This window comes from Geotrypetes seraphini, chromosome 18 (genome assembly GCF_902459505.1).
Source record: "Geotrypetes seraphini chromosome 18, aGeoSer1.1, whole genome shotgun sequence".
Taxonomy (NCBI): domain Eukaryota; kingdom Metazoa; phylum Chordata; class Amphibia; order Gymnophiona; family Dermophiidae; genus Geotrypetes; species Geotrypetes seraphini.
The window spans coordinates 40,418,694-40,541,516 of record NC_047101.1 but is presented as its reverse complement, the minus strand read 5'-3'; the positions used below and the strand labels follow the sequence as shown (position 1 = coordinate 40,541,516).

Genomic DNA, 122,823 nt, shown 5'->3' with positions numbered 1-122,823 from the left:
TACAGGGATGTGAACACCAACTGCCATGACTGTTCTGTTGTTCACAGTTGTTTTATAAAACCTTTGTTTTAAAAGTGTTTACAGATTTAAGCCAAAAATGTAATGTACTATAGATATACTAGCAAGGCTGTTTTCTGTACCAAATGCTTACATGGTCAAGCTGAGCTAAGTCAAATAAAGAAATATCATGGGATGTTTTTTTCAGAATTGCAGTGTTAATGGTTAATAGTTTTATTTATGGTAAAATAAAATAAAGCTCTGCACTAAGTTGCTGGAATTGTTATTTTAAGCAATGTAGGTATATTTGTTATTAGTAATTTTGATTCAGCTAAGCAAGAGAATTTGAGGAATGATGAAAGATGGTGGCAAAAAGAATTACCAGGGTGACCCTGGGGGAAATGTATGCTGATTTTCGCCTAACCCCCAGTAAACCCCAACTTGTGTGGCCAGAGCATTGCCAAGGGTGAACCTACCTTGTGTGGCCTGAGCATGGCCAAGGGAGAGCATTCGATGGTGACCAGAGTAACTGGTGGTAACCGGAAGGAGCCAAATGACTGGAAGGAGTTGAGTGACCAAAGGAACCGGAAGTAGTCAGAAGTGACTGGAGAAGACCTGAATTGACCTAGGAGACTCAAAAACTGACAGTTGTCAGAATATCTCTTTACTGGATGCCATATATAGAGTGTATAAAGTGAACTTAGTGGAGTCAATTAAAACTTAGGACCATAAACCCAGAAATTCAAGTTCAACTGTCTTTTTATCCTATATGATTTGAGCTAGTGACTTAGCTGCCTAATGCTCATATTTTTCATGTAAATTCTTTATGTATTTATTGTTGTGTATGGTGAATCAATTTAATGAAAGAATTTTGGACATTTGATTCTCTAATCTACTTTCTTTTTGTCAGAACACAATAGAAAAGGAGAAGTACAGGGCTACTAGCATAGTCAAAGATTATTAACTTAACGCAACAGGTGACATATAGGATGAACTGGCAGCAGATCTACGTTATACTACATAGCCTGTACCCCACTAGTGAGAGGGAACTGCACTGGGTGCACAAAATCTTCCCCACCCTAGAACAGCCAGCTATTACCTGCACCATGACAAGCCCTGTCACAGCCAGCCCGTCAATCAGTGGCAGCATCTCTGAACCAGGACATGACCCCCAGCCTGCCCAACACCATCATTACTGACAGTGTGGAAGACACCAGAAGTGATTGTGGGCAACAGGAACAAGGCTTTCCTTCTACCAAGCCACCACAACAGGAGAAATGCTAGAACACTAAAACAGGTTGAGCTCCTTGCGAAGGAACCTCCTGGTGAAGACTACGCGGCAATAGAATGTCTATACCTTAATGCACGCTCCATATGCAACAAGACTGATTATAAACAATCTGATAGCTGACAGCCAAGCCAGTATAATATGCATTACAAAACTCCCTATCCTTGATAGATATCTGCACCAAGAACACATAAAAGAGGTGGAAGCCTCCTGCTGCTGTATAAGTCATTCCTCACCTTAAACCTACTCAACAAACGAGCAGACCCAGACTTGGAATTCATGATCTGCACCCTGAAGAACCAAGAGAAAGGTAAGGACATGGGCCTGCTGCTGCTATACAGACCACCTGGCAACTGGAACACAGTGGAACTCAATCTGATCTCTCAATGTGCCATGCTCTTCTCTAACCTGGTAATGTTGGAAAAAATAAGAACATAAGAATTGCCATATGGGACAGACTGAAGGTCTATCAAGCCCAATATCCTGTTTTCAACAGTGACCAACACAGGTCCCAAGTACCTCCACTTAGAGATATATGACAACCCCAAAGTCTGCTCCTTCAGTGAGCTGCTAGAACAATTAAACATCTACAGTCCACCTCCAGTTCAAACACACAGGGATGGCCACAGCCTAGATTTTATTTCCCACTCATCAAAAGGATTAAATGTCCCCCTAGTAGACCATATCAACTGGGAACCATTAATATGGTCAGACCATTACCTCTCAAACTTCTATCTGCCAAAGGCATAAAAACAAAGAGGCAACACATGATGAAGTGTGGCAAGATCCCGACAGATATTTTGGAAGGAGACCACAGCCCAACTTGATCCCATAAGTAATAATGTGGATATGGCTCTTAACTCCTGGCACAACACTACCACGGCAGCCTTAGATGATTGCACTCCTTAAAACCATAATGCCTAAGCAGAAAAACAAGTCATGGTTCTCAGACAGGCTAATTATCAGAAGAAAAGAAGCAAGGCGAATGGAAAGAACCTAAAACAGGGGTGTCAAAGTCCCTCCTCGAGGGCCACAATCCAATCGGGTTTTCAGGATTTCCCCAATGAATATGCATGAGTTCTATTAGCATTCAATGAAAGCAGTGCATGCAAATAGATCTCATGCATATTCATTGAGGAAATCCTGAAAACCTGACTGGATTGCGGCCCTCAAGGAGGGACTTTGACACCCCTGGCCTAGAAGAAGGACCAAACACAGGAGCGCTTCATCCAATGAAGAAGAAAAATCAAACAATACCATGAATGAGGCCAAAAAGTCATACTACAAAGAGCTTATAAGTTAATCCGAAAATTCTGCTAAATGTTTCTTCAAGATTTTTGACTCCGTGACATCTACACAAGCCATCGGGGAAACAGCACATTGAGGTCTTGCCATCAGCTGATTGCGGCAGAGGAATCCCCATCAGCTGAGCCATTTTTGGGGATTCCTGTCAGCTCAGTTGATGGGGATTCCTCCCTGCCAAGCTCAGCTGAGCTGTGGAGCCCTACACTCCTCCCCCCAACATCCCTGCATCCCCCAACATTCTTGGACCCCCCCCCCCACACACACACTCCCCATACCTTCCCATGACAAATTGGCAAAAGGGAAGCCCACTCCCTCCTGCCTACAGGGCCGCATGCTGAGAATGATGGGCCTCCCCCTCCCCATGCATCGTGGGATGCAGTAGAAGGGGCCTAAGGCCCTGATTGGCTCAAAATCGCCCTAGTGGTTAGAGCTGCTGCCTCAGCACACTAAGACTGGGTTCAATCCCAGCACTGCTTCTTGTGACCCTGGGCAAGTCTCTTAACCGTCCATTGCTGCAGATAACCATAGTTAGTTTGTGAGCCTGCCAGGACAGACAGAGAAAATGATTTGAGTTTGTGATTACTATTGAATGTATTGTAAGCTGTTTTGATATCATAAGAACATAAGAAGTTGCCTCCACTGGGTCAGACCAGAGGTCCATCGCGCCCAGCGGTCCGCTCCTGCGGCGGCCCATCATGCCTATGGCCTGTGAAGTGGTCCCTGACTATTCCTATAACCTACCTCTACTTCTATCTGTACCCCTCAATCCCCCTATCCTTTAGGAACCTATCTAAACCTTCCTTGAACCCCTGTAGTGTGCTCTGGCTTATCACAACCTCCGGAAGCGCGTTCCATGTGTCCACCACCCTGTGGGTAAAAAAGAACTTCCTAGCGTTTGTTCTAGACCTGTCCCCTTTCAATTTCTCCGAGTGCCCCCTTGTACTTGTAGTTCCCCAGTCTGAAGAATCTGTCCCTGTCTACCTTGTCTATGCCCTTCAGGATTTTGAAGGTTTCTATCATGTCTCCTCTAAGTCTCCGCTTTTCCAGGGAGAAGAGCCTCAGCATTTCCAACCTGTCAGCGTATGAAAAGTTTTCCATACCTTTTATCAGTTTAGTCGCTCTTCTCTGGACTCCTTCAAGTACTGCCATGTCCTTCTTGAGGGATGGTGACCAGTACTGGACACAGTACTCCAGATGTGGGCGCACCATTGCACGATACAGCGGCAGCATATCAATATCAAATAAAAATGACCATAACCCTACAACTGGACATTTAGGGCTCCTTTTAATAAGGTGCGCTAGCATTTTTATCGCACGCAGGAAATTACCGCGTGCTACACTTCCAGAACTAACGCCAGCTCAATGCTGGCGTTAAGGTCTAGCGCGCGTGGCAATGTAGCGCATGCTATTCGGCGTGTTAAAGCCCTAACGCGGCTTAGTAAAAGGAGCCCTTAATGCAGGTGCCTAGACATGATCTGAGTGGTGGACATAAAAATGCTGATTGCCGCTTGCTGGAAAGGGTTCGTAGGCTCTACCTGGGGAAGATGATTGTAAAGAGTGGCGTTTGGCCTACCAGATAACATTTACATTTTGGGGGTTCTTTCTGCTCTTAAAAGAGTCTCTGCAAAATCCACCCTAGACTATTGCTCAGATTGAGATTCTCATTTCTAAAAGACCTTGAGCTATGAGCAGGGCAGGATTAACCAATAGGCCCAGTAGGCACGTGCCTAGGGCCCGAAATGGTCAGGGGGGCCCGATGAAGGAGGGCATCAACATTGTTTTTTCCAAACGACGATGGGCTCCTCCAGCATCGATTGGCAATGCGGGCCCCCCTGATCGGCAACGCGGGCCCCACCCCAATCAGCAACACAGCCCCCCTCCCCCCCATCGACAGAAAGTAAGACAAGCAAGCAACGTGGGTAAGAAAGGCAACGGGAACTGTAATTGTGCAAGCGGTGCTGCTTGCCCACAGCTTCCTGTTTCCGCCTGGGCGCATGGTGGGGTGGGGCGGGGCAGGGAGGCTTGTGTGCCTAGGGGCCCTCGACGAATTAATCCTGCCCTGGCTATGAGCATTCCCCAAAAGCTGCCATTACAGGGCAAAGGTAGGGGAGGGACATTAAGGTGGGCAGACTAGATGGGCCGTGGGCCCTTATCTGCCGTCTATTTCTATGTTTCTATCACATTGTTAAAGAGATTTTATATTTATTTATTTATTCATTCCATTTTCTATACTATTCTCCCAGGGGAGCTCAGAATGGTTTCCATGAGTTTATTCAGGTACTCAAGTATTTTTCCCTGTCCGTCCCATTGGGCTCACAATTTATCCAATCTACCTGAGGCAATGGGGAGATTAAGTGACTTGCCACAAGGAGCAGTGGGGCTTTGAACCCACAACCCCAAAGTGCTGAGATGGTAGCTTTTAACTACTGCGCCAAAGCACTTCCTTACAGTTAGAAACTTTATCATAATTTCTTTTGCATGCCAACATCTGGTTAATAATGATGTTTCCGTGTCTCTGTTAGGTTTCAAAAAACCAAAAAATGTTACCAATAAAATAGAAAAGTAAACCAAAATAATTGTTAAAAAAAAAAAAACCCTTAACTCCTGACAAGAATAACAACTGCAGTTTAAATTTAGCAAGATTTAAATTATGCTAATAATAGTAAAGGGATTTCATTACGGGCTCAATCAACCCTTCAAATTATAATTAGCCCCGGGCAAGTGTTCATAGGTGACCAGCACCAGACCGATGGTCTAAATAAACACTGCCCCGTACATCATCAGTTCCCCTGTTTCAAAACAAATTTCTTATGCAAATAAAGTGCAGGGGGTGCATTCAAAGAAGAGGGAAAAGGGGCTATAAAGTGCTTTAAATCCTTGAAAATCAATCACAAATAATAGCAGCTTATGAAAAGACCAAAAAGGAAAAAAATCAAAAAAGTCACAATTAAATATCAAGCAGCTAAAGTGCAATTCAACTTAGCTGAATCCTCTCACTTTATACCCCTCTTCTTTGAATGCACCCCTGCACTTTATTTGCATAAGAAATTTGTTTTGAAACAGGGGAACTGATGATGTACGGGGCAGTGTTTATTTAGACCATCGGTCTGGTGCTGGTCACCTATGAACACTTGCCCGGGGCTAATTATAATTCGAAGGGTTGATTGAGCCTGTAATGAAATCCCTTTACTATCTAATATAATAAAGCCCTAAGTGCGCATGCGCACTCCCACCTGCATGCTCCCATTTTCCGTGCGCTGTAGGGACCCGCAGGTAGGAGTGCGCATGCGCGCGGTGGCGCAGAACCTGTCGGCCACAGAAGATCTTGCCATCTGAAGGATGTGAACTGGCCAGGGTGACGTCAGCGGGGGCCAGAATGGACTTTAATTCCTGCCTCCTGCTCTGGCTGGGCCCACGTAAAAAAACCAAAAACCCCCAGAGCTCACTTCGGGTCCGGCAAGGGCTGCGGGTCCTGAAACCTTCCGATTCAAGCAGCGTCTGCAGCACTCTACACGCTGCTTCGGGGCCTTCTACTGCCCTGATGTGCTAGGCAGTAGAAGACCCTGAAGCAGCAGTGTGTAGAGTGCTGCAGACACTGCTGGAATCGGAAGGTTTGTTGGGACCGCGGGAAGGGAAGGGGGGGGCGGTAAGGAACTAAGGGAGCCGGCCAGACCACGGGAAGGGAAAGGGGGGTAGGGGAAACGCTGCTGCTGCACAGGGAAGTGGTGTGGGGGGAGGGAAATGGAGGGGGAGGGAATGCTGCTGTGGCTGCTGCACAGGGAAGTGGTGGGAGAGAAATGGTGCTGCATAGGAGGCAGGGAGAGAGACAGATAGAAAGAAAAGAAGAAAGACACAAGGGCAGGGAGAGACAGCGGGAGGGAGAGAGAGACAAAGACATATATTCTAGCACCCGTTAATGTAACGTGCTAAAATACTAGCTATTAGCATAATTTAATTCTTGCTAAATTTAAACTGCGGGTGTTATTCTTGGGAGTTAAGGTGGGGGGTTACCAATTATTTTGGTTTAGTTTCCATGTCTCTGTGTCAGGACTTCTCTTTAGAAATTGCTTTAAAATCCATGTGCTAGAATACAGTGGTGCCTCACACAACGAACTTAATTCGTTCCAGGAGCAAGTTTGTTATGCGAAAAGTTCGTTATGTGAAACGCGTTTTCCCATAACAATACATGTTAAAAAAAATAATTCGTTCTGCAGCATAAAATATGCTAAGATGACATAAAAAAAGATAAATTTGTCAAAATGGTGAAAATGGTGGTCTTGCTGAGGCCAAACTCTTTGACGAGGTCACACTGTTTTACCCCACATTCACTCCTTCTAATTAGTTCCCGTTTCATTTCAACAGAAATCACCTTCCTGCTTTTTTTAGAAGCCATGATATATAAAAAATATTGAGTTTATCTTAAAAGGACGACTGTATACAGTGAGAGAGGGCAGTTAAGCGCAGTGACTAACGACTGCCTGCAGTGCCTGCGCGGAAGGATGCAATACATCGGCAGCTCGGGCGACTTCGTTGTGTGAAACGAAGTTCGTTGTGTGAATCAAGACATGAAGTTCGTTGTGTGCAGCGTTCGTTGTGCGAGGCACCACTGTACTTGTGTCAGTGTCAACAGTTCAAAAAGTGCCTGGTATCCTTGCTAAGCCGTCCCGGTGGGTTTCTATGGGGCATTTGTAAAGTGTATTAGAAAAGCAAACTCTCTCCTGAAAACCTTAACGCTCTGTTTAATTACCTGCTGAAAATACATTTCACATTTACTCACTAATGCCCAACTGCCACGTTCATCAGTGGCCTCGCATGTTCATCCCATGCCAGGAGCAGGAAGATACAATGAACGGCTTCTAATGGAAAAGCTTAAACTCCTAAAGCACAGATAAATATGGAGTTCCTGTAGACCCTTCAAAACAGATTGGAAAAAGAGGACAGCAGTAATCTTCTGAGACACATTAATTCTAAGGTAAACTGTCACAGTGGCCCATTACTAAGATGCATCTTTCTCTTCTTTGTTGTGATATGTTAGCAAATGATGTATCTGTGCACTTTACCTCCTGGAGGGAGTCTTAACTTTGCACAATTTGACATTGTTATTTTTTTTAATTAACTTATTATTTCATTGTAGTTAATAAAAAGCTGCTGTGTGCCAGGATGCAGGGGAAGCCCCAGAGCTTCAGAGGCTGATGTTTAAAAAAGCTGGCAGAAAAGCACATATCGTCATTTCATAAAAAATGCACATTTTTTTTTTTTTTTAATTTACATGTTTTATTTATTTTTTCAAGTATTTCTTTACAATCCTTCAATATAGTCTCCATGCCAACGTCCAGTAAGTTTCATTATTCCATCCAAGACACCGTTTTAGTTCAGTTGCCGAATGGCTCGGGTACCGGCGGAAGAAAGCTCTTCCAGAGATGCAAAACGATGTCCGCGCATAGGTTATTTCAAATTTGGAAAAAGGTTGTTGAAGTCTGATGGACCCATGTCTGGACTGTAGGGAGCATGAGGTAACACCTCCCAGCCATATTCACGTACTTTTTCAGTGACGAGTGGAGAGCTCCATCTTCCCCACAACCAAAAAAATTTCAATGAGTTCAATCAAAAGTCAAACAAATGATGATTTTTGCTTATGATCATGAAGGCATCATCATCACAGACAAAGTGCCATGTGGAAGAAGTGTCACAGCAGTGTATTATCGTGATTTTGTTTGCGAAAAATGCACAAAACCCGACCTCAGTTGCTCTTGGCTGGGCCACTCATTCTTCACGGCAACGCTCGCCCCCACATAGGGAATGCCATTGGAAAAACTACACAAATACGGCTGGGAGGTGTTACCTCATGCTCCCTACAGTTCAGACATGAGTCCACCAGACTTTGACCTTTTTCCAAAGTTGAAACAACCTATGCGTGGACATCGTTTTGCATCTCTGGAAGAGCTTTCTTCTGCCGGTACACGAGCCATTCAGCAACTGAACTAAAACGGTGTCTTGGATGGAATAATGAAGCTTCCCGGGCGTTGGGACCTAGTCATTGCAAAGCAGGGGGACTATATTGAAGGATTGTAAAGAAATACTTGAAAAACAACAACAACAAAAAAACATGTAAATTTAAAAAAATAAATAGTGTGCATTATTTATGAAATGACCCTTGTATTTACCTTCAACAGAGGACTGTATGCTAATCAGATAACTCTTGGTTGTCTCTAATACATACAGGGGGCAATATTTAAACTCTGTGGTGTAGTGTTTCTTTTAAACACCGGCCATATAATTGAAAGTTTTATTCTCAGAATTCAGCACCTATCAAGATCTGAAAATCGGCACTGCATGTCTGAGTAAGGTGCCAGTCCACTGGCATAGTAAAGGGGGTGCAGTCCACCCCAGGCACAGTCTTTGTAAAGAGCACAAGTATCCATCTTCCTCTCCACCCCTTCCAACCCAACCCCTCTTGCCGCACATGTGTGCCCCTTCCCTCGTACCTCTTTCTTTTCCTCCCTATGTGAGCAGCATTATGAACTTGCAGCCCTCGTTGATGTCGCCTCTCTCTGACGTCATTTCCGGGCACCACACCTAAGAAGTAGCTTCAAGAGGGATAGCCGCCGACGTGGGCGGCAAGTTTGCACCGGTGCTCGCACCTGAAAAATTAAAAAGGTACGGGGGAAGGGGCGTACGCGTGGCAAGGGGTTTAGGCAGGGGAGGGGCGCCACTCACCCTCGTTACTTCACTGTGCCAGTCACCGCCAGCATTTGGATAATGGCCGTGTCTGCACCATTATCTGCATAGGATTCTAGATCATCTTAATGTATCTGGATACTGATGCAGCCAGTCTCTGAATAAATCCCAGTGCTGCCCCCTAGAAAGGCCCAGCACTATTTGCATAGCGCTGGGGCAGTCAGTAGTGATTTTCAGCAGCCCTATCCAAATAATGCTGTCAGAAATCCATGTACGGTCCTGGTCAGTGTTGCTCGCCTGGTTTGCAAATGCTGGTACATAGATAAGCTTTAACTACTAGCCACTGAATATTCCTCGCTATTTGGCCAGTCAGGAACAGCTCCTGGTCGGCCAAATAGCATACAGCCAGCTAGTCGCCAATATTCAGCAGGAGAGCGCCAGCTCTCTCTCGTTAACTATCCTGGTCGGCTGCTATTCCAGTGGTCAACTATGTCGCATGACATAGCGGGTCACCACAAATATTCACCGACTGGCCAGTTAAGTTCAGTGGCTAGATAGGCCTGCCTAAAAAAACAGGTCTATTTGTGGCTGCTATGACTTGGTCGGCCAAAAATAATCCGGATATGTGATGCCAGTCGCTGGATATGGTCTGATTTTGCTGCTGACCATAGGAGTTAGCCAGCTGTCTCCCACAGTCTGAATATCAGCCCCCAGGACTACAATTTCAACATTTTTTTTTTGGGGGGGGGGCGACACTGTCATAAGAACATAAGAACATAAGCAATGCCTCTGCCGGGTCAGACCCGAGGTCCATCGCGCCCAGCAGTCCGCTCACGCGGCGGCCCAACAGGTCCAGGACCTGTGCAGCAATCCTCTATCTATACCCCTCTATCCCCTTTTTCAACAGAAAATTGTCCAATCCTTTCTTAAACCCCATTACCGTACTCTGCCCTATTACGTTCTCTGGAATCGCATTCCAGGTATCCACCACCCGCTGAGTAAAGAAAAACTTCCTAGCATTTGTTTTGAATCTATTCCCTTCCAATTTTTCCGAATGCCCTCTTGTTCTTTTATGTTTTGAAAATTTGAAGAATCTATCTCTCTCTACTTTCTCTATGCCCTTCATGATCTTGTAGGTTTCTATCATGTCTCCTCTGAGTCTCCGCTTTTCCAAGGAGAAGAGCTCTAGCCTCTCCAGTCTTTCAGTGTATGAAAGGTTTTCCATGCCCTTAATCATTCGTGTCGCTCTTCTCTGGACCCTCTCAAGTATTGCCATATCCTTCTTGAGGTACGGTGACCAATACTGAACACAGTACTCCAGGTGCGGGCGCACCATTGCCTGATACAACGGCAGGATGACTTCTTTTGTTCTGGTCATAATACCATTTTTAATAATACCCAACATTCTGTTTGCCTTCTTCGCGGCTGCTGCGCATTGCGCCGTTGACTTCATTGTTGTATCCACCAATACACCCAAATCTCTTTCAAGGTTACTTCCCTCTAATACTAATCCCCCCATTTGGTAGCTGAACATCAGGTTTTTTCTCCCTATATGCATGACCTTGCATTTCCCTACATTGAATTTCATCTGCCATTTATTCGCCCACTCCTCCAGTTTGTTTAGGTCCCTTTGTAGATCCTCACACTCTTCCGTAGTTCTAACCCTTCTACAGAGTTTAGTGTCGTCCGCAAATTTTATAACTTCACATTTCGTCCCCGTTTCCAGGTCATTTATAAATATATTGAACAGCAGCGGTCCAAGTACAGACCCCTGCGGAACTCCGCTCGTGACTTTCCTCCAGCCCGAGTAGTGACCCTTCACTCCAACCCTCTGTCTCCTGCCTGCCAACCAGTGTTTAATCCATCTGTATACGTCCCCTTCCACCCCGTGGTTCCATAGCTTCCTAAGCAGCCGCTCATGGGGTACTTTGTCAAAGGCCTTTTGGAAGTCAAGGTAAATGATGTCTACAGGTTCCACTTTGTCCAACTGGCTGTTTACCCCCTCAAAGAAGTGCAGTAAGTTTGTTTGGCACGATCTTCCCTTGCAGAAGCCATGTTGGCTCGCTTTCATCAGCCCATTTTTTTCGATGTGCTCACAGATGCCTAGCAGCAAAATAACCTAAAGAGACTGGTTTAATAGCATGGATATATTTTAATTATTTTTATATGCATAAAAGGAGGGGGAACTGTAATGGCATAGCAGAGAGCAGAAATAGAACATTTATTACATGGAAGAGCCTCATCTGCAAATTCAGATAGGTCCTCCCCCTCCAAACGTCACTAACTAATAGCGATAGCCATTTGTACTGCTGCAGTCCAGAGAGTGAAACTAGCGTTTAGTTCTTTCTTCCTGGTAGTTTGGAAGAGAGTGCATCAGCAGTGGTCTCCAACGCATTCCCTCCCCCCCCCCCCCCGCCACCAACGCATGCCCTCCCCTCCCCCCCCGCCAGAGTCCTCTGTTGACTGAACTGCTGTTCAAATCCTGTAAATGCATTCGTTTCAATTTTCCCGCCTGAAATAATAACTGCAAACAATCTCTTAACTGTGTTACTCAGGTGTCCCATTTTCTACTGTTGACAATTCCCCCAAAAAGTGAGTTTCTAGAATCAGTGTTCGTATTAATTTTAATCTTTAATACCCAGTCTGCCCAAGCAGGTCAAGGCATTCTACAAAATCAGTAGTAAGTGTAAGCCTGAAATCTTTTTGTGCCCCTCAGAGCTTTCTCGTAACTACACTACGGCCCTTTACATGAAAAAGGTTGGAGACCACCGGCATAAGGCATCTGTAAAACAGGATTTTCAGTATTATTCAAGGCAAGTGCTAGTCTATATGAGCGAACGTTGTATTGCTGTGACCAAGGAATAACAGGTTAAAGGGTGATCCTCTGTGAATGAAGGGTTGTGGGATCCTTGGAGCTTCTCATAAAAGGAGTTTAGGGATGACTCAGCTGGTAAGTCCATTCTATCTGTGCCCTTCTCTTCAACTGCCAACTCCAGCCTCTGTCCCTTCTGCCTTGCTGCGCCATCTGCTTGGAACAAGCTGCCTGAATCTCTGCGGCGGGCTCCGGCTTAGGTAGTGTTGAAGGCCCAGTTAAAAGCCCGCCTCTTTGAGAGCGCGTTCGACTCCTTACGCCTCTCACCTTCGGTTCTGCATCCCCAACCTTATATGTCGTGTCTGTCTGTCCAAGTTAGATTGTAAGCTCTTCCGAGCAGGGACCATTATAAATGTCAAAATGTATAGCGCTACGTATGCCTTTCAGTGCTATATAAGTAGTAGTAGTAGACTGCAGGAAATGAAGTTTCTGTCACCATTGTTAGATAATCACTGTTGGGATCTTGCTGTGTGTCCCTGTAGGGGGAAATAAAACAAAATGTAGACCTTAAACAAGTGGAAGGATTTTCTGCCAGAAAAATGACTAGGCCCTATAAGAAAGGGCAGATGGACAAAGGCCTAATCTATTCAGAAAACCTTGATCTTTGCTGGCAGCTTGTTTATCTGGAATTCTGGCACTTTGTGTCTTCCAGAGGCAGAATCCAAAAAATGTGTTCTCCTCCTTTACCCTGAAGAGGCCAAGGAAATTAATCAGTTAATTTTGAATTGCCATTGGTGAAAATATTGTGGCGCCAGAGAAAGTTCAAGTTTTTATTGATTGAACTTGTAATATCTTACCCCCACCCTCTTCTCTCAGGAGAACTGATTATATGCTATTATCACCTGCAGACACTCTAAATGCTTCCAAGGTCTGAGAGAGTTTCCAGGAAAGGAGGTTGCTCACACCACCAGGGTAATCAGAGCTTGGCACCACTGCCATCTGAAGGAATAGGGAATGAGAAATAATAGGCATCTGGAGACCTGTGGCTATGCTTAATGTAGCTGTCATAACCTTGCTTGATAGAAGCAAGGTCCCACTATCATCTTGTCTCCTGTGCTCAGTTAGAACATTCTGTAAAGTGGTTTACCTGAGGTCTATGAGGTACGCATATAGGTAGCTTAATGGAAACATCTGCAGAAAGAACTATTATTATTTCAAATGTATAGGTTGTTTTTTGGGGTTTTTTTTTAGATGTTCTGTGAACTAGTATATGTAAGTTTCAAGTTTAGCTTTGGAACTTGCCAGAGGAAGTAGTACAAAAAGTTATATACCTGACTTTAAAAAAGGTTTGGACATGTTCCTGGAGGAAAAGTTCAAAATGTGCTATTAAGGTAGACATGTGAAAAGACACTACTTATCCCTACGGGATTGGTAGCATCGAATCTTGCTACTCTTTGGGATTCTGCCAAGTACTTGTGATCTGGATTGGCCACTGCTGGAAGCAGGATACTGGGCAAAATGAATCTTTCAGTCTGCCCCAGTATGGCAATTCTTAAGTTCTTAAGTTTATTATTTCCTGGATGTATCATTGCGTAGCATATGATTTTTAATTCTCCTCTATGTTTTTGAGGTTAAAAAAAGGTTTGGACAAGTTTCTGGAAGAAAAGTCCATAACCCATTATTAAGGCACTGCTTATCCCTGGGGCTAAGTGGTATGGAATCTTGCTACTTTTGGGGAACCTGTCAGGTACTTGTGATCTGGATTGGCTGCTGTTGGAAGAAGGATACTTGTGGGCCTTTGGTCTGAATCAGTTTAGCAGTTCTTATATTCTTATGCTTCTCCTAGACTCACCACCAACACTCCTCTGAACCATTTAGTAAGGTGCAGCATTAAGGCTTGATGGCTGGGTGAGGAAACTGTTATTGTCTGAGGGTGACGTAGCAATGAAAAACTATTTTTGGCTGCATTATCTGTTCTACAGGTATGCTATCTTAGGCTTCGGTTCATGTTAGTATAATTGAGAAACAGAGAACATACAAGCAGAAAAGGACTATTTTGAAACACCCAGTTTAATTCTACTCAGAACTCTGGTCCAAGTCAATCCTCATTAAAATCAATGGCCCATGCAAGCAAGGTGTGTAAATCATTGCATTTTGAATACAGATGGTGAGCCCCAGAATAGAGAATGACACGGTGACAAAATTAATCATCGTTCCCGTCCCTGCGGATAACCGCGGGAAATAATCCCATGTCATTTTTTAGTGTCTATTTCAACCTCAGTCCTTCTACACCAGCATTCTTCAAAGCAAAGCTGGGCCCATTCATACTCTGATTCTTATGGGAGCCAAGGATAATGAGGCCATTGTGACATCACTGATGTGATTGGCTCTTAGGCACTAGTGGATTGAGGCATTATGACATCACAATATCTGCTCTGGATACCAGAGACTGTCATTCTGTAGTGTCTGTTTCAACCTCAGTCCTTCTACACCAGCATTCTTCAAAGCAAAGTTTGCGGGTCAGTGGTTGTGGCCATTCATACTCTGATTCTTCCCTCTCTCCTTAAAGAATGACATGAAGATGGTTTCCCGCGGTTATCCGCGGGGACGGGGACGGTGATGAATTTTGTCACCGTGTCATTCTCTACCCCAGAACTGAAAAGATGTTTTACAAGGGGATGGGTTGAAAGATGAGGAAGGGAGAAAGAGATGCTAGGCCCGGGAAAGGGGAAGGAGAGGCAGAGAGAAAATATTGTTCCCTCCCCCTTTGGGCTCAGGTCCATTCAAAACTGGTCATCTGGCTAGCGCCATTTAGTTTTAAACGGTATAGACACTTTTAAAACAAATAAATAAAAATAAAATAAGATAAGATAGTTGGACTCCAGTTTTAGAAACACCACATAAGCTTTTACATTACATTACATTAGGGATTACCTTGCAGTTCAAGGCGGATTACAAAAGAATTATCCAAGATGTATTACAACAAGAACTTACAAAAAAATATAATAAAATTAAATTTAAAAAATTGGTCATTTTCAAAAAGAGTAAGAAATGGGTAAGGTTATTTGTTTGGGGCAGTTGGCTTTAGTGAGAGGTGGAGTTTGAGACTTGCGGTAAAGCTTTTGTGGCTTTAATTTACGTTACAACTAGGGCAAAAATGAGGGCACTTTCCCAGCCGCATTGGCTATTCTTGTTTCAAATGTACCTCTAAAGGCCTTGTTTGCAGCAAAACAGCATAATCAATTAGAGAGCTTGGGGGCAAGGCTGGAGATTAGTTTGTTTGGCCCTTCCAACCAAAAAGGTATTCCACTGCCCATGATTTTCAGGGCCTTCACGCAGGGGAACCATGGAAAGTAATAAGTACCTACCTACCTGATAATCTAGATATTTTTTTCGACATCCTGTTTTCTGTCTAAAGTCACTTTGGAATCACTGTGCTCTTCTGTCTCAGTCACTGCTACAGTTCCTCCTTCCCCTAGTGCCTGATGCGGGCAACTGTTTCTCCTCTGTTTGTTCATACACAATTTTATAGATTCTTCTTGACTTTCATTCTCTTTGGTAACTGACGCTTGAAACTCCTCAGCTTTAACATTAGCCACATCCGTATTCTGTGCATCATCATACAGGACGTGTTCCTTGCTGAATTTCCTTCCTATTAGTCCTTTTTTCTGGCTGCCGTTTGGCGCTGTTCCATGCTGAACTGGTCCATTTTTGCTGCATCCCTTTGAAGTTGCTTCAGTTTTTTTCCCCTCATGTACCTGGTCTGAAATATTGTGCTTACTGCTGGCGTCAGAAGGTGGATCATCATGTGACTCCTGAAAGCTTGGCTTCTTCCCAATGTGAGTGACTCGAAACCTGGTGGCAGAAAGTATTTGTCTTAGAACTTGAACAGATCAAAAGGAAAATGAAGCTAACCCATTAAACTCATTCTCCTACAGAAACCAAAAGAAAATCATCGCCAGCGCGAGCAGCTTCTCTGCCCTATTGCTCACGCTGTTGTTGGGTTTCCCTCTGATGTCACTTCCTGGCCCCATGACCAGGAAGTGATTTCAGAGAGGAGTCAAGCTGTTGCAAACAGCAGACTGGAGAAGTTGCTCATGCTGGTGATGATTTAAAGAGGTATGGAGAAGGGGGGATTGGAGGGTGTCAGCATGGCATGGAGGGGGCAGAGAGGTGCCAGTGTCCCCCCAAGATGGGCCGCCCCCCTGCCCCCCTTTACTATGCCACTGCATTGTGATAAACTACTACTAATCATGTCTGTAGTGCTACCAGACACACACAGTGCTGTACATATTGCATGGGTGTCCAAGTTCTGATTTTATTAAGCCAGGATTATAGATATTTAAAACTGCAGTCTATCCTTATGGCAAGGGGATGTGGTCTGGGCATGTTTTGGGTGGGATTAGGGAGGGGCAAAATATGGACATCCAACTCGATTTCAGAGTGTTGTCTGTATCCTAAAAAAGATGTTAATTGTTAATTAGACTTGGTACTCAGCATGTCCAGGTTACAGAAAGGTGCTCTGAAGGAGATTTGGAAGTAAGTCATCTCCTTAACCCCCTAGTGGTTTTATTTAAGCTTGGTTGTGTTTGTTTTAAGGCACTAACAGGCTCAGTTCCTGAGTATCTTCTGGAATCTTTTATTATCACAAACTCTAAACATTCTAGAAAAACTCACTCATTATTTTCATTCCCTTCTGTAACTTTTAGGAACAATTACTATCTTTTCAGGCAGCCTCATGGTCCAGGGATTTAACTCATATATTTATATTCTCAAACTCGTATCAACAATTTCGACGCGCCTTAAAAACGTATCTTTTCAGGGAATCTTTTGAAAGCTAGATATTGGTTGTTTATTCATTTGTATTACTAGTCTTTGTGAACTGTATAGAACTTAACGATCATTTTATGGTTTTATGGTATGTTGTTATGCCCCCTCCCCCCCAAATACTGAAAAGCGAAACTGGGTTCTGTGACCGCTTCAGGAAACATGGATGTTCATGTTACTAAAACCTTTTTTAAATGAATTTCATAATAGACCTCTATAGTGGTGGAGTAAAGAGGCTCGGGGGTGCTATCTTTGTGGGGGTCGCCAGCACCTCTCCACCTCCTGTGTACCTCTTTAAATGTTCACCAACACAAGCAGCATCTTCCACTTGCTGTTCACGTTATTTTAATTTTGGTCTATGCACTGACAAATGGAGAGGCCATTTTGATTGTGTTTACAGGAAAAAAAAAACCCAGATAGTAGTTGAGAACTTGGAACTGGTATCCAGCTACAACCAGCGAGCAGCTAGAGAATGACACAGTGACAAAATTCATCACCGTTCCCGTCCCCGCGGGAAATAAACCCATGTCATTTTCTAGTGTCTATTTCAACCTCAGTCTTTCTTCAAAGCAAAGCTTGCGGGTCAGTGGTTGTGGCCATTCATACTCTGATTCTTATGTGAGCCAAGGATAATGAAGCCATTGTGACATCACTGATGTGATTGGCTCTTAGGCACTGGTGGAATGAGGCATTATGACATCACAATATCTGCTCTGGATACCAGAGACTGTCATTCTGTAGTGTCTGTTTCAACCTCAGTCCTTCTACACCAGCATTCTTCAGAGCAAAGCTTGTGGGTCAGTGGTTGTGGCCATTCATACTCTGATTCTTATGTGAGCCAAGGATAATGAAGCCATTGTGACATCACTGATGTGATTGGCTCTTAGGCACTAGTGGATTGAGGCATTATGACATCACAATATCTGCTCTGGATACCAGAGATTGTCATTCTGTAGTGTCTGTTTCAACCTCAGTCCTTCTACACCAGCATTCTTCAGAGCAAAGCTTGCGGGTCAGTGGTTGTGGCCATTCATACTCTGATTCTTATGTGAGCCAAGGATAATGAAGCCATTGTGACATCACTGATGTGATTGGCTCTTAGGCACTGGTGGAATGAGGCATTATGACATCACAATATCTGCTCTGGATACCAGAGACTGTCATTCTGTAGTGTCTGTTTCAACCTCGGTCCTTCTACACCAGCATTCTTCAAAGCAAAGCTTGCAGTTCAGTGGTTGTGGCCATTCATACTCTGATTCTTCCCTCTCTCCTTAAAGAATGACATGAAGATGGTTTTCCACGGTTATCCGCGGGGACGGGAACGGTGATGAATTTTGTCACCGTGTCATTCTCTACAGCTAACCACTTCATGTAACCTATAATTTCCCATTGTCTCCAACAGTTTGGATAGGAACTTAATGCATCTGAATTGCTAATTACGCTATAAGTCACCATGAGCATTATTGGAACAATGAGGTAAATTTTTAAAAAGAAGATGCAACTGAAAATCATAAAGCAAAATCTACAGAAGGCACAAATTAAAGAAGTCTCTTTCTGGGGTTCAGGGCAGCTTGTTCCTGTTACGTCTGAGCTTCCAGTTGGTGTCACAGCAGGGTCCAGTGCTATGAGGGTTCTTTTTCTCCTCCCTTCCAATTTTCACAACCCAGTTACCTCAGTGCCAGTCCTTAGCCAGTGACCCCTCAGCAGGGCTTCTAAAGCACTGCAGTTGTGGACACTAAGGGCCCCTTTTACAAAGCCACGGTGGCAAGTATCAGCGCAGCAAATGTGACACAGCCATAAGACTTGAATGGGCTGTGTCACATTTCCTGCACAGGACTCGCTACTGTACTTTGATGGGCAGACGGGATGTGAGCCATTTGGCATTTATCTGCCTTCATGTTTATATGTTTCTATAAGAGACAGAACCATTCCTTGACATAATCCCCCATCCGAACAAAGTTAATTTTATTAAAGTCTAGAACCTTTACTTTTGAATGAGCCCTCTCTATAACCATCTCAGAGAGTTCCTGCCTTAAATTGGCAAGTGAGATGTCTAAATCAACCAACAGTTCCAACTAGGATCCCAGTTTCGGCAGTGTGAACTGCCTTCTTCAGGGGATATATAGTCAACAGTGGTATAGCATAAGGAAAATACTTGATGACCGATTCTATATAGGATGCCTGTGTGCAATTCTCTAAAGCCGCATAGGTGGCTTCTGAGACTGGGCATCCTATACAGAATCCGGGCCGTAATGCACATTGACAGGCAAATTTCTGTAAGCCTTTTAAGCACACATTAGCACTTAACGCAGTTTAGTAAAAGGGCCCTTAAATCTACATATAGTGAGGTTCTCACAAGAGCTGGAACACATATCCAGCCCTTTCTGGAGCAGGAAGTCAAAAATCTGACCTAGGAACTAAATATTACCACTGAGTTACTGAACAGTCCATTAATAGTTTGACAGAATCCAGAATTACTATTTACATACCCTCTCCATCACAGCTCAAGCGAGTTTCCTTTACTTCCTATAGGGAAACTCGCTTTGATATACAATTTGGTTTACATTACATTACATTTGTGATTTCTATTCCGCCTGTGCCTTGCGGTTCTAAGCGTATTAAAGTTAAAAGAGATCAGGACATTACCGAGAGAATTACATTACAACGGTTTAAGTAAATTACATGTTGTGGTATAGAAATACAAGTACAGTGGTGCCTCACACAACGAACTTAATCCGTTCCAGGAGCAAGTTTGTTATGTGAAACGTTCGTTGTGTGAAACGCGTTTTCCCATAAGAATACATGTAAAACAAAATAATTCGTTCTGCAGCCCTGTTGTCCCATAAGAATACCTGTAAAACAAAATAATTCGTTCTGCAGCCCTACATTTCCCTCCCTCCACCTCACCTCACATGCAGAGCCTGCCAGCCTTCTCCCTCACCCAGCCGCACGATCTGCAGGAGGCTAAGAACTTCGGGAACTGGGTCAGTTCCCACTGCAGCTCCATGTGACTCTAGGCAAATCACCTGACCCTCCAGTTGTCCTAGGTCAGTGGTCGGCAAACCGCGGCTCGCGAGCCGCATGTGGCTCTTTAGCCACTTGAGTGCAGCTCTGCACTTGCCTAGGGCCCGAAACTGTCAGAAGGGTCCCAGGGCTGGCGTAAGAGGGGGGAGCATAGATCTAAGGGGCCCTGCGATCCAAACTTCTTTATTAAACACCTAAATTTTCCTTTTCAGAGGGACCCCGACATGGCAGCTGTTCTCATAAACTGCCGGTAGCTGCCCCGAAGCTTTCCCTTTGCGGCGATCTGCCCTATCAGAAACGGGAAGTTGCAGCAGAGGGAAAACTTCGGGGCAGCCGCAGGCAGTTTGTGAGAATGGCTGCCATGTCGGGGTCCCTCTGAAAAGGAAAATTTTGGCTGGAGAGGGCAGTGATCTCTTGCCTTCCCTACTGCTCCTCCCCCGTACTGTCCAGCTTTCCCTCCCCTGCTGGCCAGAACTCCTCATCTTTCCCCCAAGAAATTCAACAGTTTTCCTTCCTCCCTCTTCGGCTGTACCAGCAGGTTAGTTTGTCTGCACAATATTCACTGCTGCTGTGCATCAGCGGGTCTGGCTCCCGGCACGATCTCAAAAAGCTGTGCACGCGCAGCTGCTGGAGTTGATCAATGTTCTCCTCTCTGCAACTTCCGGTTTCCGGTTGCGTCAGAGGAGAAGATTGAACAACAGAGCATGCGCGCATGTGCTGCTCCCTGAAAGCGTGTGGCTGGCCGAAAAAGAAAGCCGGAAAACTCGGCATCCGAGGTAAGGTGAGGGTGCTGCTGTTCCCGGCTCACATTAGGAAGCGGCGAGAGTAGTTCCGCCCCCCCCCCCCGGGCCCCTCGGGCGACTTCGTTGTGTGAAACGAAGTTCGTTATAGGGAGCAAGACAAAAAGTTCGTTATGCGCAGCGTTCGCTGTGCGAGGCGTCCGTTATGCGAGGCACCACTGTATAAGATATCTGGATTTATCGATAGAATAATTTGACAGGGTTCAAGTAGTTACAAGGTTCAGTGGGGAAAACAATATAGGCAACTGAAGAAAGATACCTAACTTTGAAGGAATCAGTTAAGTGGATACCTAAGGGAGATGCTTATTTAGGAGTTTGGATATTTTTGGTAAATGAGGTTCAAGGGGATGACTAGTGTGTTATTTACTGGGGAGAGTGCATGTGCGATTGGGGGGGAATATTAAGTAAGGTCGTGTTTTTTGAAAAGAAATGTTTTGATTTCTTTCCGAAACACTTTGATGTCTGTTGTTTTGATCATCAGTTTGGTGATGGTGGGGTCAATTTTCGCTGCCTGAGTTGCTAGAAGGCTGTCGTAAAGTTTCTTACGTCGGGTACCATTATGAGGGGGGAAGGTGAAAAGATTCTGAGTTCTTCTTGATCTGGGTAGTCGGTAGCGGCAAAGACGGTTGTTCAGGTAATTGGGGGCCATACCATGGGTTACTTTGAAAAGTAAGCAGTAGAGTTTGAATTGAGTTCTTGCTTTTATCGGAAGCCAGTGAGAGTCTACATAGGCGGGTGTGACGTGGTCGAATTTGCTGAGCGAGTAGATGAGTCTGATAGCTGTGTTCTGAACGGTCTGTAGTTGTTTTATCATAGTATTTGGGCAAGGTAGGTAGAGGCTGTTGCAGTAATCTAAGGAGCTGAGTATGAGGGATTGTACAATGATCTTGAAGTGTTCTTTGGAATTATGTTCTTTGGAATTATGCTCGTAAACCAAGGTTCCACTGTATTTGCTTCAGATCAATCTTCGGTATGTCCCCAGGTTACCTTGTTTCCCATTTCTCCTTAAATCACTCAAATAAGTCCACACGTAGAGTCCAATTATTCACATATCCAACTGTCAAATCGTGTCGTTTTAAGAGACTTCTCGATAGAACTCTCTCTTTCCAGACAGCTAAAATGAACGCCTGGTTTGGCAAAATTATGCCAGGAGTCTCATCATATTACTTTTTTAGAAAATAATTAAAGACACAATTATTTGACAAATTTGTAACCTAAACTCCCTAATGCTTTTTAAAATATAATATGTATCTTAGAAATTGATGTTTTTTTAAATGAACTGTATATTTGCTGGATGTTCAGCCTTAACTGCTGTGAACCGCCTAGAACCATTCGTGGTCTGGCGTTATATAAGAATAAAATTATTATTAAATTATTATTGAAGTTTAGTGTTTACTTATCATAGGCGTCCTTGAAAAGGAAGGTCTTTAAGTTGGTTCCTCCCGGAGATGTGAGGTGCAGTTACAGAAGTGTATCGTAGAATAGATGTCGCAGGGAAGGAATCACCAGAAGATTCTGGTTACCTGATTGAAGTGTTCTAGTTGCACATTCAGGAAGAAGAAGTCTGTTTATAAATGGTGGTGGGGGGGGGGGTTAGTTTGGTTTTAAAGATAAGTAGTAAAATTTTACATGTAATTTGATGAGTGATTGGGAGCCAGTGTGAGGTCAGAAAACAGTATGAAATTATGTTTGGAAGGTAATTTGGTGCAACTATGGGCTCCTTTTACGAAGCCGCGTTAGCAGTTCAACGCACATAATAGCGTGCTCTAAATTGCCGGCCGAGCCCTATGTTTTCTGTAGCGGATGTAAAGTTGTGGAATAGTTGAAGTGGACTTAGACCAGATATACTATCAGATCGACAAACTTAAAAGTGACAAATCCCCTGGACCGGATGGAATTCACCCGAGAGTCTTAAAGGAATTGAAGGTTGAAATCGGAGAGTTATTGCAAAAACTTGCAAACCTGACAATCAGAACTGGACAGATACCGGATGACTGGAGGATAGCGAACGTCACCCCAATTTTCAAAAAAGGATCGAGAGGGGAACCGGGCAACTATAGACCTGTGAGTCTTACGTCTGTCCCCGGCAAGATGGTTGAAGCACTGATCAAGGATAGCATGGTCCGGCACTTGGACGCACACGACTTGATGAAACCCAGTCAACATGGATTCAGGAAAGGGAAATCATGTTTGACGAATTTACTCCAATTTTTTGAGACCGTGAACGAGCAAATTGATAGTGGGAAGCCGGTGGACATAATATACTTGGACTTCCAGAAAGCGTTCGACAAAGTTCCACACGAAAGACTTCTCAGGAAACTACAAAGCCATGGCATAGAGGGGGATATACAAAGATGGATAGGCAAATGGCTGGAAAACCGAAAGCAGAGAGTGGGCATAAATGGGAAGTTCTCCGACTGGGAGAAAGTGACTAGTGGTGTACCCCAGGGCTCGGTACTTGGGCCGATCCTTTTTAATATTTATATCAATGACCTGGAGGAAGGAACATCCAGTGAGATCATCAAGTTTGCAGACGATACAAAACTATGCCGGGCGATCAGATCGCAGGAGGATAGAGAGAAACTCCAGAGCGACTTGTGTCGGTTAGAAACATGGGCGGAGAAATGGCAGATGAAGTTCAATGTGGAGAAATGCAAGGTAATGCATTTAGGCAATAAGAATAAGGAATACGAGTATACAATGTCAGGTGCAACTCTGGGGAAGAGTGAACAAGAAAAGGACCTGGGTGTAATGATAGATAGGACCCTGAAGCCGTCGGCACAATGCGCGGCAGCGGCAAAGAAGGCAAATAGAATGTTGGGCATGATAAAGAAAGGAATCTCGAGTAGATCGGAGAAAGTTATAATGCCGCTTTATAGGGCAATGGTCAGACCACACTTGGAATACTGCGTCCAACATTGGTCTCCCTACCTAAAGAAGGATATAAAACTGCTGGAGAGGGTGCAGAGACGAGCAACAAAACTGGTGAAGGGTATGGAGAAACTGGAATACGAGGACAGACTTATAACACTAGGATTGTTCTCCCTTGAGAAAAGGAGACTGCGTGGGGATATGATCGAGACCTTCAAAATACTGAAAGGAATCGACAAAATAGAGCAGAGAAGATTATTTACATTGTCCAATTTGACACGGACTAGAGGACATGAAATGAAGCTAAGGGGGGACAGGTTCAGGACTAATGTCAGGAAGTTCTGCTTCACTCAGAGAGTGGTTGACACCTGGAATGCCCTCCCAGATGAGATTATTGCGGAATCGACCGTCCTAGGCTTCAAGAGCAAACTAGATGCATATCTCCTTAAGAGAGGCATGTAAGGATATGGTGGACTATAAATTACGACAGGTGTACACCTGCCAGGGCCTCCGCGTGTGCGGATCGCCGGACTTGATGGACCGAAGGTCTGATCCGGAGATGGCATTTCTTATGTTCTTATGTTCTTATGAATACCCTACCAGGAATTCTGCGTTTGTGTGCTGCTAGACTGAATTTTAAGAAAATGTTAAAATTCAACTGTTTGTGAAGGCTTTTTTGAGTTGAAATTTTATATTCAAATTGGATTTGAAGATTTCTGTTGTTTACCGCCCATTTTTAGGAGTGTTGTTTTTTGAACAACTGAATTATGTATGCTTGTTTAACATTTTATGCTTATTACTATGGAAACCGTATAGGTAATATACAGTATATAAATTTTTTAAATAAATAAAAATTTTATAAGGAGTGAACACGTAACTCACTTATCCAGATATTTTCATTCTGCTCCCTGTGACAAGCAAAATTAAAATTAAAAAAATGAATAAATGATAAAATATAATAGTGGTGCCAGCATTTCACTACATACAATTTGGGGACATTCGATGAAGTTACAGCGAAATACTTTTAAAACCAATAGGAGAAAAAAAAAAAATTTTCACTCAGAGAATAGTTAGGCTCTGGAACGCATTGCCAAAGGTTGTGGTAAGAGCGGATAGCATAGTTGGTTTTAAGAAAGGTTTGGACAATTTCCTGCAGGAAAAGTCTATGGTCTGTTATTGAGAAAGAAATGGGGGAAGCCACTGCTTGCCCTGGATCGGTAGCATACAATGTTGCTACTCTTTGGGATTCTAGAATCTTGTTTTTCTCTGGGATTCCAGAATCTTGCTTTTCTTTGAGATTCTGTATGGAATATTGCTACTCTTTGGGTTTGGGCCAGGTACTAGTGACCTGGATTGGCCACCGTGAGAACGGGCCACTGGCCTTGATGGACCATTGGTCTGACCCAGTAAAGCTATTCTTATGTTCTTATGTCTGTATCTGGATCTAAATAAGAGTTTTCTACATTACATTTTGGGGAAATTGATGTGTTGACAGGCTTAGCAGAAAGGCCTAAGATTTGCATAGACATGGAAGCTGAAATACTCTTTCACTGGCCCAGATGATCCCTTCAAAATCTGAAGTTTAAGAACATGGGAAGGTAAGAGGGGAAATTTGCCCTACCACTGTCAATGCTGTACCAGCTAGGTGGATACATTGAGGGTTTAGTGCTATAAATCTAAATCTTTTCACTACCACTAAATGCATCATTATAGCAAAAACAAATAATTCATTTTGCTGTTCATTCTTGATTTTTCACCGGAGGTCTGTCTATCATACCAATGTAAATATATTTACCATTCCCTCTTTCCAAATTGATCCACAGTGCCTCTTCCTTGCCCTGCAGATCCTGCAATTGTGTGACTTTAATATGATCTTTAACATATAGTGCTACTCCCCCCTCCTTTTCTTCCTACCCTGTCTTTCCTGAACAGATTATAACCCGGTATAACTACATCCCAGTCATGGTTCTCCATGAACCTCATCTTCATGATCACCACTATACCTAATTCATTTTCTTCCATCACAGCTTGTTTCCCATACTTCAAGCATTAGTATATACTGCTTTCCAGACATTGCCTCCTTTTCCCATCCATTTAGTGATTTATTTACCGGAGAGCTTATACTCACCCGGTGACTTTGATCACCCTGTCCCATCACTTCTTGTTTAAAGCCTTCTTCAGTAGATTAGCCAGCCTACCACTGAAAACATTCAGGGGAGAGAGCTCCAAAGTTTATTTGTAAGCTATGCCTCCTGAAGCCCATAGCAATTTTCCTGTTTGCCACCCCCTTATAGCAATCCTGGAATGACCCTGACAATAACTGTTTCATAGTAGTTATGTCCGCACTTTTGGACTGGCCACTTTATCCACTGTTCTGCTCCTTCTGAGAACTATAAGGTTGGTAATGGCCTGTGCAACTTCATATTACCATTCTCCCATGTGTGCTACTACCAAAATGAGTCATGCTGGGGTGAATACCTCCCGACTGAAAAGACGGTGACTTCTCCTGGCTGTGGCTTGCTTTTACCCTCTTTGGATCTGCCCATACGATGCAATCGACTTTTCTTCTTGCAGTGAATACAGGGAGTAAGGGTTGATCCCAAGTGGACTGTATGGTGGTGGGGAGGACCAGCATCCTGGCTGTTACGATGGGGACAAAGGCTGTAAGGAGAGAAGAAAAGTTAGGTCCTTGAGTTTTTTCTAATATGGTCATTTATGATCCTTCTTTCTAAAATGAAATGAATATAGTGGTGTAGTAAGGGGGGGAGGGGGCGGTCTGCCCTGAGCGCTGTCATGGTGAGGATGCAGACTCCCATCCTCCTTTCCGCCCACCCTGCTGCCACGCTTGCACGCTTCTTCCCTCCCTCTGTAACTGTCCTGGCACTCGCGCCAAACCCCAACCTACTGTTGCGCCAGCGTTGGCTCGTCCTCTGACGTCAGTTCCTGGACCCGTGCCTAGATAGTGACAGAGGAGAGCCGACGCTGGTATGACAGCAGCTTAGGGGTTGCTGATTGCACCAGGAACATTACAGAGGTAAGGGGGAAGGGAAGAGGCACGCACGCGCTGCAGGAGGAGACGGGGAAGGAGCATGAGGAGGTGGGGGTGAAGAATAGGTTGGGGTGGGGCGCCTCTCACCCTCGCTACGTCACTGAATAAATATCAAACAATTTTGTGCCGTTTATTTTGCTCTTTGTGCTAACAGAGAAATGAATGCATCTCTCTTTGAGCCAAATTTAAAGAGTGCTTAAAAAAGCAACAGTCTTAAAATAGCAAGGGCACCCAGGTGGAATATCAAAAAGATTTTTATTTTATGCCTAAAGTTTTATTAATAAGTTTAAGTTTGGTTGTTTTTGCTTTAAAGTTTTATTTGATTTAGCTCCTAAATATATAACTGAGCTTTTCTCTTTTGCAACCAACAGACATAAGAGAAGCTCACACCTGAATTTAGTTTTTCTGCCGGTTAGAGGATGTAAACTTTAAAAACATCATCAAAATCTTTTTTCATATCAGGCAGCATTATGGGTCAAAGATCTAGAACAATTGCTTCTGCTTACTGATACTTATGGACAGTGGTTACCAAGGGCAGGGGGGGGGGCAGACCGCCCCGGGTGCACGTCCTAAGGGGGTGCAAAGCCGGCCAGGTCCGGAACTTCCTGGGACCTGCACTTCAGCGCGGCTGCCAGTCCACCCCTGTGGCCAAGAAAAGGGCTAAGAGGCCGGCGGGAGAGGCAAATTCATCCTTTAAGGAACACCCTCCCGATCTGGCTCTATCCCGCCCCTTTCATGATGCCACTGGACAAGGTTGCAGCGCCCAGACAAGGTTGACCAATGGCTGAGAACACTGTCTGGTGGCATCACGAAGGGGGCGGAATAGAGCCAGATTGGGAGGGTGTTCCTTAAAGGACGCTTTCGTCGCTCCCGCTGGCTTCTTAGCCTTTTTCAAACTGTAGCAGTGGCATACCAAGGGTGGGGGTGCGTACCAAAAAAATGATGGGCTGGGGGGTGTCAAAAAAATGATGGGCCGGCGGAGAGTGTAAAAAATGATAGGCCCTGGGTGTCACATACCCTAGGTATGCCTGCTTATGGGGAATTTAGGATGCATTTTAAAAACATATCTGTTCTTGAAGTACTTAGGTAGCTGTTCTGTAAAAATTTTATTATGCAATAATCAGATCTTTTTAGGGTTTTTAGTTATTGGCTTTTAACTATTTTAGTTTTATTCAATTTGTTATAATTTTAACTATTATAAACTGCATACGGCCTTGCGGTATATAAACTGTTGTTGTTATTATTATTATTATTATTGGGAAGGCAAGGTGGGAAAACCTGTCTTATTACTCTCAATAGATTGAACTCAGTTAGCCCATATTTATTTATTTAAAAACTTAATATACTGCCTGGAGTCACAGTGGTTTTCAAATAAGCATACATAAAGAAAAAAAATACAAATTATTCTTCAAAATATTAACAACACATATGAAAACAGATTTGCAAATTCTTCAATAACATATATAAAAGATGGTACAAAGGTGATCAAACAACTTTAGGAAAGACAGATCAAAACTACGGGGTTCATAATAAAATTTAAAAAAAGTCTAAAAAGTGGCCTAAATGGCTACTTGGATGATCAAAAAGCCTGATCGTCCAAGTACCCATAATCAAAGCTGGTTTTAGACGTATCTAAAAACAGCTTAGGCCTTTCCCCTGCCACTAAATGCAAAGAGAGAAAAGAGGCGTGTTTAGAGGAGGGGAAAGGGCGGGCGTTGGGCGGGAGGTGAGCCGACCTACACCTAGGCGTGCAGCAGGTATAACCAAAACCTTAGGCAGGTCTAAGTGCCGAAAAAGGGGCCGCTGAGCTGATCATGGCTGCTGTGATCAGCTCAGCGGCCCCAGCAACCTGCCTACCCCCTACAGCAAATATCGCGGCAGGAGAGATGCCTCATCTTCCCTACCGCGATGCCATCACTCCTCTACCCGAACTGCTGCGACCCGCGGCAGGAGAGATGCCCTATCTCTCCTGCCGCGGGTCGCAGCAGTTCAGGAAGAGGAGTGATGGCATTGCGGTAGGGGAGATGAGGCATCTCTCCTGCCGTGATACATCACCCCTCCACACACAACATCGGGGCAAGAGGGAGCCCAAGCCCTCTTGCCCCGCGGCACCCGCGGCACCTCCCGATTACGATCAGGCTAGGAGGGAGGCCAAGCCCTCCTGGCCTCTCGCCCCCCACTCCCCTACACGATGGGGCAGGAGGGAGCCCAACCCCTCCTGCCCCAATGTCTTTCTCAATAACAAACTATGGTTTAAGTATAGGAGTAGTGGGTAGAAATTTTCCCTAGTAGTGCTGTTTTATCAGGTGAGGACCTGGCCCAGGGAACTAGTGATAAAGGGTCTCAAAATCCCAGTCTAGTCTACCTTCATACTTCTAAAGGAATAGATGCCAGACTGGCATTTTGGCACCCTTTATCATCAGTGCCTTGAGCCAGTGCCTCACCTGGTCCAGCAAGAGGGGAGATACCAGATCACAGGTAGGGGTGGGGGAAGGAGAAAGATACCAGATTGTGGCAGTGGGGTGGCAGCAATGCAAAAGTTGGCTCAGGGTGCCTGTGACAGGATGGAGTACCTGTCACTGGCCAGCAGGAGAAGCCTGAACAGTTGAAAGAGCTAATCTACATACCATCTTGCAAAGGATACTGGGAGCTGTCAACTCACCCTGAAGGAACAGTGGTGTTGAAAATGACAGTTCCCAAGTTGAGAGCTGAGAAAAGCAGAAGCTCGGTGATCCTCAAGGGGAGGAATGTTGGCCTGTGATCTAGCCTTTAGTAAGCCTGTTAGACCTTGGAGTGACCAGAAAGACAACCAGCAGAGGGCTTGATGGTGGTAAGAAAGACCAGGGGAGTAAGTGACAGGGCTGTTCTCATGGAGTGCAGCTGAAGTACAGAAAGTCCTCAGGAAGAGCCCTTGGAGAGTGACTGGTTGGTAAAGAGTTTTCAGGGTGTGTGTCTTGGAGAAGATAGCTGATGGACTGGGAGCCCAGAAAGGGGCTCTGGTTTGATGATTGGTGGTGAGATCAGCAGTTTCCACATAGTAGGGGACCTTAGAGGCCAGGGAGCATAGGGACTAGCAGTGGCCCCACAGGAAGAGCCAGACAGGTGAAGGTCCAAGGCTGACGGGGTCTGGCAAGCAACCAGCAGAGAGACCTGTGGGAGTGGTGGCAACTGGCAGAGAGACCAATAATGGCACCGGGAGCTCCTGATGACCAGAGGGCAAGTAAGGGTCAGGGAGTACCCAGATGAAGACCTGGAGGGCCAGTGAAGGTCAGGGAAGACCAAGGGAAGATTCAGAGGGCTAATGAAGGACTACAGAGTCCAGGAAGGACCCAGAGATGACTAGAAGAGCTGGAAATACCTGGTTAGATGTTTTGCCAGAGTGTGTTTGAATAATAGTGTTGTTTGTGTTTTCCAGCAGAAGCATATGGGGAGAGGAGATGTGTGACGGGTGTTGACCGCTCAGCCCATCACATGATGACAGTGCCATCGTCCCATAATCCAGCCCTGCTTACCATTAGTAATAACTACAGTAGTAAGTTTTTTTTCCTCATTCCTCACCTTGGCACAACAGGCACCTCCCCTTCATTGTCCCCCAGCATCTGCTTCAAGGCCTCTGCATTTGCTAGTAAGAGAAGAAAAATTCAGTATGCAGTTTTCTTGAAATTGCACATACAAAATTGGAAGATGTGTCTAATTTGGAACAAACTTTGATAAGGATAGATCCTGTTCTTGGGTCTGCCTACCTTCATTCTGAATAATGCACTTCACTATCCTCTCAACAGTGTCTTCATTGGAAGCATCTTCTGTGTCTGAAAGCAGAGAATTAGTAATGTGTGAAAGACTTCATCTAATGCAAAGAAAACCCATAAAGCCATGTAACAAAGAAATGGGATGTAAAGTTGCTTGACGCAGGAACACCTATGAAGTAGTGATGGACAGGAACAATGCATGGAAGTGGCCTAGAGCAGTGGTTCCCAACCCTGTCCTGGAGAACCACCAGCCAGTTGGTTTTTTGGGATAACCCTAATGAATATGCATGAGAGAGGTTTGCATATAATGGAGGTGACAGGCATGCAAATCTGCTCCATGCATATTCATTAGGGCTATGCTGAAAACCTGACTGGCTTGGTGGTCCTCCAGGACAGGGTTGGGAACCACTGGCCTAGAGGACCACATTTTCCATTATCTTCTGCAGAAGGATCTTTTAAGGATACCACAAATAAAGGAAATGATCGAGACAAGGCATCATGAGAGAGCATTCTCAGTGGTAACACTGAATTACTGGAATAGGTTGCCTCAAGAGCTGTGTGGATTGTTGGATCCTGGTGAATTTTTAAAGGTTTTGAAACACTAGCAAAAGAAATAGTAATCAGTTTGAGGTTATTTAGTTGCTATGCATCTTAGTTATTGGATATTAGCAAACTGATTATTATTCCTTTTGAAATTGTTGATTTACTGTTTGCTGCCTCCTGGGGCCTGATTCTATAAATGGCGCCTAGCAACACCTAACAGCTGGGCACTGTTCTGTGCGGTTGTCAATCAACTGCTAGGCGTTACATAGAAACATAGAAACATAGAAATAGACGGCAGATAAGGGCCACGGCCCATCAAGTCTGCCCATTCCAATGACCCTCCCTATCTATCTTTGCGGATAGATCCCACATGTTTGTCCCATTTGGCCTTAAAATCTGGCACGCTTCTGGCCTCAATAACCTGAAGTGGAAGACTATTCCAGCGATCAACCACCCTTTCGGTGAAGAAGAACTTCCTAGTGTCACCGTGCAGTTTCCCGCCCCTGATTTTCCACTGATGTCCCCTTGTTGCCGCGGGACCCTTGAAAAAGAAGATATCCTCTTCCACTTCGATGCGACCCGTGAGGTACTTGAATATCTCGATCATATCTCCCCTCTCTCTACGTTCCTCGAGTGAGTAGAGCTGCAACTTCCCTAACCGCTCCTCGTATGGGAGCTCCTTGAGTCCCGAGACCATCCTGGTGGCCATTCTCTGGACCGATTCCAGTCTCAGTACATCCTTGCGGTAATGTGGCTTCCAAAATTGCACACAGTACTCCAGGTGCGGTCTCACCATGGATCTATAGAGTGGCATAATGACTTCAGGTTTACGGCTGACGAAACTCCTGCGTATGCAACCTATGATTTGCCTTGCCTTGGATGAAGCTTGCTCCACTTGGTTTGCAGACTTCATGTCTTCCCTGACAATCACCCCTAAGTCTCTTTCTGCTTCAGTTTTTGTCAAGATCTCGCCATTTAGGGTGTAAATCTTGCATGGATTTCGGCTTCCCAGGTGCATGACTTTGCATTTTTTGGCATTGAAACTGAGTTGCCAGGACCTAGTTGTTTATAGAATCGCACTTAGCGGTGCCTAATTCCACTTAGACACCAGTAGGCGTCCTAATGTTAGGCAACCGGTATAGGAAAGTTTTGCTGGCCTAATTTACCGGCACTTAACACAGAAGCCTACCAATGCCTAAGTCATGCCACACCTACTCTCCGCCGCCTAACCACTCCCACTTTTCAGGTACCTGCAGGTAGGCATCACTAGGCACCTCCGCTCATGCGCTGGTAGTTATGCCAATTTCTGCATGGAATATGAATTGATTTTTGATTGGCTTTTGATGGGGATTTCAATTATTATGCCATTTAAGCCAATTTTTAAAAAATAACTGCATAAAAATTGGCTAAGACGCCCCCTAACATCACCTGACCTAGGCACCACAATAGAATCAGGCCCCTAGTGTATATTTTTCAGCTGGTGCAATGACCACATTAATTTAGGAGCTGGTTCCGGCACTTAAATTAATATGTATATTCAGAAGTGTTGCTAGCTGAATAGTTAGAGGCACTGAATATATGAATAGTGCAATCTCCTTACTGGCACCTTCCATTTAGTTATGCTCTTCTGTTCAGCAAGTCAAAACGAAACATATAAGTTAATCCATGCAACAGCTGAATACTGCTGTGGGCCAGATAATTTTGTGGCTTGATGGTGATCTGGGCCCTCAGGCAATAAGGATCATGAAACCCCAACCATCTATCAAAAGTGATTAAATTAGATGGAAGCTAGGGGAGATTGCCCCCCCCCCTACTGCTGTGGGCCCTCAGGCACTGCCCTATTGTTTCAATGATCGCTTCACTCCTGCCCTGCGCCCTCATCCTACCCAAATCCCGACCCCTTCTTATATGGATAGTGTTGAGCCATTCACTCAGTTTCTGCATGAAATAGTCATATAAGTTCTGGAAATACACAGATAGTGAAGGTATACGTTTGCTGATTTCCAGTGAACAAATAAAAAAAAAAATCAGGCCAATGTTTATTAATGATTAGGTTTAAAATTGTTTCGATCAATATTCAGACACCACCATCAAGAGTTTTTATATATTGTAAACTCGCTTAGAAATTGGATAAGCGATTAAATCAAATTTTAATAAAACCTTGATTACATGTTGGCTGCAGCAGTCAAAAAAATACCAAGGTATTCAGTGCCATTATCCAGATGGTACACAAATAATGGCTATAAAAATTATAATAACACAGCCTTAATATCCGTCCACCCAGTAGTCAAAAGTAGGACCGGATTAGAGGACTTTTGACTATTGAATTATCCAGATGGTAGTCAGTATTGAATTTCTAGTAATCCGGATAGTGGCAATATTCAATCTATAGCTGGAGAGTTATTCAGATAACTCAGAACAGCTTTTTAAGTTATCCAGATAGCAAAATGAATATTGCCACTATCTGGATAAGTGCTGGGACCACCCTAGCTCCACCCAAACTCCACTCTGGTACTATTCATATAGTGCCAAGACTGTCTGTAAGTAGGGTTACTAGATTTCCTCATTAAAAAAGAAGACACATGGCCCCACCTACTGTATCATGGCCCCACCTACTGTATCATGGCCCCACCTACTGTACCAGATGTCCGGATTTCCCTGGACATGTCCTCATTTTCGAGGACATGTCCGGAGGTCCAGATGGCTTTTCAAAACTTGGCCCTTTGTCCGGGTTTTGAAAAGCTTCCAGATAGCAGCAATGTCGGGATGGCGTCCGGGCATGCGCGGATGCCATGCGGTGATGTCACACATATGCGCGCATGCAACATCATTGCATCACACCAGCGCATGTGCAGATGCCCTCCCGACAAGCGAGCAGGTTGAGGGGGTGGGGTTGGGGCGGAACAGGTCGTGACTCGGGTGGAATGGGGCGGGCCTGGGGGGCGGAGCCATGGTCTGGATTTTCATTCCAGAAAATCTAGTAACCCTACTACTGTAAGGATAGTCAGAGGTGTGAGGGAGTCTATAGGATGCTACCACTTCCCCTTAAGGATACTCCCCCTCACATTGTCAGTCCCGTCCAAAGGGGAAGTGGCATGGGAGAGGTGAGGCCAGGAAGGCATGGGCCAGGAAGTTTAAAAGCCTGAGGTACAGATAGGTTCAGGAGACCCAGAGGGAAGCAGCGATGCCCAACTGCATTTTCCTCTACCACCTAAATGTGAATTGCAACCGTAAGCCAAATTCAGCTTGGAACCTTGCAACTTTGGATTTTGACTCAAGCAACTGCTAGAGACTGTATTGGTAACTCTGGAGTCAAATAAAACCTATTGCCCTGCTGAGAAACAGTAATGCAGGGGTGTCCAATGTCGGTCCTCGAGGGCCGCAATCCAGTCGGGTTTTCAGGATTTCCCCAATGAATATGCATGAGATCTATTAGCATACAATGAAAGCAGTGCATGCAAATAGACCTCATGTATATTCATTGGGGAAATCCTGAAAACCCGACTGGACTGCGGCCCTCGAGGACCGACATTGGACACCCCTGCAGTAATGTATGCAGGAGCAGGACACTAGAGCAGTGGTTCCCAACCCTGTCCTGGAGGACCACCAGCCAGTCGGGATTTTGGGATAACCCTAATGAATATGCATGAGAGATTTGCATATAATGGAGGTGACAAGAACTGCTCCATGCATATTCATTAGGGCTATCCTGAAAACCTGACTGGCTGGTGGTCCTCTAGGACAGGGTTGGGAACCACTGCACTAGAGAACCTTGCTTCAATTAGAGGACATTTTTGTGTTTTATTTTCTCTTCCCTATCTGTTAATGGAACAGGATTTCTACCTGATACTTATAATTAGGGTTACCATATTTGTATAAGTGAAAAAGAGGACACGTGGCCCCACCCTACCCTGTCCCAGCTCCACCCTGTTTTGCCCCAGCCCCGCCCCCAAAAACCTTGTCTCCTCTCCTTCCCTGAGCTCAGGGCTGCGTCTGGGAGGGCCTCAGCATACGCAGATGTGACACGATGACGCCACACACCTAGAGGCACCTACAAAAACGATGCCTTCATGGCGTCTACGGAAGCGCCTTAGCACGCCTAAGGTCGAAGCCGGCACGGTGAATGCCAGACTTGATCTTAGGCGTTCTTAGGCACCTCTGATGCAATTCGAATCAAACATAGGTGCTGGAAAACCTTCAAAACCTTCAAAACCTTGGCCTACATTTCTGGCACCTATATTTGAGGTAGCTGCGATTCTATAAATGGGTGTCAGGTCAAAACCGTGGAAGACAAAGGCGCGCGCCGACAACCGAGCGCAGCGCGGAGGCGCGCGCCGAAGAAAATAACAGTTTTTAGGGGCTCCGATGGGGTGGGGGGGAACCCCCCCACTTTACTTTATACAGATTGCGCCACATTGTGGGGGCATTGTGGGGGGTTTGGGGGGTTGTAACCCCCCACATTTTACTGAAAACTTCACTTTTTCCCTAAAAACAGGGAAAAAGTTAAGTTTACAGTATAATGAGGGGGGTTACAACCCCCAAACCACCCACAACGCCGCCGCGATCTTTATTAAGTAAAGTGGGAGGGCTCCCCAACAAAAACCCCTGTCGGAGCCCCTAAAAACTGTCATTTTCTTCGGCGCGCGCCTCCGTCTTGCGCTCAGTTGTCGGCGCGCACCTTTGTCTTCCGCAGTTTTGTCTATGAACCCTATAAATGGCACCGTTGCATGATTAACATGTGATCAGCGGCCATTTTTTAGACGGCTGCAGAAATCAACACCGTTTGTAGAATCAAGCCCTGAAGGCATTTCAAAACTGTCGAAATACGCTCTTTTTCGACATACAAATTAATAAGCCATAACAATAATCCAAACCTGGGCGCCACGATACTTTGGATAACCAATCTAAAATGCTCCTCTTTCAGATAGTCTTTTAACTGAGTGATTATTTTGTTTTATCCTATACTAAAACTAATGCCTAACAGGAGACTCATTTTAATTCTTTTTATTTTTTTCTCCCTAGTATTATCACATATACTGTAAAAGCAAAAAAAACAATTGAGTCTGGGTTTACCGTATTTTCACACATATAACGCGCGCGTTATACACGATTTTACAAACCGAGTATAACCATGCGCGTTATATTCGTGAGCGCGTTGTACACATATTTTTTTACATAGTTCCCCCCCCCCCCCCGATGTCCGATTCACCCCGCAGGATCGCTCGCACAGAGAAAGGGCGGGACCGCCGGAAGAGGAAGCAGCGCAGACGCAGGGCTCAGAGAAGGGGCGGGACTGCCGGCAGAGGAAGCAGCAGGACAACGGTAGGCAGCTTCTCCATGATGGGGGGGGGGGTGGGGAGGCTGTGGGGGTGCGAGCGGTCCTTCGGGGTGGGGGTGCGGGTGCAAGTGCTAGTGCGAGTGGTCCTTCGGGGTTAATGTATGCTTAGAAAAACGATGTGACAATTAGTATCACCACTCAAAAGATAATTTCGTAATCACTGCACACCTTTAATTCCAATCAAGTCCCAATCTTGCAACTGAAAATGATGCTTATCTTAAAATGTGCAAATTATCAAAAAGAGTACATTCCAAGCAGTCATTTCTCCTTCCTCTATTATCTTCAAAATTATACACCCTCTTCAAAGGTGTACCCCGACATGGATCCAGGTTTCGCCAAATATTTGGCTTTCTTCAGGGTTTTGAGCTGAACATCAATATAAAAGACACAATAAGGCTGCGGACATCCTTACCATGGCACAACGCATATTATAAGCTAACACAAAATACTTTGTGTTGGCAAGAAATCTCACATTCTATTTTGCATAATACCCACAAACTAGAGAATGACACGGGGACACATTTTTTTCCCTTCCTGTTGAGTTCTTTTCCTGTCTTTGCCCCATTCCTGCAAGCTCTGTCTTCATCTGCACAAGCATCAAACACTTTAAAATCATAAGCATTCGAGGCTTGTGCGGTTAAGGCAGAGCGTACAAGAATGGGGCAGGGACAGCAACAGTGACAAAACTTGTAGGGACGGGATGGGAAATTGAGTTCCTCTGGGGATGGGGGACAAATTTGTCCCCATGTCATTCTCTACCACAAACCTGAAACAGCATACTCTATTTAGGAGGGAAGTTATCAACACAGGCTGCTGTTAAGACAATATTGCAAGGACTTCCAAATCCCAGTTTTACAAAGGCAGTGGACGTCTAACACTGCTGGCACCCCTCCACCTCTCATCCCTCCTCCCCCACCTTCCCACTCCTCCCCCTGCCATGCATGCGCCCCTTCCCTTCCCCCATACATTTTTAACTTCAGCATGAGCAGCCACCAACTTGCTGCCCACGTCGGCTTCAGCGCTGTCTCTGACGTCACTTCTGGGACCCGCACCTAGAAAGTGACATCAGAGAGAGCGCCGAAGCCAACGTGGACATCAATTTGGTGGCTACTTCACCGAAGTTAAAAAGGTACAGGGAAGAGGGGGCATGGAAGAGGGTGGGAGATGGGCACCACTGCCTCGGGCGCCGCTCACTCTCACTACGCCACTGTGTCTTCCCTTATCGGAGGTATATCCAATGGAGAATTACACTGATGTCCATCTTATTCGTTACTCACTGGATTGACTTTCTTTTAATGCATCTTTGGTTTCTGGATCCAAATCATCTGGGAACGTACGGCAACGGTACCCCTTTTTCTTCAACACATGACAAATCAAAAAGCCCAACAGGCCCGTAAAGAAGAAAACCAGGACTAAGAGAAAAAGCATGTACGGATTCTGCTGAGGGTCTGCCTCCTCATCCTCCATGCTGGCCTCCTCCGCCATGGAATCTACAGAACAGGAAGAAACAGTACCCAAAATGCTCAGCATTTCAGATTCTCTTATCCTTTCTTGCTATCCTCATTTTCTATTTTAAGGCTACCCCCATCTCTTACTGATTGCCAATAATAATAATAATAACTTTATTTTTGTATACCGCCATACCCCGAAGAGTTCTAGGCGGTTCACATTAGTTAAACAGAGATTACAAGTGGTTACATATCAAATTGATCATAGAGTTGCAAACAGCAAGGCGAGAGTAGTTACAAGTGGTTGCATATCGAATTGATCATAGAGTTGCGAACAGCGAGGAGCGAAGTGGGGGGAGAGGAGGGAGAAGGGGGAGGGGAGTAGGTCAGGACGGGGGGAGGAGGAGGGTAGGAAAGGGGCATTAAGGGTCTTGGTCTCGGAATAGGTGAGTTTTGAGTAATTTTCTAAAGTCGAGGTAGTTGTAGGCCTGGAGGACCATTTGGGCTAGCCAAGGGTTTAGTTTGGCAGCTTGGATTCCCCACCATCTGCATATATGGAAAGAAAGCCTGGTCTGTTAATCAGATCTTAGGAACAGAAAGTTGCCACCCCATGCCAGTTCTATAGTATAAACAAAATTTTCAGTTCCCAATAACTAATTTTATACTCATCAATGATCTGGTTGAGATTTTTTTTTTTTTTTGCGGTTACAGCACGCCTTTAAAATCTGAAGTTATAAATAATCATTCAAATTAAATTTCTTGTTTCAGTTTTCCTAACCACTATAAAGAGGAATATAAAACCTAAAGAAAAATGTTTACCAGTGCAATTATGATTCATTTTATTTTATAGTAATTCATAATCTTAAATACCTCAGTGTGAACTGAGATAAATATAATTTATTGAGATATTATAAATGGGTCTGGATTCTCCTGTGCAAACCAACCCATAGGAAAGACATTCATTCTGAAGAAAAGCCCCTTCCTCAATGTCTCTGCTAAACATATGCTGACTGAGTTGGCAGAAGAGTTTTTACATCAGGTAATCTGGCTTTTAGCAGCAATCAGGCACTCTATTGGCACTGCAGATTCTAATCTACATGTAATGGTTGCCTGGCCATCCTTGGAGGAATGGAACCATGCAACACCACAATTGCCCTCCCCCTCCCACAAAAATCAGCATGTTTTCTACCTCCTGGATCACTGCTACTATTGGTATGCAAAAGCAGCAGTAGATCATGAACCCAATGGGTTGCAGCAATGCAAAGGTCAATGGGAAACCTCTCCCACCTATTCTCTCAGAAAGACATTGTTCCTGAGCCTTCACCCTAGGCCTCACAATCCTATAAGGTTATCCTTGAGTTAATATGGTTCAAAGTACCATCAGGAAGCACAAGATCTTCAATAGAAGTAAGTAAGAGACTACTATCTCCTTCAGCTAGTTCAGGGCTAGGCAATTCCGATCATTGAGAGCCAGAGCCAGGTCAGGTTTTCAGGATATCCACAATAAATATGCATGAGATAGATTTGCATCTCAAGGAGGCAGTGCATGCAAATCCATCTCATTGTGGATATCCTGAAAACCTGACCTGGCTCCGGCTCTTGAGGACCGGAATTGCCTACCCCTTAGTTCAGTTGTCTCCAAAGTCCCTCCTTGAGGGCCGAATCCAGTTGGGTTTTCAGGATTTCCCCAATGAATATGCATGAGATCTATGTGCATGCATTGCTTTCAATGCATATTCATTGGGGAAATCCTGAAAACCTGACTGGATTCGGCCCTCAAGGAGGGACTTTGGAGACCCCTGCCTTAGCTAGTTCAACCTTTCAGTTCATTTTGAAGGGTAGTGCAGGGGGCATTATGTCCTCCAAGAAGAATCATCTGGGGGGTGTTTCATGGTGATGTCTCCTGTAGGGTAGCCTTTCAATATAAGAAAGAGGTATCCACAGTTGGTGGAACAAGACAATGGGATGAAGACCCAGGATATGTCTTTCCATTTGCAAACTGCTTGCATACCAAATTGGTGCAGTAGCACTTTACTACATTCCAGACAGGAGCTAAGTGTTACATACTAAAAGTGCACATAAAATTTAGATATTGATATGGGGTACTTAGCATGATATTTCAATGCTTAACATAGTTGGCTGATTACATTTTAAAGAATCTGCCTGTAGGCTAAACTAATCTAATCTAATCTAATCCTTAGGTTTGTATACCGCATCATCTCCACGTTTGTAGAGCTCGACGTGGTTTACAGTAGGAGAAATAGGAAGGAACTACAACAGAGGGTTAGAGGTAGAAGTGTGAAGAAAATTTAGAGGACTTGGGATGCCAAGATATAAGAGTTTCCTTGATTCCTAAGTTGGAGGGAGACTTACATTTTTTGAGAAAAGCCAGGTTTCCAGATGTTTGCGGAAAACTTGGAGAGAGCTCAAGTTCCGAAGAGGGGAGGTAAGGTTGTTCCAGAGCTCAGTGATTTTGAAGTGGAGGGAGGTCCCTAGCTTTCCTGTGTGGGAAATGCCTTTTAGCGAGGGGAAGGATAGTTTTAATTTGTGGGAGGATCTGGTGGTATTAGGGTTTGAGGAATTCCAAGAAAGAGGGATAAAGGGAGGGAGGATACCATATAGGATTTTGAAAGTTAAACAGGCGCATTTATAGTGGACCCTGGCGATTATCGGAAGCCAGTGGAGCTTGGCCAGGAGCAGGGAGACATGGTCAAATTTACTTTTAGCGAAGATGAGCTTAAAACTTAGTTTTATAAACGGGTTATCAGCCAATTTGGAGCTCGACTCGGTTAACATTAAGAAAAAGAAAACTACAAAAGAACTAGACGAGAAAAGAACTAAAGCAGGAGAGGTAGAAGCGGTTAATTTCCAATGGAATATTCCATGTTGGAAGCATGAATGCCCATTTCACCTAAATCATAGTTCCTCTGCATTTCACAAAAGTCTGTTGCTGAAGGTGGAGCGTTTTGTAAAATACCTGGAAAGATGCTAGCAAATACATGGGCATTTGCTGGCAGTTCCAGCAGGGATAAGGATTTTACACAAAATAGATGCTGAAAGAGTCCAAATATCATACATTGATATTGCTACAGCCAGAAACATTGTGGATTCCTGGCTGCAGCAACACAGATAACAGTCCCCAAGTCAAGCCCACTTCCCTGTATATGGGTCCTTATTTTTCAGCCATAGTATCAAAAGGGAATGGGGGCTGGTTTACTGCATTTTTGTGGCTTTGGAAGTCAGAGCTGACATTCAAAGTGGTGGCCACTGGAGGACTGAATGACTTGCCCAGGGTCACAAGGAGCAGCACTGGGATTTGATCTCAGACCACCACTAGGGGGTTAGAAATGACAATTTGAACCCAGGCACCAAAAGGGCAGGAACATCACTTGAACACTCATCCCAGCTCCTATTAACCTCCCAAAAGAATCAGGGATTGGGTGAGTGGAATCTTATAAATGATGTCAAAAGAAAGGTTTGGGGAGTATTGATGCTGGGGGGGGGGTGTTTGGAGAGGGATAGGGAGGTTGAATGAGGGAATCAGAGGTGAGTGTGTGCTGCAGAAGGATGGGGAATATGTTCTACTTGCCTCATTAACTGGTAGCTGGCACACTCGGGGCAAGTGTAAAATCCATTGAGGGCATTTTTTTTTTCAATTAGATATACATTCTCATTGTAAAATGGAAGATTCATATCTATTTTGTGGCTATGATCACACCATAGCCATAGAGTGGAGGTGTGGCCTAGTGGTTAGAGCTGCTGCCTCTGTGGGTTCTATGGTGTCAGGTCAAAAGCGCGCCGGGACAAAGGCGCGCCCAGACAATTGAGCGCAGCGCGCCGCTCAAAATTACTGTTTTTAGGGCTCCGACGGGGGGGCGTGGGGGGAGGAACCCCCCCACTTTACTTAATAGACATCGCGCCGCATTGTGGGGGCATTGGGGGTGTGGGGGGTTGTAACCCCCCACATTTTACTGAAAACTTAACTTTTTCCCTGTTTTTAGGGAAAAAGTTAAGTTTACAGTAAAATGTGGAGGGTTACAACCCCCCAAACCCCCCATAACGCCGGCGCGATGTCTATTAAGTAAAGTGGGGGGGGGGGGTTCCCAACAAAACCCCCTGTCGGAGCCCCTAAAAACTGTAATTTTGAGCGTCGCGCGCCTCCGTCTTTCGCGCTGTTGTCTATGAACCGGGTTCTATCCTAGCACTGCTCTCTGTGATCCTGGGCAAGTCACCTAACCTCCAATTACACCAGGTACTATAGTTATATTGTGAGCCCGTGGGACAGATAGAGAGCATGCACAGAGTATCTATTATTTAACGTAAACCACCTTGGGTGAATCTTTTCATAAAAAGGTGGTAAATTTATTTATACCATTCTCCCAGGGGAGCTCAGAATGGTTTACATGAATTTATTCAGGTACTCAAACATTTTTCCCTGTCTGTCTTGGTGGGCTCACAATCTATCTAATGTACCAGGGCAATCGGGGGATTAAGTGACTTGCCCAGGGTCACAAGAAGCAGCGTGGGTTTGAACCCACAACCCCAGGGGGTTGAGGCTTTAGCTTTAACCACTGTGCCACATTCTCCCTTACTATGATCTAGATGTATAAATGTTACTATCTATACATCAAGATGCTTATAAACTGTTATCTTTAGTTTAGTTTATTTCTAGTCCACCTTTATCCAAAGCGGATTACAAAAGTAAACATACATAATAAAAACATTTAAAATACATACCAGACAATATTAACAGGTACCAAACGTATGCTGACTTATAAGACCCAAACAAATAAACAAAAATAAAGGAGAACTCCTTATGTATAGAAAAGAAGACTTTCAACCCGAGAGGTGCTCAGAACCTTGAATAAAGGTGATGAAAAACACTAACTGGGGAAAACCCCTATAAGTGTTTCAATGCTCTATCATTGCATCTTCTCCATTGGAAGAAAGAAATCCATGAAAAACTTGTGCCAAAACTTAACTGGTGTCAAAAATATATATATATATAATATAAGCAAAGCGTGTTTGTAGTAATGTGCTGAAACTTAGCTTGCATGGGTGGTTAGGAAGCAGGCTCACTCCAGCAGGCTCTAACGTGTTTCGCCATTGGCTTCCTCAGAGAGCCTTCAAGAACTGGAACAGAGTGAAACTTCTTCCTTCCTGGTCACCCAAAATTACATCACTTCCTGACCAGGAAGGAAGAAGTTTCACTCTGTTCCAGCTTTTGAAGGCTCTCTGAGGAAGCCAATGGCGAAACACGTTAGAGCCTGCTGGAGTGAGCCTGCTTCCTAACCACCCATGCAAGCTAAGTTTCAGCACATTACTACAAACACGCTTTGCTTATATTATATATATATAAGTTTTTGCACAAGTTTTTCATGGATTTCTTTCTTCCAATGGAGAAGATGCAATGATAGAGCATTGAAACACTTATAGGGGTTTTCCCCAGTTAGTGTTTTTCATCCCCTTTATTCAAGGTTCTGAGCACCTCTCTGGTTGAAAGTCTTCTTTTCTATACATAAGGAGTTCTCCTTTATTTTTGTTTATTTGTTTGGGTCTATCCTTTGGGAGACTACTTGCTATACTATTGACCCAGTATATTTGATTGGGACTTATAAGACCCAACATATCACCAGATAACATATTTCATTTACAGTGTACAATGCACTCATTTTTAAAATACATAACATATAGGTTTCATTGTATTTGACTGCCTGTACAGTACTTTGTAATTTTTCCTTTCTATGGGTGTAAGTTCCTCAAGGACACAAACATCATTCTTATTCCCTTTCATCACGGTTTCCACATTTCACTTTCTTACCCTTGTATGAGGGGCCGTTGAAAAGTTCTCAGCCCAACCAAGAAGAGAATGATGTGGAGCCATGAAACTTACAAGTTATTCCACACTTTTCATTTCATTTCATATCGTTGAAGCAAAAAGTGTCAAGAAAAGTGTGGAATAACTTGTAAGTTTCATGGCTCCACATCATTCTCTGGGTTGAGAACTTTTCAGCGGCTCCTCCTATTGTGATGTCATAATGCCTCATTCCACCAATATCTAAGAGCCAGCCTCATTGGTGATGTCACAATGGCTTGGCTTCTCTATACCTGTACCCATTTATTAGATGCATTTCCCTCATTGAAACGAAAAGTGTCAAGAAAAGTGTACAATAACTTGTACGTTTCAAGGCTCCACATCATTCTCTTCTTGGCTGGACTGAGAACTTTCCAGCAGTCCCTCGTGTTACTAATCTTTCTTTGTTGCCTTTCCTTTAATTTGTCATTCCCAACACTGCTTTCCCTCCTTTTCTTTGAATATCTTTTCAGCAGGGACCATCTCTTGCATGTTTAATATACAGTGCTGCACGCATCTGGTAGCGCTATAGAAATAATAAATAGTAGTAGTAGTGATATATTACACATTTTCCAGCTCTCCCTCTTGTCCTCTTGTTCCTTTTTATAGCGCTAATCCCTTTGCTCTTCATGTTTGACCTGTTTCTCTATTTGGTTTTATTTCTCACTAACCTAGTTCTAACCACTTTCTTTCCAGCTTTGTTTTTATTGGTCCTTCTGCCCATTTCATTGCCATCTCAGTTCTTTGTTCTCTTTCCTGATTTTAATCTCTATCTTCCCCCATGGCAGCCTCATTATCCATCCGTTTCTCATCTTTCCTCTTGTCACTGTCTTACCTTTTTTTCTTTGTTTTCCATTTTGCCTTCATAGCTGCCAACTTACTTAGTTCCAGTAGGGACATTTTAAGCCAGTCCTTGTTTTCAATTTACATCCCCAATACAGAATAGTATTCATAATCCCATATTCTATCTACTGATATCAGTGGTGCAGCTGCTGGTGGTCTCATAATGCACCTGAGAGGTTTAACTGGCCTAAAATCTTCCTGGAGCTTGGTAAATTGGCAGCTGTTTGCTTCTGCCTGTGACCCCTGCTGCTCATGCATTTGGCTTGGGGGACGAATAAATGGTTCTGCCATTCACTCTCCATATCTCGGTTTGTTTGTTTTTTTCATTATTTCTGCCATGCATCTTGTATCTTTCATTTCCTCCCTCCACCCCCCAGCTGACGCATCCCCCACAGTTAACTAAGTCTTATAAGATCTGCAACCAAAACATTAGACGCAGTTGAACAGAAAATGCAACCGAACCGGTTCGAGATTGCCAGAATTAAACCAAATTACAGGAGCGCGCGATTCAGCGTGTTTGCTCGGTAGCTCAGCTGGAAGGAAATGATTAATTCTGCAATGTGAACATTTTCCTTGCTGTGCAATACAACAGTGTCGCAGTCCCGCAGAGCTGTATATAGAGACTGTACCGTTCGCGCCCTCCCTTTCACTGGACACCTTCTGCGGCTCCTGCACAAAGGATGCCGGCTACAATTTGACCTTCAGCTCGCTTTGGCATTGATCTCACCACTTCAACGTTTCCCCGTCGAGAACTTGGGTTCCTTAGCCGGAGGCACTCCACTGCGTGCTCTCATATCTCCCAGGAGAAAGAATAAAATCGGCTGCATCGATTCTCCCTGCTGAGTTTCCTTTCACTTTCAATGGGCCCTGCTGCGCTAGACTCGTCCTTAATCGTCTACCAACTTACTCCATGGGTGGATTAATACCTGGGGAATTTTAGAGTTCGACAGAACCTGATTGGCTGACTTCAGCGGTCTCTTAGCAACACCGCATCCTAGCTGCCAAGTCCCTGAATGGGATGCTGAGCAAATGCACCGCCCCTACCTTATCCCTGAAGTCGCAACAATGGAGGAATCTCCCTTAGGCGTCTTCTTCCAGTGAGCCTCACTAAAGCAAAGATCCCGCGACCTCTCTCTGCTGCCCGAGGAGGAAGAACCTCCCAGAAATGACAAAGCAATGGCTTCAGCGACTCAACTTTTACTTACCAGTCCCTGTCTATTAGTACCAGTGCGATCTGCATTGCGGGCTACCTTTCTTAGATGTGACATGGCTTCAAAGATACTATCCAAGGGGGAAAAAAAGGAAAGTGGAATCACTGATCATTGATTATTTTGAACGAGTGCAGGATTGGTAACAAAATTTGAAAGAAGACAAAATTTCAGAGGCATTTTTCTCCATTTGGGCAAGGTTGCAATGCTATATATTGCAGCATAAGTCATTCTGAAAATAAGATTCTTAATCAAATGTGAATTCTTCTGACATGGCAGAAATGAGCGAAAAAACGATATCCACTTCACAAGACATATTGAGCCTGATCTGTTTTATTAGTTTAGATAATTGTTAGAACCCTGCAGAAATTAAACTTAAGTTTTATTTAAAGAAGCAGCCCCCCCCCCCTAGTGTTCTTTCTATCTTTTCCTATTATTTAGTCTCAGCTATGCAGTCCTCTCACTTTGGTTCATCCAATTATATTTAAAAACGGGAACAAACATTTTACATTTACAGAGATCAAACCAGATGAGATGGAAACAATATTAGCAAGTGATGACACAATGGCAACTCCCTCCCCCCGTGGGTCGTAAAGGTCTCCTGTGTCGACAAGCACAAAGGGAGAGATCACTGCAAATCATTTCTTTCTGAACAGCAAGTAGCAATTTTTATCCATGTTAGCATTTTCGTTATCCTCAAGTCATTCGAGTTCCAATCATTTTGCTCCTTTTTAGCTTTCGGAGGCTGACATTTTGTTAAGGTCTGTCCCTTTCTTTTATGCTATTTATGGCTCCATCCCATAGTGCGCAGGGCGTTATATTGCCAGGGAGCTGTCCAACCTAAGCAATGATTCTTTCCCAGTGCTGAACGTCTATCATTCTGCAGGGGAATTTTAGCATTACTGCCTATGACAGCTGCTCGTAGACGTAGAAGACAATCAATGCGCCCTCTGGCGGTGAACCTATGGCACTGTCCAAGCGAGCGGAACTCTCACTCAGCCCTTGGCGGCCCATGACGTCACGAACGACGTGCCTCGGGAATTCTGAGACGTCTCCGCCCTCCCGACGCGCCGGCTTCCGGGACGGAGCGTGCTGTCGTAGCGCGCGGGACGTGGTGACGCGCGGGGAATGGCGGCGGCCGGGGCGGAGGTTGCGGAGTAGGCCGGTAGGCAGCGCTTGCTGCTCGGCTGCGAGTCGCAGGAGAGCGCGGGGACCTTTTGCTCCCTCCCCGACAGCGCTGAGGGCAGCTATGGCCAAGACAGTCGCTTACTTCTATGACCCGGACGTAGGGAACTTTCATTACGGTGAGTGGCGGGGCAGAAGAGGGGGGCGGGGCACTGTTCTAGCGCGAGCTGGGCTTTGACATATTGGCTTTGTATGGCTGTAACCCTTTATTATTGTACTAGGAATCGTGATAACTAGGGAATAAGCACAAAAGTGATTTCTTTTAGCCATAGGATGCACGAATTGGACTGGCTTTCTAGTGCATAGTTTGCACGGGCTTTCAGAACTGGGGGATCCTTAAGAATTAAGCTGCTTGGATTTGTTCACTATACATGTTGGGGACTTCATGCAGCTGGCAGGGTTGGTAGCTTCTAATTCAGCCATTTTCAACCCAGTCCTCAGGGCATACTTCGTCCCATTGGGTGTTCAGGCTATTGACAATGAACGTTTATGAGTGAGGTTTGCATGCTCTGCCTCAGTTGTAGGCGTGTTCATTGTGAATATGCTGACTACCTGTTGGAACTAGGTGTGCCCTGAGGACTGGGTTGGGAAACGATGAATTCATCCTATAACCGAGTGTGCACATTTCCATGCTTGCAGGTAAGTGTGCATGCATATGTCTGAGTGACAGCAAAACAGTTAAGGTATAAACTAGCCTTCCCCTCTCTACGCGGCATCCACTATGCAGGCAAACTGGGAAAATCCCTTCGCTTCAAAATCACAGGTCTTTGGAACGACCTCACCATCCCGTTGCGGAACCTGGGCTCCCTTCAATTATTCCGCAAACAACTGAAAACTTGGCTTTTCACCAAATTGTAACTCTATCCTCCCCCCCTTTTTCTCCTCCCTTCTACACATAAGTTCATGTAAACCTTTTTCTTCTTCTCTACCTATTATTTAAGTTCTTGTAAACCGTGTCGAGCTCCATACTCATCGAGATGATGCGGTATATAAACTTAAGGTTTAGATTAGATTAGATTAGATTTTTTAAGGGGACCGTAAGTAGTAAAATGTGCCCTTTCTGCATTTAGGTACTTGCAATATCAGATCTATAGCTGGTGTAACTGCACTGCTTAATTTTAGGTACTGTGATACCAGGTTATGATTGTCTTCTGTAATAGCATCTCAGCACCCAGGTGCCTATATAGAATAGGCAGCATCAAGGTATTTAAAAGGAAGCCCACACATAAAGAATTACCTCTAAAGTGCTTGAGTTGTCAAGGCATGCATAAATTAATGTAAGTGGTGAGGATGTTCATTCACTGGTAGTACTCTATTTCAGGAATACTTTATCAGCAAATTGCCCTTCCAAACAAATGAGCACTGGATAAATAAGGCATATAATTTGGAAGTTTATGGGAATTTGAGTTATATAACTTTGTGTTTTTGTCATTTTAATGTTTACATTGATTGTTGCCCACTTATAATTTTGAGATAGGTGGAATATAAATAAAGTTGATCTATTTCAACTGTTTGCAGTATTATACAAGTAGACAGAAGCACCAGGAACCTAATAGAATTTGGATTTACAGTGGAGTTAAGATCAGATAAAATATTAGGTACAGGGACCATCAAGGATAAGGGATATAATAATACAGTGTATAGCCCTAATTTGGAAAAGAAAATGGGTCAGGGACTGGACATGAGCTCCGTAAACAAAAAGGAAGGAGAGGTACAAGATAACTATAGGTATCCAGAAAATGTACAGGAAGTGTATTTACTTCTCTGAAAGGCTCCCAGTAGAAGTGGTGGGGGCAAACATAAAAGGGGATCTTATGACCTCAAAGACCTTGATTCACTAAGCTCACCGTTGTTGGGTGATCCGTGGCCAAGTCTTGCCAAGCGACCAATTCATTAAACAATCCTTATGCAAATTATTTGATTGGACGCTCACTGCAGAACGATCCATGCGCAGACCATCCACTTTGCCTGTAGCTGTGATCCGCGTATGCACTTGCTTTGCACAAGTGAGGTCAAAACAAAGGGGAGGGGTGGCATAGGTACAGATAGGTCCCGAAAGGAAATTGTGCAGGCAGAATGGAACAGAACACGCTTTGCATTCATGCTACGGAACAGAACATGCTTTAAACCCGTGGGTTAAAACCATGGCCTCAGAGAGAGGCAGGGGGGCAGAAAGCAGGGAGATTTCAGGGCGGCAGAGAGCAGGAGAATCAGCATGTGCAGATCGGTTCGGGTGCGGATCGGACGGGCAAAAGGTTAGTGTGTCGGGTCAGTGTCCTAGATATTTCTGGGCCAGAAACCCAGAGTTTTGCCCGATAGTGTGTTTAGGTTCTATCTACTGGAGTCTCCGTCAAAGCTTACTCCAGCCCATCTAAACCATCCTAGCCATCGAAGTCCTCCCCACCCTATCCTCAACTGAATGGCCATATACATTACACAGACCCGTGCAAGTCGGCCCAGTACTGGCCTTAGTTTCTTCAATATATACCCATTATTTTCTGATTTGAGATCCTCTGTGTTTATCCCACTCTTGTTTGAACTCTGTCACTGTTTTCCTCTCCACCACCTCCCTCAGGAGTTCATTCCAGGCATTAACCACCCTCTTTGTAAAGAAGAATTTCCTAACGTTACTCTTGAGTCTACCTCCCCCCCAACCTGGTTTTACCATTTTCCTTTCTCTGAAAAAGATTTTGTTCTGTGTTAATACCTTTCAAGTATTTGAACGTCTGAATCATATCTCCCCAGTCCCTCCTTTCTTCTAGGACAGGGGTGTCAAACTCAGGCCCATGGGCCAAATTTGACCCGCGAGTAAATGCCCTCTGTCCCTCCATCCCATTGTCCACCATCTCTCTCCCAGCTTCCCGGTCTCACCTTCAAAGCAGTCTGCAGAGGATTGCCGGTCGACTGTAACGATCGTAGCAGGCTGCCGTCGACCTCCACAGCAAGTTCTCTCTGCTGCAGTCCTGTATGTCAGAGTAGGAGTAGGACCACGGCAGAGGGAACGTGCTGCGGAGGCCGAAAGCAGCATGCTAGGATCGCTACAGCACCGGTGATCCTCTGCAGGCTGCTTTGAAGGTGAGACCAGAAAGAAGAAGAGGTAAAACATGCAGGCCTTCAAGGGGGGAGGGCGGCAGGCCCTGGTGTAGAAGTACATGGAAGGAGGGAAGGAGTGGTTGTGAAGAGACATGCATATGCCGGACTGAGGGGGGGAGGGGAAGAAATAATGGGTCTAAAAATAGAGGAGAGGGGGAGAGATTGTGGACAGTGGGATGGAGGGAGGGAAAGAACAGAAAGGGAGAGAAGTTGGACACAAGGGATGATGTGGAGGGGGGGATAGAGATACTGGATAGGAGGGTAGTTGAGAAGAGAAAGGGAGAAACCTGGGATGGTGGGGAAGGAGGGAGAGATGCTGGATGAAAGGGTAGTTGAGAAAAGGAGAGATGGTGGGGTCCATCGCTGCAGCTGCAGGGATGGAGATGAGAAAAAGGGAAGGGGAGAACAGAGGTGGAAGATGGATGGTTAGCATGGAGAAAGAAGAAAACGCCAAATGGGCAGGAGACCCTGGCAAGCGAGTTATCAGATGACAACCAGAGCCTGGGACTAACATGATTTGAATAATGACCAGGGTGCAAAAAAAACCAAGCAAAAGATCCCGCATAGATAAACGATGAGGTGAAGAAAGCGATAGGAGACAAGAAAAAATCTTTCCGGAAATGGAAAAAGGACCAAACTGAGGAGAACTGGAAAGAACACAGGAAAAGTCAAAAAGAGTGTCATCAAGTGGTTAGGAGAGCGAAAAGAGAATACGAAGAGAGGCTGGCCAGGGAGGCAAAAAACTTCAAATAATTCTTCAGATATGTTAAAGGGAAGCAACCGACGAAGGAGGAAGTAGGACCTTTGGATGATGGAGACAGAAAGGGAGTGATAAAGGAGGAAAAAGAGGTAGCCGACAGGTTAAACAAATTTTTCTCGTCAGTCTTCACGAGCGAGGACACATCCAGTGTACCAGAACCCGACGTGATCTTCCATGGAGACCAGGAAGAAAAACTGTCAACAATAGAGGTGAGCCATGAGGATGTCCTCCAACAGATAGATAGATTGAAAAGCGACAAATCACCAGGCCCGGACGGTATCCACCCTAGGGTACTAAAAGAACTAAGAAATGAGATAGCGGGAATACTCCAACGAGTTTGCAACCTATCCTTGAAAAAACTGGAGAGATCCCGGAGGACTGGAAGATAGCAAATGTTACACCTATCTTTAAAAAGGGGTCAAGAGGAGACCCGGGAAACTATAGGCCGGTAAGTTTGACATCGGTTGCGGGCAAGATGGTAGAAGCACTGATAAAGGACAGCATCTGTGAACACATAAAAAAAAATGGGCTGATGAAAGTGAGCCAACATGGCTTCTGCAAGGGAAGATCGTGCCAAACAAACTTACTGCACTTCTTTGAGGGGGTAAACAGTCAGTTGGACAAAGGGGAACCCATAGACATCATTTACCTCAACTTCAAAAAGGCCTTTGACAAGGTACCCCATGAGCGGCTACTTAGGAAGCTGTGGAACCACGGGGTGGAAGGGGACGTGCACAGATGGGTCAAACACTGGTTGGCAGGTAGAAGGTTGGAGTGAAGGGTCACTACTCGGACTGGAGGAAGGTCAAGAGCGGAGTTCCGCAGGGGTCTGTACTCGGACCGCTGCTGTTCAATGTATTTATTAATGACCTTGAAGCGGGGACGAAGTGTGAAGTTATCAAATTTGCGGATGACACTAAACTTTGTAGAAGGGTTAGAAATGCGGAAGAGTGTGAGGACCTTCAAAGGGACCTAAGCAAACTGGAGGAGTGGGCAAATAAATGGCAGATAGACTTCAATGTAGGGAAATGCAAGGTCATGCATTTAAGGAGAAAGAACCCGATGTTCAGCTACCAAATGGGGGGATTAGTGTTAGAAAGAAGTAGCCTTGAAAGAGATTTGGGTGTACTGGTGGACACAACAACGAAGTCAACAGCGCAATGTTCAGCAGCCGCGAAGAAGGCAAACAGAATGTTGGGTATTATTAAGAAGGGTATTACGCCCAGAATGAGAGAAGTCATACTGCCGTTGTATCGGGTAATGGTGCGCCCGCACCTGGTGTACTGTGTTCAGTATTGGTAACCGTACCTTAAGAAGGATATGGCAATACTTGAGAGGGTCCAGAGGAGAGCGACACGAATGATTAAGGGCATGGAAAACCTTTCATACACTAAAAGATTGGAGAGGCTGGGGCTCTTCTCCCTGGAAAAGCGGAGACTCAGAGGAGACATGATAGAGACCTACAAGATCATGAAGGGCATAGAGAGGGTAGAGAGGGACAGATTCTTCAAACTTTCAAAACATAAAAGAACAAGAGGGCATTTAGAAAAGTTGGAAGGAGACAGGTTCAGAACGAATGCTAGGAAGTTTTTCTTTACCCAGCGTGTGGTGGACACCTGGAATGCGCTTCCAGAGGACGTAATAGGACAGAGTACGGTACTGGAGTTCAAGAAAGGATTGGACAATTTCCTGCTGAAAAAAGGGATAGAGGGGTATAGATAGAGGATTACTGCACAGGTCCTGGACCTGTTGGGCCGCCGCGTGAGCAGACTGCTGGGCACGATGGACCTCGGGTCTGACCCAGTGGAGGCATTGCTTATGTTCTTATGTTCAGACAACAAAAGGTAGAAAAAATAATTTTATTTTCTGATTTGTGATTACAATATGTCAGATTTGAATTGTGTATCCTGCCAGAGCTGATGTTAGACAGCAAGCGTGAACTAGGACCTAAAAGAGAGAGGAAAAGTCTTTTTTATATATTTTGTTTACATCACAGAGCCGGTATGGGGTTGGAGAGGTTGTAACCCTAGACTTCTACTAAGGCTAAGGGATAATTTTATTAAGGTGTGCATTTAGCGTGTGCTAATCTTTAGCATGCGCTAAATCGGTTAGCGTACCTTACTAAAAGGACCCCTAAGTATTTTAATAAAAAGTTCAGCCTGCAACTTAGCTTATGTTTTAGATTTCGGCCCATTATGTGATTGTTTGATACCCCTGCTCTATGGTATACATATTCAGGACTTATAGTCTCTCCTTCTCTCCTCCTCGTATGTCTTTTGGCGCAAACCTCCTACCATTTTCGTCATCTTTCTCTGGACCGCTTCAAGTCTTCTTATGTCCTTTGCCAGATAAGGTCTCCAAAATTGAACATAATACTCCAAATGGGGCCTCCACCACCACCAGTCAGACTGATTTACAACATTAGAGCATGGCCATTAATTAAAAAAAAAGAAAATCAGCCATTTTATGACTATTGTAAAAATGGCTTTAGCGCTTGGGAAATACTTGTGTAAAAGTATGATGAGGCCATTTTTTTTGCTGCAGCTTAGTAAAAAGACACTTTAGTAATGAATTTTTGAGACCACACTTTTTCCTGGAGAAATCATTGTCAGTCTCGGAGCTGAAAACTTGGCAGTCATAATAGCTTTGGTGTCAGGACAAAGGCGCGCCCAGACAACTGAGCGCAGCGCGCGCCGCCACGCCACTCTAAATTACTGTTTTTAGCGCTCCGACGGGGGGGGGGGGCGTGGGGGGGGAACCCCCCCACACTTTACTTAATAAACATCGCGCCGCGTTGTGGGGGTGTGGGGGGTTGTAACCCCCCACATTTTACTGAAAACTTCACTTTTTCCCTGTTTTTAGGGAAAAAGTTCAGTTTACAGTAAAATGTGGAGGGTTACATTCCCCCATAACGCCGGCGCGATATCTATTAAGTAAACTGGAGGGGTTCCCCAACAAAACCCCCCGTTGGAGCCCCTAAAAACTAATTTAGAGCGGCGCGGCGGGGCACGCTGCGCTCAAATGTCGGCGCACGCTTTTGTCTTTCGCGCCGTTGTCTATGAACCATAGCTTTAATCATTTACATTACAGATTAAAGATAAAGCAAATGCATGCTATTGTTTTCTAAGGTAAACTTTTTGTCTTATGTAAATGGCTCACTAGTAGAGCTGCTGCCTCTGCATCCAGAGGTTGTGAGATCAAATCTCAGTGTTGCTCCTTGAGCAAGTCACTTAATCCTCCAGTGCCCACCACTTTGAATGCCAGCTTTGAAATGCCAAAGTGACAAAAAGCAGTATACAAGTCCCCATTCCCTTCATCTCATTAGACGATAACATCTACAATAGCTTTATAAAAATAATACATTTCCAGGACTTGAAAGATGCAGGGGAATTTAATAAGCAATTTGAGCAGTAAACTGAGTGAGTGTTTGGGTGGCAATTACTGAGAAAAATGACATTTTTGTGTTTCTGCTTAGTGTGCAGACAACTAGGAGCGGAGAACTAGATCTAGACTGCATGTTGCTTTCAACAGTTCTTCTAAGCTTTTCTTTCCTGTTACCAAAATGCTGGTTTACAACTGTGGAAGTTGACATACTTTTTCTTCTTTTTACCTCTAGGCACTGGGCACCCTATGAAGCCACACCGCCTAGCACTTACTCACAGTCTAGTACTTCATTATGGTCTCTACAAGAAGATGATAGTAAGTCTGAATGTATACATTTTAGAATAAGGTGGAATGTGACAAAGTTAAGGTCAGAATTAAGCAAACTTCAGTTTGTTAGTGACCCTCCAGATGGGCCCAGGGAAAACTGATGGGCTGAGCATGCCTACCAGCAAATAGAGTTTGAGAAGTTCTGATTCTTGGGAGAATTAATAAGTTTCTTAAATTGCCCCCGAAAAAAATCAATATTTCTCAGTCTCCAGCAGGTGATGGATGTGGCAAGCCTTTCAATCTTGGTTGGGTGGGTGGGCTAATTTTGTTTTTTATTTTTTAGCTTTCTATTTATAAAATATTCTGTACTCCCTTCAAAAGTTCTGACTGTCTTGGTTGGGATTGAGGCCTGAGAATTCTACATTCGGGCAGCTGAATTCTTCCCCCTTCCATTCCCCCATTCTCTATTGAGGGGGGTCGAATTTTATGTGCCTCAGCATAGGACGGGGGCCTAGAGTGCCACTGTATTTTAAAAAAGAAAAAGTGGAGCGGTGCCTTGTTTAATTTTTTTGCTCTGAGATGATTTCCTCGCAGACCTGCGGCCCTTACAGTTGATAGGAGATTTGTTTCAGCTGGGCTGGAATTTCTTCATGCTGGGAGATAAGAGCACAAGTTCTGGTGGTGCCCTGCATGTCAGCAGGAGGGTCTGGGCGCCTCAGGGACGTGTAAATATTACCGGGTTTTGAAGGTGGCTAGGCTTTTAGCCGAGGTAGTTGTCAACGTTCTTGACCACAAGAGTTGATCGGAGTGCGTAGTCAATTCCCCTCACTTTAGCAGTACCAATTTCAGTAGGAAGTGCTGCCCTTTTGGAGAAGATTGTATCTTCTAGCAGTCAGCCTCCATGACTTATGCTGTTGGTTCCCTTGGGGCGTGGATTTTCCCCTGGAGTTCATTTTGGATTTTTTTTTATAAAGTTGTTTCTTTGGATCCATCCTAATAGATGGTTACAACAGATGCCAGTCTTGGGAGCTCATTGTCTTGGCTGGCAGGCTCAGGGCCTCTGGTCCAGGGAGAAGGCAGCGTGGCCGATCAACAGGTTGGAAATTAGAGTGATCCAGTTGGCAGGCAGGGTGATGTTCAACAATACAGCGTTCATCAACAGGGCAGCACATGGAGTCATCTGTTGGTAGAGGAGATGGTGTTGCTCATAGACTGAGTAGAGACATCTGTTAGATTTCTTGCCTGCTCACATGGCTAGAGTGGAAAACATCAAGGCAGACTTTCACAGCAGGCATTTTCTAGACCAAGGAGAATGGACTTCCAAGTTGAGGACTTTGCTTATATTCTTCACTGGTGGGGCGCTCCAATGAAGGATCTCATAGCTGCATGCCAGAATGCCAAGGTACCGCTTTTCTTCAGTCACAGGAAGAATGGGAACTCAGAGGAATTAAATGCCTTAATTTAGCAGTGGCCAATTGAGCTACTTGGTGTTCCCTCCTCGGCCTCTGCTAAGTGAAATCATTCAGAGAATAGAAGTTAATTGCGGCCTTGTGATGTTGATTGTTCTGGATTGGCCAAGGTGTATGGGCCTCATCTGTCTAGTGATGGATGAACGTCTTTGGTTTCAGGACTTTGTAGATCTTTTGACTCGGTGGTGGTAGGAGCAGGGGTATCAAACCACGGGAGGGCTTGTTTCTGTGCTAGATTCAGTTTGGTTTTGTCTACAGCTTGGCTGTAAGAGGTGGTTTTTTTGTAAGGTGATTGCAACTATGCTTCATTCTTGGTGACAGTCTACTTTCTTAGCATATATGCAGATTTGGAGGATCTTTGAAGGTTTGTTTAAAGATCATAGAGTTGGTATCCTTGCATTCCTCTATGGTATAAGTCTTGGATTTCCTGCAGAACGGTTTGGATAAGAACATAAGAATTGCCACTGCTGGGTTAGTCCCGCAGTCCGCTCATGCGGCAGCCCTTAGGTCAAAGGCCAATTCCCTATTTGAGTCTAGCCTTACCTGCATATGTTGTGGTCCAGCAGGAACCTATCTAACCTTTTCTTGAATCCCTGAAGGATGCTTTCCCCTATAACAGCCTCCGGAAGAGCGCTCCAGATTTCTGCCACTCTCTGGGTGAAGAATATCTTCCTTACATTTGTACGGAATCTATTCCCTTTTAACTTTAGCGAGTGCCCTCTCGTTCTCTTTACCTCAGAGAGGGTGAACAATCTCTCTTTCTTTACTAAGTCAATTCCCATCAATATTTTGAATGTTTCGATCATGTCCCCTCTCAGTCTCCTCTTTTCAAGGAGAAGAGGCCCAGTTTCTCTAGTCTCTCATTGTACGGCAACTCCTCCAGTCCCTTAACCAATTTTGTTGCTCTTCTCTGGACCCTTTCGAGTAGTATTAAGTCCTTTTTCATGTATGGCAACCAGTGTTGGATGCAGTATTCTAAGTGGGGGCGTACCCTGGCTCGGTATAGTGACATGATAACCTTCTCAGATCTGTTTGTGATCCCCTTCTTAATCATTCCTAGTGTTCAATTGGCCTTTTTCGCCGCCGCCACACATTGTATGGATGGTTTCACTGACTTGTCTACAAGTACTCCTAAGTCTCTTTCCTGGGGGCTCTCTCCGAGTATAGCATCGGACATCCTGTATTCGTTCTTCTCAAAAGGTCCAGGTAGTGGTGTTAGGCTGTTTTTGAGGTTGTATGAAAGGAAAGTCTAGCTGGCCTGCTGGATATTCGTCAGTGGGTTTTATTTTTTTTGGGGGGGGGAGTGAATTTGTTCCATCCACCTGGATGACGATTTTTTTCCCTGCTTGAATCTACTGTATTTTTGGTTCTCTCGGACTTGTTGCATCCACTTTTTGAACCTCTGTCTTCCTGTAAACTTAAGGATATAACTTTGAAAGCAGTATGTTTGGTCACTATTTCCTTGGTGCAACAAATTTTAGAGTTGCAAGTGCTATCATGTAAAGAGCATAAGAACATAAGCAGTGCCTCTGCTGGGTCAGACCAGAAGTCCATCATGCCCAGCAGTCCGCTCACGCAGCGGTCCATCAGGTCCAGGACCTGTATAGTAATCCTCTTATCTATACCCTTCTATCCCCTTTTCCTTCAGGAAATTATCTAATCCCTTCTTGAACTCCAAAACCGTACTCTGTCCTATCACACCCTCTGGAAGCACATTCCAGGTGTCCACCACCCTTTGGGTGAAGAAGAACTTCCTAGCATTGGTTCTGAATCTGTCCCCTCTTAATTTTTCTGAATGCCCTCTCGTTCTTGTAGTTTTTGAACGTTTGAAGAATCTGTCCCTCTCCACTGTCTCCATGCCCTTCATGATCTTGTAAGTCTCTATCATGTCCCCTCTAAGTCTCTGCTTCTCCAGGGAAAAGAGCCCCAGTTTCTCTGATCTTTCAGCATATGAAAGGTTTTCCATACCTTTTATCAATCGTGTCACTCTTTTCTGAACCCTCTTGAGTATCGCCATATCCTTCTTAAGGTACGGCGACCAATATTGGATGCAGTACTCCAGATGTGGGCACACCATCGCCCGATACAACGGCAGGATAACTTCTTTCGTTCTGGTTGTAGTACCTTTCTTAGAATACCTAGCATTCTATTCGTCTTCTTAGAGGCCGCTGCACACTGTGCCGACAGCTTCATTGTGTTGTCCACTATTACCCCCAAGTCCTTTTCTTGGGTACTTTCACCCATTACCAGCCTTCCCATCATATAGCTGTACTTCGGGTTTCTGTTTCCTACATGCAAGATTTTACATTTCTCTACATTAAACTTCATCTGCCATCTCGTCGCCCACTCTTCTAGTTTGTTCAGGTCCCTTTGTAAATCTTCACAGTCCTCTTTAGTTTGGTGTCGTCTGTGAATTTTATTACTTTGCACTTTGCCCTTTTTCTAGATCATTTATAAATACATTGAGCAGTAGCGGTCCGAGTACCGACCCCTGCGGAACACCACTCGTGACCCTTCTCCAGCTCGAGTAGTGGCCCTTCACTCCCACCCTTTGCTTTCTACCCGCCAACCAATTTTTGATCAATCTATGTACGTCTCCTTCCACCCATGGTTCTTCAGTTTCAGTAGTAGGCGTTCATGGGGTACCTTGTCAAAGGCTTTTTGGAAATCTAAGTATACAATGTCTATGGGGTCCACTTTGTCCATCCATTTGTTAATTCCTTTGAAGAAGTGCAATAAGTTCGTTAGGCACGATCTTCCCTTGCAGAAGCCATGTTGGCTTGTTTTCATCAGTTTATTCCTTTCTAGATGCTCGACAATGCTGTCTTTTACCAGCGCTTCCGCCATCTTCCCCGGAACCGAAATCAAACTTACTGGTCTGTAGTTCCCTGGGTCACCTCTCGATCCTTTTTTAAAGATGGACGTAACATTAGCTATCTTCCTTTTTTTAAGTTCAATTTGTTTATTGAATACTGAAGAAAAGGAAAACAAAGTACATCATGTAACAATAAAAAACAGAGTACAGAAATTGGCAAAGAATATTATAAGAATGCGGGATATATATCCTCCAAGAGTATTTGTACAGAGTGCATGATAATTGTATATTTAAAGTGATTGTAAGTAGTTGTCAATGGGAGTCCAAATATCGCTTAATGAAATTAAAAGGTTATTCTTCTTCTTATCAAAAGCATGCTGTTCATATTTCTTAAACAGACATATAGAGTTCCACCAAAAAGTAAAATTCAACATAGAAGCGGATTTCCAATTTTGCAAGATATGCTGTATACATTAGCTATCTTCCAATTCTCCGGGATCGCACCTGTTTTCAGGGCTAGATTACAAACCTGCTGTAGTAGTCTCGCTATTTCCTCCTTTAGTTCTTTTAATACCATAGGGTGGATTCCGTCCAGGCCCGGAGATTTGTCAGTTTTTAATCTATCTGCTTGTGTACGTCTTCAAGGCTTACCTCCATGGATGTTAATTTTTCTGCTTGATCTCCTTTGAAGATTTTTTCAGGTTCCGGCACGTTGAATGTGTCCTCTTTTGTAAATACCGACGAAAAGAACATGTTTAGTCTATCCGCCACTTCTTTTTCCTCCTTCACCACTCCTTTCCTTTCTCCGTCATCCAGCAGTCCCACCTCCTCCCTAGCCGGCTGCTTCCCTTTAACATATCTGAATAACGGTTTGAAATTTCGTGCTTCCCAGACTAGCCTCTCTTCATATTCTCTTTTTGCTCTTCTAACCACGAGGTGACATTTTTTTTGATGCTTCCTGTGCTCTTTCCAGTTTTTCTCGGTTTTGTCCTTTTTCCATTTCCGGAATGAATTCTTCTTATCTCCTATCGCTTTCTTTACTTCTTTAGTTATCCACGCCGGGTCTTTTGTTCGGCTCTTTGTGCATCCTTTTTTAAATCTGGGGATATATAGATTTTGCGCCTCGCTCACCGTGTCCTTGAATAAAGACCAGGCTTGCTCTACAGTCTGCGATTTCTTTGAGCTGTTCCTAAGTTTCTTCCTTTCCATTACTCTCATCACTTCGTAGTTTAGTTTCTTGAAGTTAAAAGTTGTCGCTGTGGTTCTCTTCCCCTTCGATATTCCTACTTCAACTTTGAACTTCATCATAATGTGATTTCTGTTTCCCAACAACCCCACTACTTCCACTTCTTTTGCAGGTCCTCTTAGCCCATTGAGGATTAGATCCAAAGTGGCATTCCCTCTCGTCAGTTCTCTGACAAGCTGCTCCATGAAGCAGTCCTGTATAGCCTCCAGGAATCCGGTCTCCCTAGCGCATTTTGAGTTTCCAAGACTCCAGTCTATCCCGGGATAGTTGAAGTCTCCCATAACAATCTTGTTACTGCTTTTGCATTCTCTCTTCTTATCCCAGGACAAGCAGGCATGATATTCTCACATGTGGATGTGGGTGACGTCATCTATGGAGCCCCAGCGCGGACAGCTTTTCAAGCAAACTTGATTGAAGTTTCAAGTTTGCTAGGCTGCACCACGCATGTGCATGCCTTCTTGCCCACTAGAGGGCGCATCCCCACCTCGTGGTCCTCAGTTCAGTTTTTTCCGCGGAGCCAGAAGCCCTGTGGAAATTGTGCTCTATATCTTTTGCCTTCTGACACCGTGGCTGAGAGTGTTTTCTCGGTCGCTGTGCTTGATTTGTTGTTTTCATTCGTTCGTGTGTTAGTTTCCGTCGAAAAAAAAAAAAAAAGTTTTTCGTTCGGCTCCGGGGGCTCCTGGTAGCCGCGGGACCTCGTTCGTTCCCGTCCATTTTTGAGTTCATGTCCCGTCCCTTGACGGGCTTTAAAAAGTGCACCCGGTGCGATCGGTTGCTTTCAATTACCGATCCCCACCGGTGGTGCTTATTGTGCCTAGGTCCTGAGCACCCGACCGACTCCTGTACCAGGTGCTCGACGTTTCAGAAGAGAGCTCTCCGCCGCCGTCGTGCCCGAATGGCGGAGCTCTTTACTGTGGACCCGTGGCGGGGAAGGCCTCGACGTCGGCTTCGGCCCCGGCCTTGACCTCGGCCTCGACTCCCTCGACCTCGCCCCGACAGTCCGCTTCGTCGAAGCCGGCGTCCTCGACCCCGAAGTCGACGGTGGGTAAGTCCTCACTTCCTTCTTCTATTCCAGCCTAGAAGAAGACATCCTCGGGCTCATCGACGTGGGCGGGTGGGTCGTCCTCGGCCCCGCCCCAAGCGTCGAAGTCGGGTGCCCCGCGGGAATACTCGAGACCGAGGTCACCCTCGAGGGAGCACCTGCCGGCCCCGGATCTACCGACTATGATGGGAGTTCCTGTTTTTCAGGACTTACTCCGGGCACTCATTGCTTTGGAGCTGTCCGGTGCCCTCGCGCATCTACAGCCGGCATCGACCTCGACGGCCTCGGCTTCGGCGGCCTCGGTCTCGGCTCCCTCGACTTCGGCCCCCGGGGTGATTCCGACCTCGACCCCGACCTTGCCCTCGACCTCGGTTGACCAGCCTGAGCGGAGTGTGCGGCCGCGGGACAAGGTGCGTAGGGTTAGGAGGATCTCTTCCACTTCTTCCTCGTCGAGGTCCTCCCCGGGCTCCTCGCCCTCGGATCGGCCTCGGGCGAAGCGTCGGCCGAGGAAGCCCAAACGTCCTCGGGCTTCTCCTCGGAGACGCGGTCGCTCCTCGCCGACCGGGGCTGAGACACAGCGTGTCTCAGAGCTCCGCCTCGACAATCCGAGGCTTTTTCGTTCCTCCGAGGGAGGGTTATCGAGGGACTCCTCGCCGATACGGAAGGGACAGGCCTCGGTGCCTCGTACCCTGGGGACTTCCCATAGGGGTTCCTCGGGGCATAGACGGTCCCCGACCCCGTCGAGGTCGCTTGGTGCGGCGTCGTGGGGTTCGGGGTCTGGCACTGGTAGGGAACCTTGGTATTCCCGTGAGGCTTCCCCTTCCTTTTTGGTGGTGCGAGCTTCTCGATCTCCCTCCCTGCCTTCCAAGCCCTCCTCCTTTTCGAGATTTGTGCTTGATATGGGGAGGACTTTGGACCTGGATCTGGTTTCCGGGTCTCAATATACGAAGGAATTTTTGGAAGAGCAGGATTTGCCTTCTCCCCCGAGGGAGACCCCTCGTCTGCCTCTCAATAAAGTCCTCCATCAGACCTTTCTGAGAAATTTGGACTCCCCTCTTACAGTCACAGCGGTTCCGTCGAAGATGGAGTCGAAGTACCGTACCATCCCGTGCAAGGGCTTCGAGAAAGCACAACTGTCTCACCAGTCGTTGCTGGTCGAGTCGGCATTAAAAAAAGTCTCAGCCTTCCAGGGTCTCGGCTGCGGTGCCTCCCGGACGGGAAGGGCGGACCCTGGACAAGTTTGGTCGCCGCCTCTACTCCAATTCCATGATGGCGGCCAGGGTCCTAAATTATGCGTTCACTTTTTCATCCTACCTGAGGCAGATGGTGAAAGCGTTACCCCGTTATCATGGGGTCATGCCGGATTCCCGTAAGGGGGACTTTGGTACTTTTATGGCCAACTTGTCACAGCTGCGTCTATATCTTTTTCATGCCATTTACGACGCATTTGAGTTGGCATCCAGGGTCTCCGCCTTTGCGGTAGCGATGCGCCGTCTCGCATGGCTCCGGACGGTTGATATGGACCCCAACTTGCAGGAGCGCCTGGCTAATCTGCCATGTGTTGGGTCGGAATTGTTCGATGAGTCCCTGGAGGCGGCGACCAAACGCCTGTCTGAACATGAGCGCTCTATCGCCTCCTTGGTCCGTCCTAAACCCCGGGTACCACCGCAGAAGCCATTTAGACCTCCACCACGGCGATACCCTCAAAAGTCCACGCCGGCATTCTCTAGGCCTCCGCCCCGGCGCCCCCAGCAGCAGGGCAGAGCGGGCCAGCAAAAACCTCAGGCGCAAGGGGCGTCTAAGCCGGCGCCGTCTTTTTGACGTGATGAGCGGATGGGGGCGGGCCCCCTCCACACTTTCACCGGACCCCCTGCCCATCGGGGGCCGGCTGCGGGCCTTTCATTCGGCCTGGGCGATGATCACGTCAGATGCTTGGGTGCTCCATCTCATCTCCGAGGGTTACTCGCTGAACTTCTCAGCCATGCCGCAGGAACATCCGCCAGGGGCCTCTCCTTGCAGTCGAGCCCAGCTTCCTCTTCTCCTCTCGGAGGCCAGGGCCTTGTTGAGCCTTCGGGCGGTGGAGCCGGTCCCCCCAAAACAACGGGGGCGGGGGTTTTACTCCCGTTACTTTTTGGTCCCAAAGAAGACCGGGGACTTACGCCCCATTTTGGACCTCCGGAAGCTCAACAAGTTCCTGGTCCGAGAGAAGTTCCGTATGTTGTCGCTTCCGGTTCTATACCCTCTGTTGCAGGAAAGGGATTGGATGTGCTCCCTAGACTTGAAGGAAGCGTATACTCATGTTCCGGTGCATCCTGCCTTCCGCAAGTTCTTACGGTTCCAGGTGGGGGAGTTGCACCTTCAGTATCGGGTCCTCCCCTTCGGGCTGGCGTCGTCGCCTCGAGTCTTCACGAAGTGTATGGTGGTAGTCGCGGCTGCCCTGAGATCTCAGGGGCTACAGGTCTTTCCCTACCTGGACGATTGGCTGATCAAGGCATCATCCAGGGAGGGGGTTATCTTAGCGACCCAACAGACTATCATCTTCCTTCAACGTCTGGGGTTTGAAGTGAACTTTCCCAAATCGCAGTTGTGCCCTGCTCAATCCCTTCAGTTTATCGGGGCTGTGCTGGACACGGTTCACCTTCGTGCATTCCTCCCCCCTCCGAGGGCGGAGGCTCTACTTCGACTGTGCCGTCAGATTTCGCTGCAGCGCTCCGTCTCAGCGCACCGTCTGATGATTCTACTTGGCCACATGGCGTTGACGGTTCATGTCACACCGTTCGCCCGATTGCACCTGAGACTCCCTCAATGGACCTTGGCCTCCCAGTGGCGTCAAGATCGGGACCCGCTTTCCTTTCCTGTGACAGTGACTCCTTCCTTGAGACGTTCGCTCTGTTGGTGGACCAACTCTTTCAATCTTTCCGGGGGTTTGCTCTTTCTCGTCCCTCCGCATCGCAAGGTCCTGACCACGGACTCTTCGGAGTACGTGTGGGGGGCTCATCTCGACGGTCTGTGGACTCAAAGTCTATGGTCCGCGGAGGACCGTCTTTGTCACATCAATGTGTTGGAGCTTCGTGCCATTTTTCTGGCCGCTCGAGTTTTTTGCCACCTGCTGCACGATCAGGTAGTCCTCGTGCGGACGGACAACCAGGTGGCCATGTACTATGTGAACAAGCAAGGGGGGACGGGCTCTTGGCCCCTGTGCCGGGAAGCCCTGCGCCTTTGGGAATGGGCGGTCTCCCAGAACATCTTCCTGCGGGCGGTTTACATTCAGGGAGAGAATTGTCTGGCCGACAAACTCAGTCGTCTTCTCCAGCCGCACGAGTGGTCTCTAAACTCCCGAGTTCTGCAGGAGGTTTTCGGCCGCTGGGGGACTCCTCAGGTGGATCTGTTTGCCTCCCCGGAGACTCACAAACTGCCCCTCTATTGTTCTCGGATGTACTCCCCGGACCGTCTAGAGGCCGATGCCTTTCTTCTCGACTGGGGAGGGAGGTTCCTTTATGCGTTTCCTCCTTTCCCCCTGATCTTGAGGACGCTGGTTCATCTCAAATCGTCCAGAGCCACTATGATTCTCATTGCGCCTCGTTGGCCTCGTCAGCACTGGTTCTCCCTGCTCCTTCAACTCAGTGTCAGGGAGCCTCTGCTTCTGCCTGTCTTTCCCTCTCTGCTGTCTCAGAGTCGGGGTTCGCTGTTGCATCCCAATCTTCAGTCCTTACATCTGACGGCTTGGTTCCTTTCCCCTTGACTTCGGTTTCTGTTTCGCAGTCTGTCAGGGAGATTTTGGAAGCTTCGCGCAAGGTCTCGACTCGGCTTTGTTATTCCCAGAAGTGGACCAGATTTTCATCCTGGTGTTCCTCGCACCATCTGGATCCGAGTTCGGCTCCGGTGTCTTCGGTTCTGGAATATTTGTTACATTTGTCCAAGTCTGGGCTGAAGACGACTTCCATTCGAGTCCATCTTAGTGCTGTTGCTGCTTTCCATCGGCATCTTGAGGGTCGGGCTCTCTCTCTTCATCCTCTGGTGACTCGTTTCATGCGGGGTCTGGTGAATGTTCATCCCCCCTCTGAAACCCCCTCCTGTAGTTTGGGATCTTAATGTGGTTTTGGCTCAGCTGATGAAGCCTCCTTTTGAGCCTATTGATAAATCTCATCTTAAGTTTCTCACTTGGAAGGTGATTTTTCTGATTGCACTCACCTCTGCTAGGCGAGTTAGTGAGTTGCAGGCTTTGGTTGCGGACCCACCTTTTACGGTGTTTCATCATGATAAGGTGGTTCTTCGCACCCATCCTAAATTTTTGCCGAAGGTTGTGTCTGATTTCCACCTCAATCAGTCCATTGTTCTTCCGGTGTTCTTTCCGAAGCCCCACTCGCATCCTGGCGAGGTGGCGCTCCACACACTTGACTGTAAGAGGGCGTTGGCTTTTTATCTTCAACGCACTCAGTCTCATCGGAAGGTTCCTCAATTGTTTTTGTCCTTCGACCCTAATCGGTTGGGACGTCCGGTTTCCAAGCGCACCTTGTCCAACTGGTTGACTGCTTGTATTTCTTTTTGCTACGCTCAGGCTGGTCTCGCGCTGCATGGTCGGGTCACGGGACATAAAGTCCGAGCTATGGCAGCTTCTGTCGCTTTCCTCCAATCTACTCCGGTGGAGGACATCTGCAAGGCTGCCACTTGGTCTTCGGTTCATACTTTCACCTCCCACTACTGTCTGGATACATTGTCCAGAAGCGATGGCCGGTTTGGCCAGTCGGTTTTGCGTAATCTGTTTTCCTAAATTGCCATCCTCCCACCTGCCTTTTTTTGGTTGGCTTGGAGGTCACCCACATGTGAGAATATCATGCCTGCTTGTCCTGGGATAAAGCACAGTTACTTACCGTAACAGGTGTTATCCAGGGACAGCAGGCATATATTCTCACAACCCGCCCTCCTCCCCGGGGATGGCTTCTTTGCTGGCTATGGAACTGAGGACCACTAGGTGGGGATGCGCCCTCTAGTGGGCAAGAAGGCATGCACATGCGTGGTGCAGCATAGCAAACTTGAAACTTCAATCAAGTTTGCTTGAAAAGCTGTCCGCGTTGGGGCTCCGTAGATGATGTCACCCACATCCACATGTGAGAATATATGCCTGCTGTCCCTGGATAACACCTGTTACGGTAAGTAACTGTGCTATCTCGGCTTTCATTTCTTCATCGTTTGCTTCGGTTTGCCCAGGTGAATGATAGTACAGGCCCATTCCTTCCCGGTATTTTAACCCATAGTGATTCCAATTTGTTGGTCATCGCTGCTGTGTCCACTCTGGTCGAGTGTATGTTATCCTTTATGTATAGGGCTATTCCTCCTCCTTTCTGACCTGACCTGTCTTCGCGATAGAGTTTGTACCCCCGGCAGTGCTATGTCCCATTTGTTTTCTTCATTCCACCATGTTTCAGAGACCCCCAATGATGTCTAGTTTCTCTTTTTTGGTCATGACTTCTAGTTCTCCCATTTTGTTCCTTAGGCTCCTTGCATTAGTATACTTGCAATTTAAGTGCTGGTATTTTTTTGCCTTCATTTTCTTTTCCTGTGCTACAATCTTCCTATCATTCAGTTTTTGCTCTTCCATAAGGAAAAGGTAGTGTTGTGTCTGATTCCTTCTTTTTCCTTAAGATAGTTTCAGCCTTCCGTGTTAAGCAATCTGTGGTTTTGGCTTCATTTTCAGGCTCAAGGAGCAATGTCAGTTGCGTAAGTCTGATGTCTGGAGAGTGCCGCAGGTCTATTTATGCAGGACAGAGGAGTTTCAGCCATTACACCATTTTTTTGTTCTCTTTGGAGACAGCCACAAAGAGCTCGTGGCAACCAAAGCTACCATTGCTAGATGTTTTAAAGAAGTGGTTTTGTCTACATACATTCAAGGAGGCAGATTAATTCTAAAAGGACTCAAGGCGTGTTCTACCAGGGGGCAGGTGGTTTTCTGAGCTGAACGTTCTTTGGTTCACTCTCTAGATATTTCTAGAGCGGCAATTTGGTCCTCTTTGCATTCCTTTGTTCAGCTCTATTGAGTGGGCATCCAAGCTTGGCAGGATGCAAACTTTGGAACATGAGTGTTGATTGTGGGGCTCTGTGGATTCCTCCCCTAAATTCATTGCTTTGGCACTTCTCATCAGTCTTTCTAGGCTGGTCTGGAAGGCCACTAATGAAGGATAAATTAGGTCTTACCTGCTAATTTGCTTCCTTTTAGTCCCTCCAGATTCTGCCTTTTTTTGCTTTTATGAAGGCATGTCTGTTTTCCTGAAGATATAATTGTTTTACTCATTTGACCATTCAAGGAGTTGGTCAATAGATTGGTATGTGAAGTTTTACAAAAAGAAATGAAAAGGGGAACGATTGTTTTTTAGTTTGGTTTTAACATAAGGTTCTTTACATTAATGGGTGGCTGTAGTGGGAGCAGAAGGAAGCACAGAAGTAGTCTATTGTCTTTTCTCTTTGCTTTGGAATGATTTTACCGATTCTTAAGAGTGCTTCAGGATACTTATTGGCTTTCCCAAGAATCAGAACGTCTCAGTTTCCACCTGCTGATAGGTATGCTTAGCCCAAGGGTGGGCAACTCCGGTCCTCGCGGGTCGGAATCCAGTCAGGTTTTCAGGATTTCCCCAATGAATATACATTGAAAGCAGTACATGCAAATAGATCTCATTCATATTCATTGAGGAAATCCTGAAACCCGACTGGATTCCGGCCCTCGAGGACCAGAGTTGCCCACCCCTGGCTTAGCCCATCAATTTTCCTTTGGAGCAGTCTGGAGGGACTAAAGGAAAGCAAATTAACAGATGAGACCTAATTTGTCCTTACAAGCTGGGCTTTTTTTACAGTTCTTAATTACAAGATATTTTGCTTCTTAATCATTTTTTTGCTTAGTTGTCTTGTTTCTAAAAAGTTACTGGATTCCTCATTTGTTATAATTCAGCAGTATGGCCAGATTTAGATTTTAAAAAGAAATGGGATATGCATGTGGGATCTCTAGCGGGGTGAAGTCTGGGGGTGGGTCATTAGCGTGGGCAGACTTGATGGGCTATAGCCCTTTTCTGCCGTCATATTCTATGTTTCTAAGACATCATCTGTGTCTTTAACCATTTGTTTGTTTGTTATTACAAATTTTCTTTTTGCCTAAAACACAAAGTTAAAGAGCTATCTATAGCTCCCAGATGAGAGTTGGAGACGCTTTTGATTGAATGAACTTTCTTATTTTTTTTCTCTAAGCTGGACCTGTTTAGAAGCGTCTTTAAGTGTCAAAAAGGGGATTAGTGACCACTGAAGGGCTTAATTAATGAACCCCCCCCTCACATACACACACACATTCTTCCAGTGGTCACTAATCCCCCCCTCTACCCCCAAAATGTGAATAAAACATTATATACAGAAAGGGAGGAGTTAAGATGGCGACAGCCTAGGTGACAGCATTTACAGCGAGGAGTCCTACACGTGAGGAACTTTCTAATTAATGTTAGTTAATTCAGTCCTCAATATGCCTGACTTGAAAGGTCTTTATTACCTTACCCTGTTTTAAGAAATTTCTTGGAAGTTAGAAGTGGATAATAATTCTGTTAGTCTTTCTTTTTTCTGTTTAGGTTTTTAAACCCTACCAGGCGTCCCAGCATGACATGTGTCGCTTCCACTCAGAAGACTACATCGACTTTCTCCAGAGAGTGAGCCCGAACAACATGCAAGGATTCACTAAGAGCTTGAATGCCTTTAATGTGGGGGATGACTGGTGAGCATCAGCTTTACGAGGAGGAAGAACCATCTGTTCCTTGGAACCAATTAAGTTGTAACTCTTGAAACACAAACCCACTGAACCAAAGGCATTAGTTTGAAAGAGCCTCGCATAGCAGGCTACTTCTCTGTAGCTTCAGGCTATTTCAGCATGCCGAAAATTTTATCTGTTTCATTTGGGAGGCTGTGAATATTTGAAGCATCATTCTGATTGCATTAAGAAATGTATAATACTGTTTAGTTATGTAAGTAAATATTCAAATTTTTTTATCCCCCTATCCATTATATCTTGGGATGAAAATGAGAATTATAATAAATATAGTAAATACGAGATAAACATAGCACAAGTATAAGTCACATTTCAGCAACTTGAAATCGTGAATGTAACAATTATGGGCTTTCAATATATCTCAAGGTCCTGTCACCATCATGTAAATGCTATATTTACAGATGACCATATTAAATCCTCCCTCCAGAAGTTGCATTGGTTACCAAAAACCTTCCATATCCAATTTAAAATCCTAATTCATAAGAGTATACACACAGGCACCCCACACTTGATCTCTACCTCATTTACCACTACATACACCATTCCATGCTTCATGTTCCTAATATGAGAACTTCTTGCCTTTCCCTCAGCATCCTCCCATTGGTTAGAATGGACAAGGAGGACATTCTTCTTATTTTGGACAGCAGTTTTGGAACACTTTCCCCTAGAGCAAAGGAAAATACTATGCTAGATTCAAGACTTCTCCTTGTCATACAGAGAAACAACAATTTGGACATATAGGACACTCTTACTCATCTATCGGAACAATCCTAAAGTAGCTCCTTTATTACTCCTCCCCCTTCCTTTACTGAACTATCCATTCTAATAAATTACAAAAAGCATTTGTAGTTCTTTTTACACTATGCATAGGTGTAAACTTCTTTGCTTTACTTTGAAGTTAGAAAAGGAGTATATCAAGCAATAAAACTAAACTAATAAAAAAAAAAAAATCACATGTGACATTGTTCAAAATAAATTGAGGTAATCCCCCTCCCCCATTAATTTCTTCTCCTTGGGAATTTTATTCTACACTGCTGAATCAACACAGGAGAAAGCTACCTTTCTGGTTGCCACTAACTCCACATTTTTTAGTGATGGAATGCCAAGAAAGGCTTCCTTGGAGAATCTAAATTGATCCATAGAATCTCCTAGGAGCCAATGTATACCTTGATTGCATCCAAAATCTTTATCCTTCATTGAGTCTTCTACATTTTAGACCCTTTGTTTAATAGTGTTCTACAGGGATTTTTGCTCATTCATGTCCTATATAATATATTGCTCAGTGTATATATTATGACCAGAGCAGGTAAAAGTATTGGGTAAGGTAATTATGGTGTCTTGTGAAAGTCTACACATCCTTATACATTTTTCCACTTTCCTCTGTCTAAATAACTCAATTCAAAATGCATTGCAATAGAACGTTTCAGATCTACACAACGTATGCTTCAGTTTCAATGGAGGAACAACTACAGAAATACGCCTCTTTGGTTTCTTATTAAGTCTTCAAACCCTGGTTTCAAACATCCCTTAACAGAGCCCATAATTAATTAAAAGGAGCCCATCTCTGTCCACTTACAGTGGCCGAGCTGATTTAAATACTCCTGGATGAAGATTAAAGTTGTTTCGGTTTTATAAAGTCAGTTTGTAGCAGAGGTCTAAACGTGCTGAACATGGAGCTACCAAAAGAGCTCCAGAATCAAGTTATTCAAAAGGACAGACTTGGGAAAGCTTCAGAATATCCCTCGGGGCACTGTCAAGTGGAAATGATTTGGCACCACCAAGATATTCTTTGATTGATCTGTTAATAGCTGTGGATTAAGGGAACTGCTGAGGAAGATCATTGAGAGATCTAAAATAAGCTTTAAAAAAAACTACATAGAGCTTTTATTGAGACTGGGAAGAATGTTGGCTGTTCAACAATCTCAAGAGTTAGACCTGTGTGAGAAGCTGGTAAAAAGGAAGCCAGAAATGAAGAAAATACTTAGAATTCCATATAACGTTCGCTAAGAAATACTTAGGAGACACTGCCCACAAGTGAGAAAATGAAGAGAGCAAAGTACACTTCTCCCTCCAAATCCGCACAAAAGTTCCACACAAAAGACTTCTCAGGAAACTACAAAGCCATGGAATAGAGGGAGATATACTAAGATGGACAGGCAAATGGCTGGAGAACAGAAAGCAGAGAGTTTGTGTAAATCTGTGAACAAACTTCTACTTTAATGTATTTGAAAGTATATTTTTTAGACAGCAGGATGTGAAAAATACGTAAGGGTGTGATAATTCTGCAATACACTGTGCATTTATGGAGGTAGTAAAACAGCTCTTTCATGGATCTGATTGCTATGATAAGTGGTGTCAGGTCAAAAGCGCGCCGGGACAAAGGCGCGCCCAAACAATTGAGTGCAGCGCGGAGGTGTGCGCCACTCAAAATTACTGTTTTTAGGGCTCCGACGGGGGGGCGTGGGGGGGAACCCCCCCCACTTTACTTAATAGACATCGCGCCGCGTTGTGGGGGGTTGTAACCCCCCACATTTTACTGAAAACTTAACTTTTTACCTGTTTTTAGGGAAAAAGTTAAGTTTACAGTAAAATGTGGAGGGTTACAAACCCCCCATAACGCCGGCGCGATGTCTATTAAGTAAAGTGGGGGGGTTCCCCAACAAAACCCGCCGTCGGAGCCCCTAAAAACTGTAATTTTGTTTGGCGCGCGCCTCCGTCTTGCGCTTAGTTGTCGGCGCGCGCCTTTGTCTTTCGCGCCGTTGTCTATGATCCATGATAAGTAGTAGTATCTGCAAAGAAACTGGTGTATTCTCTTTTTGATTTATATAAACAGTTTCTTGAAGTTATGTGACACAAATGATAAATGGCACAGGTATGAAGTTGATTGTGTGTGAGATCAGGAAGTTATCTCTTCTGAACTCTGTTTTGCAGCCCAGTTTTCCCAGGACTCTTTGAGTTCTGCTCTCGATATACTGGGGCCTCACTACAGGGAGCAACACAGTTGAACAACAAGGTAACCCACTAAAGTTGCCATATTCCTCTTATATGCAGTCTTTTGCTAGAGAGATCTGCCGAATTTGTTTTGAGATGTCTCGATGAATTTTTCTAGCGTGTGAACACAAGATGTGCCATATTGGGTTGGACTAAAGGGCCATTAAACCCAGCATCCTCTCTCCAATAGTTTAATTTCTTATTGCACATACCTAGAAATAAGCAGTAGCTTTCCTTTATATGACGACTAATGGTTTATGGACTTTTCTTCTAGGAACTTGTCTACAACTTTTCTTAAACCCAGCCATGCTGTCTGTCTTGACCGCATCTTCCAATATTCTTACATTGAGTGGAAAAAATGCTTCCCTTATCTCCTGCTAGATCAGACTAGATGAGTGGTTATGCTTTCCAACCAGCAGAAGTAAGCAGGGAGAACTAAACTTCAAATGATGTCATCGCTAGTATGAATGGTAAACTTGCCATGATGGACTTGTGCAGCAAGATTCTATAATAAAACCTATTTGAATACTAGTGTAACCTGAAATTAGCATGCCTAACATTAGGTGCCTACATTTATGCTAGCCATAGAGCTGGTGCAAGTGCATAAATGTGGCAGAGTCATAGAAACATAGAAAAATGATGGCAGAAAAGGGCCACGGCCCATCCAGTGTGCCCACACTAATGACCCACCCCCTAACTACCTCCATGAAGAGATCCTACGTGCCAATCCCATCTTTTCTTAAAATCTGGCACGCTGCTGGCCTCAATTACCTGTTGTGGAAGATTATTCCAGCGATCAACCACCCTTTCGGTGAAGAAATATTTTCTGGTGTTGCCATGAAATTTCCCACCCCTGATTTTCAACGGATGCCCTCTTGTTGCCGTGGGTCCTTTAAGAAAAAAGAGATCTTCCTCCACCTCGATACGGCCCGTGACATATTTGTTTTTTGGGGTTTTTAAATAATTTCTTTATTCATTTTTTCATATTACAACAAGTATATCAGAAAAATTTATATGATCTTATAAATACACACTTGATTTACCTTCATAAACACTTTAAGTACAACATATATTTATATTCATATTTTATAATGTTCTAAATAATATGTAATTCATTTAATATGTATGACCAATATAAATAAAACAACCCCCCCTCCCAATCCCTCGATCATGTCTCCCCTCTCTCTGCGTTTCTCGAGTGTAAGCTGGGCCCTACCGATGTCTTACCCCGTGTGTGCCATCAAAGTTGAACAGTTATTTGCAGAATATTGGCATTTGTGCGTGCATATATGCTTATGTCATTCTAAATACACTTCTCCCTCTATATTTGCGACATTGGCACTTGCAACTTCAGTTATTTGTATTTTTTGTCTTGATGGCTCTGCCCCCCCCCCCCAAATTAAATCATCCTGGAGTGCTGAGAAAGTTCAGTTCATTTTTTTTCAGCGTGAGGGGCAAACAGCAGTATTAGAGTAAAGTGTTCAGAGAGAAAATTTTTGCACTTGCAATCGCAAATAAAAATAAGTTTTATTCGCAATTTCACGGTATTTGCAGGGGCTATACCAAAACCCCACAAATATGATATGAAAAAGTTATTTGCTCTTTTTGGTATTCGCAGGCACTCTTTGAACTTATCCCCCACAAATATGGAAGGAAAAGTGTATTTTTGTATAAAGCACACATAAATGTGAGTGCCTAGTTTATAGTGCAGAAATTGCAGGTATATACAGTAAATGAGCATCATAAAACTGTTCAACCTGATCTTCCATTGTAACCTTTGAATCTGTTATAGTCTTTAAGCTACAGAGACAGTTTAATTGCCTGAATCTCTTCTAGAAAGTCACACCATATTCTTCATGTACTCACTGGGAGAGTATCAAGAGATCAAAATGCTCCAAATAAGACTTAAGTTGTCTCACCTCCATTGCCTCTAACAACTTTGTCATAAAAGGCAGATAAGCACTCGGGCAGTATCAGTTTTTATTTGGCTGTAACCCCGTTCATGCTGTCACAGGAAGCTTGTGACTCAGTCGGTAACTTGAGTCAATGATGTCCTTTGGTGTATCCTAGGTTGCAACTCCAAACTTGGGTTTTATGACCCAGTTTAGGATCCCAACTCACAGTATAGGAAACCATTTGCTAGGGTGATAAATGTGCTCCAGTGCTCTTTAGCAGTGGGCTAATGCAACATCCCACAGCTGTTCAGATAACTTATACACACAAGCGGACCAGCTAAATATGTGCTGAATTGGCAGTGCATTTGCCATTTATACTTAAGAACATAAGAAGTTGCCTCCACTGGGTCAGACCAGAGGTCCATCTCTCCCAGCGGTCCGCTCCCGCGGCGGCCCATCAGGTCTGTGACCTGTGAAGTGGTTTCTGACCCCAAAAAACCCAACCCAAATAAAAATGTTAGGAAATATATATTTTTTATTGCCACATACACTGAACTAAGAATTTCAATGTATTATCCACAATGATAAAGGGAAGTCTTACCTTAGAAATATGATTGTTTATTTATTTAAGATCTAAATAAACCATGTGGATAAGGGTTGGCTGGTTGATAATCTGGATTTTCAGAAGGCATTTGACAAAGTAATATGTGATTGTGCTGTAATTGAAGATGTTTTTTAATGTACTTTGTCTGGAACTATTGTGAATGTTTTATAATAATAATAAGAACTTTATTTTTTCTATACCGCCACAATCTTACGACTTCTAGGCGGATTACAGTGAAGAGAGCTGGACAATCAGCGAATTACAGAATACAAATAGCGAAGATATCACTGGACAGTCAGCGAATTACAGAATACAATTAGTAAAAATACACATTTCTCAAAGTTATCAGCATGGTGTTAGTAGTTTTAAAATGGTATCTGATTAGGAGATAAATCTATCGAACAGTGCTGTCGATAAATCTATCGAACAGTGCTGTCGATAAATCTGTCGAACTGTGCTGTCTTAAATTATTGTTAACCACTTAGGGATAGGTGGTCTATAAATTTTAGAAATAAATAAGTCCTTCTTGGGAGACTGCTGAGAAAAATGAAAAAGTGATCATTTGACAAAGTCCTTCTTGGGAGACTGCTGAGAAAAAAATAAAAGATGATAGGATGGGAGGTAATGTCCACCTGAGGACTGGAAACTGACTAAACATAGGGTTGTTTATTCTAATGGCAATGAGAAATGAGTTTCTCTTAACAGGATATTCCTTCTGCCCGTCCGACTGCCGTATGAGGAGTTCTGAAACCACCTACTCAGATATTATCAAGTTAGAAGCAATCAAAAGGATAATGTCCCTTTTGAGCTGCAGTTCTTTTCAGTCCAACTCTCCATTTCTTTTGTAGATCTGTGATATTGCGATAAACTGGGCTGGAGGTCTACATCATGCCAAAAAATTTGAGGTAAAGAAAGTGTGTTTATTTAAATGTTATAGCCTGTGAGGCAATGTTTTGTAATATCACCTTTATAATTGCTAGTCAAGGAAGTGCCAATGAGAACAAAAAGAAAGACTTATGTTCAACAGTAGACTGGAGAAACCAAAAGGAAAAAAGGAGTGGATGACTCAGGAAAACTATTAAAAATAATACAAATATAAAAGCAAAGCGCTTACCGCTTGTGAAAACAAGTCATCTGTTCAGCAATGACTCATTTTGCAGAACAGACAATTCATTTTCACTACAAGCAGACTGGTTTTATGAACCGCAAGTTTTATCACATTGTTGAGCAGATGACTTGTTTTCACCACAAACTAAGCGGTTCGGTGCTTGGGCCTGTGCTCTTCAACATATTTATAAACGACCTAGAAATTGGAACGACGAGCAAGGTGATTAAATTTGCAGATGATACAAAGTTATTCAGAGTAGTAAAGACGCAGGAGGATTGCGAAGACCTGTAACAGGACATAAACATGCTCGAGAAACGGGCTGTGACATGGCAAATGAAATTTAACGTGGACAACTAAGATGATGCATGTTGGTAACAAAAATCTTATACATGAATACAGGATGTCTGGTGCAGTACTTGGAGAGACACCCCAGGAAAGAGACTTGGGAGTACTGGTCGACAAGTTGATGAAGCCATCTGCGCAATGCGCAGCAGTGGTGAAAAGGGCAAACAGAATGCTTGGAATGATTAAGAAGGGGATCACGAACAGATCGGAGAAGGTTATCATACTGCTGTACCGGGCCATGGTACGCCCTCACCTGGAATACTGCGTCCAGCACTGGTCGCCGTACTTGAAGAAGGACACAGTACTACTCGAAAGAGTCCAGAGAAGAGCGACTAAAATGGTTAAGGGGCTGGAGGAATAAGGGGCAGTGAGAGATATGAGAAACTGGGCCTCTTCTCCCTTGAAAAGAGGAGACTGAGAGGGGACATGATCAAAACATTCAAGATAATGAAGGGAATAGACTTAGTAGATAAAGACAGGTGTTCACCCTCTCCAAGGTAGGGAGAACGAGAGGGCACTCTCTAAAGTTAAAAGGGGATAGATTCCGTACAAACATAAGGAAGTTCTTTTTCACCCAGAGAGTGGTAGAAAACTGGAACACTCTTCCAGAGTCTGTCATAGGGGAAAACACCCTCCAGGGATTCAAGACAAAGACAAATTCCTGCTGAACCAGAACGTACGCAGGGAGGACTGGTCTCAGTTAGGGCACTGGTCTGACCCAGCAGCAGCAATTCTTATGTTCTTATATTTTTATTCTTTTTCATAAAGTTTTCTTGTGTCATCTAAAAAGCGCCAATATTCACAACAAAGTATTGCCTACATCGGCCATGTTGCTTTGTATGGCAAGGATATGCAGCGCAGACACTGAATTCAAGTATATGTGGTGGAACCCTCCAGTTTTTATAATATATAGTTTTTAAAGAGTTACTTTTTTTTCTCACTTATAGCATTTAAGCATGTGCAGCATTTTGTAGTGATTCCTCTAATTGGAGTGTTGGGTTTTTGTTTTTTAACTTAAGAATAATTGATTGTGTGATATCTATATAGTACCTGCAGCACTGTGCGACAGAATCTGTTTCTGGATGTCTCCTGACTCGGGCAGTATGCCAAAAAACAGTCCATCTTGGGTCCTTAACAAAGTTGCTTTCTTTATCTTTCTTTATCTTTATTTGTGGTCAACACACTTTTTTTTGTTGTAAATTTTTTGAAAAGGATGGGTAATACAAATTTAAAAGCAAATCAATACTGAATTGAAGTCTATGTGATAGAACACTCCATATTTATTTTTGCTAATATATTGTTTCTCACCAAAAAAACATTTAGGCATCTTAAATAGATTACCCCACTTTTGTCCATTTTAGTGAAATAATGTATATTGCAGTGCATACTTTATTACTGTTCTCAAAAGTTTATTTCTTGTGTTTTCTCAAACTTCAGGCTTCTGGATTTTGTTACGTCAATGATATTGTTATTGGCATTCTGGAGCTGCTCAAGTAAGACTCTCCATATACTATTTTATTTAGGGCTGATAACTTGTTTAAAGTTGATGTTTATGCAAGATCTTGAACAGTGTGAAAATGGTCAGTTCCACTGGTCTGGGAGGTATCATTGCACATGATCATTATTTTTTAAAATTCTGAATATAAATGATTTTTAAGGAGGGGATAGTGTGTACTATTAGCCAGTTCTAAATGTATGTTTGCTACATGTATTGCCTGCTCTTGTGGTAATTGATTTACAGATTGCCAGAGTTATTTCTTTCTCTTGAAGATACAAAGCCCAGAAAACAAGTCAGACTTATCATCCCTTGTTTAAACTTTATGGCGTCATACTTGACCACTGAATATAATCACTGAATATCATCCCTTGTTTAAACTTTATGCCGTCATACCAGACCACTGAATATAGTGGTCCGGCATAAAGTTTAAACAAGGGATTATAAGCCTTGAAAAAACCTTTCTTGGGTGAAACATGTTGGCTCCTATATCCCTGACAGGAAGACCACATTAAAAGCTAAGTACTTTTATAAACCAAGTATGCCCAAAGGGGTGTTATAAAAATAATAAAGTAAGAAATAAAGTTTATTATTAAAACAGTAGCTCCAGTGAGGAGAAAGCACATAAAGCCTAGGGCAGTGAAAACCTTTGAGCCCAGGTGGTACTTCTGAGGAGCTGAGGATTTGGTATTGGATGTGAGGAGTTTGCGATTTGTACTAATTTTTGGTACACATCTTGGTGATCCTCACAAAAACATTATAACAAGAAATTGAGTGCTGTATGGCTAATGGAACATACATACATTCACACACAGATACATCCAATTTTATATATATAGATATATAAGGAACAGACACCACCCCCCCTTTTTTTACCAAATTGCGAAAGTGGTTTTTAGCACCAGCTGGCACGCTGAATGCTCTGCGCTGCTCCTGACGCTCATAGAGTTCTATGAGCGTCGGTAGCAGCGCAGAGCACTCAGCACGCCTGCCGGTGCTAAAAAACACTTTCGCAGTTTGGTAAAAGGGAGGGGAAAGTTAAGCATATCAAGAAGTCAGTACGTTTCCACTGACCAGAACACAGCAGATCATACTACCAGGTCTGTTCTGACAGCCCACCTAATAACAGGCAACATAGCTAACAGGTCCAGACTTCCCTGTAAATTACAATAACATATCCACAGCCTTGTGGATTCTGAATCTGACAGAAGTCCAGCTACAACATAACCTTGGAACTGGCGTCAATCTAGGGGTATAGCACTTCAACTTTTCACCCAAAGCCAGCTCCAATTACACACCAGTGCTTGCAGTCAAATTTATATCTGCTCTGAAGAAGATGTAAACGTGTGTGTGGACTCTATATGCACATCTGTGTGTTTTTTTACTCTCTTGAATAATTTTTAATAGCAAAACCATGGCCAGAGGTATCGGTATAGCTTTGCTTTAGCAGCTTGGAAATAACTTACCGCCTGAAGTTGGATCCAGCATATACCAATACTCATTATTAATTAGCAGTTCTTTGTGATAAGTTTTTGTTTGATAGTGCAATAGATAAAAGTCCTCTACGTAAGAACAATATCTTCTACGGCACATTTATTGGATAATATTCAAAAAGATTATTCTTGTTATACAGTATATCTTTTTATGTACCATCTTTTTGAGATCAGATGGAGCATTCTGCTACAGAAAGCAGGGTAGGAGAATTTTATGGTGTTTCGATAGACAAATACTTAAGCTTGAACTCACCTCTGCAGTACAAAATAAATATAAGGCATATTTATAATTTTGGGGGGAGCCTCGCTTTTTTTCTTTTAAGTGTAATGATGATTTGAAATATGTGATGTGAGTCAATGAAGGTTGTGTTTAACTCCTCCATCCTTATCTCCTTCTGGCCCATTAGACTCCCAGAACTGCTGCTTCCCAATTGTGAGCTTTCCAAGCCTCCCGCACCATCCCTGCATTCATATTTGTGCTTCAACCAGGCCCTGTCCTTTGCCTTCTCCACTTCCATTCTTGTGATTTTGGAAGGAGCATGTGTATGATAGCACACAGTGTTTCCAAGCTGTTACAGCCACAGCCACTGAGCATGTTCTTTGTTGGCCATGTGCCTTAGGAACTTGAACATATTTTATGTAGGGAATGAATTTTATGATGCTTTGTGTCATAGACCTTGCAACAATACATATTCTGCAGTTGTTCAATCCTCTCTATTCCAACAGGTATCACCCTCGTGTTCTTTATATTGATATTGACATTCACCATGGTGATGGTGTTCAGGAGGCTTTCTACCTTACAGACCGAGTAATGACGGTGTCCTTCCACAAATATGGAAACTATTTTTTCCCTGGCACAGGTACAATCTAGTCGTAAACAAGATGCAGTTTATCACAGAGTTCAAGGGTTTTATGATCCCACTATACTAAATTTGCTATTCTAGTTTAATAGGGGTGTCATTCTGGACAGTAGGGTATTCTCCCCATGCCCACGAACCGTGCAAAAGGAATCCACTCCAGGTTTTCAACTCCTCCTCTTTCTACCGAGGGACTCTGCAATCTCCTTCAATTTTCCTTCTGAACGTGAGCCAGAAGGTGTCTTTCTGATCTGCTCTCTCTATTTTTTTTGTATTTTTCATGTTTTTTTTCAGCTATAGGTGCACCAGAAACCTCCAGTACGGGGGTAAGTTCTTCCTGTGTGGAGAAGAAACAGATTTGGGTCTGCAGCTGGCAGGTTAATCCCTTGGGGGCCTGTTTAGCCAGCCTGCAGAAATCTTTGTGGAACTCAGTGACCTTATCCCTAATAGCTTAGCTCTTCTACTGAATCACAGGGGCTTGAGTGCAGACTGTTAGGCATCCGCAGGGGGCTCAGCGGGGGCTCTTCAGGGTGCCGGCTGCAATTTCACCTCCCCCTCTTCATACAGCATTAGAACGCAAAGAATACTCAGATGTAGTCATTACTACTCAGAGCCAGGAAGCCTGCAACAGTCTCTGCTTATGCTAAGACATAGGAGATTTTTCAGCACTGGTGCACAATAGAAAAGGTGGAGCCGTTTAGTGCTTTGATCTTGATGATGCTGGTTTTCCTCCAAGCAGGTCTCGACAAAAGGCCTCGCGGTGGTGGGCCATTCATGTTTCAGAGCCCGAGAACACAAAGCTCCTCTGATTTCTCATCCAGACAGCGAGCTTCCTAAAAGGCTCAGACCACCAGGAAAGCAGCTGTTTCCATCATGGAACCTTAATGTAGTTCTGCATGGTCTCAGTCAGGCTCTGTGCAAGCCTATTCAAGAGGCCTCCATGATGGACTTCACTGTCAAAACCATTTTCTTGTGGCCACAGCAGGAAGATTCTCAGAGCTACAGGCGCTGTCATGCAGGGAGCCCTTCCTCAAGATTATGGAGGCGGGAGTTTCCCCATGCATGGTCCCATCCTTTTTGTTGAAAGTCATTTTGACATTTCATATCAATCAAAAAGTAAGATTACCAGCATTCCAGACCACAGGGTCAAAGAAAAATGATCAGACTCTGAGGAAGCTGGGAGAGTTCTCTTATGGTTTCTAGAGGTTGCTAATGAGTTCTGACTGTTTGACCATCTGCTTGTGCTCATCAGTCAAGCTAGATGTAGCAGACCAGTGTTCAAGGCTACCATTTCAAGATGGATTTGCATGGTCATCTCATCAGTATATATTGCTGGTCTCCTTGGAAGTGCATTCAACAAGAAGTGTGGTGGCTTCTTGGGTAGAAGCTCAGGCGATTTTGCCCAAGGAGATTTGTAGGGCAGCAACCTGGTCCACACTGTATATGTTTTCCAAGTTCTATAGAGTGGACGTGGCAGCACTGAAGGACATCGTGTTTGGGTCCTCAGTGTTGCAAGCAGGCTCAGAAGTCCCACCCTAGATTTTTGTGTCATTCTGGAGCCCTGCTCTGTTAGTTATTTCTCCATCTGCCTACTGTATGAATCAGACAGTTCAAGTCAAAGCTGAGATTTTGATGTCAGTCAGCCCTCAAGGATATGAAGAATAATGTATTGCTATAGCACATTTGGAATGCTTGGACTCCAAAAATGTTTCTGATTGGTATGGTTATTCTGAAGTTTGGATTGTTCCATGGCAATGTTTAACATGTTTGTTATACTTTCAGAGCAGAACAGCACTGTATTTTGAGGAGTCTCCCTGTACTCCACCTTCTTATGTATCTGTACATAGGGCTATCGCCTGCTTTGGTACAAATTGAAGGGGACAGTAGAGCCCTCGGTAGAAGGAGGAGTAAAAAACCTGGAGTGGATTCCTTCTGCATAGCTTGCGAGCATGAGGAGAATACCCTACTGTCTAGAATGACACACCTATCTACTAGAAAAGATATTAGCAAGGTAAGAATTTAATCTCTTTTTATACCTTATTAGCAAAGGTTGAAGTTGCCATGAGATAATCTGATATAGTCATTTTAAAGATTCTAAACAACTAGGATAACCTAATAAATGGGTAGGAAGCATTTTTAAAAACTTATAGCATTGTTCTGATGCTGAAGGATCTGTGCAAAAAACTTGTGGCAGAGAGAATTATTACCTAATGAGCGAAAAGGTTAGGCTTCATGACTTATCTAAACTTTGTATGAATACTGATTCTGTATCTGTAGTTTAATGATCATGACATTGGTGCCTTACTATGTTTTATTTCTTGCACTAGGTGACATGTACGAGGTTGGAGCAGAAAGTGGAAGGTATTACTGTTTGAATGTCCCACTGAGAGATGGTATTGATGACCAGAGTAAGTCAGTCTTCTGCTGAAGGGCTCACCTCACGGGTTCTGTCTTTCTTCCTTTGCTTTCTTTATTATACTGTGCATGTGTGTTTCTTTATTGCTTCCAGGTTACAGACACCTATTTCAGCCAGTCATTAAGCAAGTTGTGGATTTTTACCAGCCAACCTGTATAGTGCTACAGGTAAGAGAGCACAGGCTTTCCATGATGATCCCTTTTTTTTCATGTATGAGTGTTTGTGCAGTTGAGTTTCTCTTTAGTTCTAATGGGGCCAATGTGACCAATCAGGCATACATTTCATGTTTACTGTTAAGCTTTGGCACAGCATGCTACTGTGCAGTTGTGCCAGAAAGTTAAACTTCTGACTCCGTTTTAAATATTCATGTGCCTTGCTTCTTCAAAATGGTCAACTTACAGAAAGACTGAATAAATAGCAAGATTAAATAGTGTTTTGCCTCTTGTAACCTCAAACCTCTCCAAACTCCAAAGAGTAGTAGAAAACTGGAATGCTCTTCCGGAGTCTGTTATAGGGGAAAACACCCTCCAGGGTTTCAAGACAAAGTTGGACTCATTTGGAGCACTGGTCTTGACCTAGGGGCTGCCACGGGAGCAGACTGCTAGGCAGGATGGACCACTGATCTGACCCAGCAGTGGCAATTCTTATGTTCTTAACTGCCCACCAAGAGCCTCAAGATTGAGCTCTCAGTATCAAGAATTCCTTGCAGAGGAACTCTCCTCCCTTCTAAAGGCCCATGCAGTTGAACCTGTTCCACCAGAAGAGGAAAAGAGATTCTCTTCCCAGTATTTCCTCATGCCCAAGAAGATAGTGGAATTTAGTTCCATCCTATTCCTAAGGGCCCCAAACAAATATCTGGTCAAAGAAAAGTTCAGGATGATTTCTCTAGGCTCCTTTTTCCCCATGATTCAGGCAAATGATTGCTAATGCTCTCTGAACTTAAAGGATGCTGACACCTACATTAAGATATGAGCCAGTCTCCAGAGGTATCTCAGATTTTGAGTAAGGAAACACCACTACTTGTACAGCATTTTGCCATTTGATCTTGTGTCCACACCTAGTGTGTTGACAAAATGTGGCTGTAGTCAACAAATTGCTGTGCAGACTGGGAGCTTACTTGTTTCCTTATCTGGACAATTAGCTATTAAGAGCACATCAAGGGAATGTATTCAAGAATCATTGTAAATCACCTTGACTTGTATCACAAATTAGGTGGTATATAAAGTTCCTGAATAAACACAATTACAAACCCCCTGCTCTCTGCTCAGCAATTGAAATACATAGGAGCCTGCTAGACATGGTTCAGGCTCAAGCCTACCTTCCTCAGGTAAGTTGCATGCTCTCATTTTCATTGCATCTTAAATTCAGAGCAGCCAGCAAGTCACAGCTTGACAGAATAGTTCTCATGTATCCTAAGTTCCTTCCTAAGGTAGTGTTGGAGTGATTGTGGACTACGTAACAGTTGAAACAATGTTATTTTATTTTCCTACAAAAATTATTTCAACATAATTTGATTTGTGGTGGAAACTGTTTATTTCGAATAAAAAAATGTAGTGTTGGAGTTCCATCTTAATCAGTCAGTTGTTCTTCCAACATTTTTCTCAAAACCTCATGCCCATTCTGGTGAAAGCCTTTTATCTAGAGTGGACTAAAGCCTATAGACAGTCCACACAGCTGTTATTTTTTTTTTACATAGACAGGATGAAGACAGCCAATGGAAAATGTACTTTATCCAGTTGGTTAGCAGATTGCATCTCCTTCACCTATACCTAGGCTGGGCTGACTCTAGAGCAGTGTTCTTCAATGCAAGGCCTGGGGGCCAATGGCGGCCCCTGGAGACCTTTGAGGTAGCCCCCATCATCTTTCTGGGGGGGGGGGTGTTCTGCTGCTATCTGCCTCTTTAATCAAGCTCATGACAGAAAGGGGAAATTTGATGGGAGAAGAGCCACATGCTTGAAGAACAAGATATTTCTAATAGACAAAGAGAATGCATTTGGAAATGTTCTCTCCTTTAAGGATACTCCTCAGTGAAAAGTTTGAAGGTAGACTGATGGAGATAGATGTCATTGACATTCTGGTCAACAGTGTCATAGCCCTACATGGGAAGATATTAGAGGCTCTCCTTCAACCTGTTGGATCTAAAATGGCCCTGACTTAACAATTAGTGAAGACCACTGCTCTAGAGGGTCAGTTCATAGCTCACAATGTTAGAGCCATGGCCATATCTGTAGCCCATTTGAGATTAGCCTCCAGTGAGGAGCTTTGCAGAGCTGTGATGGGGTCTTCAGGCCACATATTCACATCTCTTTACTGCCTTCAGCAGAATTTCCAGCACATCTGGTTTGGTAAGACATTTGTTTAGAGTCTAGAATCAAACTCTATTTTATATAAAATTTATAGCCTGCTCTAATCTCCAATCAGATTCTAGGCAGATAATAATATTTAAGAGCGGGTGCTGAAATGTTCTCAACCCAACCAACGTCCTAAATTCTGAGTGTTATTTTGCCACTGTAGCTGAAAAAAGTGTTATTTTATTTTATTTTGCAAAGTGCTAATTTGCAGAATCATAATGCTATGTTTTAACATTGTTTCAAATCACTGATTGAACCATGTCAGTGAATAGTGTAGAATTTTTAAGTATGGAACTCTGAGCTGTTATGAAGTTCCTATTCCTGAAGAAAAATACCCCAAAGGAAATCCTTGAATATATGATGCAAACATTGAGTGACAAATACCCATCATACTCCACAGTGAAGAAGTGGTGTGCAAGATTTTGGAGATTTTGAGACCGACAATGCAGCAAGGTCTGGGAGGCCTCAAACAGTATTAGCTCCTGAAATTGTTGACCATGTCCATGACTTGATTTTGGCAGATCAGCAGATATTGGCTATAACAATTGCTGAGACACTACAGATATCCAGTGGACATGTTGGGCGTATAATTCATGAGCAGCTGGGTATGCAGAAGCTGTCATCCAAGTGGGTGTCCAAATGTTTGAATGCTGATAAGAAATGACATTAAGTGGATACTTCCAAGTTGATTTTGCAGCATTTTTAGTGAGCTGGTGCCAACCTTTTGGAATGACTAGTTACTGTTGATGAAACATGGTTGCACCACTACGATCCTGAGACAAAAACAACAGTCGATACAATGGTGGCCGCAGGTTCTCCAAGGCCAAGGGAATTCAAGACCCAAAGGTCAACAGGAAAGGTTATGGCCACAGTGTTTTGGGATCATGAAGGTGTTGTAATGACTATCTTCTAAGGGGCCAAACAGTTAATGCAGAATACTGTAACTTGCTGTGCCAATTAACGGAGGCATTGAAAGAAAAAAGGAGAGGGAAACTGTAGAAAAGAGTTCTCTTTTTGCAAGACAATGTACCCGCTCAAAAGGCGGGTAAAATGATTAGATGTTGTGATGCAGTTGGGTTTTCAATAAATAGACCATCCACCCTGCTCACCAGATCTTGCGCCATCTGATTATTTTCTTTTTTTCAAATCTTAAAAAGAGTTTAAAAGGGTGACAATTTTTGAGTGATTTGGGGGTGATTGCAGTATCGGAGCAGTATTTCAATGACCAGATATCAGAGTATTTTTTTGTAAGGGTTACACAAACTTCAGACATGATGTGCCAAGAATCTTGTTGCAGTACCTGGTAGTCACCAACAAGTTTTGCCTCTCTGACCACCTGTTTGTTTTGCTAGATGCTGCCCGCAAGGGTAGAAGCAGTGCATCTTCTAAGGTCATTATTTCTAGGTGGTTCTGTATGGCCACCTCTGCGGCTTATGTGGCGTCTGGAAATAAGCCCCCCTTGTGGTGCGGGCTCATTCTACCAGAGGTGTTTTGTCCTCTTGGGAAGAGTTGTCAGCTGTTTCTCTGGACAAGATTTTCAGGACTGCTACCTGGTACTCCTTGCATACATTCACCAACTTTTACAGGATCGATGTGATAGCCAAGCAGGATGCAGCTTTTGGTACCTCTGTTTTGGCAGCAGGCTCATTAGTCCCACCCTGAATTTTCGGGACTGCTGTTATGTCCCACTGGTCCTGGAATAAAGTAGGATTGTACAAGAACAAAAGATTAGGTTCTTATCTTTGCTAATCTTCTTTTTTGTAAATCCACACTTTATTCTGGGAACCCACCCTATTCCCTGCTGATTCGCCGAATGTCTGCCTTTACATGTACTGGTAAGCTGGATTTCTGTTTTCTGACTAGCCTTTATAAGAGTGTCATCAGAATGGGTCAAGCACCTAGTTTTGGGGATCCCTAGTTTAGACGCCCCCTTGAGACAGTGCAGGCTTGTAGCACTGTTTTGTTGTTTAGTTTTCTAATGTTTTATGACATGTTTTCTCATTGTTGCAATTGTTGATATGAGTAGAATTGACTTGTAAGCTTTATTCCAACACAGCATATAGTAAACAATGACCAAAAACTTTCTATAAACTCAGTCTAATTTGTTCTAGAACCTCTGTTCTAGAACCTGCTTCTATTCAAACTTTAATTCATTCGCTGATCAACTCACACATAGACTACTGCAATTCTCTATACCATGGAATAATTCAAAAGGAAATTCGTCGACTGCAACTGATTCAAAATACCACGATTAAACTCATCTATAAAGCCAAAAAATACGACCATGTCACGCCGCTTCTTCGAGAATCACATTGGTTGCCAGTCTCACATAGAACAGCTTACAAAATACTCCTACTTGTTTTTAAAATTTAGTTCTACCACTCACTTACCTTCTTAAATAAATATCTTATCTCACATACCCCTTCTAGGGCCCTCAGATCTTCCGATCAGAACTTACTGACGGTTCCCTTGATCAAAGACCTCTATTATACCAGAAATACTATCTTTTCCACAACAGCCCCTTCCCTCTGGAATGCAATGCCACCACATCTCCGCCATGAAAACTCTTACCAAATTTAAAAACAACCTCAAAACATTTCTGTTCAAAGATGCATACCAAAACTGCAGTTAAGAATCCTTTCCAAGGAAAAAAAAAAAAGAGAACCGCTTCTAAGAAGCGACCTCCCTTTCCTCCTGTATTCTCCTCCCTCTCTTCCCTTCCTCTTATTTCGATGTAATTAAAATCTCCCTCCCCCCTCAGCTCCTCTTGTATCTTACATGTCTAAACTTTGACCCTGTCTAGGCTACAACTTGACTTATTTTATTTCAATTTTTTATGTTTTATAAATTTTTAATATTTTAAACCGGCCAGATACCTGTGATGGTCGGTATACCAAATTATAAATAAACTTGAAACGAACACACAGTGCGGTAGATTTTTATGTACTGTTGTATGTTTACTATATGTTGGATTGAAATAAAGCCTACATCAGCCACATTTTCCACACTTTCCTTGCTATATTTGTTTAAACACCATAGCACATTACTATAGATTGGCTTTGTAACTTACCCTTGATTTTCCTAATATAATATCTTGCAACTCACTTGTAAGTTTCTCCTGACCTACATTTGGGTCCTGATGAACAGTTTTAGAACCATTGCCCTCAACCCAGTCCCAGGCTTTTGGGATATTCACAATGAATGTGTAACCCCTACTTCTATTGTATGCCTCTCTTATCATATGCATATTCATTGTGGATATCCTGAAAACTCAGCTGACTTCTGTATTTCACAAATGATTTGAGCACCAATGCTCCAGAAGGATGAGGGTGTGACACAGCAGCAGTATCCATGCATACCACAATTGCATTAGAATTTAAATAATGTCACGAGTTAACACTCAAAAATATGGACATGGTGCCCAGTTTCTAAGTGTGACAGCTGTCCTGTAATGACTGAAGTACAGTTTTAACCCTTTGACAGAACAACAAATGTAATATAAACACCTGTGCTGAGCTGAAAGTTGCAGTCTGCTTTGTTTTTCCTTTGCAGTGTGGTGCTGATTCACTTGGCTGTGATCGACTAGGTTGCTTTAATCTCAGCATTAGAGGACATGGGTAAGTTTTGGGAGATGCAGGATAAGATATTACTGTAAAATATTCTGGATAGAGGTCTTCTACCAAGCACATAATCAATAAAATGTATAACATATAATTTAATTATTATGTATATAATATAAATGCAATTATCACATTTTATATTATGCATTTTATTTCTATTATTACATTGTAATATCTACAGTATATTAACACAACTCACCATGATGCAGAATCAGTGGGAGCCTTGAGCTTGTTTCCCTGCAACTAGACAGTCCCATCTGGGGATGATGGGAGACAGTGACACCCGAAGTGTGTTCCTCTCCTCCAGTTTCTATCTCTCCCTTTCCATCCAGCACTATCCTACTCCATGCTCTTTTCTCCAGCCCTCCCATGCTGTTTCTCCAGCCCTCCTCCCTCCCTGCATGCTGTTTCTCCAGCCCCCTTCGGGATGTTTCTCCAGCCCTCTGCCCTCCCTTCCTCCATGTTGTTTCTACAGCCCTCTCTCATGCTGTTTCTCCCTCCTTCCCTCCATACTGTTTCTCCCCTCCCCTCATAACCTCTCTGTCTGGGTTTAGCTGGCTTTCCCAACTCCTCCACCTACCTCCTCCCTGCTGTAGTTGAATCTTTAGGTAGCTGACAGCAGCAACGAGGTGAGCCTGCTGTTGCTGGCTTGCCCCAGAAGCCGCCTCTGCAGCAACTTTCTGTTCCCATGTAGGCGGGACTTGCAGAAAAGCAGTTTCCAGGGCAGGTCAGTGGTAGCAGGCTTACCTCGTTGCTGCTACTGGCTACCTGAAGATTCAGTTACAGTGGCCGGGCCCGGGAAAGAGATGGATGGGGGAGTTGGGAGTGCTGGCTTAACCTGGACAGACTCCCCATTTTTCCAAAAAAACGTCCAGGCACCTGGACAGTTCTCGAAAAAGAGAACATGTCTAGTTTGTCCTGGACATCTGGTAACCCTATCTGTGTGGCCTGGTTTGGCATAGCCCATGGCCCAGTAGCGATCCGCAGTTCTAGTTAGTCTGTATACTCTCATCCAGTGAGAGTGGAATCCTTCGCATTTTCTGGTTCCTTGGTTTACTTAGAATGTTTAGTGTTGTGATTTTCTTAAGGAATTGATTGTATAATCGAGTTTATTGCCATGCTGTGATTTTCTTTTGTTGCTGTTATAGAGAGTGCGTGCAATATGTGAAAAGCTTCAACATTCCACTGCTGGTTTTAGGAGGAGGTGGTTATACTGTGCGGAATGTAGCCAGGTGTTGGTGAGTAAACATCATATTCTCTTTAAAAGCTACTTCCAATCCACACAAATCTGATCTTGTCTGAGGTGAAGAACGAAGATGGAAGTGGTTCCTGCAAGGCTCACACAGGAGTGTACAAGCCTCTCGGTGACTCACCCAGAGTCCTCTTAGATATCCAGCACTGGCCCTGACCCTTGTTGTAGTTGGTGAAGATCTCCAAGCACCATCTGCTGAGGATGTCCTCCAAACGTGACTTGAACTCCCTTCCTTCTACCATGCATGGCAGTCACTGGCAATATCCTTGAGCCATTGAGGTGCCAGCATCTGTGGTTCAGGGATGTTGCTGCTGCCTGCCAAGCTTGGTAAAAGGGAACTTTGACCACCTTCTGAGGAAGTCTTCAGCTGACAGAGCTTATCAGCTAGAGTATTTATATTTTATATTTACATTAAAAGCTCTGCCAGAGACCCATTTACAAAGTATATATTTTTCTCAATATTTCCAAATTATTAAAGTGTTGTTGCTTATTTGGATCTGTTCATTGGGAAGAATACATATTTTGTAAATGAATCTCTGCCAAAGCCTCTAACGTACTTCAGTAGCATAATTAAATGAAATAACTACTTCTGAAGGTTATGGGGATAGGTAGGGATGAAAGAGACTACTTACAACGACGAGCGAAGATAGCATGGATTTTAGTGGGGAAAGGTTTGAGGGAATGAGAAGTGGTAGGAGGAGCTGCAAAGCCCGAGTAAGACTTAGGTCTTTGTTTGCTCTGGGACTTTTGTGACACCAGGGTCATCAGTTGCTAAAATTATAATTAATAATAATATTTCAGCTAAAAGAAGGAGATTTCAAATTACTCCCTGGGACCTCTGTGTCCTAAGGGAGAGGATCAAGTTAGAGAGTAGTAAAGCACAAGGTCTAGGGCAGTCTCGCCAGTTTGTCGTACTCTAGGGGACCATAACTGGTTCTCTCTCAACAGTTTCTTGCATTTGGAGATGGACTCTAGATAGCCTTGGCTATTTTATAAGTATAGTGTGTGCTTTCATGCAGTAATTGTTTTCTGTCAGTCTTTAAGCTAGTGCTGAATAGCCCCATTGTTTCTCTGAATTCAGCCAGTTACTCTCATTTCAGGACCTATGAAACATCTCTGCTGGTGGATGAGACGATTAGCGAGGAACTCCCATATAGTGGTGAGTGAGCAGAACAGGGAAGTAGGTTGCTACTACATTTGTCAACCCATGCTAAAACTGGATAAATTTGACTGCTCGTTATAATCCTAGAGTAACTCAAACTTAGAAACCAGTTTTGATAGATTCCACACAATCATGACATGGTATATAAAATTTGAGCCTCTTACTGGCCTTTGAATTATTTCCAGTGTTTTCTGCTTCCTAGGATTCAGTTCCTACACATTTCACTAACATTCCATAGTACCTTTGTTCCAATCTCATACATTTTTTGCAGAAACTGCTAATTGTATCAAATTGTGTGCCCTTTTTGATATTGAAATTGCTTTTATAAAATATTTTTTAGACCAACATAACAGGTACAATACATTTATCAAGTAACAATTTCAAATTCTACTATATGACATTTCTAAACTAGTATAAATGGTACAGTAACAGATAATGACAGTGGTCATATGATATAAAATGAACCCCCCCTGTATTATCAAGTTTCCCTACAGGTACATAATATCTTCTTTGAGGCTGTGGCATGAAAAGTATTTAAAATAATTTCAGCTGTTGTTGGCATACTGCTCATGGTGGCTTATAGTAAACATACAATACTGTGCAAACAATACATAAATCAATGGAAAATGAATCAAAAGTAGTAAAAATTAAACTAAGCCAATATGATATGATCATATTCCAGTAACTCCAGCAAGGGGGAGGGTTAGGAGTTGCTCACACTTAACCCAAAGTGTAGCCCTATAGCTAGTGGAGTTTTCATATAGAGTCCTATCAGGTCATTCACTACTAGGAACAATTTTGAAGCTTAAAACTTTGGGATCTGATCTTATGACATCTGGAGGTTTAGCAGAGCTGATTTTGCTTGTCCCCCAGTAGGCAGTATAAATGACTCAGGATAGGGCAGTTTTCTATCTAAACCTACTACTACTACTATTAATTATTTCTATAAACCTATCATGGAAATATCATGAAATTGAAAGTAATCTGTGTCAAAAGGTGTTATGTTAACTCAGTCTGTGAATATTGCAATTCCAGATGTCTTTAGAGTGCTTAGATGCATATATTGATTTGTGGTATATCAAACTTGAAATTTCTAAAGTTGTGGTTAACATCCAGTAAAGATCATTTAAGTTGCCTCTTGCTATAGTTCCCCAAAAGAATAAATTAACTTTGTCTTGGAAAAAAAACTGCCAACTTTCTTTATATGTATGCCTGAATGAAATTAACTGTAGAATGCTTTGAAGTATTGCACAGATGCATAATTTTGTTTTTTTCACTAAAGTGGCTTTCGCAAACTTGTATCCATAGGAACCCTGATGTCTCTTGATTTTCAGTCAGATTGTCTGTCCTCTGCAGTACATGAAGACTTGATTTGATCTTCAAATCTGAAAATAATTTGCTAGGAAATTATAGAATTTCCTTTTCATATAAAATATGATCGTTATGTCTATTGTGATGAATGCTGATGGATTTTTGTGACATTTTCATTTATGCCAGTGCTTGTTTGAAATATAACTTCTCCACATCTTAGCAAAATTGTTAGTCACCATCCTCAGAACATCACGTTAAAAGTTGTGGGTTTTTATATTTTTTACTGTTTTTCCTCTTATTTTTTTATTGCTGTGCCTTTCCCTTTCATAAAAAAATGTTGCATTAATTTTCTTAAAACACTGACCTTACTTTATAACTTTCAGAATATTTTGAATACTTTGCACCTGATTTTACGTTGCATCCAGATGTCAGTACAAGAATTGAAAACCAAAACACCAGGCAGGTGAGCATCCCTGCAGGGATTATTCTCCCCTTTTCTCCATAGTAAAACTAAAACCAAACTGGTTTCTACTTCTTGTATAACACTTGGGGCCTGTTATATAAAGCCGCGATAGCCTTTGGTCTCTAATACAACTTTTAATTTTTAAAAAAATCAAGTGAAATAACTTGGAAACTTCAACATCAAAGAGGCTGGTGGCATCTTCGAGACCAGTTGATTTATTGAGGTATAAGCTATCAAGAACAATAAGTTACATATGATGATGTGGACTCTAATCCTTAATAGCTTTACACCCTCTTTTACGAATGCATAGCGCAGGTTTTAGTGCCGAAAGCGGCGGTAACTGCTCCGACGCTCACAGCTCATAGTTACTGCCGCTGCTGGCGCTAAAACACGCGCTATGAGTTTGTAAAAGAGGGGGGCTAGTCACAATAAATTAGCCTGCAATGTGCCTTCAGCTTCTGTGGTATATAATAATAATTTTATTTCTTATATACCGCCCAATCAGAAGTTCCGGGCGGTTCACAACAAGAGAACTGAGGCATATCAGTGAAAATGCAAGATACAGTAGAAATCAGTAGAATACAATGCTATACAATACAAGAAAATACAACATGATACAATGTAGAGTGATACAAAGCAAAGTCATCGCATAAATTTACCAAACAGATAGGTTTTCAATGATTTTCTAAACTCATAGTAAGATTGGGAGTGGGCAATCAGGGAACACATCCAAGAGTTCATTCTCCCCACTTGAAAGGCTAGAGTTTTGTCTAAAAAACTTTTAAAACGTCAAGCTTTCGGAGTAGGGTACATGAACATGGCCAAGTTTCTTGTGTTCTTGCTTGATGTGAATAGATTTAATTGGGAGGATAAGTATGATGGTAGTAATCCAAAGAGTGCTTTATAACAAATGCAACTGAATTTAAAAATGACTCTAGCTTCAAAAGGGAGCCAATGGAGTTGCATGTAAAAAGGGCTTATAAGGTCAAACTTTTTCAGACCAAGGATCAAACGTAAAGCAGCATTTTGAACCAGGTGAAGTCTTTGCAGTGTTTTCTTGGTTGACCCTAGATATGTGATATTACAATAATCTAAGGTGGATAGGATAGTGGATTGAACTAGTATTTTAAAGCAGGCCCAAAACAGTGTTCTTCAACCGCCGGTCCACGGTGCGATCGATGCGGCGTTATCTTCGAGCCAGCTCCCTCTTCCTAACTGATTCAGTGCACAAAGCCACGGACAGTGGCTCCTACGGGCATCCTGCGCCTGAGCCGGAAGCTTTCTCTCTGACTTTGCAACGTCAGAGGGAAGGCTTCCAGATGAAGCATGGGACGTGCAAGGTGCAATTAGTACTATTATGGGGGCGGGGTCTGGGGTGGAGATTGGGTAGAGATGGGCGGGGTCCGGCCCACAACTTAGCCCAGTGTTCTTCAACCGCCAGTCCACAGACCGATGCCGGTCCACAGAATATTTCTTTTATTTCTGCTGGTCCATAGGTATAAAAAGGTTGAAAATCACTGCTCTAAAGTACACTAAGCGGTTACCATGAGATTTACAGGTAATTGCACTAAAAATCCTACCCTGGCTTCATTCTGTGTTAGGGAGCAGGAACTGGGTAAGTTGTGGTCAGAGAGTGGGCTTAGACTGCACATTGCAGTTGGTGCAAAGTACTTACCACATGCTGTCACTTATGCAGGTAGTGGGGGGTGCACATACTTTCTTCTCAAGTTGATTGCAGATCATCTTAACGGATGGTAAAGAACACGTTTGAGTAAATGCAAGGGACATGCACACACCTTTTGCATTACCACATTTTAGTTTTGTTTACAGTGAGATAATTGTAAAAACTTACCGCACTTTAGTAAACAGACACTTTTCATTTTATTTCAGTTTCTTAATTTCTTTATTTAAAGAACACTCAACATTTCTCTGGGATGGCGATAACTTGCAGCAGTCAGTCAAAGGTTATGGGGTTTTGATAATACTAAGCCAGTATATCTACATTTTTTTAATTTATGAAATTCTAAACTATTATAATTTATTTATTTTTTTAGTCATTTATTTAGCCCGTCCTCCCAAAGGAGCCCAGAACGGGTTACAAGAGTACATTCATATTATGAGTAGGACATACTTTAGTGAGAAATACAGAGTTTACAGCATTTACAGTGTAGACAAAGGGTCTTAGATTTCAGCATTTACAGTGTGGACATAACATACAGACTTAGTGGACATGGAGATAAAGTAGCTTTTATTAGCAGGGAGTGCATCTTTGAATGTTTGAGAATGTGGTACTAATTATGGTTATATTAGCGATGGCAAGCGAGTTTTAGTGAGATTCCATTTGGTGTATTTGATGCTGTCTTTGCAATCCATCCGTCAGGGATGTGGACGCGGGTGGTTAAGGAGCTGGGTTTGTAAAGAGGAAGGTTTTCACGGCTTTTCTGAAGTTCCAAAGACTGTCTAGAGATCTAATGGATGGGGGGATGGTGTGCCATAATTTAGGTAAATAATGAGAATAAGAGCGTCTTCTGGCTGTTTCAGACTTGAGTGAACGGCCAGAAAGCTAAAAGGTATAGAAAACCAAATAATACTTGCAGAAAGGGAGAAATTTAGGAGGATCCAGTATTAAATGGAGAACAAAGAAATTCTCAAAACAGAAAAATAAAGTAAATCAGCTGTGCACAAAGTGCTAAAGTGAGAGCACATACTTTATACACCCCTTCTCTGCACATCCTCATTTCTGGCTGTGATGGTAGTTCTGTTAAAAATGCTTCGATCTGTATAATGTTATACTTACAAGTGCTTGGGGGTGGAATGGTGGGGGGGTTGTATTTCTAACAATCACAAAGCGAGCTTGTTTTCTGTATTTCGCTGTGCTTATGTTTTTCTCTTTGTTGAGCTCAATAAAAACATTTAACAATACTTACAAGTGCTAAAACTCATTCTGTTAGAGTTCGTATGTATGGTAATCTATCTGTTCCCGTGAACTGGACTTTCAGAAGTGTGAATACTTACAGTCTTGATCACCTCCCACATGGAGGCAGAGCACAGTGTCCCCTCCCAGTTTTTCTTCTGCAAGCGAACTTTGCAGTGGTGTTCTGATCTGCTCTGCTGCTCTGCTTACTTTTGTTTTTCTTTTTGGCCTTAAGTTTGTTTTTTTCTGAGGCTTTGGTGCCCTGAGACCCCCATCTTGGGGATCCTCTGTCTGGGAAAGGACACAGTTTCCGCTGAGTCGGACTGCATCTCTGCAGGGCAAGTCTTTGGGTGGACCTGGGGAGCCAGCCTGCTGTGTGCCTTCAGGTCTGTTCCCCTGGGAACAAGCTTGCCTTCTGAGTTTCTCAGTGACTTTAGTAAGGCTGTGGGTGCCCTGTGTAAGAACCCTTGGGGAATCAGGATGTTGGATGTATAGTTTGCTCACCCCTGTTGCACTGCAAGGTTCCATGGGGGTGGAGGTCTCGGTCGGGGTCAGTACAGTTGGATTTGGAAGCATCTGAAGTCCTTTCCTTCTTTCCAGCTGCACTGAAATAGCTGACAGACAAGCATCCCCACAGAACTTGAGTATAGCCCCATTGTTTCCTATGGGAAAATCAGGGTGGTTCTGAAAATCTTCAATTTGAGTGTTTCTAAGGCTAGGGTTTAGATCTCTCACCTCTAAAACCACTTTTTCACTGATTTTGAATTTTCAGTTAAGTCTCCACAGGCTGTTTTTGGTGCGATTTTTGGGGGGCAGCAGCCATCTTAGATTTTAATCAGTCTTTTTTTCAAAAGCCTCTAGCTGTATCAAAACCCCTCAATTTTGTTTTTAATCAACTGGGATGGACTCCTCAGGGTGTAAGGACACCATTACTTGTAAAAATTGTGCCTGTTGTTTAGTGGAGGAGTGTCAATGTACCACATGCTGCAGTACACATGAGGGAAGGGCAGGAGCTTTGTGCTTAGCCCCATCCATGTCCTCCAAGGCTGATGAACCATTGTGGGTAAAAAGTCCCATCCAGATCCCTTTTCTCGCAATGATGTGAAGCGGGAGTTCGTGGAGTCCACGGAACCCAGCCAGAGGTTCTGCAAGCTTCATTTGCTTCCCCAGAATTTCTAAATCTGATGTGGAAAGTCTTTCTGATGAGACTAGGTCAGTTAGCGCAGCCTGCGAGCATGCAGCCCTCGACCCAGAGAGCATCCTCTCCTCAGGTGTTTGCTTCTCAGTAAATACAGACGAAAAGAACATGTTAAGTCTTTCCGTGACCTCTTTCTCTTCCTTCACTGCTCCCTTCCGGTCTCCGTCGTCCAGCGGTCCCACCTCCTCCCTAGCCGGCTGTTTCCCTATAACATATCTAAAGAACAGTTTGAAATTTCATGCTTCCCTGGCTAGTCTCTCTTCATACTCTCTTTTGGCTTTTCGAACCACATGGTGACATTCTTTTTGATACTTCCTGTGTTCTTTCCAGTTCCCCTCAGTTTTGTCCTTTTTCCATTTCCTGAATGAATTTTTCTTATTGCTGGTTATGTGGTTATTGCTACTCTCCTCCAAGCTAAGAAGCTGTCTACTATGGCAGCCTATGCTAAAACTTGGAAGGCTTTTCAACAGTGGTGTGAAAAGGACCAGGTGGAGCCGCTACAGGTTCCTGTTCGGGTCATCCCGGCTTTCCCTCAAGCTGGACGAGAGAAAATCTTTGAGGTAGCCTCCCTGAAAGTGCAGATGGCCGGGCTTTTCTGTTTCTTGGCACAGAGTCGCAAGGTTTGGCTGACAACTTATTTGGATTTGACAAGATTCCTAAGAGGTGCACTTTGATGTAGGCCTCTGCTGAGACTTCCTTTCCATTCATGGAATCTTAACATTGACCTAAAGGGTCTCACCTTTGGAGATGCTTCCCTTTTGGATCCCACAATCAAAACTGTGTTTCTGGTGACTATTGTTTCAGTGCAGCATATCTCGGAGCTGCAAGCTCTCTCCTGTAGGGAGCCCTTTCTTAGAATTACAGAAGTGGATGTCGCTCTCCATCCTATTCCCTTCTTCCAAAGGTTGTGTCTGATTTCCATGTCAACCAAGAGGTTCATCTGCATGTATTTTAATCTACAGGCTCATAGAAGCAGGATAGAATTTTGAGAGAGTTTGATGTCGGAGAGCTTTGCTCCAGTACTTGGAAAGGACCAATGACTTTTGCCTTTCAGATCATCTGTTCATGCTTATAAGTCAGTCCTGGCATGGCAGGCTGGCATCCAAGGCCTCTATAGCTAGTTGGATTTGCATGACCAACTGTTTGGCATTCATTGCTTTTGATAAATAGCCGCTGGTCTCTCTCAAGGCGCACTCCATCAGGGGTGTTGCTCTTCATGGGCGGAGTCTCGGGCAGTTCCTTCCACAGAGATTTGTAAAGCAGCTACTTGGTCTACTCTGCATACTTTTTCCAGAGTGCATGTGGCAGCTTGAGAGGATGCCGCTTGTGGGTCCTCGGTCTTGTGGGCAGGCTCTTCTGTCCCACCCTAGATGTCAACCATTGCTCTGGTACATCACCGTACATATGAACTCCTGATTGGATGTAACAGAATAAAAGGTTTAGGTTCTTACATGGAAAATCTTTCTGTTAATCCTCTCAGGAGTCCATACGGCCCGCTCTCAGTATATACTGTTTTGCCTACTTTTTTGCCTCTGATGTTTCTAGATTCCAGGCCTGGCGCTCTTCTCCTGTCAGTCAGATGGCTGTATGTGAAGAAATCTTGGATATGTAAGTGTATTCTTCAGCCTCTGGCTCCCTTATTGTTAGTGCTAGCATTCAGAAAGTTGGTTCTTTAAGGTTGTTTAATACATATTCCTGTTCATTTTTGTTCTAATTCTTGTTTCTAAATTACAGAGCAGAACAGAATTGTGTAATGTATAAGGGGTCATTCCCCATTCCCTCCCTTCTTTGTATTCTGTTTCAGTGGACCTTGATTGCATTGGGACATCACTGGAAGGGGACACTGAGCTCCACCTCCGTATGGGAGGTGCTCAAGACTGTAAGTCTTCACACTTCTGCAAGTCCAGTTTGCGGGATCAGATTGATCACCATATGTATGACTTCTGAGAAGATTAACAGAAAGAAAATTATCCAGGTAAGAACCTAATCTTTCAATATGAAAGAAGAGGAAATAGTGAAATAGAATTTCTGTAATGCAGATTCTGTTCGTTTTTCACAGTATTTGGATCAAATCCGACAGACTATTTTTGAAAACTTGAAGATGCTAAACCATGCACCCAGCGTTCAGATCCATGATGTCCCTTCTGACCTTCTGAGTTATGACCGAACAGATGAGCCTGATCCTGAAGAAAGATCTTCAGAAGATAATTATAGCAGGTAGTATTTGACCACATCCTAGAATCTTTCCCATGCACTTCTTTATATGCCTCCTGAACTTTGAATTTGACTGGACAAAGTAGACCAAGAATGTTGCGATACACTTTGAGCATTAGCTTACAAGGGGGTGCTTTAAAGTTCTCAGCCCAACCAACTTCCTAAATTCTGAGCATTATTTTGCCACTGTAGCTGAAAAGAGTGCTATTTTATTTTGCAAAGTGCCAATTTGTAGAATCATAATGCTATGTTTATCACATTGTTTCAGATCATTGATTGAACCATGTCAATGAAAATTGTGGAATTTTCAAGTGTGGAACTCTGATCCATCATGAAGTTCCTATTTCTGCAGAAAATAACTCCAAAGGAAATCCATGGATGTATGATGCAAACATTGTGTGACAAATGCCCATCATACTCCACAGTGAAGAACTGGTGTGCAAATTTTCAGCGTGGAGATTTTGAGATCGAAGATGTAGCAAGGTCTGGGAAGCCTCCAATGGTGTCAGCTCCTGAATTTGTTCATGACCTGATTTTGACAGATTGGTGAATTTCAGCTAAAACAATTGCTGAGACACTACAGATATCCAGGGAATGTGTTGGGTATATGGTCCACGAATAGCTGGGTATGCAGAAGCTGTCAGCCAAGTGGGTGCCCAAATATTTGAATGCTGACGATAAACAATGTCAAGTGGACACTTCCAAATTTATTTTGCAGCATTTTCAGCATGCTGGTGCCAACCTTTTGGAATGACTAGATACACCACTATGATCCTGAGACAAAACAACAGTCCATTCAATGGCAGTACTCAGGTTCTCCACGGCCAAGGAAATTCAAAACCCAAAAGTCAGCAGGAAAGGTCATGGCCACAATGTTTTGAAATCAGGAAGGTGCTGTAATGACTGTCTGACAAAAGGAGTTAAATAGTTAATACAAAATACTACTGCAACTTTCTGTGCCAATTAAAGGAGGCATTGAAAGAAAAAGGGAAGGAAGCTGTGGAAAGGAGTTTTCTTTTTGCAAGACAATGCACCTGCTTACAAGGCTGTCAAAACGATGGATGTTTTAATGCAGTTGGGGTTTCAGTACATAGACCATCCACCCTAATCACCAGCTCTTACTCCATCTGATTATTTTCTGTTTCCAAACTTTTGAAAGGGCAATATTTTTTGAGTGATTCGGAGGTGATTGTAGAAGCGGAGCAGTATTTCTGTGAGCAGACATCAGAGGGTATTTTTTTTTTTTGAAGGGTTACAGAAACTTCAGACAAAATGTGCCAAGTTTGTTGAACTTAGGGATGAATATGTGGAATAACTTGTAAGTTTAATGGCTCTACGTTATTCCCTTTTTGGTTGGACTGAGAACTTTTCAGGACCCCCCTCATATATAGGGGAATGTTTTAACTATATTATAGCATAACTAGTTGTTTAGCCCGTTACATTAACGGGTGCTAGCAGCCCTTCTCCCTTACTTTTACCTCCTCCCTGTCCAGCAGCACCCCCACCCATTCCCTGCTCCCCCTATATAGCAGTAGCCCTTTTCCTTTTATCTCCCCCTGTTCAGCATCACCCCATTTCCAGCTCCCCATATCCAGCAGTAGCTATTCTCCTTTGCAGGAGCCCTTCTCCCTTCCTTTTATCCCCCCCCCTCCCGGTCTAGCAGTACCTCTTCCCTGCTTCCCCTATCCAGCAGTAGGCCTCCCTTCCTGTTACCTCCCCCCCTGTCCAGAATCACCTCTTCCCCGCTCCTCCTGTACTGCAGCACCCCCTTACCTGCTCCCCCTGTCCAGTCCGGTGATCTCCAGCCAACAGGATGGCTCCTGCAGGGAGTCTAGTTCCTGTCCGGTCCCCGCCAGGCATGCGAGCCTGCTCCGCCCCCTCCCGACCTGCCGGGAGTATTTGAATTAGATCCGACGGTTTCTGTTGAGGGAAGCACTCCTCACCGGACTCAGCGGTGAACTCCAGCCATCGGGCCGACATCCGCCTTGGTTTTTTGTTTTTTTTTTAGTTGAAAGATGCAGCGGTGGCTCCTCTCATGATCCCCGCCTGCGTCGGAAGTCCAGACGCGGCGGTGGCTAATCTCACGATCCCCGCCTGCGTTGGACTTCCGACGCAGGCGGGGATCATGAGAGGAGCCACCGCCGCATCTTTCAACTAAAAAAAAACAAAAAACCAAGGCGGATGTCGGCCCGATGGCTGGAGTTCACCGCTGAGTCCGGTGAGGAGTGCTTCCCTCAACAGGAACCGTCGGGTCTAATTCAAATACTCCCAGCAGGTCGGGAGGGGGCGCTCCTCTTGCTCTCTGGCTGGTGTTAACGTCTGGGGCATTTTTTATTGTTATGTGTAATCAAGGCAGAGATGAGAAGTGGCTCGAGCCGACGCGCTTCTGCTGGGGACTCGTACAGTCCAGTCCTTCTGGAGAGTGTAGGGCAGTGGGGCCGTAGTAAGAGCGGGGCATGCTGCAGTCTTGGCGGCCACGGACATACGGATCATGGAAGCACGCCGATAAGACTGCGCATGCGCCGCCTACGGTTTTATTATATAGATTATCTGTACAATATCATTTTAGTATTAGCAGCAAAAAAAACAAACAACATACAACAAACCTTTTTTGGGAGTTCAGTAATGGAACCCTCTCAAAGCAAACCATGAATTGTAAATTTATGAGAACAAACATTTTGGCCCTATGAGTTGCATTTAAAAATCTGTAAGCGATATCTGTTGTTCACCCTTTTCTTACCGTTCCTTGCATGCCCAATACAAGATCTTATTTCTCAGTCTAAAGAAAGCTATCTAACACTAATTCTCCTGGGCTCTTCTTTTGTTCATGCAGACAAGTCAAATAAACCAAAGAATTCATGCCAGAGAGCATGAGAGTTCTTTCCACATGATAATTCCTAGGGGCAGGGAAGAATATACAGGGACTGAGAGAATGCAACCTGTGCAGAGCTCTCCCTTTCCTTCCCTGCCTCCTAACTTGGGCAGTTCTCTTCTGCTCCCAAAGGGAAAGAAGATCACCTCATCTGCCTGTCTTCTTTACTGACTTCAGTCTGAACATGAAGCACCAATGCATCCTACATGACTTGCATGGGTTCAGACTTCAGGTTTAAGCTGGCAGAGGAGATGATAGACACAATCAAGAAGTTCTGCTATCCTTCCGCCAGTGAGAGAGGATCACACCTTAAGAGGGTGTCAGGTCAAAAGCGTGCCGGGACAAAGGCGCGCCCAGACAATTGAGTGCAGCGCGCGCCGCTCTAAATTACTGTTTTTATCCCAGGACAAGCAGGCAGCATATTCTTTACGCATGGGTGACGTCACCGACGGAGCCCCGGTACGGACACTTTTACTAGAAAGTTCTAGTTGGCCGCACCGCACATGCGCGAGTGCCTTCCTGCCCGACGGAGGAGTGCGTGGTCCCCAGTTTCTTTGTTTCCGTGGAGCGAAGAAGACGCATGTGGTTTCAACGGCCGTTGAAAACATCCTTTTTGCCTTCCCGCTCGCGTTTTTTTTCTCGTTTTTTCTCTTTCCCATTTCGGGTTCTCTTTTTTATTCGATTCAAAAAAAAAAAAAAATCTCTTGATTTTCTCTATTTTTTGAAACCGGCCCCAGCGGGGCCGGTTGTCACCATACAGGCCTCCGGTTTTGATTTTGCGGAGGCCGTGTTTCCCTTCATGCCCCCTCAACCGGGCTTTAAGAAGTGCCAGCAGTGTGCACGCCCGATCTCCCTCACTGACCCACACAATTGGTGCCTACAGTGTTTGGGTCCAGAGCATCGGGCTGACATCTGCACCCGCTGTGCCACTCTTAAGAAATGCACTTTAAAAAATCGGCAGATCCAGCAGAACATCCTTTTCGGTACCGGATCTGCTATGGAACCTGCCGCGACGTCGACGGTAACGCAAAAGACGGCACCGACCACTTCGACGACGCCCGATTCTTCCTTGGGATCGCTGGCACCAGGTAAGCCGGCTAAGAAGCCTTCCACCTCCCTTGAGCAGCCACCTGCCACAGTGGCGACGCCGGTCCTCCCGGCCTCACGCCGACCCCGCAAACGCTCCTCCCCGATCTCGGTGAGTGCCTCGTCATCGGCCTCCTCATCGCCGGGGCGTGGAGCAGCACCTATGGAACCGAAAAAGAAAAAAGCGGTACCGGTGCCACCCCTGGATGACCGCATCGCGGCCATACTCCAAGACAAATTGCAGGAACAGCTGCAGCAACAACTCCAGCACCTGTTACCGACCCTCTTGGCACCACTTCTTTCGGTACCAGACCGGCCCGAGCCTTGCACCATCCCACCGGTGTCCACCCCCTCGGTGCCACTCAACACTTCCATGCCAGTCCTCTCGGCTGAACCACCCCGTTCTCATCCTGTGGTACAGACCCGCTCTGAGGTCGATCCTCCTTGGGACAAGGAAAGGCACCGGTCTCCCCGCGACCCAGAACGGCACCGCTCTTCCCGGGACCGGGATCAACACCGGTCTTCGTCTCCCGGTACTGTCTCAATGCGCTCTGGCAAGTCTCTTTCTAAGACCCGCCACACCGAGCCTTCCACCTCGACATCTCGGCGTGCGCACACTAATATCAGGGACCCGGACTTATGGGAAGAATCCCCACCCGGTACCGAGGAGGACGCATCGTCCACAGACGAGGAACCCTCAGTGACCGATACCGCTTCCAAGCCTGAGCAATCCTCTTTCACCAAATTCCTCAGGGAGATGTCGGCGGCTCTTTCTATTCCTTTAGAGTCCGACTCCAAAAAGTCCCAGGCCTTTCTGGATGCCTTAGACTTTGAACAACCTCCCAAAGAGTTCCTCAAGTTACCCGTCCATGACATACTGCGGGAAACTTTTTATAAAAATTGGGAGAATCCACTCACTGTCCCCGGAGCTCCTCGTAAACTTGACAGCCTATACAGGGTCATCCCAATTCCGGGTTTTGACAAACCTCAATTGCCCCATGAGTCTCTCCTAGTTGAGTCTACATTAAAGAAAACTCAGGGCTCCAGTGTTTATGCCTCCACCCCTCCTGGCAGAGAAGGCAAAACGATGGATAAGTTTGGCAAACACCTTTATCAAAATGCAATGCTAGCCAACAGGGCGAATAATTACACATTTCACTTCTCATTTTATATGAAGCATCTCGTACAACAACTATCCGCCCTACAAAAATACATCCCTGAACGCAAAGTTCCACTCTTTCAACAACAAATTTCCAGCCTCCTTCAACTGCGGAAATTCATGGTGCGCTCTATTTATGATTCATTTGAGCTGACCTCCCGAGCGTCTGCCATAGCTGTTGCCATGCGGCGTCTGGCCTGGTTGAGGGTATCTGATCTTGACATCAACCACCAAGACCGCCTAGCTAATGCACCCTGTCTTGGGGACGAACTTTTTGGGGAGTCCCTGGATTCAACCACCCAGAAGCTCTCAGCACATGAGACCAGATGGGACACTCTGGTGAAACCTAAAAAGAAGGCTCCACCTGCTCGTTCTTATAGACCACAGTCCTCTTACCAGCGCAGGTTCTCGGCCAGGCCTCTCAACCCGCCCCAACAGCAGCCTCGCCGACCTCGTCAACAACAACACACTCAGGCTCGCTCTCAATCTCACCAACCTCCGTCAAAACCATCTCAGCCCTTTTGACTCCTTTCTCCAGGGCATAGCCAGTCTTCCACCATCATTACCTCTTCCTCAGCCAATCGGAGGACGCCTCCAACTCTTCCTCAACCGTTGGGAGGTCATCACATCAGACCTGTGGGTCCTCAACATCATCCGCCACGGCTACTCTCTCAACTTCCAGACTCTTCCACCAGACAATCCTCCAATAGAGTCTGCGTCTCACTCCTCCCAGTCCCTCCTTCTTCTCAATGCCATCGAAGAGGTTCCCACAGACCAAAGGGGTCAGGGATTCTACTCCCGCTACTTCCTGGTTCCCAAGAAGACAGGAGACCTTCGTCCCATCCTCGATCTCCGGGACCTCAACAAGTGTCTGGTCAAGGAAAAGTTCAGAATGCTCTCCCTGGCCACGCTTTATCCTCTTCTCTCTCAACACGACTGGCTATGTTCCCTGGACCTCAAAGAGGCCTACACTCACATTCCAATCCATCTGAATTCACGTCGCTACCTCCGATTTCAGATACAGCACCGCCACTATCAGTACAAAGTGCTACCCTTTGGCCTCGCATCATCGCCCAGGGTGTTCACCAAGTGCCTTATTGTGGTGGCGGCCTTTCTCAGGTCTCACAACCTCCAGGTGTTCCCATACTTGGACGATTGGTTGGTAAAAGCACCTACGTCTCCACTTGTGCTACAAGCCACTCAACACACCATCTCCTTCCTCCCATCTCCTGGGGTTCGAGATCAACTACCCCAAGTCGCATCTACTTCCCACACAGCGACTTCAGTTCATTGGAGCCGTTCTCGACACCACTCTCATGAGGGCGTTTCTCCCCTCCGACCGCCAACGGACCCTGCTCCACCTCTGCCGTCAGGTGCTCCTTCGTCACTCCACTTCAGCTCGACAGATGATGGTCCTCCTGGGCCACATGGCCTCGACGGTCCATGTGCTTCCTCTGGCGCGACTCCACCTCAGGACACCTCAATGGATTCTAGCCAACCAATGGTCACAGACCACGGATCCTCTTTCTCGTCCCATCTCTGTGACATCGTCTCTTCAGCAATCTCTTCAATGGTGGTTGAACTCATCCAATCTTTCCAGGGGTCTACTCTTTCATCTACCCCCTCACTCCATGATCATAACCACAGATGCCTCCCCCTATGCATGGTGAGCTCACCTGGGAGAACTTCGCACTCAGGGACTCTGGACCCCTCAGGAGCGTCAACATCACATCAATTTCCTGGAACTCAGGGCCATGTTCTATGCCCTCAAGGCCTTCCAGCACCTTCTCTACCCTCAGGTTCTTCTCCTGTGCACAGACAACCAAGTCGCCATGTACTACATAAACAAGCAAGGCGGCACCGGATCTCCCCTCCTCTGTCAGGAGGCCATCCGCATCTGGACCTGGGCCACGGCCCGCAGTCTCTTCCTCAAGGCGGTCTATATCCAGGGCGAACAGAACTCCCTGGCCGACAATCTCAGCCGCATCCTTCAACCTCACGAGTGGACTCTGGATCCTCCCACACTCCGCTCCATCTTTGCTCGGTGGGGCACTCCTCAGGTGGACCTCTTTGCAGCTCCTCACAACCATCAGCTGCCCCTTTTCTGTTCCAGACTCTTCTCTCCTCATCGTCTGGCCCCGGATGCATTCCTGCTCGACTGGACGGATCGGTTCCTCTATGCCTTTCCTTCTCTACCTCTGATGTGCGGACGTTATTCAAACTCCGCAGGGACAAAGCCACCATGATTCTCATCGCCCCTCGATGGCCTCGCCAACACTGGTTCTCCCTCCTGCTCCAGCTCAGCTCCAGGGAGCCCATTCCTCTTCCTGTGTTTCCTACTCTACTTACACAGCAGCATCAGTCTCTACTACATCCCAATCTGTCCTCGCTCCACCTGACAGCTTGGTTTCTCTCGGGCTGACCTCTCCAGAGAATCTATCTCAGCCTGTCCGTCGTATTCTGGATGCCTCCAGGAAACTGGCCACCCTCCAATGTTACCATCAGAAGTGGACTCCTCTTGGTGTCTTCTACATCATCACAATCCCACTTCATTGGCGGTGGAAACTGTACTGGACTATTTGCTCTCTCTCTCCGACGCTGGCCTCAAGTCTACCTCAATTAGAGTCTACCTCAATTAGAGTCCACCTCAGTGCCATCACTGCATTCCATGAGCCTATCCTCGGAAAACCTCTTACGGCTCATCCCCTGGTTTCCCGGTTCATGAGAGGCCTCTTCAATGTCAAACCACCTCTGAAGCCTCCTCCAGTCGTCTGGGACCTGAATGTGGTTTTTTATCAGCCCTCATGAAACCTCCGTTTGAGCCTCTTGCCACAACTTCACTCAAATTTCTTACATGGAAGGTGCTTTTCCTCATTGCCATCACCTCTGCCAGGAGGGTTAGTGAGCTGCATGCACTGGTTGCCGACCCACCTTTCACTGTTTTTCACCATGACAAGGTGGTTCTGCGTACCCATCCTAAATTCCTCCCAAAGTGGTCTCGGAATTTCACCTCAACCAGTCCATTGTGTTGCCTGTCTTTTTCCCTAAGCCCCATTCTCATCCTGGGGAACAGGCATTGCACAAGCTAGACTGTAAGCGTGCCCTTGCTTACTACCTTGACCGTACCAGGGCTCACCGCTCATCTCCTCAGCTCCTTTTGTCCTTCGACCCTAACCGTCTAGGTCGTCCTGTCTCCAAACGGACGCTTTCCAACTGGCTTGCTGCCTGCATTGCGTTCTGTTATGCTCGGGCCGGTCTCTCACCGGAAGGTGCTGTCACGGCCCACAGGGTCAGAGCTATGGCTGCTTCTGTGGCTTTCCTCCGTTCCACGCCCATCGAGGAAATCTGCAAGGCTGCCACTTGGTCCTCAGTTCACACATTCACTACTCACTACTGTCTGGATTCCTTCTCCAGACGGGATGGGCACTTCGGCCAATCTGTGTTACACAATTTATTTTCCTAATGGCCAACCATCCCTCCTCCCTCTCTGTTAGCTTGGAGGTCACCCATGCGTAAAGAATATGCTGCCTGCTTGTCCTGGGATAAAGCACAGTTACTTACCGTAACAGGTGTTATCCAGGGACAGCAGGCAGATATTCTTACGACCCACCCAGCTCCCCGGGTTGGCTTCTTAGCTGGCTTATCTTAACTGGGGACCATGCACTCCTCCGTCGGGCGGGAAGGCACTCGCGCATGCGCGGTGCGGCCAACTAGAACTTTCTAGTAAAAGTGTCCGTACCGGGGCTCCGTTGGTGACGTCACCCATGCGTAAAGAATATCTGCCTGCTGTCCCTGGATAACACCTGTTACGGTAAGTAACTGTGCTTTGGTGCTCCGACGGGGGGGCGTAGGGGGGGAACCCCCCCCACTTTACTTAATAGACATCGCGCCGCGTTGTGTGGGGGGTTGTAACCCCCCACATTTTACTGAAAACTTCACTTTTTCCCTGTTTTTAGGGAAAAAGTTCAGTTTACAGTAAAATGTGGAGGGTTACAACCCCCCATAATGCCAGCGCGATATCTATTAAGTAAACTGGGGGGGTTCCCCAACAAAAACCCCCGTCAGAGCCCCTAAAAACTGTAATTTAGAGCGGCGCGGCAGCGCGCGCTACGCTCAGTTGTCGGCGCGCGCTTTTGTCTTTCGCGCCGTTGTCTATGAATCCCTTAAGAGCAGTGTTTCTCAACCTGTGCTACCCTGCCACCCAACACATTCCATCTTCCCTCTCCCTCCCCGGTCACTGTTGCAGCAGCAACAGGGATGTGCCAGGAGCGTGCACTGACTGCATGTAGCCAGTCCACAAGCCTTCCTCCCGATATCAATTCTGACGTCGGAGAGAAGGTGCCGGGCCAGAACCTTCTCTCTGCCATCAGAATTGACATCTATGGGAAGGCTTGTGGGCTGGCCGCATGCAGTGACTGCACGTGCCTGGCCAATCCCTGTTGCTGCTGTTGCAGCAGAGGTGGGAATGGAGCAGGGTCAGCTTCGAGGGTGGGGCAGGGAGGAATCGGCGATGGCAGCGGTGGCTTCAGTGGAGGGCAGGCAGGGAGAGAGGAAGAAAAAGTTGGGGAATGGAGTGTGTCGGGTTGCAGGGTCAGCTTCGGGGATGAGGTGGGGTGGGGAGACAGAGAGAAATCAGCAGCGGTTTTTCCAGGGGTCGTTTCTTTCAGCGCATGCAATCCTTTTGGGGGACCCGTCGGGGAGCTGGGAATCCCCCATCAAAGCCCTCACAGCTTGTATATTAGTTATTACTCCTGTTCGGAGTCTTGTTCTTTTTCTGTTTATAGTTGTTTTTTTGCATAGTTCTGCTTGGCTATTCGGCAGACTGAGGTAATTAGGGGGAGTAAGCTATTATGTACTATTCCAAAGTTTTGTCTCAATCTCCACCTGCTGGTCATTGAAGCCTATACCAATCTGGAGAGTCTAAAGGAAAGAAAATTAGCAGGTAAGAATCTAATTTCTCCTTAATATTTTCTCTGCGTACAGTGTGCTTTGTGTTTATTTTATTTTGTGGTTACCATTATGTATTAATAAGATATTATGAGAGACATAATCGAAAGGGACGTCTAAGTCCATTTACGTCCATATTGCAAGTCGTCCAAAGTTAAAAAGAGCCTAAGACACATTTTCGAAAGATACGTCTAACTTTTTTTTACTTTTGAAAATCTTCTAATTATACGTCCTGCCGATCTGATAGTCCAAGCCATTAAATCATCTATCTTTATACCACATTTCCATCCAACATTCCGTCCAAGTCCAAAACACCTAGAACAAGCCCTGTTGGACATGGGAGGGGTCTGCAAAGTGATGGACTGCACACCCAGACATGCCACCTAAATAGTGGGGTACCTTACAGAGCATTGCTGTGAACTTCACAAAAAGGGTGCCATGTCTTCTCCTCCCTACAGCTCCCTTATAGGTTATGGTGAGCCCCCCAAATCATCTCCAGAAACCCCTAGACCCACTTATCTACCACCCCAATAGCCCTTATGGCTGCAGGAGCTATTTATATGCCAGTAAAAAGGGTTTTGGGGGTGTATAGGGCAGTGCACATGTTTCAGTATCAATGCAGTGATTACAGGGTCTTATGGACATGGGTCCTCCTCTCTATGGGTCCCTAACCCATCCCCAAGATGACTTAAGCTGCCTCTGGGCTGGACAACTAGGCTTTCCTATGCCAGGCGGCCAGGTGATGATGGTCTGGAGGCTGAAATTTAAAATTGTGAATAAAATTTTTATGGGGGGTGGTGGTGATCACTGGGGTAGTGTGTGGGGGTCTGTGTTATGTGTTTGAAGTGCTTATCTGGTGAGTTTAGGTGGGTTTTTGTGACTTAGACCATGTTTTACATGTTATACATGTTATTCGATCATATTCAACCAGTTTAGTCTGTTCCTTGAGGAGTAAATTTATTTGTGCATATTTAGATCTAATATAAGCCTGTTTAATAGCTTCTTCGGGTACCCTCGTTCCAGAAATCATTGTTTTAAATCATTGGCTGCCACTTGAAACCTTTCCATAGTGGAGCAGATTCTTCTAGCTCTAAGGAACTGACTAATGGGGAGGTTAAACCTCAATTTGTAAGGATGGTAACTGGTGAAATGAAGGAATGTATTGCGGGCCACCGGTTTCCTATAGAGATCTGTGGTGATCTAAGAGTGTTCTTTAAATATATGTATATCCAAAAAGTCAATCGATTTATTACTATAAGTGATGTTAAACTGTAGATTTGGATCTCTACCATTAAGCCAGTCCAAAAATTCTTTAAGCTCATCTTCAGTGCCTGTCCAGAGAAAGAAGATATCGTCCAGGAAACGCTTCCGTATTTTGATTTTCTGAAAAAATCCTGAAGGATAAAGTTCTTAAAGTTCTTACCTCCCCACATATAGGGGAGCGACCAAGGGAGCCAAAGTTGCTCCCATCTCTATTCCTTGGGTTTGTCTATAAAATTTGCCCTCAAACTGGAAATAGCTCTTATATATCACCCAATCAGCTAATTTTGTAAAAAAAAGAAGTTATCTGTTGATGTTCATCCCTAGCTAACAAAGTTTCTCTAATTACTGACATTGCTCCTTCTTGGGAAATCTTTGTATATAAAGATACCACATCTAATGTGACCATCCAAATTCCAGGGTCCACATTTTTCTCCTCTTCTAAGATGCGCAAAAAATGGTTGGTTGGGTCATCCGCCAGATAGCGACATATCCTGGCCTGGTGTTTTAGTGGCTCTGGATTAGCTTTGTCGCCTGTGGTATGAAGATTTTATACATCTTCAGTGGGATAAGAAGCTCCGGCTCCTTCATCAATATCTTCACAGTCAGGGACTGGTTTCCATGGAGAACCCACAGTGTTTGGTCATACAGCATGGCTCTTGAGCGCTCAGCCTTGATAAAGAGCGGTTATTCGGAGGTATTTATCTCAACTTTTTTGTGCTTGAAGAAACCTACTACTATGGCTTCTTATGCCAAAGCCTGGAAGGCTTTCCAACAGTGGTGTACTTGGGGATCATATGGAGCCTGAAAAGGCTCCCATTTCAGTAGTCCTAGCTTTCCTTCAGGAGGATTTAGACAAAGGTCTGACAGTGGCTTCCCTGAAAGTTCAGGTTGCAGGCCTTTCATGTTTTCGAGCACGTAGAGGCACTAGTTTGCTTACTGCACATCCAGATGTGACCAGGTTTATGAGAGTGTGCTTTGTCTGCATCCTCCCTTGCATCTTCCTTTCCCTTCATCGAATCTTAACATTGTTTTGCAGGGCCTTGGAGAAGCCCCTTTTGAACCACAGAAGGATGCTTCTCTTTTGGATCTAACGATCAAGACGGTCTTTCTGGTCGCAGTTGTCTCAGCAAGGTGCATTTTGGAGCTTTATGCTCTTTCATGCAGGGAACCCTTTCTCCATATTACAGATGAGGGAATTTTCTTCCATACTGTGCTTTCCTTCTTGCCAAAGGTGGTCTTGGCTTTCCATGTCAACCAGGAGGTTAGGTTGCCTGCATTTCATCCAACAGATTTGGAGCGCAAATATCACATCTTCCGCAAATTGGATGTCCAAAGGGTCTTTTCACTTTTTTGTTCTAACTGCTGTGCCTCACTGTGGTAGGCTGGCGTCCAAGTCCTCGATCACTCGATGGATTCGAATGGCCATTTCCAAAACTTACATCGCCTGCAGCAAGCAGTCGCCAATCTCGCTTAAAGCACATTCAACGAGAAGTGCGGTTGTGTCATGGGCGGAATCTAACATGATTCATCCTGCTGAAATTTCCAGGGCGGCTACTTGGTCCTCTCCATACTTTTACCCGGTTTTACTGAGTGGTTGTGGCAGCGTGTTCTGATGCCGTTTTTGGGACCTCGGGTTTAAGGGCAGGCTCTTCTGTCTCTCCCTAGCTAACGTGGCTTTGGTATATCACTTTGTGTATGGAATCTGGAAGGGATGTAACAGAATGGAAGATTAGGTTTATACCTTCAATAATCTTCTTTCTGTTAGTCCCTAGAGGATTTCATATGACCTCCATATGGTCTCTCTGTATTCACTCAGTTGTTTGGAGTAGCCTGCTTATTTCTTCCTCGGTTACTCTCATTGTAGGCTTGAAGATTTTCCAGCAAGTTGCCAGATCCTGTGGAGAGTTTCTGTGAGTATGCACATTACCGAATGCCTTTCTTGGGATGCTCACTGCACACTGCAGTTTAGTTCTACATAGTTTCTCAATATATTTTTTGAGTTGCCTTTATGCTTGTTTATTACTTGTTAATATTTTGCAGAGCAAACCAGTTCATGAATTACTTCTGTTGATGGGGATTCTCCCCCATACCCCCTTGTCATGGATTTGTTCAGGTATATTGCTTGGCTTTGGGACTTAAGTGGATATGTTTCCTAGCTCTCAGGCTAAGGGGGTGGAGCATGTGCTCAGAAAAGTTATGGATTTCTGCAACTCCCAGACTGCAGGTTGTGATTAAACACCTATGGAATCCTCCAGGGACTAACAGAAAGAAGATTATCGAAGGTATAAACCTAATCTTCCATTTTAGGCACATTTTTAGGTGGCTTCTATTTTTCATGTGTTCTTATTAAAAATTTTGATATTTGATATACTGTACCTCCTCAATCATTGGCATCTTCTCTAGAAGTCAAACTCCTTATCTAGTTTTTCTCACCCTTTTCTTTCCTCCTACCCTATTCTCACCCAGTTTTTTCTCATCCAACCTCGGCAATCTCTTCTCATTCCCCATTTCAAGTTTTTCTCATTTAAGTATAGCAATTAGGAATGCTTTTCAATTAACATTTTTAATCATGATTGATTGTGTAATCAAAGCAAGTCACTTAACTCTCCTTGCTTTGATTGTAACTATTGAAAAGCAATATATCATATTCCAACCCATCCCCCTTCCCTTCCCTAAAAAAATGATAATGTCCCACTACAGTTCCAACATCTCTCCCTCCTTCTCCTCTTCCTCCAGGTTCATTCCCTCTCTTTCTCCCCCTTCCACCCCCATGATGAGCAACACAAAGCTCTTCTTGTGGCTGCTGGAGCTCACTGCCTCCAACATAGCTTCCATCAGAGTCCCCCTCAGTTCTGCTCAAGGGTCTGTAACTCAGATCCCTCCCACACCCAGGGTTCAGTATTTGTATCCTCTCAATCTCTCCCCATCTGGGATTTGCATCCTCTCTATCTCACCCCCCACCCCCATCTTGCTGGCCTACCTTTAAAGGAGGTGCCTAGGAGTGGCAGCATTGCATATATGTTGCATGTGACCTGTTCTGAAACTTTCCCTCTGTCCTGTCCCTCCTCCTCTGATATCATTCTCTGTTTCTGCTTGGGCGGGACAGGACAGAGGGAAAGCTTTGGACCATCTGTGCAACACTGCCACTGGTGAGAATAAACCGGATCCACCTTTAAGGTAGATTGGTATGTGGGTGGGGTGTGATGTTAAAACACAGATAGGGGGAAAAGATGTTGGATTACACCAAGGACATGGGTAGGGAGAGAAGGAGATGTTTGGAAGAGACAGGAGATGCTGCAATATGATAAATTTTCTCTAATATCGATTATTGTAATGCTTTATTTCAGGGTATTGCCCAAAAGGAGATTAGACGCCTCCAACTAATCCAAAATGCCTCTGTTAAAATGATTATGAAAGCAAAGAAATTTGATCACGTCTCACCACTTCTCAAAAAATCTCACTGGCTTCTGGTGTCATACCAAATAAATTATAAAATATGTGTGTTTAGCCCCAGCCTTCATTGATAGGATCCTGATCCCTTATTTCCCCACCAGAACACTTCGATCCAGTGATCAACACCTATTGACTTCCTTCACTGAAATCCATCAATACCCGCAGACAATACATTTTTTCAGTTATGGCTCCTCAACAGTGGAATGCTTTGCCTATTTATATAAGGGAAGAGAGACATATAGACAGATTCAAGGGCAAGTTAAAATGCTTTCTTTTTAAAAATGCTTTTGACTGTTAGATCTCTTAGTCAAGACTGCACACTTTATCTTAGATACCCGTTTTTAGTCCATCTTTTGATTTCTGACTTTAAAAAAAAAAAAAAAAACCTCCTTGTGTTGCTTTCCTTAATTGTCTTATTTACTATCAACTAACGTATTTCTATCCCCGCCTTTCCTAGCGGATCCATCAGTCCTGTAAGTCATGTTTGTAGCATTTGTATTTTCCTCATATACATTGTAAAATAATTTTAGTAGTGTACATCGCCTTGAAAATATGATTAGGCGATTACCATATTTTCTCGCATATAATGCGCGCGTTATATGTGGTTTTTACATACCGCGCATACCCTTGCGCGTTATACAAAATTTTTTTTACATAGTTCCCCCCCCCAATGTCTGATTCACCCCCCCCCATCCCTCCCGCAGGACACGATCGGGGCAAGAGGGAGCTCAAGCCCTCTTGCCCCAGCCAACCGCGGCACCCCCAACACGATCGGGGCAAGAGGGAGCTCAAGCCCTCTTGCCCCCCCCTGACTCCCCGACACGATCGGGGCAAAAGGGAGGCCAAGCCCTCTTGCCCCGCCGACTCCCCGACAATATCGGGCCAGGGAGCCCAAGTCCTCCTGGCCCTGGCGACCCCCCCCCCCCACCCGCTAGTTGTTCGGGCCAGGAGGGAGCCCAAACCCTCCTGGCCACGGCGACCCCCTACCCCCACCCCGCACTACATTATGGGCAGGAGGGATCCCAGGCCCTCCTGCCCTCGACGCAAACCCCCCTCCCCCCAACGACCGCCCCCCCCAAGAACCTCCGACCACCCCCAACCCGACCATGTGCCCAAGGCCCCGCCCCCAGGAGGGACCTAAGGCTCCCGGGCCTATTCTGATTGGCCCAGGCGCCTTAGGCCCCACCAGTAGGCGGAGCTTTGGGACGGATGGGCCAATCCGGCCTCATTCCGTCGTTGGCTGCCTGCCGGACAGGCGAGTTTGGCTCCCGTCTGTCCGGCCAACTACACTAAGGTACGGGGAAGGGGGGTGGGGGTGTCGTGGGGGTCGGCCAGGGGGGTCGCGGGTCAGCTGGGGGGGGCGGTCGGAGGTTCTTGGGGGGCGGTCGTTGGGGGGAGGGGGGTTTGCGTCGAGGGCAGGAGGGCCTGGGATTCCTCCTGCCCATAATGTAGTGCGGGGTGGGGGTAGGGGGTCGCCGTGGCCAGGAGGGTTTGGGCTCCCTCCTGGCCCGAACAACTAGCGGGGGGAGGGTCGCCAGGGCCAGGAGGACTTGGGCTCCCTCCTGGCCCGAACAACTAGCGGGGGGGGGTCGCCAGGGCCAGGAGGACTTGGGCTCCCTCCTGGCCCGATATTGTTGGGGAGTCGGCGGGGCAAGAAGGCTTGGGCTCCCTTTTGCCCCTATTGTGTCGGGGAGTCGGGGGGGCAAGAGGGCTTGAGCTCCCTCTTGCTCCGATCGTGTCGGAGGTGCCGCGGTTGGCTGGGGCAAGAGGGCTTGAGCTCCCTCTTGCCCCGATCTTGTTCTGCGGGGGGGGGGGGTGAATCGGATGTCGGGGGGGGGCATCAGGCTTTCAGGGTGGGGCCAGGACTTCAAGGGGGAGAGGAGAGTCGGGGCGGGCGAAAGGAGAGTCGGGGTGGCCAGAGGAGAGTCGGGGCGGGTGAAAGGAGAGTCGGGTGGCGACGGGAGAGTCGAGCAGCATGCGCGGTATACGGGTGTGCGCGGTATACAAAAATTTTTTTACATATATGTCTGTTTTCCGCACGCTATACCCGTGTGCGCGTTTTACACGGGTGCGCGTTATCTACGTGAAAATACGGTAATCAAATTTTTAAATAAACTTGAAACTTAAATCTCAATTAATGATGAATGCATTAACTGCAGAGTTAACTGTGATTAAAATGCAGCTCCAATAGTAACTAGTACTGGTGGTTCCATGGACCTTCAAGTGCAGTTGTCCTGTCAGTAGTTTTATATGGTTTTATTATTTCACTGACTTTGCTAAGATCAAGAGAAAACAGATCATGAAAAAGAAATTGATCCAAGATAAAGAGAAATCAAGATGATGCTTTCAGTTCCAGTTTTAGAGCTCTTCTGCTGTCTTCACCATGTAGTTCTTAATAGGTTTGAGTCACATGATATAGAAACTCCCATGCTAATGTGAGATTTGAAATTGCCAGGGAGAAGCTCCTGGGGCTTTTTTAGTATGTGGTCCAAGCAAAAGGATTTTCCTGGAGCTCTTGAGACCAATTGATGTTGTTTCTGGTCAAAATTTCCCTCTGCCCACTGGTTTCACATTGAGAGCATGCCTGTCAGCACCACTTCCTTCTCATCAGTATACCTTCAGCTAGCTTTCTGTGTTAAAAAAACAAAACAAAAACCAGCAAAGTGGGAGTGCATGGATATATAGTCACAACCAGCACCCTCCAATTCAGCACAGCTAGAGACAATAATACAGCTATCTGTCTCCTCTGGGCCTTCAGCAGGTGTATCTGGACAGTTGGGGTTTTTTTTGGTTTGTTTGTTTTTTTGGGGGGGGAAGAAGATAAATTCAGAAGAGCAATAGTATTGTGAGAACTTTCTGAAGAGCTTAAAATGCATGCCTTTTCCATGGATTTCTCACTCATGGGCTAAGGAAAGAAGGAAATGGTCTCAGCCCTGCATCCCGCTTGTTAGAAAGTAGGGGGAGGGCTGGTCATTGGTGAGGGGGCAAAAATGCAGCTCTTATGCCAATGATGTCATTAGATCCTCAGGATAGATGATTTTCAGGGTTTTCAGCATATTTAAACCTTTTCCATCAGTTTCACTTCATATAACAGCTTGATTCTTCCCCAGTCGTACCATGTGATAGAGCTTACTGTTAACTGTAATGTGTCTTAATTTCTTTCTAGACCTGAAGCTGCAAATGAGTATTATGATGGTGAACATGACAATGATAAGGAGAGTGATGTGGAGATATGAAGAATGGAAGGAGATGTCCCATCTGGATTTGTGGATGTTTAGAGTTGCCCTGGTGTCAAACCAAGTTCAGCCCCCTGTTCGACCACAACTTTGGAAAGATACTTATCATTTCTGAGCCAGCATCAGTGGTCTTAGAGCTGCAATCCAGCTTGTGTTGGTTAATTTATTGTCAGTAATAACTGTTCAGCTCTTGTTATCAGTTTGGTTTTGCTTGAAAAGAAGTTGATGGAGAAAGGAAGGGCACATATGTAGCCATTTTCCTAGTTTCTCTGAAAGGTCTTGTGGATGTCCTTGGATTCATACTTGAACGCATGATGCACCATGTTGCCCTTGAAGTCACACTGGAGTGCCTGTTCCTCTGCATTGTTCTCGCATCCACACTGGAATGCTTGAATCTAGCACCATTGTTTCTCCCCTGTTGTTCCAATGACCTTGGGTCCACTTGAAATCTCATCTTATACCCGGATCTACCCCAACTGAGATAGACATAGCTACACAGCAGTTTTCCCCTTAAAAGGGAGAAGTGCATATATAGATTCTGACAAATCAAGGTCCTGGAATTTTCCTATTTTCCTGAAAAAATGTTTCTTCTTAAGAGTTTTAGAGATCTATGGTAAGTGACTTAGAAACAAATAGTATCCTTTTGAAATTGAGTTGATAGAATGAACCCACTATATGGATGTGGGACATTAATATGACAGCCTAAGATTCATCTCTTTACAGTTCGTTCCATAGTGGAACTGTTTTATTAAAATGATCATGTTTTTATTTCAAATTGTTTGACTTCTTAGAAATATTATTGTGAAATATTTTAATTTAAAAAATATTAAAACTACACCACAAACCCCAGTCAAAAACAGATTACATTGTTACATAATTGATCCAGTCACTGTTTGGATAAAAGCTCATAATGGTAAATCAAACTTTTATCATCAGCTGTGCTGCCTTTATCAATATACGATAGGTCTTTAATAATGTGTCTTGAGAGATTTTTGAATTATCATCCCAAAACATCAGTGTTGTTCATTACTGGATTTTCTTTGGTTATGGTACCCCTTCGGGGATCATTGAGCTCTCATAGCTACCAGGATTTTTCTCTTGTCTGATTATCAAATTGATATTTCTAGAGTAAGGAACACAGACTGCTTTCAGAATATGTAAACCGCTTTGATTGTAACCACAGAAAGGTGATATATCCAATCCAGTCCCCTTTCCCTGTCAATAGGTATCACTATTGCCCAACAGTCAGAATTCCCCTCCCCCTTTACTCCGGAGCTGTAAAGAATGTTTCTGGAGTACATAAAGAACAAGCTGAGTCTGAAATCAGATGTGTATCTTTTCTTGTATGGCACCAGAATGACCCACAACTGATCAGTTTAAAGATATAGGTGCTAAATTTTATAATTAAATGCTAAGGTAAGATATCATGTGTAGATATTGTAAGTTATTTATACTCTCTGTGACTATTGCAGGGTGTGATTTTCATTGTTAGCCAAACCCATTAAAGTGCCTTATGATTTACTGACTAGGATTAAAGGTAGTTTCCACAGCTGAAGCATAGAAGATTGGAGATAGGAGTGGTGATGGCAGGCATTACGTAGTTGTTAGAACAATCTTTAGAAGTTAGATGGCTTCAACACTGTCTGTGTGACTGAGCTATTATACCATCCAAGCAATACAGTGATGAATATTTGTTCAATACCAGAAATCTGTGTCATTACCATGAGGCAAGACATACAGGACCTGATATTCAAAAATGAAAATCCAGGCTCATAAATTTGTGCTTCTGAGTTTTCAGCTGAAACTTCATCTTAATTTATGAGCTTAAAGTTTTGCTTATAAATTTAGGCCCATCATTCATTTACCTAGGTTTATCTGCCCCTGTCACCACTCACTTTTTATGCTCCTAAATTTAGGAGTTTATAAGAACATAAGAATAGCCTTACTGGGTCAGACCAATGGTCCATCTAGCCCAGTATCCTGTCATCACGGAGGCCAATCCAAGTCACAAGTTCCTGGCAAAAACCCAAATAGTTGCAGCATTCCATGCCACTGATCCAGGGCAAGCAGTGCCCTCATGTCTATCTCATCAGCAGAGTATGGACTTTTCTTCCAGGAACTTGTCCAAACCTTTTTTTAAACCAGCTACATTTTGAATACTGGACCCATAATTTCTTAAAAGCTGATAGAAGTAAGTACAGTGGTGCGCAAAAGTCTGGAACCACAACAAACATACTACACATAACACTAGAAACAGTGACAAAATGTATGAAAGACCATAAACTAAAGCTGAACCAAGACAAAGCTAAATTCCTGCTCCTTGGGAAAAAAAAAACCCCAACCATAATAAACCTTGAAATAAACTACATCACATTCCCCTTGCAACCCAATCTAAAACTGCTGGAAATAATGATATAAAGGCTGCACCATGCAACTCCAAATCAACAAAACAATCCAGAAAGCCTTCACAGTCATGTGCAAAAAAATAATAATTCAGACTCCTGGTCTCATCCCTAGTTCTAGGACTCCTAGACTACTGTAACATTCGTTACCTGTCAGGCCCTGCTAACATGATAAAACAATTGCAAACAGTGAAAAATACAGCCCTCAGATTGATATATATTGGTCTGAATGTGTTGCTCCTGGTTAGGCGATTGTTTAGATAGGTTGGTTTATCACCATTCAGGGCTTTGAATAACATGCAGTACAATTTGTAGAGTATGTGTGTTTGTACAGTGGTAATGTGATCGTTGAAAAACTACTGTACCACTGTACAAACACACATACTCTACAAATTGTACTGCACGTTATTCAAAGCCCTGAATGGTGATAAACCAACCTATCTAAACAATCGCCTAACCAGGAGCAACACATTCAGACCAAGGAGAAAACAGGCACTCTTCACTCATCCCCCAATCAAAGGCATGCAACATAAGAAAATGTATGACAGCCTGCTAGACCAACGGTTCATAGACAGTAACGTGGAACACAAAGGCGCGCGCCGACAACTGAGCGCAAGATGGAGGCGTGCGCCAAAGAAAAAGACTTTTTAGAGGCTGCGACGGGGGGTTTTGTTGGGGAGCCCCCCCCCCACTTTACTTAATACATATCGTGGCGGCGTTGTGGGGGGATGTAACCCCCCACATTTTAGTGAAAACGTAACTTTTTCCCTTAAAAACAGGGAAAAAGTTAAGTTTTCAGTAAAATGTGGGGGGTTACAACCCCCCACAACGCCCCCACAACATGGCGCGATCTGCCCCCCCCACACCCCCCGTCGGAGCCCCTAAAAACAGTCTTTTTCTTCGGTGCGCGTCTCCGCGCTGCGCTCAGTTGTCTGCTCGCGCCTTTGTCCCGGCGCGCTTTTGACCTGACACCAGACCAACATATCTCCAACCTGCTGATCACAATGTCCAACTTGAGGACCTTCAGGAGAGAATTAAAAACCAAGTTATTCAGGAAATTTTTCAAGTCAAACTAACCTTCTCAATATATCCGCGGACTCTAATGCTTCTTCTAATTATTTATCTTGTAATTTCACTGGATATGCTCAGACCCATTCTTTTGTAATCCACCTAGAACTGAAAGGTATTGGCAGAATAGAAGACACTAATGTAATGTAATTTTGCTATCTTTCACCTTTCTGACCTTTTATTTTAATTTATTGATCCAATAGATTTATCTGTGTACCACATTATAAGGGATGCATTTGGCTATTAGAATCATATTTTTATTCTAACTAGGCCTTACATTTCTGAGTTTGTTTATTAAAGTTGCCATGTTAATCATTTTTCTGTGTAAATCAAGTAATGTACTTTGTTGGCCAAAAACGTACTTAGGAGCCATGAAAAAAAGCTGCTTTGCATGTCAATGATGGCTCAGTATTTGGTGGGCCACCCTCTGTTCTTGATTACCTCTCTGCACGGTGTCAGCATTGAGTGAACCTGTTTGAGGTGATTATAGGTGACAACATGGTTCCAGACTGCAATGAGTGATTCAATCAACTCGTGTTTTGATGTTGAATGTCTTTGGATATCTCCAAGGCCACCCTATGCCACAAGTTCTCAATCGGATTCAGATCAAGAGATTGGGCAGGCCAGTTGATTGGCTCAGTGTTCTGACACTTTCAGTTGATCACCTGTTTGGAGCAATGGCAAGGTGAATTGTCATCTTGGAACAGAAACTGGCCTGGAAACAGCTGCCAAGTTGATGGCACCATGCACTTTTACAGTATTGTGATGTACTGGTCCCATTGACCTTTCCATCGACAATGTGCAAACGTCCAATGCCACTAGCAGTCCCAGACCAAGACCTTCAAAGGATGCTTCACAGTGAGGTTGAGGCACTCAGGCTTGAATTACTCGCTAAAAAACCTCCTCATGTAGGTGTGGACCTGGTTACCAAATAGGCCGAAAGTGCTTTCGTCGCTGAAAAGCACCTTTTCCCATATTTCCCATGTCCAGCTTCGGTGCCCACTCAATCCAGTTGTGCCTTTGGACATCAGTCATCAGTGCCACAGTGACTTCTTGAGTGCATTGCAGCCCTGCAGACCAAACTGCAGGCACCAGTGATGAACTGTTGAGCTGACACTGATGTGACACTCATCTGACCACTCTGCAGTAGCTGAGGTGAGGTCAAATTACGATTGGTCAATGAAATCCATCAAAGTGCATGGTCTTGGTGTGATGTTGATGCATGTGGACCACCAGACCGAGGCTTGTCTAACACTGAACCCATTGCTTTCTTCTTTTGTACAATCTTTAGTACCGCACTGTGACTGCAGCCAACTTTGCTGACGATCCGACGGCACGAAAGTCCTTCCTCACTCATAACTGACACATGAACACGCTCCTTCAATGTCAGATTCCGAGTCTTGTTCATGGTTAATGCAGGAAGTGTATGAAATCCAAAAAAACCTGCACTTTTTATAGCTGCCCTGTTACCTAGATATCTGGACTGTGATTGGCTGATGTAAGCAGCCTCCTGATTGATCAGAAATGCGTGCTGGACAATCTCAGCCCAGTTTTGAAGCATGATCTGTAAATATTATAATAGCTATGTTCCAGTATCAACAAAATTGTAAAATTAGAAACAAGTGATGTTAAAATGTTGAATTTAATAGCCAAATGTGTCTCTTATAATGTGGTACACAGACAAATCTATTGGGTCAACAAAGAAATTAAAATAGAAAGTCTGAAAGTTGAAAGAATGCAAAGTTTACAAGTGGTTCCAGATTTCTGCACACCACTGCATAAACTTGTCAGATATTTAAATTGGGTCAAATGTTTCTAGCATTTCAAGCTAGATCATTTGTTGCATTACAGCTGTACTTTTGACTTTGCTCTCGTGCTTTGGTTTAGAAGATTCCCTTGTCTATGTTAACCCCTCCCCTCTCCCAGTCTTTTCTCTCTATCCTTTTTAGGAGCATAGCCCCAAATTATCCAAACAAATCCGCATTGTGGAGAAAGTTCTGATGTAGATTGAGATGGGATTGCTGTTTGGACAGGGTTATTCAAGAAATTTGGTTTTCTTCTGTTCTTGTAGAACACTGTTCTATGATACTGCTATGTGTAATTGCATTTTAGAAATGTTAAACTGTTGGAAATGTGTTTCTTTCTGCCTTTCCCAAATCAAAGGTTTGAACCATATGTAGACAGTATTGAACAAGGCTATGGAGAAGGCTTAATAGGCAAGGATAACAGAGGAGGTCTATGCTCTTTCTTCTTTCCTGTAATGAAAGCAAGGCATGTATATGGCAGCATCCCCTTCAACCAGGAACCATTTTTACCTTGCATTTAGATGAAATAAGATCCCAAAAACCAGGTAGGCAAACGATCTATGAGATCCAGTCCAGAAAAATAGAGCAGACCAATGTAATAAAAATGTGTATATAATTTATCCCCAAAAAATATATAACACTTCCTAAAAGTCCAACATGGCCATGTTTTGCCCCCTTCATCAGGATCTAAACTTGAAACTATGTTATATATTTGCTTTACAGTTTCAGTAAGTTATATATAAGTTTTATTACATTGATCTGCTTTGTTTTTCTGGATAGATGAAATAAAGGCAGAGGTTCATTGAGTCCAAGCTTATTATTAACAGGGAGGGAGAGGAGGAATGCTGTTTATCTATAGCGAGTTCTGCAACATTGAGCTACTCTTAAGTCTTTGTAAGCTAGATAAATTTCAATAACAGGCACAATCCCTCAGTTTTGTTTTTTAAATAGGAAGTAAGGCAGCTAAATTAGGAGGTTGCATAAGGAGGAGACAAGACGTGTCCTATCAACTGCTACAGAAAACATAAGCTGATTAACAGGAACCACAGCCCAAGAACTTGTGGGTAAAATGTTTCCCAATAAGACCTGTAAGCCCAGATTCCAGATCTTCGTCAGCTCTCTACATACTCCTCCTTTCAAATCAAGTTTCTTA

General features: G+C 44.5%; 2 protein-coding genes across 2 annotated transcripts; one reads left to right on the top strand and one right to left on the bottom strand.

Annotated features, from left to right (window-relative positions):
* Nucleotides 1–11,728: 11,728 nt before the first annotated feature.
* On the bottom strand, nucleotides 11,729–45,530 carry RELL2 (RELT like 2). The gene is made up of 7 exons (XM_033927728.1): nucleotides 45,471–45,530; nucleotides 37,559–37,771; nucleotides 30,395–30,460; nucleotides 30,210–30,273; nucleotides 26,081–26,263; nucleotides 15,453–15,935; nucleotides 11,729–12,616 (listed from the first exon to the last, which is right to left on the bottom strand). Exons 2-6 carry the CDS (start codon nucleotides 37,764–37,766, stop codon nucleotides 15,461–15,463), a joined length of 996 nt encoding a protein of 331 aa, XP_033783619.1. The 5' UTR covers nucleotides 37,767–37,771; nucleotides 45,471–45,530; the 3' UTR covers nucleotides 11,729–12,616; nucleotides 15,453–15,460.
* A 1,146-nt stretch (nucleotides 45,531–46,676) lies between these two features.
* HDAC3 (histone deacetylase 3) lies at nucleotides 46,677–117,244 on the top strand. Its single transcript, XM_033927560.1, has 15 exons — nucleotides 46,677–46,938; nucleotides 54,289–54,371; nucleotides 68,497–68,639; nucleotides 71,622–71,703; nucleotides 75,029–75,085; nucleotides 77,071–77,126; nucleotides 79,348–79,481; nucleotides 81,806–81,886; nucleotides 81,988–82,061; nucleotides 87,798–87,862; nucleotides 89,014–89,103; nucleotides 90,218–90,276; nucleotides 91,974–92,053; nucleotides 98,225–98,382; nucleotides 116,326–117,244. Exons 1-15 carry the CDS (start codon nucleotides 46,884–46,886, stop codon nucleotides 116,393–116,395), a joined length of 1,287 nt encoding a protein of 428 aa, XP_033783451.1. The 5' UTR covers nucleotides 46,677–46,883; the 3' UTR covers nucleotides 116,396–117,244.
* Nucleotides 117,245–122,823: the final 5,579 nt, after the last annotated feature.

What these genes read in the sequence shown, in the direction of transcription:
- RELL2 (XM_033927728.1), bottom strand. Translation starts at nt 37,766, where the DNA reads ATGGCGGAGGAGGCCAGCATGGAGGATGAGGAGGCAGACCCTCAGCAG. An exon ending in ATTAAAAGAAAGTCAATCCA is followed by an intron (nt 30,461 to 37,558) that starts GTGAGTAACGAA and finishes CTCTGCTTTCAG; the next exon opens with ACACAGAAGATGCTTCCAAT. An exon ending in GTGCATTATTCAGAATGAAG is followed by an intron (nt 30,274 to 30,394) that starts GTAGGCAGACCC and finishes TTCTCTTACTAG; the next exon opens with CAAATGCAGAGGCCTTGAAG.
- HDAC3 (XM_033927560.1), top strand. Translation starts at nt 46,884, where the DNA reads ATGGCCAAGACAGTCGCTTACTTCTATGACCCGGACGTAGGGAACTTT. An exon ending in CTATTTTTTCCCTGGCACAG is followed by an intron (nt 79,482 to 81,805) that starts GTACAATCTAGT and finishes TTCTTGCACTAG; the next exon opens with GTGACATGTACGAGGTTGGA. An exon ending in AAAACCAAAACACCAGGCAG is followed by an intron (nt 92,054 to 98,224) that starts GTGAGCATCCCT and finishes CGTTTTTCACAG; the next exon opens with TATTTGGATCAAATCCGACA.